A 106242-nucleotide genomic window follows, 5' to 3' on the forward strand; every position below is an offset into this window, starting at 1 on the left:
CAGTGTGCTGACCAGACAGGTTGAATGCCTGCCTTGTTCCAAGGGTTTCACAAGGCATACAGGAGGTGACACCGAGGCCAATGCAGCGCATAATCTGAAGTCAGCAATAAGGCAGGTGGCAGAAGGGAAATGTCTCCTATTTATCCTCCCTGTTGATTCTTTCTTTACCTGCCTCCCTGTCTCCTCTGTGCCTTCACAACTTGCTATTCTCTCGGTCTCCTTGTCGCTGGATGACTTTTTCCTCTCCTTTCCTCTGTGTCTATCTGTCTCTCTGTCTCTCTCTCTCTCTCTCTCTCTCTCTCTCTCACACTCTCAGAGGCTGCCTTTGATCTTTCCAGCTCTAGCGCAGGTAGACAGTGATGCTGTATAGCTTTTCTCTGCCTATTAATGTCTTAACTCTTGCTCTGCCTTTTGCAGGAGGCCTACCGAGACATCATTTCCCCACACCACATGGCCTGGACATCCTTAATCACAATCATACTGTGTGTGTGTGTGTGTGTGTGTGTGTGTGTGTGTGTGTGTGTGTGTGTGTGTGTGTCTGTGTGTGTGTGTGTGTGTGTGTGGGTGTGTGTGTGTGTGTGTGTGTCTGAGGAATAAGGTAAATTCAGATGTGTGAGAAAGTGAGGAGCAGGTTTAAAATCCATATAAGCTGAAATAAATGTGGTGACAGCAAAAATAATGATATCAAGAGAGCACAATCCTCACAGTTAGAGATTTACTGAAACAGCTATGGTTCTCAGCAACACTGCCGTGTTTCCCCGTCACCAAAAAAAGGAACAACCCATCTTTGAATATGGGTTTTAATTCTTCAAACATAAGCAATGAATCAGAAGAAGAGGCATTTTTTACAGACCCCACAGTCGTCATGGGCAGAGACTGAAGTCAGTTCTTCATATTTAATCACAATAAAACCCTTGAACTCCTAAACGCACAATAATTGAAACCCCCAACCATGCCCAATCGAGAAACTGTTGCTAATCTACTCTAAACATAACAATTTCCAACTTCTACACCCAAACTTAACCATCTGAAAGAATTTACCTACATATAACTATTTTCAATCACCAATACCCAACCAGCGTTTGTATTATTTAATCATGACCACAATCTTCCCTGAGCTTGACCAAGTGATTTTAGTTGACTAACATCAGCTACGCTCCACAATGAGCTAACACATAACTCATTTTAAAAAGCATAGCTTTAACATTTTTCAGACACACTTAGTAATAAATAATGTTAGCATCATTGTGTTATCTCAACATTTTTTTTTGCTAGTATAAATATAGTTGCAACTGAACATAATTCAGTGAAGGTATACGGTATATGCTTACCTTGTTATCATCTCTCTCTGTGAGTATTACGACACTCTTCCTAGCCTCCTTCTTCTCTGTCTATTCATCTTTCTCTCTTGCCCAGAGTGATGGCTCTATTACCATTCCTCACAGCCCGGCTTCAAAAGAGAGCAAAAAGGGAGCAGGATTTCTTGACCATGGTAAAGAAAAGAAAATCATTTAATGTCCTCCTCTACACGTGTGCTCAGTAGTAAGTTGAGACACCTGTAATATAATGGATTTCTGGACTGCAGCTGAGCTTTAGAACGATTCAGTGAACTCAGTACTTAACAACAGAGGAGGGTATAACTACTGAATGTATGTATGAGGGAATCAATTAGTCATAAACTCTTCTTCCGATAAAATACTGATATGAACAAAGCAGTATCATGCCATCTAAGTTTTGTATTAAAATATCTTATCAGGTAGTTTCAGCTATATGAAATGATGGAAAGTCATTTTTCATTCATCTATTTTCCAGCTGCACATCCTTCCTCTGCGTCCGTTCCCCGTTTCTGAAGTCCCCCCCCCCCCCCCCCCCCCCCTTAATTCTCTCTTTCCCTAAGTGCTAGCTCCCAGCCCCGAGCTTTGGGGATCCACACGACTTGATTGTGTTTTGATGTTCTTGTGAAACTTACAAGTGCACTCAGCACTCAAGACCCATAACATAGATTTTCGAGACCGTTCACCCAGAGGAAAAGAGACGGAGGAGAAGGGAAGAGTATTTACTATTACCGCTGTCAGTACAGTGTACACACTCGTGGCGGCATATTATGCACACCAAACCCTGCATTGCATTATATGTGAGGGCAAAAAAAACATCCTGTATATCGACTTGGATGCATTTGTAAATCCATGAATCCTTGCCTCTTGACCTGGTGACGATATGCTGTATGCTACGGTATTTTCCTGTCTTGTTATCTCATTATTTTGACTTTATTTCTGTACTGTATTACAATGATCAACTATATCAAATTTAACACACAAAAGGTTAAAAAAAAAAAACGTGATTCTTCCCGTTACTCTTTATCTCCTATAAAACCCTACATCTTAACTGGGTTATTATGACTGTGAGTTGCGTTTGATTTGAGTCTTTATATAACTATCAACTTTTCCAACATTAGAAGTGTTTTGAATTACTGATAGTGACTACCTCAGTTATGTAGATTTGACGTGTTAAATTTGACTGCAGCATGTTGTATTCCTTCACACAGCCCCAATCAGAAGGGCTTGGCAGCTCAGGGTCAAGTACTAAAGCTCTGCTGCAGCCAGCCAGCGTTCCTCAGATTGCAGTGAGACGAGGAGAAAAGGTGATGTCGTGATCTTCGCAATAGAACATCTTTGATGTGTCGAGTCTTGGCCAATCAGCGTTAAGATGTCTACACCGTCTTCATTTCCCTCCGTTAAAGTTTAGGTTCCGTTATGTACCGTTGCAGTTCAGACTTGCTGGGTTAAGAATAATGTACACTGCATGCGAAACTTTGTCGACTGTTAACTTTCGGCATTATCACAATTTATGAACAAAAACGTAACTTGAATAGATTGAATTATCAGAAAGCCTGAACGCAATCATTTTCACAGTAGGACGTTTTGAGAGTACCGTTTCTGGCGTCGGCATTCGTGGTAAACCCGTTCTGTTCCATATAAAGGGTATCATTATTTGACCCCTTGCGGATTTTGTAAGTGCACTCATTCAAAGAAGTCTAGGTCTCCGGATATGAAGGCAAATCGCGCGCGCAGGGATCTCATGTGGCTCTCGGATTTTGACAGTGATTTGCCTTCATAATAGACAATAGCAGGAACATGAAACTGAAGAAACTAAATGGAAAGTTTTTCCTACATGTCAAATCGTAAAAATATAAGTGAAAAGGTTACCCTCATTTAAAAGATAGGTTCACATATTTCAGGTGCATAATGTTATAAGGGATATAAGTCACTGTGATGTCTCTTCTGTCCACATGGATGATGAAGCAATTTCAATTTAAGAAATGTGGGACAAATCCACACTTCTTGTTCTGTGTAAAAATTACTTCTGAAGTTCAGCTGAACCTAATTTTAGGCTTCAGCAGACCAAGTTGGTCAAACTAATCGAGTATCTTCCAAAGTTGTCCACTATGGTGCACAGAGTCAATTGATGCTGAGAAAAGAGAGAGAGGTGGTGTTTGTGTTTTCATATTTCTCTTTCCTGGAGGTGAATCACAGCGATGTGACAGGTGGCTATTGGCAAGAATATCAAAGCTGGACTGAATGAGGTCTTTTTTTCTTTCACAAAATCAATAAGTACTATATTTGAGGAATAAGGCTTTGGGAATTCAATATACTGAAGTTATATTTATTAAATCTTGAAATAGAGCTAATTTAAATAATTATTTGGGAATTCAATAAAGCTATTAACACTACATGTTTATATGTAAATCAAACTGTAGAATAGATCATGTGAGATTGGAAATGCAACAATAGTGCAAAATAGTTGATGTCCTCCATGTGCACTTGTTTTCCTGTTAACAAGCAATAAGGAGAATCATGGCTGAACATTAATTAACTGAACCACAAACTGTGAACCATAAGTTAATGTTTAATTTGTTCATGTCTCACAGGGTCTTTTTCTTTGAACTGTTGTGTCTAATTTCATGGAACACACACACACACACACACACACACACACACACACATTGAGACATGTTGTACATGAAAGTAAGTTCATATGATCATAGTTATAATATTATAATTGTATTATATATTGCAGCAAGAGCAGCATTGACAAACCATTGCTTATTTTTCTTTAGCATTTTAGTTACCATCCTTTTGTATTACTTCCTAAACTGATACATGTGAATAAATGTGAGATTGTTTTTTAGTTAGTGGTAGTTGGAATGCCAACAAGCACAGAATCATAAATGTCAAAGCCTTGGGGACAAAAACACACTGTAGGTCTAAGTGTGACAACATAAACAGACAGTCTTTTGTATTGTGTTGTAGCTCTGCATTCATTATACAGAGCTATTTAAATGAATAATGCAGGTGACTAAATGGTTCTACAGAGGTAGTTCAATTATTATCATGAATTATAAATGTATTATTAAAAGGTGCTTGGGGATTTTGACAGTGAGGCTGTGCACAATCACTTTGCCAGACCTGTATGTCAAAAAACTCTTCTTCAACAAAACCCACCAATCACAAAAACACCAGGCAGAGTGAAACAATTTCACGATGAATCAAATCACACTTGTTCAAGGCAACTGATGGCATTTACTCAACTGAAGGCAACTGATGCATCTTGAGTTGTTTACAGTCAGAAGTAGCTCAAATGAGCTCAGGAACAAAATGTAACAAAGTGTGATGAAACGGAGTCATCAGCATGTGTAAACAACACAAAAAACTCACATATCCACTTGTGAGAAATTATCGTATTTCCTTTACCATCTGTTCCTCTCTTAATTAAAAGGTCAACTTAATTCTTCTCCATACCACTTCATGGAGCCTTTCCCAGCATGCATTTGGTAAAAGTCAGGGAAAGCCCTTGTCAGGCCAGGTCAATAACCACAATTTGTTGTTGCTCAGACTAAAAGGGAATGAGAAATCTGGTGTGACCAATAAATGACCAAAGATTTACTTTTCATCAAAAACAAAGCTGAACCAATTTTAGCTGTAGTTTTGCATCACCATATATAATTAGTCAAATACAATGCGTATTAACATTTAATATGACAACTTAATTTGTTATCTTACGTTTACATTTCAGGCAATTAACAGATAAACCAGACAGATTTAAAGTTAATCCAAGATGAAAAGATCAAAGTCTTCAAAATAAAGAGAGAATGTAAAAGAGAAGAAGGGCAAGGACTTTTTTATTTTTATGCAGAATTTAAGTCAATGGTCCAATGGTTAACATACTAAATAAACAATTGAATATGATTGAATGTCTTTACAATTTTTATGTAGATTCTCATTCAGACACGTGTGGCAATTGTTGAAGACAATTTGAGGACAAGTAAGGTTAATCATGTTAACTGAAAGGTAATGAGGTGGAAGATCTAGTGGAGATGAAGTAGCTGGCAGGAAGTAGGAAGACACAGCGGGTCAAATGGGCCTCCAACCTTTAATGCGATCAATGAGCCATAAGTTAGAAGATTAAGTGAAGTGCAACCGGACAGAGATGAAGAAAATGTAATGAAAGTGAATAAAACGTGTTTTATGTGGAACAAGTCTAAGAGCCTCTGTGAGAATGTACTTTGGCACAGCGGTGCTTTGAGCTAAATGCTAATGCTAGCTGCATGTTCACAATGGCAATGCTAACATGCAGATGTTGCAGGTATAATGTTCACCGTCTTACATGTGCTTGTTAGCATGCTACCATTTGGTAATTAGCAGTAAACACAAAGTGCAGCTGATGTAAATATCATTAATTTTACAGGTATTTAGTCATAAACCAAAGTATTGGACAATTTAGAATTTTGACCTGATGATTCCTAAAAGGAAACATTTAGGTGGATGTGAATGTCTATGCTAATTTTCATGGCAACATACAATGGTTGTCAAGATATTTCAATAAAAATCACAAATGTTAACCTCATGATGGCATGAGGTTGACAAGCAATAGTAAAAGTAAGTCATAAGGGTAAGATTCATCCTCTGGAGACAATGATTGTCTGTACAAAATGTCATAGCAATCCCTTCCAAAGTTGTTGCAAACTAGAAGACAAGGATTAGGGAGAACAATAATATGTAAAATGAAAGGGGGAAGAGGTATACAGAGAGAATAAAAAGCAAGATGTTGAAGGGGAGAGAAAACGACCTGTGACTCTAGAGTTTAACATTAAGAACAAGAAGAAAAGTGTTTGAAAACATAATTTCATACATATGAAGTTTTGCTTTGTTCTGATTGGGACATTAATTTCTACAGATGAGAAAAACAAAGCTTAATAAATGCAACATACAAATACCAATCATGCATTATCAGGCTTGCATCACAAAGTCTGAGAACAATATAATGTTATTAAGTTGTAAAGTCCCTAGCTTGAACACTTCATGGGTAGATCTAGCTTCCTGAGAGTTTGCTGTGCTGGCTGTCTTTGTGGGCAGCGAGAGGGCAGCAGTCTGGTGCCACCTCTTTTAAATCCCTCCTGGAGGAGTGATACTTGGGTGTCACTGACTCATCTTATCAAACTGGGCCTGAGCTTAATCCTCATCAGGTCACGTTGCTGAAAAAAAAAAAAAAAAGAGCTGGTATGGGAACTGTCAAAGATATATATTGTTTTTCCTGGTGAGCTTTGGGCTTGAATAAACAGACTTGCATTGTTATACAGGCTGCTGATCCAAAAGAAAACTGCATTTGATACAACAATTCAACATAGACCACTACTTTCATGGGTTTGAATGCAGTTTTGTTAAAATCATTATCATGTATGTTATTATGGATTCAAATAGCATTATCGATAGTTCGCTCAAGTAACATTTTGTGCAGGCATGTAGTTATGAAACACTTTTGAAGGGCATGAAGCCTCTTACATCCCATAATCACTCAGAGGATCCAACATCCCACTGGGCCTCTTAGAGACAGCTTCAGCCCAATTCCTAAACCACAAATATGGGCTTCCCCTCCTGCCATTGAGATCAATCTTATAACAACAGGTGTTCACAGGTGTTCAAATGTGGTCACGCATCGACTGAAAGCCTTTCTCAGCTCTAGAACAAAGGAATTCAGCTCAGTGGGCAGCGGACGGGGGAGGGCCGCAGTGTATGTGATGTCCTCTAGATGTTTGATATGTCACCTTCTCTTTGCACTGGAGATGTAGGGTTGAATACCCAAAACGTCCTCTGACTTGAAGGAAGACATAGAGGATTTACTGCTATATGGACAGTTGATACTCTTTACAATGACTATATTAATAAGGTCAAACTCAAAGTATACAAACCTCGTTTACAGATTTAAGCTCAGACTTTGTGAAATTTCTTTTTGGGCAATGTGATGATGATGGTGACTCATGAAGAGAGCACTGTTTTGCATGTCTTGGAAGAGATTTTAATGGTATCTGTATTTATTTGTGTGTATCTATTTGGTACCCTTTATTTATTTTCACAGTTATAGCAATTACTCCTGGGGATAAGAAAAAACACATTAACAAAATGTTAATTGTGACCTTTTTTGATTTTGACTGAAAGGAAATTTCTCCCTGAGGGAAATAAAGTTGATCAATCAAACACTACACGCTTGCAAAAGGGCAGAACGAGCCTAGAATGGATATTAAACTTAACATACGCACAACTTAATTTTCATAAGGCCCATTTTCTCGTTCAATGCTCACTGTTCCATTTAATAGCAATGAAGTTGTGGTTAATAGCCACAGTAGAGGTGGGCTTAGTCCACTGGACTGTAATGTTAGCGTTAGGATTCTTCCTGCTGACTTCACAGCTTTTAAGGCTGTTGTGCTTTAAGATAGATAAGCCTCTGTGTTTTACAATACAGCTACTTGAAAGTTCAAATACAGATTTTTCAAGCGTATTAATTACGATGCATTCTGGGAAGAATGAATGCCTATGGAAATCTCTCAGATACTGTTGAATCCCAATAAAATGGAGTTTACACCCTAAAATGATATATATTCAAAACAAAGGAAGGGAAAGTGTATATTTTATTACTTTGGCTGGAATTGAAGAAAGGTAGGAAGAAATACCAACAATAGTATACACTTTGAAATACATAAAGGAGTCCATGTGAATCCTGACAACCTGACAGGTAGCTGAACCACTTTCAAGTACTAGTTCATTTTACAATTCTGTTCAGTGTCTCCGGCTGTAGCGCAGATTGACAGATATGGTTGGTGAGCACAAGTTATGATCTCTGTACAGGGACGAGGGTACTACACTTGGCAACCGCACAATGACAAGACTGGTGAGGTGACATAAAGTCACTGAGCTCGGCTGTTGTTTGCTAATAACACCATGTAAATCTCCCTACAACAACAAATCACTTTTTTTAAGTTTCTGTTTGTGTACAGATTTAACTCCTAAGAAACATTGTGTTAGTTGGTGAGCTTTAGATTTGTTGGTTGGCATATTTATTCTGCTTAGCTAAGCAAGTTAACTGCCTCCCAGCTCCATACTTTAACAAATGAAAAAAAAGAAAGTGGACTATCAGTAAATAAAAAGTCTACAGCCATGCCAGCTGGTCCGTGAGGCTGTACTGTACCAGGCAGAGCTTTTGAGCTAAATGCTCACCATGTTTACCATCTTAGTTAAGCGGGTTAGCATGCCAACATTTGCTTATTAGCACTAAATAAAAAGTACAGCAGAGAATGTCAGACAATCGACACACGGACAGAAATCTGGTCTGTGGAGAACCCACATAGCTCCTGGGACTTGGAGCCGCTATACTCACAATCTGTCAGGAATTGATTGTCGTGCCTGCACACTTCATACAAATTCATGCGTTGTACATTTCAGAATCACTTATTGAAAATGATTTTAGCCTCTCTAAAAGCGTTATAATTCCTGTACACAAGAAATGATTATTCATGTGATGAACAGGGACAGTCAGCAACAAGCTTAACCAAACCTATTCCCTCCCATTCACACACACATACACACCTTTTAAATGGCTGTACCGTCTTTCTAATTTTCTATCAATTCCCTTCCCACTTTTTCTCTAATCATAGTCAATAAAATACAATTACGTGTCTCTGTCTTTCTCTGTCTGCTTCCCGAATATCTCACTTCCTCCTCCTTCCTCTTCACTGCTTCTTCTTCTTCTTCTTCTTCTTCTTCTTCTTCTTCTTCTTCTTCTTCTTCTTCTTCTTCTTCTTCTTCTTCTTCCCTGTCCTCACTCTTCTGCGTGACCAGTTCCATGTCAGCCCTTAATTGTGTTTTGATGTTCTTCCAGACCTGCAATCGAGCTCCATTCTCGCCAGCCAAAACAGAACAGACATTTCTCAATGCACAGGAACCGTGAGATTCCCTGCTCTCTTTCTCACATTTTCTGTGGTTGCCCTCCATTTCATCTCGTTTGTCCTACTTATCTGTCTGTTTATCTGTCTGTCTGTCTGTCTGTCTGTCTGTCTGTCTGTCTGTCTATCTATCTATCTATCTATCTATCTATCTATCTATCTGTCCTAGAATACTTCAGAGAGTGTGCAATGGAGCAGTAACATCAATGTAGGAAGAGACCAAAGACCTCCTTTCCCCTCTGGGGCCCATGCCACATGTAATCACTGTTACTTATAAGGCAAACACACACACACACACACACACACACACACACACACACACACACACACACACACACACACACACACACACACACACACACACTGTTAGTCTGTCCTAACACTGAACTAAACCCAGCTCAGAGAGTAAATATTTGTGCTGTGAAAGCTCATACAGAGAAAGCTCCTCACCTCAGCACTGTGCCACCAAATCATGAAATATTCACAAAGAGAGAGATGGGGGGAGGGAAGAGAGAACGAGGAGAGAGAGAGAGAGGAGAGATGGGGGGAGGGAAGAGAGAACGAGGAGAGAGAGAGAGGAGAGATGGGGGGAGGGAAGAGAGAACGAGGAGAGAGAGAGAGAGGTCACACATACCAGAGAGAGATGGACGGAGTGAAAATAGTGTGTGGGTAGGTGGCTTGATGCTACAGCAGAAGATCTGAAGGAGAGGAATCGGGTTGTTGGTGGAGAGGAAGAGGAGAGAGGGACAAAAAAACAGAAGAGGTGTTGGGGGAGGCCGAAATAATGAACAACAAGGTTGAAGGCTGAGGAGAGAGAGAAAGACACACAGATAGGAGAGAGGTTTAAGAGTGTGACAGGACAAAAAGAAGGCAAAAGGAGCAGAGTGGGAGATGAGGTATGGTTGCTCTAAATGTGGAGGACAAATAAAGACGTCAGGAAAATCAGGAATCATCAGGCAGCACAATGTGTGGTGCAGCAGAGGAGATGTTTAAGAGTAAATGGATTGCAGGAAATGATGCTCTAAAACTCTTTCGGTTCAGTCTGCAGCTGAAGAGTGATAATCCCTATCCAGAACATAATGAGGGTTTATTCTTTCACAGGTCATTCTGTCCCGACATCTTTAGAGACTTCTCACTAGATCTTCATTCACTTCCACTCTGCTCACTTTGCGACGTTAAAGGTTCATTACACGGTTTCACATTTTTCTCTCTTTTCTGATGCTTGAGTGAAGTTTACGTTGAGCTAATTCTACTTAAACAACAGTTCCAAAGCCCAGCTTTACTACCCTTAAAAGCTTTCTGTTTTATCTGCAATTGTATTCACTGTGCTTGGCCCTCTCCATGACAGCAGGCTTTCCTCCCCACCTTTGATTGGGGCCATTTGGAACAGCTCAACACTTTTACCCTCAGACGTGGTCGGACATCCTGCTGTTAGTTTGCATACCTCTGCCTACAGTTTTGTTCTCCTGATGCTCCATGCTGCATATAGAAACCTCTGACTGGGTCAATTACAGCAAGACTGTCTGTAAACAAAATTACTTTTCACACACTTGCGTATGTGGAAAATGTTGTGATTATTTCCATGTAAAGCAGGGGTCTCAAACTCATTTTCACTCTGGGCCACATCAGCATCACGGTCGCCCTCAAAGGGCTGGTTGTAAATGTAAGACTGTGTAAATGTAACTACTCCTAACATATTGGTAAATAAATGTCTCTGCATTTGATTATTGTTTATTCAAGTGTAAAAATATTGTACATGCAGTTATATAAATGTAAAAATATATTTAAGCACATTTCAGTTATTATAACTTAAATCCTTTTAATTTAGGGTTAAGAAATCCACATTACTTGATCAAATTTTTAAAGAAAATAGCAAAGACAAATATCAAACACAAGTTATTACAATAACTTTGTTCAATGCTTAAAATCCCTTCAAGGTTGCGTTTGCACAATCCCACGTGAAGTATTTCATGTGTTGTAAAGTCACGTTTAAAGTCGTCTTCAATGTACTCACAATCCTTTTCCATTTCAAATGTAGAGTAACCAGCCAAAGAGCTGCTTCTATGTTTAAGTATCTCATAATTATGACTTTCTAGCTCATAATTACGACTTTCTATCTCATAACTTCGACTTTCTATTTCATAATTTCGACTATGGGGATATTTTTTATTATCAAGTCTAACTTAAAAAATAATAATTCTTTTTAACTTTCTTTTTTTTTTTGCTGGCGGATTCACGGGCCACATAAAATTACGTGGCGGGCCAAATTCGGCCCGTGGGCCTTGAGTTTGAGACCCCTGCGATAAATGATAAAATGATTTCAACCAGGCTTCTGTATGATAAGTGTTGGCTAATGCCAAAGCAGCTCGTCAGCTTCCTGATTAAAATTGCTCTCTCAGTTCTCAATAGAAGTTGGGGTCTGATCAATGATTGTGCCAAAGTACTTAAAATAGTCTAATTTTCCTACAGGCGGTTATTGTTATGTAAAGGTTAATGGACTGTAATTGTATCGTGCTTTTCTAGTCTTTAAGACCACTCAAAGCGCTTTCACACTACTTATCATCATTCACCCATTCACACACTGATGACAGGGGCTAGGTGCCACATTAACTGTACATTCAAGCTATTTTTGTTATAGGATTGCTTTCCAGTGATGAAGGCTGAGAACACAAATTATACAGCCCTGCAACCAAACGGACAAGATGCATCACATTACCTTTGAGATGATTTCCATGTCCGCCTATTTGAAAATGAAAATAAAAAGTACATTTTATTAAATGTACATTTTATTAAATGACGAGTCAATGGCATTTTCATTTTCATTTTCACTAATGTAGAATTTGCAAACATGGAAATAAATAGATACATTAAATTGATTTTGGAATTTTAGTTTTAATGTCCTATGTACACACGTATGACACTGCATTTCAATTTAATTGGCTTTCTTTTTAACATAGTCAATCCTGGATTTCCATGTTGCAAGTTGTTTCTACGAAACAGCAACACATATTAAAGTTCAACAATCTGCTATAGATCTGCTCTGAAACAACAAACTGTATTTTTCATACTGGTATACAATTCAGTTTATATATTTCTTTCCTTGCATTTTATGTAGAAATCAAGATGAGTTCCTGGCGTAAAGCAAACAAAAGGAGGATGGTGTATAAAGCCGTTTGCCAGGATGAAAGATAGTTAGCCATCTAAAAATGACTTTGAGTTTGCTGCTTTTCCTTAATATTGTTTACACAATATATTTTTTTATTATTTAGCTTTACATATTTTTCTATTTCATTAGTTAATAACTATAGACAGAAGCTTACAAGCTAACTATTTTAACTTGGGTGTTTTTCATAATGGATGGCAAACATTATTTTCTCTAACACAGACAAGGAACAAATAACAGATGCAGATGCAGAACACACAACATGAATCAAGTCCAAGCAGTAGTGCATCTGTCCACTCAGATCGTGGCAATCTTTATCTTTGTCATACCCACAATATTCACAATAAAATAGCAGCAAATTAACACGATTTAAAATGTATTACCTTGGAAATGCACTGGCAGCGTCGCACCTTGAGCGTGCAAACAGATCACAATCAAAATGTTTTTCACAGAGAAGTAGACTGTAGCAAGAGTGTGAGTCTACATCTGTTAAAGCTGTATTTGTTTTTGTTTCCTTGAAGTATGTAATTTCTGTATGATTTCAATCATTCAAAGCATTTTTATAGTCAAAATCGCTGAATTTGCTCATGTGCTGTTCAAACAGAGAGGAGACACGCGAGGTGAGGCAGCGACGAGCAGTGCTTGTTCTGCCGTTACTCTTCTTCTACACTTCTCTTCTTCTTCTTATTTTTAGCTTTGACTGCAAACATTGAAGATTAAATATCTAAGCTTTAACAATTCTCAAAAAACAGGGAAATATGACCAAATAAACAGCAATCCAACGTCGGACAGGAAAAGTAACCTTTTATGTGTTTGTTGTTCTCTTTATAAATACGTAGTTGTTACAGATTATGGCGGGATCTCGCGATTTTCGCGGGTGGTTCCCGCGTGCGCTCCGCTTCTGAAACACAGGTTGGTGGGGCAGGTCGCAGAGCATACGCTCCTGGTGCAATCAAATATGTACCTTACCTATGTGTGTGTAAAGAATGCTGATATGAAATATGAGAAACAACCAGTATAGTCAATGTGCAAGTTGTCAATTGAATGGTGATTTAAGCTACTCTATATTGGGTTCATATATTTGTAAATCTGACTCTGAAAGAGTCGGTGCCTCACCAGCCACGAACCTCACCGCACGTCACTGTTCTGAACAGACATTGCCATAAAAAGTTTAATTTGCTATAAAACTATAAACAAACGATGTGGACATCCACAAAAGAAGGCATACAATCAGCTCAGCTTCAGAGAGAGCAGTTTTGAGGCTAATAGTCCACTATCATGTGACCACTTGACAACTTGGAATGCCTAATTTAAGCTTTTACTTTGTATTTCTTAAGTGTTTGCATGGAAGCTGCCTAAAAAGTGACATATCCTAAATAGCCTACTATCATTTTTAATGGAATGAATAGTAATAAGTAGCTGCCAGTTGGACAGCAGTGCTACCTTCATGTACATGTATCTTATATTCATGCATTAGCAGAGAGTTTTTTTTTTTTGCTGGCGGATTCGCGGGCCACATAAAATGACGTGGTGGGCCGGATTCAGCCCGCGGGCCTTGAGTTTGGGACCCCTGATCTAAAGTGAAGAGTTAGAACAACAGTGGCATCTGTAATGGCTTGTGTAATCTCTGTAAAGTGTAAATGACTAATCAGTCTCGAATCATCATTACACAAGGCAGAATCTGTGTTTCAACAACAACTGACAGTTGTGTCAGTTATTCAGTTCATAGATGTACGAGATTGAAGGTGTCGTGGTGGATTCAAAGTGATTGTGAGTCACTGAAAAAAAGCGGGAAAATGTATCTAGCAGTGCTGAGACATTGCAGGTTGTGATCAGGGCATGAGCCTTTGCAGTCTGTATTAAATTAATTTGTAGTTACATATAAATGACTGCACTGCAGCGTAAAGATTTAAATATGTACAGTTTATCTCACAAATAATGTACAAACACATTTTGATAAATTATAGAATCAAATCTAACAATTATGACTAGGCCTACAAGTTTATATTCTCAAATGAAATTGTTCCTGTTCATGAAAATAATCTATTCAAGCCCACAGCAAATGAGAGTAAAATAAACTCAATTATAAAATTAGAAGATTCAAACATTTTTAGTCATGAAATGATTCCCGTATTCATTTTTCACCTTCATGTTTTTCTATTGCCACAGCTCTTTGACATGACAAATATACTGTAATTATTTTACAGTATTTACTCTCCATTATTAATTGGTGGGTAGTCCACACATAATGCAGCTGCTGAGCAATATCCCTGTTAACCTTCTCCCCTCAGCAGGGATCCAAAGACACCCGTTTGCATTATAGATCTTAGATGGACCCATTAGAATATAGACAACGGCCCATTAGAATATAGACAACAGCCTTCCATGTAATTAATGAATTTGTGTGTGCGTGTGTGTGTGTGTGTGTGTGTGTGTGTGTGTGTGTGTGTGTGTGTGTGTGTGTGTGTGTGTGTGTGTGCGCCTTTAACCCACCAGGTCCCATATCAACTTATACTCTATTTGTCTGCTCGCCTTCCTCCCCTGCCACCATAAATAGAAACTGGCCTAGACACATTACTATTCCTACAACATAGTCCAATGCAGGTAACCTACATCATGGCACAGATGGGATACACAGACTTCAATAATGGTTTCATATTTCCTCCCATCTTCTCAGCGTCTCCCCCTGAATCAATAATGTCTGATGGAGGTGCGTTTTACATGGTGTCAAGTGAGAAATACCACAAAGACCAAGTTAGATTTGCACGCACGGACTTGAGGTATAAGAAATTGGCTTGCGCAAGAGCATTCGTCCTCTAAAAGAAAGGAGAGAGAGAGAGAGAGAGAGAGAGAGAGAGAGAGAGAGAGAGAGAGAGATATATGCACGCAGTGATTCAGAGACACAGTGAGGGATGCACTGGCTGAAAGAAGAACAGGATTTTCCCCTTTTCTCTCCCCCGTCTCTCTTTTCTCTTAAATTAAAGGCATTAAAGACAAACTGACTGACTTTCCACAAACGCACATCCGGGAAGTTCGCTTTTGGACAGTTTGGGATAGTCTGCACCTGCCGACCTGCCCGTGTTTCCAGACAAATACTCCTCCGAACTTGCAACAGCTCAAGCCGTCGGGTTTTTCGTACGGTATGGCTGGCTGTTTTTGTCGTCTGGTCCTTTGCGTCCGGGGTCCGGCATGGCTGAAAAATAATTAAATAAGAACTCGTGTGGATCCGAGAGTCACCTTCCGAGTCTGGATACCGCGGGGAGATTTCAGTTGCCTCTTACATGAAACCTCCTTACCTCTTCATCTTGGGGATCTATTTAGGAGTCTGTGCAGCGTTTTAGTTCAGAGCGCACTTGTGTCTGACTCAACGATGTGCTCCGGTGGGAAATACTTTGTGTTTTTGTTCTTGCTTAGAAGTATCCTGTCGGACCCGGGAACCACAAACCAAGGTGAGTACAAAGAGCTTCGAACCACAGACTTGGAGCAAGCGTGATGCACCAATTTAAATATTTGAACCATTTTAAAGCTTTTTTTTTGCCTAATCAGAACTGATCCTCTGCTCTTCCACACACGCGCACCTTCACCTGCAAAACCCAAAGTAACTTGATTTTTTGCAGTGCTTTCTTAAAACTGTCTGCAACCAGAACATTTGTCTCACTTGTTAAATACTTTCAACACACTAAGCATATTTAGTGGTCTTTGGTGCCAAGAAGAGTAGTGGCGTAATCTTTTCACAGGTGATTCTATTTTGTACAGATAATGAAATGACACCTGACACCTGTGTTTTGCTATATCACTCCAATGTCAATTTGTTGGTTTAACCAAACTGAGTAAGTCTCTTGGTTTTAGCTTTACAACAACAACAACAGAAAACACATTGAAACATGCATGTGCAGTTTAAAAATCTAAATTATGCCAGCCTTGGTTTCAGTAGACTCATCTGTCCTAACCACTGATAGCTTACACAACACCGCTTTGAAGGACTGAACATGGCAGTAATGAAGTCTTTCAAAATATATCAGTCGAGTTCTGAATGATTCAAAAACACATGTATTCATGCAGAGCTTCAAAATGTTGGCTAAAACCAAAATATGTCAGTCTTGGTTTCAGTAAATGTAACTGTTGTCCTGATCACTGATACTGTGTTGGCTACAACACACTTCTCTGAAACACTTAACATGGCAGTACTAATACTGTACAGTTACTCTGTCTCAAAATAGATTAATTTGGCTCTGGATTTTACAAATACTGCACATCTAAAGATGTACAACCTCGACATGAACATGAACTAAAATATGTCAGTGGCTTTTTAGCAAGAGCTCAGTTGATCTATGTCTACTCCAACTCATTGATAATATATAGATTACAACACACATTTTTGCCAGTGATTATCATGTGGTAGTTATACTTTTCTCCCCAAATATATCCAGGGGGTAAGTGAGATTTCTTTTAAATAGATTTAAAATTAGCATCCATTCAAAAATCCTTGAAAAAGAGTTATTTCATAAATATTCAATAAAATATAAGTGTAAGTTCATAAACTGAATTTTATATTCAGTAGGCTATTCAATTTCATTATCCTAAACCAGGGGTCGCCACCCCGCGGCTCCGGAGCTGCATGCGGCTCTTCGGCCCCTCTGTTGCGGCTCCCTGAGTCCTCCATCCACACAGCGTTTAAGCATTGTTTTCGAGATGATCTCTGTCCAAACTTAAATGCCTGAAAACAAATATCACGTGACTATTCACGTACACTGGGCATGCAGTGGGTGCCGGTACTACTGGTTTTCAAACCTACTGGTTTCCCTTCCGTGCGTGTGAATGCGTGTGTTGTGTTCACGTAACAGCAGCAGCTGTTTTCTGTCTTTGTTGCCAGATTCTTCTCACATTCACAAACATATTGCTGGAGATCTAAAAGCCACATCTCATATATATTGCGGGGATTACGATTGTATAAGTGCAGCACTACATCACAGCCACGTATAAAGAAATACATTGAAGAAAATGTATTTATGTAAAGATCGCATCAACCTGGATTCGAACTCTATCGAGCAAAATAGCAATATATTCAAAAACGGCCGCGCTACGAGATCCGCCACTTGCATCTTCTTGGTCTTGCGCCTTTCCCTGCAGGTGGCTAATCATGATTTGCAGACTGCCGCCCTCGCTAAACTATCAATGGATAAATCCAAGAGAAGAAAAGTCACGGAGGAAAATAGAGTTTAATTCTGCGTGGACGTATTCATTTGCTTTCACTGCGATACTGGCTTACCTGTATGCTTGATATGCGGCGAGAAATTTGCAAATAACAAAAAATGTAATGTTGAAAGATGCTTCCAGAACAAGCACACAGCATTTGCTGGACAGTATCACGCTGGAGATGAGAGAAAAAGAGCGATTCCTCAACTGCTGCAAACTCTCCTCTTCATAAGAGTTTGATATTGTTATAACACGTAAAATAGCAATAAAATGTCAACAAGTGTTTTTTGTTCTTGTTCAATAATTTCATAAATACAACAAACTATAGTTTTTGTATAAATAATATAACTATATATAAAACTTTAAAAACTGTGACATCAAATAGCTTTTATTTGGTGGAAAATAGGACAAAATGGCTCTTTGGATAGTAAAGGCTGCAGACTCCTGTCCTAAACAATGCAATTTTCAGTGTTGACAGTTTAATAAATGTAGGCCTATATATATATCTGTAGTCCTACCGATATTGTGACATTTAGAGCACATATTAAAAGTCTAAACATGTCAGTGGAACTCATGTTTCAGTAAGTTTTCAACCTAATCAAATCTCATCTTAAAAATGTAATCAATTGCTTTGAATTCCAATGAACACACACAGAAAATAAATCATACCTATAGGTTCTGTTAACTGTTACAGACTGAGCTAAATCAGCCAAATTATGGATGAGGCTCTGACATTATACTTCACCTGCAAAGTCTGAATGCACAGAAACATTGCCGTAGGCACCACAGACTGTAAATTTCAGCCTGTGGCATACTCTGCCAGCTATACTGATGCTTATGAGTTGCCTATTTCTGCCGCTCTGTCTTCTATGGGTTCATACATTCTTGGATGAAAATATAACAGATTTTGGCCCTCACAGACACTTGTGATACTTACTTTATTATGTTATGTACCTATTATGTTGGGCAAGTGGTTGACATTAAATGTACAGAAATATATGATTTCCCACAAAAAAGATTTCTCTCACATGGGCAGTGTGTGCAGTTGCATGTAGAGAAACAGGACATAATCATTTCATCTCCCCTCAGCCATACTCATATCATACATTATCATAATGTAATCTGTTCTTGACATCTTCTACTTTGCACATTTGCGGAGGTCAGTTTTATATTCCTTCCTGAATGTTTAATGTTTAGGATACACATTTTCAAAGACAACAGGAGCCCTTTCACTAGCCAAATGTCAAAGTCTCCTTCACTTAATTTTTCTGTGTCTTGTGTCTGTGTTGTGTTTGGTGTGTGTGTGCATGTGTGTGTGTGTGTGTATGTGTGTGCTCAGTTTTCCCCACAGGATGCCTGTCTGCATGTGGTGGTGACAGGCTTGAAGGGGAGGGGATGCACACAGGGGAAACTTTTAAAAAACAGCAACATGAGAAGTTTAATATATAGTGAAATCAAACGTATATATATATGTGTGTGTGTGTGTGTGTGTGTGTGTGTGTGAGAGTTTGTTAATGAATGTGAATCGCTTGTGTATGTCCCCTCAGACTGTGAGAAAGTGACAGAGATGAGATGTTGTTTTTATATAACAAGGTATTTATTGGTCATATTGCTGTTTGCTGTCAATATACAGTAATGACCAACCACTGTGTCTGGCAAAAGGCTATACCGTTGATTGGAGTGTAAACTCCTAATTACAGTTGCTGAACTATGATTGGACACCTGCTGTTTGGGGGAGGAGTTTGTCTGAAAGCTTCAGTTCACAAGCAAATCCTCACATCTGAGAGGCTGTAACCAGCAAATACTTGGTATTTTCTCTCGATAAATGGCTCACACATGAATCCATTACCCAAACTGTCATTTTTGCTCACCAGCTAATCACTTATCGACTAAATACTTCAACATTTCTTTGTTATCTCTGGCATCACTGTAACAGTTCACCCCGACACAGTAGCATTGAGGTCTTCCGCTTTAAATACAAGGATACATGCAACATCATCTGAAATAGATGCTGCTGTCGACTTTTATTGCCATCTCATATAGAAAATAATGATTCTTGCTCTCCCAATGGCTTTCTGAAACCACATCCTGGAAACTGAAAAAAAAGACGAGGGCCCTTATAGAAATGTCTGTCTCTCTGAGGGATCTCAGCCAAGTGCTTGTCTGCTTGAATATCCTCAGCCAAATACTTCAATAATTTAGGATTCTAATGTCTAGTTCTAGAGTCTTCATGAGCCAATTGCAGGGAAGATATATAGGAAACTTTTCCCAACTTTAGTCAGATGTCACCCATAGACACACGCAGCAATTTTCAGAAAACAACTCTTCAATAAAGGCTGTGTAATAAAGAGATCTGAATGTACAGCTGGTAGGTGAGGCTTGTTTTTATAGAGAAATCACACGTGTAGTGCCACTGCACAACAAAATGTTTGTATTTACTAAGAGTGGTGGGAATCATAAGTCAAAGAAATCTACCATAGTGTGAAGGTAAAATAACAGACCAAACTTTATCATGATGTCTGTTTAACAGAAGATGAAACCTGAATAGCTTGACACTTAAGGAACTACATTTATTTGTTTGTTATACTGAAAGTTAACTGAGAAAATTGATGTCATATGGTGAATATGAAGCTGCAGCCAGGAGATGGTTAGCTTAGCTTAGCATACAAACTTGAAGAAGGGGTAAACAGTTGGTTCTCTCAGTAGGTAAAACATCTGGCCACCAGCCCCTCTAAAGCTCACTAATAATCATATCATATCTTGTTTGTTTAATCTGCACACACAAATACATCTTAAAAGCGTCAAGTTGTGGTTTTCTGTAGGGACACTGGAGTCGTTGTGACGTTAACAGTGACTTTGTTTCTGTTGAGTGTTAGGTACTACGCATGTTTAGTCTGTTTCTGGTACAAATTGTTTTGTTCAGTTTGGTTCAAAACAAGGCCTATGCATGCACTGATATTAAGATTAATAGCTCAGCAACCACCTACAGGAGAGTTACCACGTTGTGATTGTGGTGGTTTTCATTGAGCTTTTAGCAACTGAATACACTCAGCTCACCTTTAGGATTCATTTGTACTGAACACCTCACTCAGCAAGTGTAGATATTGACGAGATATCAGAAGAGAAACTGTTGCGATTTACTGCTATATAGATTATTTGTGCCCACTTTATATTCAAAAATGTGACTCTTCCTATGGTCCTATAGAAAGGTAGCAGATTATCATGCTTCCAGACACAATACCCAGACAAGAGTAATGTGATTTGTCGGCATGTGTGTGTATGTGTGTGTGCGCGCTTTGAGTGAGAAAATCTGTGTATCAAATTCAGCACTATGGTCTTGGGTCATCTATTATTTCCTGGCTCCTACAGTTGCAGGAATTTAATTATGCTATGACTACATTACTGTGTGTTTGGGTGTGTGTGTGTATTTGTGTGTATGAGAGGGACAGACAGACAGTGAAGGGAGTTGGTGGGAAACGTTTGCCACTGTCAAACATGCTATGGAACATTGCTCATGATTATGAAAGATTGTTCTTGTAATTTTGTCAGAAATCAACATCTCTCTTTCTTTGTCTGTCTCGCATTCTGTCTCCCTCCCTCTCTCCACGTCCTCCTTTTAAACAGAAGCGAGGCCATCTTATTATAATTCTGCCCTTAATTACCAGCAGGGGATCAAGGCTAAATGAAGTCTCTGTAAATACTGAAGGGGTTCATTTAGTCTCATCAAATTGTATCTTCTCTGGTGAGCTGACTTGTTCTTAAAACAGTTCAACGCCATTGAATTAATCCAGATTTGGCAAAGTCGGGAGTGACAGGTCGTCTGAAGATGTGACTCTTTGGTCTGTAGTGTCGACCGCTGAAGTGGGACGCACTTTATCGATAGAGATTGTAATTAACTGGCTGTGTGGAGACAAAGGAAATTGCACATTCATCATATCAAATTGGCTCAGGGGGCTTAGCAAGGGCCAGATAATGGCTCTCCTCATGCCTGAGCCGTGACCAGAGTGCAGACAGCTCTAGATTGTCACACTTGTACGTGGACAATGTGCTCACGGTTGCACGCAAATCAACAAAGTTGTTAACACGATCAAACAAAAACACCAACAAACACTGATGCTGAGATTAGATTATAGTTTTTAAAATTCAGATTGTCTATCAGAGCGATACATTCAAGACACATCAGATGTAAACGTTGGACCTGGACCAGTCAAAGGTGACGTCGTATAATTTACAAAACTAGGCCTTTTTGTTGGAAGTGTCCCAGTCGCCGTGTCTTTTATTTTCCACTAATGCACAGTCTAAAGTCGACATCAGGCAGACTGGTGTGAACACACGCTTAACCCAAAATGCAAGTATGGTTGAAGTGAGCGTGACCGTGCCTTATTATAATACTGTTTTACCTTCTGCCATGTGGTTTAGTTTAGGGCACGATCATAACTACAATTAATAAAACAGCAAATGCTAAATGAAGGTCTGTGACGGAAAAAAAACCGTTGGTCTCCTGAATGAAAGACTTGCCATGCGCCCATTCACCTTCACACTGTGCTTTATTGCCTCGCTGTATATATGCTACACTACTTCCAGCATTGGCACTGATAATTGGAACTGGACCTAAATTGTGAGGAATCATCCAAGTTGGGCGTACTTTTTAGGGCATAATTATGAAACCCCCTTCTTATCTTGGCAAGATACACTGCGTAGCATTCAAATGCTACGATTGGCCAGGCTTTTATGCTCGCGCAAGGTACCGGAAATCCGAGTTGTTCAGGTACTATGCCCCGAAGAATGAGCCATCCTGACCCTAACGTCTAACCTCAACCAGCTACACAGGGCAGGTGCCCGCCAAGAAAAGCTTTGTGATTCAAAATTACACAATCTCGGGCTGTTATATCACGTGACAGGATGATATCAATTGGCTCAAGGGGGAACTTCAGTTCTCTGAAGAATATGATACGGTTCATAAAGGTTGGCTGTATTTGTCTTTTATCTTTCCCTTTATTCATCTCTGACTTGAAGACAGAAAACTCCTGACCTCTGAGAGGCAGAGTGCTAATCACCCAGACTTCCAGATGGAGCCTAAATTGCCATCTGTGTTAGTGTTGGTGTTGTCCTGGACTTTCCTAAGAGCTGTTATTTCATAGGTGGTTGAATCTGATAAGGGCTTTACAGCTCTGTCAGCACCTCATTGACAGCTTGATAACTATTTTCTGCTCTCTTCCCATTTTGTCACCTCCATTTCTCTTCTTTTTAAAATTCACTGTCCAACCTCTCACACTCTCTCTCTTCCCCTCTCTGCTCTCTCCTGTCACACTTTGTGCTTATACTGTCGTTCTTCCAACTTTTCTCCTCCACTTGACATGACTTTATTTTGCCCTTTCTCTCTCTCTCTCTCTCTCTCTCTCCCTCTAGTGGTTCTGTTGGACACTAAGACAATGCTAGGAGAGCTGGACTGGAAGACCTATCCTGTCAATGGGGTGAGTTACATTACCATTTCTTAAGCAGTTTGGGGCTTTTGAACAAACTTACTGTATATACATCTATACAAACTTGAATATAACCAGTAAAACAAGTTAGCAAATTGAATAATTTACACCAAAATTAAATGAAAAGGTTTGATGTACCAAATTTACTCATTAAGTAGAGAATATTTTAGACCTGAACTTCCAAACTGTCCTAACCGGATCTACAACCCTTTCTTTCCAAAACTGAACCCTTCAGCCTGAGTAGCCAACGTTGTTAAAGTTTTGTGCTTAAGTCAGATACAAGCAGAAGGAAGGACCCTGGGTCTCATTTGAAAACATAACCAACTGGTTACATATTTCACATGTCAACCTTCCTGACAGTAATCAGACCTTCCATTTGGTGATTTGTTGGTGAAAAATGTCTATAAGGTTAAAACCACGCTAGTTAAAAAGTGAACTATTTTGAAGATGTCCAAGTTACAATCAAATGTTTCAACAGTCTTTTAATGCTTTCCTTCAACATGTGCATCATCTCAATCAGCTGAGTCACATGGAATGGATTATTATGTGAACGTAGATTAGCATTGATGTTTGCCGTCTAGGCCCTGACCTCACCAACACAAGGAAGCACCAAGCACAACACAGCAGAGAGTTGAAAGACTTACGCTTTGCTTCATTTTAATGAAAAGCTGTTTACTGGAATGCTTCTCTCCCCAAATGAGCGTTTTGCATATCAATTACTCACCCTGTGTTACCATGAATTCTTGTTTTTCTCACATGCCTCCATGGTGAACGAAGGATCAAAAAACTGGGGAAGATTTGTGATGAATCAAAGTAGATGGCCAGTTCAACAACAGCAAAACTAGCTCAGCGCTTCCCAAACACATGCAACCTTGCTAAAACCTTAGTATTTAAAACACTTTGGACTTCCGAGTACAAGTAGCACGCCTGCGCAAGTCTGAGAATGTTTATGCAGAAGTGTTCTAAATAATAAGGTTTTAGAGTAGATGTATGTGTTTGGAAAGAAGTGAGCAAACGACCGGATGAATGAGATTTTACTGCACTAATATACTGCAAGATTTGTGTCCGAGTTTGTAGAGGGATATTTCATTTAATTTAACAGCAAAAGCAAATGGAGCTTACATCAACTCTTTTCACAAACAATGCACGGTTAAAATATAAATAACAATACACAAACTATACTTTTAGAGACCATTTCTGAAACGCAAAGGCAGAATAAATCTCCTAAAACACAACAATCTTGACTTAATAGTCTCTGGGTTTCTCCACTGGTGTTTTTTATTAAACACACACAACAATGTTTATTTGCAATGAATACAGAGTTGATCAAGCCTTTAGAACGTCTAGATATTAAACTAATTTAATTTTAGCATATCAGTTTTACATGGCTAAGCCTGAAGGGAAAATGCTGTAGACTTCATTCTTACAAATATTTCAGCTGCGACTGCAACCATCAGCAACAACTATAATTTGTCCATGATGTTGTGTCTAATTTGGGACACGAGGCGGTGGCGAGACTGTTTGTGCTTTCAGGCTATTATCAAAAGTGTAATAAATCCTTTGGAGCAAAACCAATAATAGTAACAAAATACTGAAAATACTATTTTCAGGGCCAAATATCAATATTGCAACAGCTTTTCCTCCCTTGCACATTGCCTACACAGGTTTTTGCTATGGGGAGCAACAATGTCATTAATTGGTTGAACACAAACGCGACGCCACCACCCAGATTCACATCGAATCAATAATTCATTATTACTACAGAGATTTAATGATATTTTCATAAGACCTCTCTGTCTCTTTTCCCCTTAGTCTGACAATGACAAATTGTCTTATTTTAATCTAAACCTCATACCTCTCAGCCTCCACCATTGTTGGTAACACAACAGTATCTGTGTGCAATGTAGGTACAGGTTTGTGTAACGTCCTGTCTTTTTTAACACCTATGAAACGATGATTCTCACAGTAGAATTTCACCTAAAATGGGATTTTTTTTTTTTCCCTGCTGTACAAATAATCTCACAGATGTTTGTTGATACTAGTTAACTCCGGTTAACACACTCTCTTTCACTGGGATTATATTGACTGTCGTCAGAGTTACTAATACCATAATAGTTTTGGTAGTGAGTTCATCTGAAAGTGGCTTTAAGTGACTCACTGGTCAATCATATCCTAAGCTGAGGAAACACTAGCTTTGTAGTATTGGTTTAACCAGGTAACCATGAGACCTCCTTCCAAGGTGAAAGTTTACTGAGAGATTTTGCTTTCTATGCAAGCTAAAAGTGGCTGATGTGACAGTGATGGTCAATGTGTTTGTAGCTGTACCCACGAAAAGTCATGCTCTATAATTTGTATATGACCCATGCGAGGGTCCAAGGAAAGAGGATGCCATATGTTGCACAGATTGTAAAGTCCGCTGAGGCAAATTTACGATATTGGGCTGTACAAATTCTATTTTAAAATATTAAAGGTTAATAAACCCATCTTCACTAAAAAGATTAGAACTTTAAGGGCTTTTCTTCAATCATATGGCCTTAAAGGATGAATGTGTCCTTTTGACTATGAGACAGGCAATATTAGGGGTTTCCATCTTTACAAACTTGGTCCACTGCTTTTGTGATTAGAGCTTAAACACTGATGATCCAAATCCACACATAATGATGAAAAATGATCAGATGTATTTATTTTTTTTGGCTGGTATTCACAACCTGTTTTTCACATATTTTGTGATATTGAGACAAGTAATTGGCCAGTGTCAGTATGTGAGTATGATTTATTAAAATTATCCTATACTGTAGTTTATAGGTTGAGGCCAAATGAAAAAGCTCTGCTGAAGGGTCTAAGTATTGGCATTAACAGCACTGAATTACCATTACATTTTCACTATAAATGGCACCTCTTTTGCTCCCTTTCACTTGCTCTCTCATTTCTCACAGTTCTCCCACTGCCACCATTCGCAGTATAATTTAATAACACACAGAAGCCATGAGTAGGCGAGGAAAGGCAACTAGGTGGGAAGAGCAGTCGTTTTGTGAGGCAAAAGTAAAACGTACTACGGCAGACTTGTGTTGAACTTAGAAATAAATCTAAAGTTCTGGTCACACTCTCTATAGCGCTACTTCCAGCAAAGTTCTCAGAGAAATAAACTGTCAAGAAATATTTCACGATGACACTAAATGAAAAACGTAACCACCTAATTGAATGTTGGCTTTATAAACTGACACATACATTACATTTTTTCTGTTTCATCATTAATTATGTTGATTGATGTCGGTTGATCCACGTCACCTCACCGCTAGTGAAGGGAGAGGCTTCTGCTCATGTTAGTTAGCCTGGTCTCTATATCACTGATTTAGAAGACGATCTATTTATCTGTGAGGAACATGTTCCATCTAAGCCTCTTTTCAGTGATAAACAACCTGCATGACAACTTTACATTGACCGACTTCAGTGGCTGTCAAAGTTTTCTGTCAGGAGCTGAGTGCAGACCTTAAGCTGCCAGGAGCCATGGTCCAAAGAAACTATCATAACACGTACAGTAAGAAACTCACCCCACGTTTTTAATGTCTGAATGTCTCTCTACACAATGATAGGGCTTGGCAACTGCTTCTGAATGACATGAAAAAGGCTCGTGTGTGTCTCTGTGAAGTCAATGGGGGGGCTGATACAAGCTGGTATCATCAATTTTCAAAGCAGATGCAGAATGCTACTTTTCTTGAGAGGTAGGAATCCTCGCTGAAGCCATAACAGGAGGTGGAAAAGGCATATTGGGACTTACATGCACAGGTTTCAGCCCTTCTGTCCAGCATTGAGTCCTCGGGACAAAAACTGTACGCAGAAAGGAAATGAGAGAAAACAGGCTGCACTGTGTTCAACAGCATCCAGGTCAAAGATTGTGCATCGTCATTTTTTATACTGGTTTTTAATCATTTGTGTTTAAGCGGACACAGGCACAAATAAATCAACTAAAATGAAGTAATAGAAAAATTTCCATTTCATGACCAATTTTCAAAAGGCAAATGATAGTCGTAAAAGTGACATCATAATACTACATTGAAAACTTCATTTTAGATTTGTAGGAGATATTCATGTCAATTAAGTTAGAGGCACTGTCGGCTGATCATCACATTTGATATGCCCATACAGTGTGTCTCCTGTGGTAACATGACAAAAGGGATTCAAAAAGGACTACATTTTTTTATTAGTGTTAAATTTGCACAGCGCATGCAAATTATGATGCAGAGGCTCAAAGAGCAGCTGAAACACAAATCGCTGTATGTTGTGCAGTCCTGCATCAAACAAGCTGATCGGTTCATAGAACCTTCTGTCACCATGCATGTTCAAATCAGAAAGACAAATATGGTTGAATTAGGTACAAGTGTAAAGAAAAAAAATCAGCTACACAAATGTCTGATCAGCACAAGAGAACTGTACGTTTTTCTACATGCATACATGATTAGCATCTTCCACTGTTAACATAAAAGACCTATCACTGCAGCCACAAGTGCTAATCCACTCAGCACCACTCCACTATATTAATATAGCTGCCATGTGGAATCGAGCAGCTGCTATGTGTCTTTCCACTTCAAGCCTGAAAATGGACTGAAACTCTTCAAGTAAATGGTAATTTATGAAGCAATTTTATTTTAAGGGACAGTGCACATTAATAAAAGCATTTCTGTAAATGCTCTTATACATTGTCAAGTACTAACAAGACATGCAACACAGAGGCTCTCAAAGTCAACACACACAAAGCAAATAAAATGAGGGATAACTATGTTAAATAGAAACATGGACTGAAGACAATATTATGCTTAGACACTAAAAAACATCCACGTCAGAGGCACAAAACATAACAGCATGCAGAGTATGTGAAATACATAAAGCAGTCAGACACAGCTAAACAACAATAAAAGACATGCATGTAGGTAGATGAGGGTCGACCGGCAAATTCAAGACAGACAGACAGGTGACAAAAGACAGATTGAATAATGATCTTCCATGATGTATGCAGACAACATAGTCATTGATTGCTGTGTTGCAAACTTTGTTAAAATCTCTTTGGACGTGGAGTCCAAAGCAAGCAAAAGTCAAGAGGACACTTAATATGGGGCAGGTCTAATTGTAGTGTAAGTGTCGTGTTGATATGAGGTGTTTTAATTGCTTTTTGTTTTTTTGCATTAATCACGGTTTTCAGTATTTCATCACAGGGCAAGCCTCCACACTAAGTAACAGTGAGCAGGTCCGTTTCAGAGAACCTGGTATTGCACTCCCATATTGCAATATTAGTGTTAGTTTAATACATTAATTAGTTCTACACCTTGTACTCAAAACCTGGTATCTGTCTGCTACAGTCTGCTAAGCTCGGGGCTAATAGGCAGAGCGATTAGTAGGTGCATATCTGATTGCCTCAGAGAGCGTGGGCTGCAGCTCATCTTTCAAACTCTGGGTTTGCATTTGTTTTCTCTGCTCTGAACCATGCCACATCCCAAGGGGGCATTTTAGAACACAGAGGCACACAGAGTGACAAATTACCATTTTCTCTTGTTTGTATGCATAATGGTTCTTCAATTACTTAATGCTGAAGCCTGTTTTCTGTAAAGATACAAAGTTTCTGTTTCTGCACTGTAAGGAGGGCACTGAAATGACTAAATATAGAGTGCATATGTTGAAGAAACTCCTCTCGAGTGTGTGAGTCTTGAAGCTTAAAGTAAAATTCCTTTCTGTGACTTCTAAAGCATTTCCTCTTTTACACACTAGCAGAAAATCTCAGAAATAACAGGCTGACAGGCATGCGACAATTCACTGCTCAGGCCTCACGGTACAACACAAGACTGATTCTCACTTTGGTGAAAACAGATGAGTGTTTGAATATTGGATTTCCAGCCATGCTAGCAGCAGTGATGGCAATGTCGGTCTGTCAGTCGGTCAACCACTTTGGTCCCGCTGGAAATATTTCAACAGCTTTCTGATTTAGCCATGGGATTTGCTGTGAATATCCAAGTTCCTTTGAGACTGACTTGACTCTGGCGATCAACTGACCTCTAGCACCCCCAGCAGTCGGCCAGATGATGACATGTAAAGATATTGAACCCTTGACCTTTCATGTAAGTCCATCATCAGGTCAATGTAATAGTCAATGTAATTTGCTAATTAGAAAATGTTAGCATGCTAACAAGCTAAACTAAGATAGTATACACTAACATCTACATGCTAGTATTATAATTGTAAGCATGTTAGCATGCTAATATGAGCATTTACCTCGAAGCACCACCACAGCGCTGAAAAAGATACGTTCACATTTTTGGCCCATGTGAACATTAGAACAGTTTCTGCTTGCTGTGACCATAAAACAAAGTAGTTGAATTAAATGATGATTATATAATTAAATATATTATGATCAAATACCAAGAAGTTGCTCCTCCAGTTCCAACAGCAATGATATATGCATGATTACTACCTCAGAGTCCACTTATAAAGGCACGGGCACAGTATTATTGTCTGGCTCGAGTTCCAAATGAAAGAGGAAGTGATTATGATTGATTAATCATTAGCCACTGGGTGTCTATAGAGCTAATTTAGATAGCTTAATTAATATTAGATTAATTGCTTTTGCACCTGTCAAGGTTAAAGTGTTATTAAATAATTTATATTTGAAAACACTACCTCAATTGTTTTACTCTGTCTGTCATCTGCCTTCCTTGGGTCTCTCTTTGTGCAACACCTTTAAGATATAACATAATTAAGGACTGTGCAGTGTGTCTGTAGGTGTGGGTGTGGGTGTGTTGGTAGGCGTGTTCTAATATGAAAAAGTATATATATCACATTCAACACAGAAGCTTTGGATAATGTTCTCCTAGTGAACATCCCATTTTGTAGAAATCACGGATACAGAATTTCACAATGTAGGTACCAACGTAGTGGCAAGTGAAAGTCTCTCTTCAATCTTGGAGAAGGCTTCGGTCATCTTTATCTTGGAGAAGAATAGGTAAAAAAGTCAATGTAAAAGTTGAATCATGTAATCTGTGATATTAACAATACAAATATAATTTGTATCTTTATATGTATAGTCTATATTTAGTTTTGAATTAACCTGCATTTGTTCAAAACTTTGTATTTATGCAATCCGAGCCCATCTTTTTAGGCAACGTGCACCCACCCAACAAAACAATGAACTCTGTTGGAGAGGAGCATGTATAAACTATGCCTCTAGCATGAGCTTCCTAGACCGTTACTTTCTTGAACCCTCTCTGCATGTCAAACGAAGAGGAATGTGCAGACTGAACTTCAAGGTAAGAATATAAAATTAAGTAGTTGGTTGAATATTGTAGTCTTTCCAATTTTCGTATTGTTGTAGAAATAATAAAAAAATAAACCAGAAGCTTTTTGTGTAATTTAAAGCTAATGTTAGCAAGTGGCTTTAAAATATTTGCCTCTAGTGTAACTTGAAGCTATTCTGTCTATAAAGTAGTTGCTTTTTGTGTTTTTGAAGCTGACATTAGCAAGTAGTTAGCTTCAAAATAGTTGCTTCTGGTGTAATTTGAAACTAGCTATAGCATGTGGCTACAAACTAGGGGCTGCAATGTAATTTGAAGCTGAAGTTAGCAGGTGGACAGAGAGTGACCTGCCCTATAGAGACAAAGGGACATCGAAGTGCACAACCTACAAATTGCTTGATAGACAGAGTATACTTATTCCACATGCAGCAAAAAGTTTTTCTCTGTGTGCTGGCATTGTATGAATGTGATGTCTAAGTGGCTCATATTCTTCTGTGTTTCTCTGTGTGCAGGCCAGGGTCCCCTCAAGGTGCACAGATTGAAGGCAGAGTTGCGCTTCCACAAGGCTGAAGTGTTGCCAGCCTTATCCATGGTGGTGTCTCAGTGAGAACGACCAACGAGTGAGGTGCAAAGTTGACAATGGACTCTGAGTAAGCAAGCAACCTGCAGCACAGCTGACCTTTGGCCTTGGACTGCTCTCTCTTCTTCCCAGCCTCTATAACACGGATTGTTTCCCTCCCTGCTTAACCACGACGAGCACAGATATTTCACCTTTGGATTTTTAGCGCATTTATATGATAATAAACTGAGTTTTAAACCTTTCCTGTGATGTGGTCTTTTGCACCTTGGTGAGACTGGTTGGACAAATCTAGAATCTGAATGCCCACGTCCAAGTACGTCGGATGCTGTGGGTGTGTTAGAAAATGTGACAAAATGTAACTTTGTGGTTCACAAGGGCTGAGCTGTGCCTTAAAAAAAAAAAATGTTCTTCTCTTTTGCGGTTGCAGGGAAAAAGTATTAGACTCACAGAAAGATAACCAAAAAGAGAGACAAACCAGGGTTTTTTATTTTGAAAGTTTCCATTTGATACATCACAGGGCTGCATAGGCAGTGAAAAAAAATTGCAAAAGTGCTTAGAATTTGGAACATTTGGAAAACAAAGTAGATTCCAAATCAAGTAAGTAATGTGTAAATCTGAAAAAAATAGTAGATTTTAATTAAAAATAGACATTTTAAACTCTTAGACTTAAGTAGATCCCTCACTAAAATATGACTAAATAAAAGCTAGAATACTAAAAATTAAGTAGTTCATACAAAGACTAGTCTTGATACATGTCAACATTAGAATCTAATTTAATTTGTAATTTTTTGTTATTTCAGTATATCTAGCAGGAATTGTTTTTCTAAAAGCAAAGGTTACATCCTATGCGGAAGTCTTTTACTGGATAGTGACACCTATTAAACCCGATTAAAAGCTGCCCTGTTTTTAGACCTTTGCATACCCATACAGAAAAGACTATAATTATGTAACTACAGTGTCTATTTTAATAATTTTGATGTTATGATAAAAGGTAACACTTGTGAGATTTGATCAGCTGTTTAAATATCAGTGTATATGTTACTGGTTAAGAGTAAATTAAGATGGCACACAGCTCAAAATGAAAAGTTTCAGGTTCGCCTGAAAAAAAAAGGACTTTTATTGTCATTATTTTCTTGAAATGAGGCCCTGGCTAGCCTAAAAACTCTCACAAATCATAGCACAACATGTTAGCAGTCTCTCTGCAAAGTTTGACTTTGATAAAGTGAAGCAGAACATCATGAGAGAGATTTTAGTACAGAGAGTTTAGGCGAGGTTTCCAAAATGTGCATTCGGGCACATTCGGGCACCATGTGTGCCATTTGAATTTTCTCATGTACCAAACTACATATTTCACTTGTATATTACTAATGGTGTTCAATACATCCCAATACAGCAGTTTTGGGCTTTTTTGGGGGTAAATTCAACCAGACATCCATCTTTTCCCATTCAAAATAACACACAAATCAACTGAATATTGAATCCAAATGGAACAGATTTATTTTCACTGTAAACATTTGTAACAATACAAACTGTAAAAACCACACAAAACCAAAAAACTATTTACATTATTTACACAATTGTCCATTATGCCCAAAAAAAAGAACACACACACACACACACACACCCCACACCCCCAACACTACAAACTACAAGCAGACCATGATTATGCCAGGATTTTGGCCTGAGAACACTAAAAAGACCGCAAACTCCACAACAATAAATCGATCAATAAATCGATCAATATAACATTTATAAGACAATCCATACCTTTCAGATGACGGAAGATGGTAATCCGAGTCACTCGAGGAGTCCTGTGTGTTGGCCGAAAACACGAGGTCTTCGTCGTCCGACGAGGAATCAGCCGGAATAAACTGACTACTGGGGTCTTCGTGGAGCAAATCCAGGACTTCCTCCGCGGTGAAACGTGTCTTGCTTCCTCGTTTCGACATCTTCGTAAAATTTAATGCCAACGTCTTCAAACAAACCGTAAAAACGAGGCTAAAAAAAGCTCGCTGCGAGGCAAAAACAGGCGGAAGCGGCGAGTCAACAACGTGCAGGTGCTGTGAGACAAAGGGAGGCAAGGTGCTGTGCGTACCTGTGGTAGCGTGCGTAATCGCGATTCTCGTCTTGCTAGCTATTTTATATTTACGCGTGGCAATATCTCCCGAACCCATTGGTCGAGCTCCATGGTACACACCTCCCTTGAATTGTTAGAGCCAATAGAATTGAGTAATCCTGTTGAAAATGACTGACAGTACTGTTAGCCAGTCAAAATCAGCAAATCTCCGTAAATTGTGACGTGATGCTCCGAAAGCAGGGAGAAGGTTCCTCCCATCTCCCTCGCTCAAAATACCCCTCCCAAGGAAAAAGAATGACGAATATGTTAGACAGGAAGTCCGTTGAACTTTTACCGGCGAAAAAATGCGGCGATATATGCTTTTTCTTCATGAAAACGCCAAAGTTTAGGGGCATTTATATAAGGTGCCCCCCATCTGGACGGCCCCGCGGAATGAAGGTTTTAATGTAAAATCTATTCAGTAGCTCTGTCCAAATTTAGGGGATGGATCCTGGAAAGGCAGCAATTCCAGACCAAAGCCATTGTGATAGGCTGACATGATGTCCCAGAGTGAGGATTTCTCCAAATGTGGTCAAGATATGGAGCCTTCTTTTGCTAACTCATGTGGCCTTTACAGCCCTCAGTATACCATGATACATTGTGCACCATCACTTGCTCAATGGAGCGTTTGAGTGATCCTTGTTAACTACCAGGAAAAAGGACCCCCTCTGTGGGCTGCATCCTTTGGAGAATCCCGTCTCTGATAAGTGACGATAGTGATGGTTGCAAACTTGTCACTGCAGCTGACCTGATCACAATGTAGAGTGAGCTGTTGTGAGTATTACTGTTGTAATAATACTGTAAATACTGTAGAGACATAACCAAAACAAGCACTGTTTGAAAGGTTGCTATGGTTGGTTCAACCATAGCTTAGGAAATGAATTCCCCTTGGTTTCCTGGGAGAAAAAAAAATTACAGCATGCAACAAATTGAAAGTGCACACAAGTTCTCCCATGGATCTCATGCTCTTGAGATATAATTATGTAATAATTATATATCCAGCTGTGTAACTGACACAATCTCAGCTGCCCAGTTGTTGCCACAGGAGTTGTGAGAACGAAGTTCTGTCAATACACGTTAGGGCTTTTGAAGCTCCGATCCTCACACCGTTAAAGCGGAGCAGACAAATGAGAGCCTCTGGCTGATGCAACAGCTTGAAAACATTGGTGAAACTAACTCGGTGTCTTTCAACGTCATGTTTTCATAGAAATTAAGTTTCACTACCTGCAATAGATGGTTTCTTATGGAATGGATCTAAAACCAGATCATTCATGGTTGCATGAATTGTAAGCTCCAAACATACAGTAGGGTCAATACTAATACATTTTCTACTAATCTGTAGCCCTTTACAAACTAATATAATACATACAGAATAACAGCCAATTGTAGTCACTCACGCCAATCAACGAATTACGGTTATCTTAGGATCAGTTCACTCAAATGACACATGATAATGGCATCTAGTATTCATTTTTTAGATTGTATGCAACAATGTTACTCACTAAATACTTTTAGTTTAATAAATGTATTAATATTTGCTTCCTGTATTGTTACAGTGGGATGTTATCGCAGAGATGGATGAGCAGAACAGACCCATTCACACCTTCCAGGTTTGCAACGTAATGGAGCCAAACCAGAACAACTGGCTACGGTCTGGATGGATCCAGCGGCAGGCTGCACAGAAGGTCTGGACCACATATCACTTCCCTAAGACACATTTTACTTTGCAAGAAATTTGAATCAAATGAAGTAGTAGATTCAAGGCCTGATTGTGACATTGTCTCCAGGTTGGCAAAGTGTCAGGGTAAAAATGGCAGACAGATGTACTGAAAAAAACCTCATGATTTCACTCTGATAGAGAAGATTCCATTGAAGTCAATGCAGAACAGTGCATGATAAATCAAAGATGGTGCAGTATTTCTTCTTTGCACATTGACTGGATTGTCACTCATTATGTCTGAAACTGAGCTGTATCACTAACTACTGTTAGTGAGAAGACGAGTGACAAGACAAGACAGCAGTAGCCTGGTTGTGCTACTGTTGTCTTGTGATATTTTTGAATGACTAATGTGCACTTTTACATTTTTTCGTGGGTTGTATTTTACTCTTTTTACTATTAATTGTTTGTAGTTTTTTGCTGTCTTTTTTTTACTATTTTAATTACTTTCTATTGATTAATTAATTGTTCTGATGCTTGCACCTAAATGATTTTTGTATAAGATGTAAACAAAAAGCCTACTATTGGTCAAGCAATAGGTAGAGCTGACTGCAAAATGTTTAATAGGCCTATATTTAAGATGTTAAATGAGCTCGGGATGATTTATTAATTAATCTATATTTTAACTCAGGTATATGTGGAGCTGCGTTTCACACTGAGAGACTGCAACTCCATTCCTTGGGTGTCTGGTACCTGTAAGGAAACCTTCAACCTCTTTTACCTGCAGACAGAAGAACCGCTCTCTGCAGGGACACGGTTCAGGCCTTCTGACTATGCCAAGGTTGGTTATGGGAGCCGCATCATGAAAAAACGTTCCCTGTTGTGCTACTGGTATGATTCAGTAACAAGGAACTTTGCTAATAAGGTGTTTGTTGTTGGCTTCAAGGTGGACACCATAGCGGCAGATGAGAGTTTTACACTGGCAGATCTTGGACATCAGGTTTTCCGCCTCAATACCGAGGTCAGGGAGGTGGGACCGGTGACACAGAGGGGCTTCTACTTGGCCTTCCAGGATGTGGGAGCTTGTATTGCCCTCGTGTCTGTCAATGTCAGTGAACAGAGGCGGTGCAACTTATGTTTGCATGAAATACAGTTGTGAACTTGTCAATTCTATTTCTTTCACAAGACTGGCAGTACTTCAACTTCCTGTTTTTCCATTTCTTATAAGGTGTTCTACAAACGCTGCACGTCGACTTTAAGGAACCTGGCATCATTTCCTGACACGGTGCCACATATGGACTCATCCTCTCTGGTGGAAGTAAGGGGCGCATGTGTGGAGAATGCAGAAGAGAGGGACACACCCAAATTGTACTGTGGTGCTGATGGAGACTGGCTGGTACCCCTGGTACCCCTGGGCCACTGTGTCTGTAGTATTGGCCACGAGAAGATGGATGGCCACTGCCGGGGTAAGGAGTGTGTTTGTGTTTGTACTCATTTTAGAGCACAACAGTGAACTAAAGCTGGAAATACAGAGAAGGAATCAAATGGTGAGAGAGAAATGGGGAGACGAGATGAGAAGGCATTGCAAAAACAGATCTCCAGGGCCTCCCCAGTCATCTGCAGCAGTTTGAGTTTACAGAACTGCTATTCCCTCCTCTCATTCTAAGATCCTGCATCCTTGTCTGATCCTCTCAATCGTTCTTCATCTCTTCACAGCTCCACCCCCTGCCTCTCATCATCTTCTCTCCTCTCTTGTCCACTCTGTTTTGCTTCACTTACATGCCCCTCCTTTCTCCCTCTGTGTCCCTTTATTTGCTCTGTTTTCATTTCTCCCTTTTAATTCTCACTCTTGCTGCTGTCTCATCACCATCCTTTTCTGATATGAGACCCTAAACCAGGCATGTCCAAAGTCCGGCCCGCGGGCCAATCACGGCCCGAGGTCAGATTTTATACGGCCCGCGCCTTCTGTCTTAAAATGTATTATTTATGGCCCGCCAGCACAGTCAAAACGGAATGAATAAATCATACAAATTCAACATGCAATTCCTCTTTTCACCGCATGGTGGCAGCACCACTCTGTAACTGTAACTTTTTTTTAATTGTCTCTGACCCTTCAACTGTCATGGCTACGGCAAGTAAAATAAGGAAAGTCGATACCGAGGGCCGCCGCTTTCATATTTTTTCACCGAAAAAACCCCCCCTCCGTTACAGTTCAGACTTGCTCGGTTAAGGATAACGTCCACTGCATGCGGAACTTTGTTTGTTAACATGCGTCATTATCGCGATTTAGGAGGAAAAAAAACGTAACGCGATGAAACATGCCCGGTTCAGTTCACGCGGTCACTCGTTAACGTTAAACCGGAACACCGGCGGATCTGCTGGCAGGTTGTTTTTTTTAACTCAAAGTAGAATGAGGATGATTTCGTGGTGACAATAACTTTTAAGACCACGATGATGAGGCCCAGATACTGATGATATGATGAGGTCAAAGAGCTTCAGGGAGAGGACGCTGTTTGTGTAGCGCAGCTTGATGCAGGGCTGAGATGTGAAGGAGCTGGGCCTGGATAAAGGTGGAGCTGGGCCTGGATAAAGGTGGAGCTGGGCCCGGATAAAGGTGGAGCTGGGCCTGGATAAAGGTGGAGGTCTACTCTAAACAGACGTGAGTACAGCTTCCTGCTGTCGCAGTGTTTTAGAAATATTGATAAGGCAGGGTATGCTAAATGCTGCCTCTGCTCCAAGGAGATGAACTACAGTAACAAGGGCTCACGTGCCCTCTCATCACACTGCCAGACACTGTTCACTGTGATGACAACAGCCAGGGTACTTCCGGTCCCAACAGGGCCCTGAAGTAATGATAGAGAGGGTTAAGGTGCCTGTATCTTCATTTCAGCAGGTTGCTAATGCAGAGGTGTGTATAGATCACAGCTATTACTTTACTCTTCATTCTAATTTAAATAATTGAACTGGATTGAATGCATATTATTTGCAAATAGAAGATAGGCCACAATTCTAACAGATTTACAGTAACAGTGGAAGTTAATACAGTAACGGGGTTCAATGAAAACTAATCACTTTATTTGTACAGTCGATGGTTCTCGCTACTCTTGCTATCTTTGTTTTTAAATGACAAACTTTTGAAAATGAGACCTCGTTCTCAATGGATTTTGTCTACATAAAAGGTTAATAATAATAATAATAGATTGAAAAAACTATCCAGCTGTTCAACCAGAGCTGAAATACTGATTAATAACTGAATAATAAATTAGTTTTTTGCTTAAAGTAAATGTGTTATCACTTAATTTTCTTGCTACATTTTAAAGATCATATTTAAAATAAAATTATCCTTGTTGTGTCATTGAAAATATAATTATTAAATAATAGTGTATGTATAGGCAACTTGTATTGTTTAAAATAATGTCAGCAGGGACTGTTGGCCCTTGGTCATCTTCACATTATCAAATCTGGCCCTCTTTGAAAAAAGTTTGGACACCCCTGCCCTAAACAATGTGGATAAGAAGAGAGTAGTGTATGTCACTGAGGATTTTCATTTGACATTTCAAAATGGCTCTCATAAGGAGGAACTTTCTGGACTATTTAAATTATTTGGTTCAAATGGGAAAGTCTTTTTTTAAAATATCAAGCTGTTTAGGCTTTCTGCTGTTTATATGTCAGTTGTTGTCTTGATAAATATCATGCTGTGGTAGATAAATGCAAACATTCACCCACATAGCATTTACATAAACACTCTAACAACTTTGATAAATACCATAACATGTGGTTCTGTGAAAGGCTTTTTTTAGGATGCCTCTTCTCCAATTAGTTGTATCAGCATTATCAAAAGATGGCCTTTCGTCAGCAAAACGGATTAAGAAAATGTTAAGGAAACTGTTGAGTTGTTCCAGATAGTCTTTGGCCTGGTTTCCCAATTAGACTGTGCAGACAGACTGGGGGCTAGCTGGCTAATTGCCTTCATTTGTTAGTTTCACAGCTAATTTAGCTTGCACCTATAGTCTTTTTTTAAACTCCCCCAACCTGCTCTTTCATTTACGAAGCTCAGACTTGCTGTTGTAATTAAGGCAGGTAAATGGAGCCACACTGCATGATTACAATTTAAGTGCACCTCCTATTACTTGCTACATTTTGCAGACTTACAGAAGTCTCAGCTGGTTGGGGTGAAATTCATGTAGTACCCCTGTGGTGATATGGTTACTCAGGTTATTACAGCGAGAACTCTAACAGTCATTAGCACAGTTGATATGTAGGGCAGGCTGTTGTATCTCCTTTATTTGCTCTGCGGGTGTCATTTTTCTTTTTATCTCCTGCTCTTTTCTGTGCTTCGTATTTATCCTTTCTCTCTCTTGCTCTCAATCATCTCAGAGATGTAGTTAAACAATACAGAAGAGATTACTGATGAGACGGCAGCTTAGGAGCAGCACTCTCATGGTGTCCCTCGTATATGTCCTGCATCTATATTCTCCCTGTTCCTCCCCTTTGACAGTAGTTGCTCTCGATTGTACTGTAGCTGCAACAGTGTCTAGGGGATCTTGGCAGCCGCTACAATGAATGGGTCGGTAACTCATGTAGCAGGAACCCACTGGACATTTGGAAAACAATGTATGCTTGTCTATTTATTCACTCATATGTACTGCACGTTCTTTGAACTGACAAAGCTAAGTTGTCAGACACCTCAAGTTGACTGTAGGAGATTTTATGTGATAATATTGATATATATATATATATTGCTTAAAACCTATTTAGAAACTGCTCATGGATTAAACAACCAGATCGGAATGTCTGTTTTCAAATAATCCAGGAAAATATGCAGCTGAAGAAGTTATTGCATCACATTTATGTAAAAATCATGTACAGATCTAATATTGCCAATAAACCAGTTCTGCTGTTGATTTGCAACACAGTCCACAATGGTCGAATTCAACCAGAGAACGGACAGCTATCAAAGTAATAACGCTACAGCAAAAATTCCGACAGTTGACCGATCTTTATCGTCTCACAGTATATATCATCCTGTTGCCCAACTGGAACTGATTTCAAGGAGATTTGAGGATGATTGTCCTACACAAATATTTTTCACAAATACTCTTGGTATTCGTTGTCTCCAAGACGGCAAGTAGTATTGCCACTCTAGTCTTGATTCTAACCTCGTAAAGCTAGCTGGATAATTTATAATGACTAACAGTACACAGCTCCCATCACAGTCATCAGTCACACAATTTGTTTTGTCAGCAGTAAAATAATTGTAATATAATCCCAAGAATTTAATGCTACACAATAATACTGTATGTGAATATACGTACAGTACATACAAATCAGTTTCAGCAGACATCATGAGCTGACCTGAGTAAATGCACCTAAAGTTTAGTTTGGAATTCATTTCAAACTACAAATAACTACAGAGTCCACAACAATCATGATATAATTCAGAGGGCATGTCATCACATGCAGCGGCCATACTGGTATTAATTAGTGAGTTGTACACAATTACCTATGTGACTGATGTAGCCAGTCGCTACATTACAATCTCTGTTATGGTGATGAATTACTCACCTACACATATACTTACTGCATGTACAGCATGTCAGCAAAATACAACAAGTAAATAACACATAAAAACTGTTATGAGGCCAACAGTATTCAGTTTTGATGAAGCTAGACCAGCAGTTTCCTCTGCGGTCCAGTCTCTGTGTCTACTAAACATTTCCCAAAGTTATCTTTGCACTGGACATGAACTTATTGTCTCACTATGTCTAACAAGAAAACAAGCATATTTCCCAAAATGGTTGTTCCTTTTTAGATTCACCGTTCTTCGAAATACTGTTGTAGCATCTTGGGTAAAGAAAAGCCAGAGATACTGCTCTATTGGTTACAGTCGGGTTCTATCGCGTTTGATCTGCTGAGCCATTCTCAAACTGCATCTTTGAACTCATTAACATTCGCTTAGAAGAGGTGATCGATAGTAGCAAAGCATTATGGCCTTGCAATTAATGATTTATGCCTTTAATGAATATTTTGCATAGTTCTTGCAGAGCTTGTGCTGTAATGAAGATGTGCACTTTGCAAGTAGTTCAGGAAGTTTAGGCATGAACTTGGGGTGACTTCTGCTTTCTCCTCGTTTTCATTTTGGAACACTGCTTCAAAGGGTAGTGTGATCAAAGCTGTCTGAGAGGCAGCATGGGGAAAGAGCAAAAGAGGGAGAGAGAGAGCGAGAGAGTGTGAGAGAGAATAGGGAAAACCCCAACGCTCTCAAATATAAGCAGAGCTCTGCGCGAACACGTCCATCTTTCCCTCCCAGCTGCCTAAACAAAGGCATCATCTCTTATCAAACCCTGCTTTCCACCCCAATAGCATTCTGCCAGACTGTTTTGACATCTCAATCGAGTGTTTTATTATTTTATTCCTTTCATTCAGTCTCAGCCACAAGAGGATTACTCAGAGATAGGCTGGTTATATCATGACCTAGATAAGGCAACATCATAGTGCTAATGCTATTTGCGCCAAGCCCTTTCGTCACACAATTATATTCAAAAGAAGGCAGTGAATTGTGGGGGAAGCTAATAGAGATGTCTTTTTGAATTTCATTTGAATCAGAATGAATATAGACAAAACCAAAAACCTACCACTAAGCTAACTGATTATGCAATAACTAAAAAATCTTCTATATTAATTAAAATATTTTAGTTTGAGCAAAACCTTTTTAGTTGATCAGTTTGGCAGCTAACACCTCCTGTACTTTTTATGAAGTCGATACGAACACATATCAGTTTCTCTTCTTACTGTGAAGATGAATGATTTTCAGAATCACACACTATAAAGTCCTTCAGAGTTTTCCCTTTTCTCTTTGTCCTTTTGACCCATCCGTGTCAGAGTTCTCCAGAAATCGCCAAAACTTAGCTTGCTCACTGATGACCTCTGCTGTCTCAAGACACAGGATTGATCAGGCAGAGAAAGTACAAACTAGTGACCTTGAATTCAGGTTAAAGTGAAATAGGAAATGATGAAATCAATACATTCTCTTAGCTGTATCTGAGCCACTGCTCCCCTCCTCTGTCCATTAAGGACTGTGTTTACTCTGGCCTCTAACGCAGCTCAGCCAGACTAGAGCATCACTCATTCTCTGTGAACTTCCCATCTGCATATCAAAGCTGAGAGTCCAGGGTAAACATAGTCCCTGGCTCCATCTGTTTCTGACAATGTAAAGCCAAGAGAAAACTTCCAACTCTACACACCCAAACAATTCAAAATCTCTTGGTTGGCATGTCTTTAATTCCTGCAAATGTGCAGTTGATGAACTTCCTTTGCCCCTGTAGGATATCTATTTAAACTCAAATTTCTCACATTCTTAAGTGCTACTGTTGACCAATGCCAAAGTGTAATCACTACAACCTTTCGTGATGGCCCGCCACGTCATTTTATGTGGCCCGTGAATCCGCCAGCAACAAAAAAAATAAAGTTAAAAAAAATATATAGAAAAAAATAAAATGAAAAGTTAGACTTGATAATAAAAATATCTCTATAGTCGAAGTTATGAGATAGAAAGTCATAATTATGAGATAGAAAGTCAAAATAATGAGATACTTAAACACACAGTCATAGAAGCAGCTCTTTGGCTGGTTACTCTACATTTGCCATGGAAATGTATTGTGAGTACATTGAAGACTACTTTAAACGTGGCTTTACAACACATGAAATATTTCTTCTGTTTCACTCACTGCTCTTATTAGCAATGTTTTTAGCAGGCAGACAGCTGCTTTAAGCGAAAACACTTCAGAAACCCACTATACACTACCATCACCACTCAGACAATGTTAGTGACTATTGATAGAAGTAGTGGAGCATTTAGCAGCTAAAGAGCCACATACTCCCCTTAGTAGTCTAGTTGGTGGAGACCAATACAGAGCTGTGTGTAGAGTTGATAATATAACAGTCTTACGTAGCGCTTGTTGCACTGCCTCCAAGTGGCCAAAAAAAGAATAGCAGGTTAAAGTAACTATTGACGGCATGTGTATTTAAGCATGTGTATGCATGAGTGTATTTTTGGATCTATGTTGTATGTGTGCATGTGGATTGTGACGCTGGCAAGTGTTTTGTGTGATGCTTCAGAATCAGAATCAGAATCAGCTTTCTGGGCCATGTATGCGTACAAATACATGGAATTTCACATTGGAGCCCAAGACAAATGTCCTTGCAGGACAATAAAGTATATCTTATCTCTTATCTTAATGTAGAAAAGGTTATCATGTATCATCAAGACTTGTTACATCAATCTCGTCGATAAAAGACTATGAAGTTATTTAAAGCAGCAACAACTAGTCAATTAGTTGATTAATTTAAAACGAAAAACATGTCTTTATTAATTCCTTAATCATTTTAGTAATTTTTCAAGCAAAAATGCCAAACATTCACTTTTCCCTGCTTTTCAAATGTGAGGATTTGCTTTTTCTTTATACGAAAGTAAATTGAACATCTTTGGAATTTTGGACTATTGAATAAATGATTAAATAAAAAAACGACATATGAAGACATCTCCTTAGGCAGTATAAAAATTAAAATGTACATGTTTTACTATTTTCTGACATGTAATACTCCAAATGATTTATTGATTAATCAACAAAGTAATTGGAGGAATAATTGATAATAAAAAAAAAGAATCATTGGTTTTGGCCCTGACGCTATTAACTGGTGAAAACGTACCTCTGTCTGCTTCATTGTTGTATGTTATCTGTCGACAGCAGTATTTGCTCTGAATGGGAATACCTATTTTGTGCCAATATTGCTCCTTGAATAAGAATGTGTTCCATGACGAAAAGCCAAACAGCTGATAGGGTACAAATTGGATCTCATTATGTGCCTGTGTGCATGTGTGTGTGGGGGGGATGTTTTCAAACTTTTTGATAGAAATAGTGCTATGAGTATTGTAATTGCTTTTTGGTGGTGATCTTGCCAGCGAACACTGTAGAGCATGGTGCAGCAGGAAATTCAAATGAATCTGTGTGTTTGTTGCCTTTGGCAGGAGCTCAACATAGGAGGAAAGTAATATCCAAGTGACTGAGGTGCCTCAACAATTGGAAGCTGGGTGACATATTACTCTTCCCATTAGGAGCTAAGCAGCAATGCGATTTTGGCGAGGATATCTGTCTGTGTGTCAGTATTTCATCTCATCCATTTTACATATCTTTATACTCAATTATGTCCTCCTTTTTATGCAGATTGTTTTTTCCTTGTATATCTTTCCTTCTTGCATATTTCATTTTCACTACCTTGCATGTCATCTCTCATTCGTCCTCTCAGTCAACACCACTGAACATTGCTTGATTTAATACTGTATTGACCTTTTTCCACCAAGTTTTAAGATATATATGTGAAATAGACAGACTACAAATTAGCTCTAAAGAAAGCAAATTCAAATGGATCAACAATTAGTCCATTAATCGATTAGTCATGCAACAGAAAATCAATTGGAAATTACTTTGATAATCCAATAATTGTTGAAATGTTACAATCAAAAATGTCAAATATTTGCTGATGTCATCCTCTCAAATGTGTGGATTTGCTTGATTTAAGTTGAATATTTGTTTTAGTTTTGGACTGTTTGTTGGACCAAATGGTCAATTTTAAGATATCGGCAGCTCCGGCATTCAGAACTTAACATGTCATTGACCAAATGAATACAAATAATTATCAACAGATTCATCTACAACAGATCATTTTTAGTTGTAGCTCTAAATCTGGTGGTGAGGTGAAGCCAGAATTGGTGGTTAAACTCACTGTGGTGAAAAGAAGCATTCATAAATCTTTCCGTCAAAGAAAAAGAAAAGAGGTTGGCAATTTTTACATATTTTTTTAGCTTCAGGTGTCTTTATATACAATTTATGAACACCTGAAAGCCAATCAAAAAAAGAGTATTTTCCAAGGACAGTCTAGGGCTTGCAGTTATATTGACAGCGATAACATGATATAGTTTTAGATTGCTGGGAACAAGAGATGAGATTCATTCCACTCACGAAGCTGAGTGGAATGAATCTCTTCTTCTTCTTAAGCCAACATCATTGGCTCAAGAAGTACTACCCTGAGCCTTCCACTTAGCACTCATTGTATTCGTATTAGTTTGTTGCACTTATTTTATTCGTATTAGCTTGTTGCACTTATTGTAATTGTATTAGCTTGTTGCACTTATTGTAATCGTATTAGTTTGTTGCACTTATTGTATTGCGTGTTAGCTCGTTGCACTTATTGTATGTTTGTTTCTGCACTGTACGTTTGCCCTGGTTTATGCTCTTAGATACTTGTTTAGCAAAGGATATGCACTTATGACTTCTGGTGACTAGTAGTTCTCTTGAATACCGATGTTGAATACACTTATTATAAGTCGCTTTGGATAAAAGCGTCTGCTAAATGAATGTAATGTAATGTAATGTAATTGGTGAAATATTTTGATGGTCAAAGCTCAACAAGATCAATCTCTGATGGACGGGAACAAGGCGAGACGTAATCAAGACTTGTCTTTTCTCAAAATAGTATATTCCAGGCTGGTGTGACAGGCTGCTCTTCTACAGGTGGTCTCTACACAGTGAATTTAGGTAGAGAGTGAATTGTATTATCTACTGAATGAACAACTGAGCTGGTGATGGTACTCCAACAAGTTTCTAGCCTCGGGTAGACTCACGTAACAACAATCTAGCCTGAGGTAGGAAGTCTTATCCTCATTCAACCTGTACTCTCCCACAGGTCTCCCAAGCTGACAAACATGTAGATGCTAGAGATACTGCATCAGTTGGTCCGCTTTATAATGTGAGGGATTTAGTCTACCTAAAACTACTGAATTTTAATCTCCATTACTACATGAATATAAGTAGAAGGAGCAATTTAATTCAATTTACTTTCAATTTACCAGGATAGTCAATGCACTAACAATAATTTCTTACAAGGAGTACCCAGATACTAAGTAGCGGCTGGACATCACTCGTGCGACGTATAGTATGAATCTCTGTATAATAGAAAGCGCTTGTATCAACAGAAGGATTATAGCGGTGATAATGCATCATACAACAACAGACTTAAGTTATATGGTCTCTGTCTCTGATGATATGAGGAAGAAAAGAAACAAATGTGGCTCCCTACTTGGAGGTATTGTGGGGAAATTATTAGAATGCTGAAATTATAAAATCCCTCTGGCTGTCTGCCATGCAGTCTTGATTGAATTTCATTACACCGTCTTATATCTGGCATATTTATTTGATAATTTTGAAATTGTTACCCTACGATTTAAGTTGAATATTTGTTTTAGTTTTGGACTGTTTGTTGGACCAAATGGTCAATTTTAAGATATCGGCAGCTCCGGCATTCAGAACTTAACATGTCATTGACCAAATGAATACAAATAATTATCAACAGATTCATCTACAACAGATCATTTTTAGTTGTAGCTCTAAATCTGGTGGTGAGGTGAAGCCAGAATTGGTGGTTAAACTCACTGTGGTGAAAAGAAGCATTCATAAATCTTTCCGTCAAAGAAAAAGAAAAGAGGTTGGCAATTTTTACATATTTTTTTAGCTTCAGGTGTCTTTATATACAATTTATGAACACCTGAAAGCCAATCAAAAAAAGAGTATTTTCCAAGGACAGTCTAGGGCTTGCAGTTATATTGACAGCGATAACATGATATAGTTTTAGATTGCTGGGAACAAGAGATGAGATTCATTCCACTCACGAAGCTGAGTGGAATGAATCTCTTCTTCTTCTTAAGCCAACATCATTGGCTCAAGAAGTACTACCCTGAGCCTTCCACTTAGCACTCATTGTATTCGTATTAGTTTGTTGCACTTATTTTATTCGTATTAGCTTGTTGCACTTATTGTAATTGTATTAGCTTGTTGCACTTATTGTAATCGTATTAGTTTGTTGCACTTATTGTATTGCGTGTTAGCTCGTTGCACTTATTGTATGTTTGTTTCTGCACTGTACGTTTGCCCTGGTTTATGCTCTTAGATACTTGTTTAGCAAAGGATATGCACTTATGACTTCTGGTGACTAGTAGTTCTCTTGAATACCGATGTTGAATACACTTATTGTAAGTCGCTTTGGATAAAAGCGTCTGCTAAATGAATGTAATGTAATGTAATGTAATTGGTGAAATATTTTGATGGTCAAAGCTCAACAAGATCAATCTCTGATGGACGGGAACAAGGCGAGACGTAATCAAGACTTGTCTTTTCTCAAAATAGTATATTCCAGGCTGGTGTGACAGGCTGCTCTTCTACAGGTGGTCTCTACACAGTGAATTTAGGTAGAGAGTGAATTGTATTATCTACTGAATGAACAACTGAGCTGGTGATGGTACTCCAACAAGTTTCTAGCCTCGGGTAGACTCACGTAACAACAATCTAGCCTGAGGTAGGAAGTCTTATCCTCATTCAACCTGTACTCTCCCACAGGTCTCCCAAGCTGACAAACATGTAGATGCTAGAGATACTGCATCAGTTGGTCCGCTTTATAATGTGAGGGATTTAGTCTACCTAAAACTACTGAATTTTAATCTCCATTACTACATGAATATAAGTAGAAGGAGCAATTTAATTCAATTTACTTTCAATTTACCAGGATAGTCAATGCACTAACAATAATTTCTTACAAGGAGTACCCAGATACTAAGTAGCGGCTGGACATCACTCGTGCGACGTATAGTATGAATCTCTGTATAATAGAAAGCGCTTGTATCAACAGAAGGATTATAGCGGTGATAATGCATCATACAACAACAGACTTAAGTTATATGGTCTCTGTCTCTGATGATATGAGGAAGAAAAGAAACAAATGTGGCTCCCTACTTGGAGGTATTGTGGGGAAATTATTAGAATGCTGAAATTATAAAATCCCTCTGGCTGTCTGCCATGCAGTCTTGATTGAATTTCATTACACCGTCTTATATCTGGCATATTTATTTGATAATTTTGAAATTGTTACCCTACGATTTAAGTTGAATATTTGTTTTAGTTTTGGACTGTTTGTTGGACCAAATGGTCAATTTTAAGATATCGGCAGCTCCGGCATTCAGAACTTAACATGTCATTGACCAAATGAATACAAATAATTATCAACAGATTCATCTACAACAGATCATTTTTAGTTGTAGCTCTAAATCTGGTGGTGAGGTGAAGCCAGAATTGGTGGTTAAACTCACTGTGGTGAAAAGAAGCATTCATAAATCTTTCCGTCAAAGAAAAAGAAAAGAGGTTGGCAATTTTTACATATTTTTTTAGCTTCAGGTGTCTTTATATACAATTTATGAACACCTGAAAGCCAATCAAAAAAAGAGTATTTTCCAAGGACAGTCTAGGGCTTGCAGTTATATTGACAGCGATAACATGATATAGTTTTAGATTGCTGGGAACAAGAGATGAGATTCATTCCACTCACGAAGCTGAGTGGAATGAATCTCTTCTTCTTCTTAAGCCAACATCATTGGCTCAAGAAGTACTACCCTGAGCCTTCCACTTAGCACTCATTGTATTCGTATTAGTTTGTTGCACTTATTTTATTCGTATTAGCTTGTTGCACTTATTGTAATTGTATTAGCTTGTTGCACTTATTGTAATCGTATTAGTTTGTTGCACTTATTGTATTGCGTGTTAGCTCGTTGCACTTATTGTATGTTTGTTTCTGCACTGTACGTTTGCCCTGGTTTATGCTCTTAGATACTTGTTTAGCAAAGGATATGCACTTATGACTTCTGGTGACTAGTAGTTCTCTTGAATACCGATGTTGAATACACTTATTGTAAGTCGCTTTGGATAAAAGCGTCTGCTAAATGAATGTAATGTAATGTAATGTAATTGGTGAAATATTTTGATGGTCAAAGCTCAACAAGATCAATCTCTGATGGACGGGAACAAGGCGAGACGTAATCAAGACTTGTCTTTTCTCAAAATAGTATATTCCAGGCTGGTGTGACAGGCTGCTCTTCTACAGGTGGTCTCTACACAGTGAATTTAGGTAGAGAGTGAATTGTATTATCTACTGAATGAACAACTGAGCTGGTGATGGTACTCCAACAAGTTTCTAGCCTCGGGTAGACTCACGTAACAACAATCTAGCCTGAGGTAGGAAGTCTTATCCTCATTCAACCTGTACTCTCCCACAGGTCTCCCAAGCTGACAAACATGTAGATGCTAGAGATACTGCATCAGTTGGTCCGCTTTATAATGTGAGGGATTTAGTCTACCTAAAACTACTGAATTTTAATCTCCATTACTACATGAATATAAGTAGAAGGAGCAATTTAATTCAATTTACTTTCAATTTACCAGGATAGTCAATGCACTAACAATAATTTCTTACAAGGAGTACCCAGATACTAAGTAGCGGCTGGACATCACTCGTGCGACGTATAGTATGAATCTCTGTATAATAGAAAGCGCTTGTATCAACAGAAGGATTATAGCGGTGATAATGCATCATACAACAACAGACTTAAGTTATATGGTCTCTGTCTCTGATGATATGAGGAAGAAAAGAAACAAATGTGGCTCCCTACTTGGAGGTATTGTGGGGAAATTATTAGAATGCTGAAATTATAAAATCCCTCTGGCTGTCTGCCATGCAGTCTTGATTGAATTTCATTACACCGTCTTATATCTGGCATATTTATTTGATAATTTTGAAATTGTTACCCTACCCACACATATATTCTCATACACTCTGCAAATATTATCCCCAGATCCCCAGAATATTATATAATCACACTGTTAGTGTTTTATTTGTCTCTGCTGAGATAAGTCTGGGGAGAAGGAGGCAATCTGCAATGGTTTTGTCATCTTCTGATAAGCCTTAAGGGAAAGAGCGAAGCAGAGGACAGCAGGAGGATGGATGGGAAAAGGAAAAATATTGGAAGAAAAATGGAAATACAAAATCAAGAAAGTGTGAGATGTGTGGCAGAGCAAAACAGTTAAAGAAAATTGGAGAGATAAGGAAAGGAGAGTTGGTTGAATAGATGGGAAAAAAGGAAATGGAAAGGTCAAACAGGAGAGAACTGGAGGAAGTAATGAGGTCGGAAAGTAAACCGGGGTAAGGGCGGAAAACTGCAGAACACTTAGGTCAGTAGAATGGACCAGTTAAGTGGAAGGAGGTTTTAGTCTGAAAGCAGACTATAATTGCATTTTCATAATACATTATTTGTATGTTAATAGCTTTTTGTTTACATGCCAGACAAACAATACCAACTTTCTTTTGTGGGGCTCCAGAGTATTTTCCACAACTTGGTGAATACAGTATCTGGAGGCTGAGGTGAGGACGGGCCTTTCGTAGTATTGTCACCAGCTCCAGTCCATTGCCTTTCACTGGACACTTTTTTTAGGTAATGTTTCTAACATTCTTGATGACTTTTGGATCATAACAGGAAGCCTAACATGAACAACCTTTTGCTGTTCAGCCTAATTTGAAAAAGAAAAAGATGATGTGGTGCTGTGGGAGAAATGGGGCCATACAGGGGTTTGTCGTTTACCCAATCCAGCTATTTGAGTCAGTAATGGACCGATATCAGCATCGGTGCATCTCCAATAGTACCTCAAAAATAATAATGTCAGACCACAGGTGAGGAGAGAAGCAGCTGGACATTAAATGTGTGTGTACTGATGTAAATGCAATTGCAAGATGAACATTGAACTTGTGTAACTGGCTTCTTCCTGCCCATCTCTTTTTCTCCAGCTTGTAAGCCTGGCTTCTTCAAAGCAAATGCTGGGAACACTGAATGCTCCAAGTGTCCTGCACATAGCTCCAGCCATGACCAGGCCGCCACCATCTGTCACTGCGACAAAGGCTTCTACAGAGCTATCAAAGACTCCACCACCATGGCTTGTACAAGTCAGTAAAGTAGTTATTAAAACTCTCTTTTTCAGCTGGGTCATTCTTAGTTCCTGTTTGCATGTCTGTAATTTATTTTGGTCATCCCATCCCTCCCCAATCCATTTGCACTTTTTTATTTTAGCAAGATGATTGCGCTGAATTTAGATCTATGCCTCCATAGCTATAATCCTCCGTATTACAATTTTGAAAAAATCAATTATGATGTACCTCATTTATAGACATAAAACATTCTGAGAGTAGCATCCATGTAATTGACAAGTAGCATGCGGGCAACACTTAGGGCACCCTGAGAGCTTACCACCCACACTAACTAACACATATTTAAAGACACACTCACTCACTCACACGAACATCAGTTCTGGTCACTTTGCCAAACCAGACATTGCAGTGTTTTGAAAATTGGAAAAACATCAGATCTGTGTGCTATCCAAGAAATTGATACACAGGCTGTTAGAATAAAATACTGCAAAATAGGTTGAAAACCAACCATCTACCCACACACACACACGTACCTATGCACATCTCACACACATCACATGACAGATTCACATTCTTGCTGCATATGGTCCTTTAATTGTGGCCGAGCTTCATTCACTTTAGGTCAGATGAGTGGTGTATTTGCTGTTATACTTAATACTGATTCTTGCATACAAACCTGCATTTTTGCACAGTAGTATTCCACAAGTACGGTGTAATTGCTGCTTATTTCATAATTTTCTGGTAAACCGTAGACACACTTAATGGATCTCCCAAGAGGTCTAAAGAATCTAAAATGGCACCATTGATCATAGATCACGTGTTTTGGTTGACTCTATTCAATCAGGCAATAACAAGCCCCTCTACATGTGTTATGCTATATTTGCACAATACCTGATAAAGTGATCAGTGCGTTATCAATGAGTAATCTCTCTCTGATTGCCTTTTCTTTCCCTCCAGGGCCTCCTTCGGCTCCCAGGAACCTGGTCTCATTGATCAATGACATGGCTCTCTTCTTGCAGTGGATGCCTCCCAGCGACACAGGAGGCAGGAAGGACATCACTTACAACATCCTGTGCCAGCGCTGTGATGGAAGAGACGGCGACAGTGGTGTGACACAGTGTGAGCCATGTGAGCCAGACCTGCGGTTCATCCCACAACCGCTTAGTCTGACTGGTACCTCTGTGGCAATACTAGATTTTGCGACGCACGCTAACTACACCTTCCATGTAGAGGCGGCAAACGGCGTTTCTGGTTTGGGGGTGTCTGCACGCTCGCTGGCGAATGTTACCGTCAATACACACCAAGCTGGTGAGTTGCAGAGCTTTTGTTCACTTCAGTGCTACTTTACAGTTCTGTTTGATGCACTGTCTTCAAATCCAGTTGTGGCAATGATAACAAGCAAACGTACCTCCCACAGAATTATCCGGGTGAATTATGTTGATATTCTTGACTTGGATAAGATTTACAATTAATTACTAATTTCATGAGTAAACAGATTAAACATAAAGCTAATTAATTGATTAATCCATCAACAGACAATTAATTGCAAACATTTTCAACAGTCATTTATTAAGCAAAAATGCCAAGCATTTCTGTTTCTCATCTCTGTGATTGAAATACCTTGTGTTTTGAACTGCTGGTCGCGCAAAAAAGCAAATCAGAGACCTCACAATGGGCTCCACGGTCTTATTTTAACATTATTTTCTGATTCAAGTATAACCCTAAAACATATTTTAAAAGACTAATAATGAAAACAGTTGTGGCCATGAATTCTAAATCAATTAAAAAACAGTTTGCAGGGCTGAAATACTGTAGTACATGGTCGGCTACAAAATATTGCGACACATTCATCATGTTAATCCTGCTGGCATGGGCAAAATGGCCATCTGGAAAGGTGGGAATTTTCCCAGTGGACCATTCACCCGGTGGGATGGCAGGGAGCCAAGCAAAACCGATCAAAAATAGTTTACAAACGAGCAGGTTACTTCTTCACAGGTCTATCTTGCTGCAATACAAAAATATCTGCTACACCTAACTCACATGAGCATTAACAAGGTGTTGCCCAAAAATACTAAATTGATTTAGAACAGGATGTGGAAAAATAGTCCACAATTTACCTTTTTGGGCATTTAAATGTGGACTGGATGTGAGGAGCTAGTTTAGGTTGAATGCTTAGTCTCGTATAGTGATTACTGGTAATATGACTGTCCTCTGTGTTTGATCAATTAAACGTATCTCAAGGGTTTGAGTTGAATTCAGCAACTTTGGTGCATAGTAGCTGTAAAACGCTATTGACTTAATTGTTACTAAAAAAGGAAATATTTTGTTTACAAGACATCTATAGTTTATGTATCCCATTTGTTGATCTTCTGGTGGACAGAGTGTTGAGAGTTAACATTCAACTAGCCATATTTTGCTCTAAATTATTAATAAAGGTTAACAATGCATGTTTATGCTTGACATATATGCAGATGCTGTAGTTACATAATATCAGATTTTTAGCTCAGAAATACTGTGTTTGCATGGGAGCAGATTGAGGTATTTATGCTATAGTAGAACGTTTATTTATTCTGCAGCTAGATTTGCCTTTCTCCCTCCTGAAAACCCTGTGTCTTTTTCCACAGTCCTTGTCTTCTCGTCCAGCTTAATGTGTCAAAAAGTGAAGCACAACTCTGTCCCTTGAATAGCTCACGGAGCCATTATGACCTGAACCTAGTCCTAATTAGCAATATCCGGCTGACCTGAGATCAACTACTGATAGATGACCTCAAGGAAGCACTTTCTTTGGCTTGAATTGGGAAAAATAAGAGACCTGAGTGTTCCAGTGACTACCGGATCCTGAACCTGATATTTTAAGGGCAAAAATATTGATGGCATGATTGATGGAGAAGGTTGAAATGAAAGAAGGAAAGGGAGTGGATTAATAAATTATACTGGGATTTATGTGCACATTTTCTAGCAAGCCATGAATTTCTGATGACAACAAGACAGACAGTCAACAGTGGCTCAGATATAAAAATAGGTAATTATCCGTGCTAAATCGTCTTTGTGTGTGATAATAGGCTGCCATGATTGTAGCAGTAAGATTGTTGCAGTTTGTCATTTGTACTCTGTAGACTGAAAGGAAGTGCAAAAAAACATACATATCATACAACAGTTTATCTTATTTTCCACTATTTGTGTTTTTGAGACAATGAGCTGAAAGTGTAGTCTCCAATTACAGCCAATCTGTAGGCTTCCAGATGGCCTATTATGTGTACAATAGATGGCAGGAACAAAGTCTCTTATCTGGTCGGAATTCTCAGTCTCAGTTTTGTGGAATCTTGATCAGAATGGTGCTCTGTGCTATTTAAACACTTAGAGTTCTGTCGATGCATTCTGGTGTTTAGCAAGTTTAATTTTAACCATGTTCACTATCTTAGTTTAGCATGTTAGCATGCTAACTTTTGGTAATTAGCGCAATACATAAAATATAGCTAATGATGAATGTTTTGCAGTTTTTAGTTTTTAGTTATTTAGAAGTAAATAGAATTATTGGCCAAGATACAATTTTGACCTGATGGCGGCGCTAGAGGAAAAGTCAGGGCATCACCAAAGTGGGTAAGATTCATCCTGAGGGGTAACGTGAATGGACATATTCACTTGTTATATTTCAGTCTGGACCAAAGTGGTGGACCAGCACCAGACTTTGTTAAATTAAAAAATATAACCATTTTCTTTCTATGAAGTTATTATCATTTGATACCAACCCTTTTGTCTTTATTGGCTCTTCTTTTAAGGATTTAGTATATTTGGGTTTCTGCTTTCTGGTTTCTCAGGTAAGATGGACTGTATGGTTGCTCAGGTCTTAATGATTATATCGGCGTCATTCAAGAGAAGTTAATTCAACAATTCAGTTAATTTACTTCAACAGTCATTTATTGTGGCTTCTCCCCTATAGTATACAGTGAAAACTAATCAATATTCAAAGTTTGATTTTTAGAAATGTTTTGCTGCTAGGCTGTCATCATACCATGGAAACCAGATGTCAGGTGTGTTTGTGTCACTTCACACCCATCTCTGGCAAAAGCAGCTCGACTGACGGGAGGAAGTTGTTATGCAAAATAATCTCTGTCGAGGAGGAGAAGAAGCCTGTGGGGATGTTTTCATTAGGATGTTTAGAATGGATTAACTTGTCAAACTGCCTCTGTAGACACATTGTATGCACACACAGCCAGGCAAGCATGCAAACAAGCAGGCAAACAAATCCATACACATATGACATTCACACACACATTTGCTTCAAACCATGTGTACCACCTACAGCCTCGCACATGGTCTAAATCTGTGCTTGTCTAAAGTTTTGTTTGGATGGACTTTGAATGGACAGGCTCATTGCCAATTAACGCAGTTGCTAAAAGATGATTCACGTAATTGATTGTGATATTATGTCAATGACGGAATGATAACCAAACAAAAGCAGAAATAGCAATTAACTGATTTTTTTGTGTGTGTGAAGGAGGGGGCACTATTTATTTTCTGTTGGCATGCTATCTGTTTGTAAATTGCATATTAATGTCTCATTATTCTTTTAGTTATGCTAAACCTTCTCTTCCCTAATGCCTGTGTGCTTGTCTAACCTTGATAAGTTATAATGCCCAGTTTAGCAATATGTATGATCGCTCTGTCTTTGAGTGTTTATTGCCTTTGTCGACGTTATCATTCAGTTTTGTAGCAGTGAGAGCTGAGCAATATTTGTTTAGTCACAGATTCTCAGAAGACACATTTAATCATCTGGAATGCCTCTTTGTGAGCACTCTCCTCCACACTTAATTTCACTTTGTAAAGCAGGAGGCTTATTGAAGCTGATGAAGGTCAGCAGCTGTTGTTTTAACGCCTCTCAAGGCAGCAACGCAGAGCAGTGTGAGCAGGATGATCTCTGTGTTTACGAACAGCGAACTGCACTCCACTCAAAAACACTAGTTATTGCTCAGCGGAGCGTTTCTCACCGACGATTCCCTCCCACAAAGTTCACTGCAGCATTCTGTGATGAGGCAAAGAGAAATCAGTGCAAATTTGTCTGAGGTGTTTGCTGCACAGAGGAACAATGTGCTCCTGTGACAGGAGCAGAGAGACAACCACAAAGATAGACTCACTCTGTGTTAAAAGTAATGCTCATGTACGATAAAAGACTGTGTCCTAGTCTAGTAGAGGCTGAAAATTCCGCTATTGAGCCTTTGAAAGTTTGGAAAAAAAAGATTACACTTGTGAAGTTTGCATGTGTTTTGGTTGTGGCACACGTTTTATATTTGTGGAGCCTGGAAGAATCTAAATTAATTGAATTACATCGAATCAAATCATTCGCAAAATGATTTAATGATGCATTGATTCTGAGATAATCAAAATCGAATAGCTTGTCGGTTTAATTGGTGAAATCTCTACGGAGTTGTGCTCATTGTCTTCCAGTTAATTCAAGGCGCTATTGCTCTGCTACTGCTACTACAGATCATAGTCTTTAAAATCAGATCGAGTTATTAGTAATATGTTTCAATGGTATTTTTTTGTATTGTCAGCTGACTTATTGTTGGTAATATTTGACAATAGCAAAGGTTTGAACGATCAGTGAGTTGTCACTTCACGTTTATGAGTGTGCATTTCTAGCTTGTGGTACGTAGTATGATTACCGCTTCACACGAACAGTGACTTCATCACCATGACATCATTTTAGGATTGTCAAATATTAGAGCACCTTAGAGCATGCTGTTGGCCCTTTTTTTAACATCTATGCCTCTCCACGACATACTGTACATGTTTGCTTTTTGCGCTTTCTGGCCCTGTCAATCAAGTAGGGCTGTTTCCCTAATTGATTACCCTCATCTTTCTTCTTATACAACAATCAAGCAACCACAAGTCGTCAATGCCAGTACAAGGCGAAGAACGACAGTTGCAACTTTTCAGGAGAATTCCCAATGTGTGTTCTGAGCATATTTTTACTCTATTTAACAGTGCATAACATTGTTGTGCTGGTTACTCGTGTTTGTCTTTCCGCAATGTGTTGAGATAAAGAACCAGGATTTCTAGATAGTTATTGTACGTGAACATTTGCTTTTTACAACCCTTACAAGTGTATAAGTGTTTCACACTATTAGAACACTATCGATGTCTAAATCTACATATACAGGACTGTCTCAGAAAATTTGAATATTGTGATAATCCCCATACGTGTGATTTAGTTTACTGAACCAAGCTGAGTGTTTTTCAAGGCTCAGGAAACCCTTGCAGGTGTTTCGTTTAATTAGACGATTCAAGTGATTAGTTGAATACCCTACTAGTATACTTTTTCATGATATTCTAATATTTAGAGATAGGATATTTGAGTTTTCTTAAGCTGTAAGCCATAATCAGCAATATTAAAAGAATAAAAGGCTTGCAATATTTCAGTTGATTTGTAATGAATCCAGAATGCATGACATTTTTGTTTTTTTAATTGCATTACACAAAATAAAGAACTTTATCACAATATTCTAATTTTCTGAGACAGTCCTGTATAGTATATCTCACATCTGAATGTTTACTATTCTATATTTGTTTTGTTTTAGCTTTGGTATCTTCGTCACCCTTCATCAACATGTTTTCCTTTACAAAACAATAACAAGAGTCAAGCAAAGGTCACACATGCTGAATCCATGTGTGAACATTTGCCAATGTTTTGCAGTGTCCTGATTCAGGAGATTTTCTCTCTTTTACTTTGTTCTCTTCCCCTTTCCCCCAGTGGATTCCCTTTCCGTTTTCATCTCCTTTGCTGTGGGAATAAGGCTGACGTCTATTTATATACTCAGATACTGGGGAGATGCAACCTCGTGGGATTTCTTTACAGCTCTCCCTGTTAACTCTTTCTGTCTTCTACCCCTCCCCCTTTCTTCATTTCTAGATGAGGGTTAACCTATTTTCAGATGTTGCCAATAAACCATCTATAGAGTTCATTCGTTGTCAATCAGCTTTTGACGTGTGAATCGTTATCAAACTGTAATGACTGCAACTGTTTTCTTTGAGCAGCTCATACATAGCATTAGGTTTCTAACCAACAGATTGATTTATCCTGCACTTAAAATAGCTTCTTGTGTAAGAGTTCAGAGGGTTTTTAGAGAGTATCTCACAAAAATGTCCATGCACAGAAAACCCCACTGCTCAAGCACTGTCACACACACACACACACACACACACACACACACACACACACACACACACACACACACACACACACACACACACACACACACACATACATGCATGGTGATAGATACATAACATACCATATGCTGCAAAAAGAAATCCCCTCTAGTAATGTGATTTTCATGGACATTTTTATCCCATAAGTGGGTTTTGCATATTTATCTGGTTTCACTGGTACCAACTGAAAAACATCATTTCCTATTAAAACATGAAATTCATGGACACCATTCTTGCTTTGATATGTTTTGACTGATTAATTAATATCACAAGCCCATATAGTTACACCTTCATTTCTTCATTTAAATGCATTTAATGCAGCCAATGCATGATTTTGAGGATTTTATGCAAGGAATCCTTTCATGGTTTTAAATGCTTGTAAAACTAGCAATGAGCCATTACAAACATACTTGTGATCTATGTGGAACGTTTTTTTTAAATTACAAACTGAAGAGTGACAAAACGTGACTTTGGACAGATTTACAGTGGCTTGCAAAAGTATTCATACCCCTTGAACTTTTCCACATTTTGTCACATTACACGCCACAAACATAAATATATTTTATTGGAATTTTATGTGAAAGACCAACACAAAGTGTCACACAATTGTGAAGTACAAAGAAAATTATACATGTTTTTAAATTTTTTTCACAAATAAAAAACTGAAAAGTGCAGTGTGCAAAATTATTCAGCCCCCTTTTCTCTGAGTGCAACCAATTGCCTTCAGAAGTTGCCTGATGACTGCTGAATGATTGAATGTTGACCTTGTGACTAAATAGAGTCCACCTGTGTGTAATCTAATCTCAGTACAAATACAGCTGTTCTGTGACGGCCTCAGAGGTTTGTTAAGAGAATATTGGGGAGCAAACAGGACCATGAAGTCCAAGGAACACACCAGACAGGTCAGAGATAAAGTTGTGGAGAAGTTTAAAGCAGGGTTAGGCTATAAAAAGATTTCCCAAGCTTTGAACATGTCACGGAGCACTGTTCAATCCATTATCCGGAAATGGAAAGAGTATGGCACAACTGCAAACCTACCAAGACACGGCCGTCCACCTAAACTTACAGGCCGAACAAGGAGAGCACTGACAAGAGATGCAGCCAAGAGGCCCATGGTGACTCTGGACGAACTGCAGAGATCCACAGCTCAGGTGGGGGAATCTGTCCACAGGACAACTATTGGGCGTGCACTCCACAAATCTGGCCTTTATGGAAGAGTGGCAAGAAGAAAGCCATTGTTAAAAGAAAACCATAAGAAGTCCCATTTGCAGTTTGCCAGAAACCATGTGGGGGACACAGCAAACATGTGGAAGAAGGTGCTCTGGTCAGATGAGACCAAAATTGAACTTTTTGGCCTAAATGCAAAACGTTATGTGTGGTGGAAACCTAACACTGCACATCACCCTGAACACACCATCCCCACTGTCAAACATGGTGGTGGTAGCATGATGCTCTGGGGGTGCTTCTCTTCAGCAGGGACAGGGAAGTTGGTCAGAGTTGATGGGAAGATGGATGGAGCCAAATACAGGGCAATCTTGGAAGAAAACCTGTTGGAGTCTGCAAAAGACTTGAGACTGGGGCGGAGGTTCACCTTCCAGCAGGACAACGACCCTAAACATAAAGCCAGGGCTACAATGGAATGGTTTAAAACGAAACATATTCATGTGTTAGAATGGCCCAGTCAAAGTCCAGACCTAAATCCCATCGAGAATCTGTGGCAAGATCTGAAAACCGCCGTTCACAAACACTCTCCATCTAATCTGACTGAGCTTGAGCTGTTTTGCAAAGAAGAATGGGCAAAAATCTCAGTCTCTAGATGTGCAACGCTGGTAGAGACATACCCCAAAAGACTTGCAGCTGTAATTGCAGCAAAAGGCGGTTCCACAAAGTATTGACTCAGGGGGGCTGAATAATTTTGCACACTGCACTTTTCAGTTTTTTATTTGTGAAAAAAATTTAAAAACATGTATAATTTTCTTTGTACTTCACAATTGTGTTACACTTTGTGTTGGTCTTTCACATAAAATTCCAATAAAATATATTTGTTTGTGGCATGTAATGTGACAAAATGTGGAAAAGTTCAAGGGGTATGAATACTTTTGCAAGCCACTGCAGACATCTCTGCGGGTTGTACATAGAGCGATATGTATTTTGTAGCTGTTCCTCTTCAGATAAGTTGAAGTTCACCTCAGGTTTTGTGCGTGCCTTTGCTTGCATACACTTCCATTTTTACAGTGGATAACAGATCTTTGTCAGTACTGTGCTAAAGCTGAAATTCTAAAACGGTCGACGGACAATTCCTCATTAGCAATTTAAGTAAAATAAGCGAATTGTTACAGAGAAAGTGTTATTGCTCCCTTTGCTTTATGAGAGTCAGTTGAATATGTTTCTGCTTTGTGCTGTTAGAGAACACAAGTAATTTATTTTACCAGTATGACATTTTCTAAACCACACAATTGATTAACAGTGAAAATAATTATTTGATGCAGCCCTACTGTGCAAATGTAATTAGTTTTGTTAAGGATTACAGTGTTCACTGTTGGCCATGTGTTCACACATCAGTCAGACAGAAACAATACAATACCCACAGCTAAATCTGAAATACTTCCAGCTACCTTTCATATTTAGTTTATTTAGCACAATTCAAACAAGATAAAAATAAACAGATAAATTAATATCACAGTGCAGGAAGAGGTAAAAAGCCAACTGGGCTCAGTTGGAGCCTCCACCTATATAAAATATTTAAATTTTACAAAATTAGAACATAAAAATAATATGCATAAGATACGACTAGATAAAATGTTAAAATATAAGTAAAATATAATATTTCACCTTTGAGAACTTGCTGAGAGACTTGAAGGAACTCGTTTATTATGAGCTTTGTAATAATGACTAAACAGATCAGTATTGAGCTAAAACATTCAGGTATGGCATGGATGACAATCACAACACACTGGAGTTTGTCTTTGTGCACAGTGTGTGCTGTCAATACACTGTTTATTTGGGTTGGTGTGTCTGCCGTTTGCTATTAATAACTGCAGCGGGCGGCCACACTCAGAGGCTTGAGATATTCCCACAACATCTCCAGGCGTGTCTGTGCAGCTCAGGCACCACCTGCCACCAGGATAGAGAGGACACATGTTATCTGGAATAGCATGGCTGACATGGCAGACGTGTGATGAGACTGCAAACTGTTCAATAGACATCACAGTCCAGTGATTGGGATCCTATCCGTGTGATGCTGATCATTTAATGATTGATGCACTTATGTGGGCTTTGTCTCCTTGGATAAACCTGTAAGAGGTGTAATATTTTAATGAATATGACACAGTTGTCATAGTTGAGCTGCTGGACTGTGAAGCATCGTGTCTGGACAGAGCTGCTGCGAAGAAATCTTGGCCTCGTGACAAGATGCGAAAGTTGCATCTGAAACGCAAGTCTTCCGATTTAAATCAGTGACACTCACCTTTCTGAAGTGCCCCATCCAGCCTTTGGCCTTCTGTGTTTAGTCACAGCTCACATCTGCTTCTCTGAGCATTAAGACAGTTTAAGACATCAATCTGGGTTTGAATTTGTATTCCAACAAAGATCTCTAAAACAGCACGCTCCACAACAGAGCGACTGGATCAGTTAGTTTGCCAGATCATATTCTGTTCAAGCGAAGGCTTTATGAATAATTGAAGGTAAATATTTGAATCTCTGGTTGTCACGGGAGTTCAAGATCAGGACCCAATAGCAAGACCACATGAGACAGATTCTGGTACAACAGACTTTATTTTACCAAAATAAAGGGCAGGAATGTGTGGAGCCCGTGGTCCAACACAGAAAGCAGGCGTGGTAGCCGTGGTCCGACACCGGAGGGCAGGCAAATCGACGGTACGTGTGATGTCCCGTGGCTCGACACCGGAGGGCAGGCAGATCGATGGTGTGAGGTCCCGTGGATCGACACCGGAGGGCAGGCAGATCGATGGTGTGAGGTCCCGTGGATCGACACCGGAGGGCAGGCAGATCGATGGTGTGAGGTCCCGTGGATCGACACCGGAGGCTGGCAGATCAACAGGTACTCGAGGCAGAAGACGATGTGGTTTCCCGTGGGCCGACACCGGAGTGCAGGCAGGACCTGTATGGATCCCTTGGTCCGACACAGAATGACTGGAAGGAATGACCGTGGTACCGGGTGGAAGACGGAACGGGGTTGAAGCAGGTGAAAGACTGTAGCCTACTGGGTTGAAGCGGGTCCGGGAATGAAGTCTGTGTGACGACTTTTCCGGCATGACAACTGTACAGACTGACAACACAGCTCTGGAGGATCAGGGTTCAAATACTGCCCAGATCTAGTTAGTAGGATCTGGGTCTGGTGTGTCAGCCCGCAGGAGGTGATTAGCTGAAGTGTCTGCAGCTGTGTGGCCATGGGAAGTTTTGTGTCTCCTCAGCTGCCTTTAGCAAAATACGTTCCCAAATTCAGCAATAATGACAAACATGATAAACAGTTGTTGTGCGTCTAGTGGTTTGGTTAACAAAAATGTTTCTCTCAGGACGCACATCACAATGAAGCTGGACAGTCAAATAGTTGCTTCTCGGCCCTCCTTTCCTTTTGGGTATTCCTGTAATACACAAACAATTATCTTATAAACTGCAATGAGTTTTTTTCATTTCTCAAAAGTGTTTTTTCTTGAGATTTTCTTCTGTAAACTGGAGAGTGGAGAAGTAACATATGCAGCATGTGTTTTTTCAGGCAGTGTTTCAGATTTCCTTTCCAGTGTGGAGTTTTGAAACTTTTTTTGTTCAGTATTGATATAGTTCTTTCATGATCGCTGATGATACTTTTAAAATGCGTTTTACAGTCGAGTCTCTGAGCTCAGTGGATTCACCTTAGAGTTCACTACAGTGGCTCGAGCAATACATGACTGAGATCACTAATTTCTTCATTCCCTTGGGCTTCTTGGACAGGTGACTGAGTGGCTCAGTCCTGCTGCAAACTTGCCATTTTTCTTGCTCGTGTTTTTCCCCAATCCTTATACCAATTACTCTTTGGCACATGACCCTTAGTACGTTATACGTTAGTCACTAAGTCTAATAAGTTCATTATTTTGTAATCACAGCTGAAATCCTTGCACTCTGACTGCATCCTCAGGTCCTGCTTTGGTGGGTGTAGTCAGGAAAGACTGGTCCTCTCAAAACAGCATTGCCCTCTCCTGGTCAGAAGTGGAACAGCTGCCCTCAGACATAGTGGACTATGAAGTTAAATACTTTGAGAAGGTAAAATCTTTGATTGTACCTAATAATTGTTTCTTTTGAAGGCCATCCATTACACAGTGTTTTTAATGGACTCAGAAGCTCATTTAGTGAGAGACTCAGGATGCGTCAGTGTTCTACTGAATGACTCAGAAGGTTTTTCGTTCCAGCAGCAGTTAGATTTTTTAATGAACACCTTTAGATGTAGTTTTTAGATTTAGCATCTTTCTGATGTCAATCATGTTTCATATGGCATTTTCTGGTGTTATATATTCTTTGTAATGTGTTTTTGTCTGTTTTGCTCTGTGGATTGTGTCTATTGTTGTCTGTATGAGTCTATTGTTGTTTGCATTAGTTTTTGGCGGCAAATGAGTTTCCCCACTGGGGATTAATAAAGTCTTCTAATCTAATCTAAAATAGTTAGATTATTTTGTTTTAGGCCATGTTTATGTAACATATGTGTTAATTGCTTCATGTTAACAGTGGTTTGGACTCAAATTAACCCCAATTGTGATTGCATATAGTTCACATCACGCAACACACAAACAATCACTGCTCACGGAACAATTAGCATTTTTAGCGTGCAGAAAGTGTAAGTGCAGAGCATCTTTAATGCAATCCTATCGCTGCTTTTTTTTACCATCTGCTCTGATAGTTAATAGGATGGAAATGTGTTTGGTTCAAATGTTGATGTGATAATGAGTTTATGCAAACACATGTTTATCTGTCCTGCCAAAACTCTGGCAATCTGTTTCTGATTTTTGTTTTTTTTTAGGAGCAAGAGCAGCTGAGCTACTCATCAACGCGGACCAAAACCCCCAGCGTGGTTGTGACGGGCCTCAGACCCTCAACTGTCTATGTCTTTCTTGTTCGTGTTCGCAGTGCTGCTGGCTACACAGCGTACAGCCCCAACGTTGAGTTTGTCACTGCAGCTGAGGGTACGCCTATGGGGGAGAGAGCATGAAGGAATTGCGCCTTTGTTTATGTTTGCACTGGCTGTGTTTTAGGAAGGAAAGGCACTGATATTCAGTCATCCAGTCAGTTAGATTTGTGTTGAAATTCCAATGGATAGAGGTCTTGTTTTAATACAATGCACTGGAGAAGAAAGGAGGTTTAAAGCCAGAGATGTGAAGTCATCGGTGTTGATCAACAACCTTATAACATTTTGGGATACGTTTTATGGTCATTCTCTGCTATGGATCAGTGAAACTCATCAGTGCTTCTTCAGGCATGAGCCATTTATTTAAATGTTTATAAGCTCTGTAAGTTCCTGATGCACACATTACGCTCTGCTGATTCTAATCCTGAAATATGCGGGAATTCACATCCTCCTACAAAATACACACTTTAGGTGATATGTAGATGTCCAACTTCATATTCTCATACTTCCATATGCCAGTGCATTTATATACTCTGATTGTGCTTCTACAAATATGCCGTATTCTCTCTCACCTTATTCAACCCATACAATGCTTACTCTCACATAGCATTATGTCACAGAGTGCAGTGATTTTTGTGTTTCTTGACTGTTTTCCTACTTACCTTCATTTTATATTAACTGTTGGAGAAGTCCAACAATATCAAAAAATTAAACTCAGTTAAATGTAAAATAAATGGCAGTTTAGATTACTAAATGAATGTGTTTATTTCAACAAGTATCACTGAGATGTCACTCCATTTAGGGAAACATCAGGAAATATTCCGGCCTCTGTCTCACGCTGCCGCTCAGTTTTTGTTATATATAAATAAATAGACACACCGCCATGGAAATAAAAGAGAACAGGAGGGAATATTTCCATTTACATCAAGCAGCATAGAAAATAAATATATATTTTTACCATTGTTTTCATTAAATTGTAACATCTTCATATCACCAAGGAGTGTGTCAGTCCTGTGGTTTTAACACTGGGAGAGAGCTGGTTATAGTAACAGGTACTGACTTGCCTGGCTTTGTTTTGTTCTCACTTTCCTCAGATCCTGATATTGCTGATCAAGGTCAGGTTCTGGTGGTCGTCACAGCGTCTGTAGGAGGCTTCTCCCTGCTGGTCATCCTCACCCTCTTCCTCCTCATCACTGGACGGTAAGACACCCCCTGTTTCTCTCTGGTGCTGGCTTACTGTTAACACCACACACACACACTCGCACACACCTCTGTTCATCTCTTCTCATGATCTCCAGTGTGATACTACAACCTGAAGTCTGTTAATGGACTCTCTTTTTGCCACCAAGCAGACACTCTTATTTTCCAAATGGCTGAACCAATTTTCTGCCTAATTACTCAGCACCGTGTATCTTTTGGTCATTTGTTTTCCGTTTCAGAAACGGGTATTGTGTAGTTATTTGATTTTAATTTCAAAATACAAAACGTTTGTCTTTTTCATGGTCAAAAAGGGATGAGCAAAACTGAAAGTTCGATTTTCTATTTTGTATAACAAAAAATAAAATCACCAAACAGAAATGAAAAAAGGCCTGTTCTTTTCATATTCTGAGACCGGATGTGGTAAGAAGGAAAGAGCGCCGATGAGGATGGTACCATCCAGCATCAGACTTTTGTAAGATAACAGAATCTCCGTGCTTATGTGCACATCAAACCTGTCGTTTCGATTAATTATTCTGCACATCAACAGGCATGTTGGAGAAGAGGGCACACAGCTCCATGAAAAAATATGAATCACTTCAAACTTCGCTCTGCTTATAACACCCTCAGGACGGTTTGTTTTTAATTAACCATTTCTGAAAGAAAAGTTAAGTGACCAAATGATACACCAACCAACGGTACATGTGCCTTCTGCTGTAATGTCAAATAATTAACTGTGTTGTATAGAAAACACGGAGAGGGTTTGCTAGCAAAAAGAGAAAGGAGGGTGAGGAACAAAAATGGGACGTACAGGGGTGTTTTATGAGGTGATTCTTACTCTGTGGCTGACTGGTTCCCCTGCACAGGTGTCAGGGGTACATTAAAGCCAGGATGAAGTCAGAGGAGAAGAGGAGGACTCGCTACCACGGTGGACATGGTACTGTATACAATGTTTCTTATTGTGTGTGTGTTTCAAAATTGCTTGTCTGAGTTTTCACATCGGTGAGCATGCATTCCTCAACAGACTGTATGCTCCAACTCCCAGGGCTTTTGTTTAGACACAAGTTAGACAAAGAGCGGTCACAGTTTGCCTCGGAGTTGCAATTTCTTTTATTGCAGTCTTCATCATGATCCACCACTCACAGTATCTCATACACCCATTATTGGATTGTGACAAAACTGGGTAACCGCTGCTCCGTTTTAGGAATTACAGAATTGACCCCAGTGTGGTTCGTCAATTGCAGATAAAAACAGGGTTATTGATTGGAACCACAGGGGAGGCATATCGTTCTTGGGGAACAAAATTGTGTCCTGTGATTTACTAAGAGAGTTCAGTGAGAGCTCTTGTAGGATTCGATCTGAGGCCTGCAGGGACACAAATGTGGCTCCTCAGAAAAATCCAACCAGTCTATCATCTGTGCTCCTGATTTGGTGATTTATAATCGACTGTGAATGAAAATACTGTAACATGCTGACAAATACCCCCCCCCCCCCCCACACACACACACACACACACACACAATTTTACTCAAGGCCTGTCTATGTGTGCACTACTTTTGTGTGTCTCTTCTCTTTGGGCTTTCTCCTTTTCCTCCAGTGTGCAGAAAGTTGGACAGACTTTTGCTGCAGAATTATCTTGTCATACTTTTTTGCTTTTTTAATTTTGCATATCATCAGTCGTCTAGTTTTACTTGCAGAATATGATAAAGAACAATAACAGCCTTGCCAATACATACATATTATGAAAATAATTTGAATAGTTATAATCCTTGCCTCTCACAGACTTGTTTTGTTGTTCTTTGCTGTTGTGTGCTGCGGAGGCATCACCTAGGCATGGGAAGCCAGCAGCCTCAACAAACTGTAAGAAAAGGCTTGTTCTACCACGGAGCTGAGCTTAGACACCCTGGAGACAGAGGAGAGTGTAGACGCCAAACTGGAATCTTTCTCAGACGAAGCCTTCAACCATCTACAATATGAGCTGACAGAGCTATAAAGTACATTTAGTCCCCAGCTCATCTGCTCGAGGTGTACCAGGGGCTGCTTCAAGTTATCATTTGTGCCAGTCATCGTGCACAGTGCTCACTGCAGCAATATCCCCAGCGTCAGCTAGTGAGGAGGATACTGAAGCCTGGCTGCCTACAATGTCTTTATATGCTGCTCTGGGGCATTGCTTTGGTTGTTTTTCTCCATCCCTTGACGAAATAGCAGAACAACTTTACAGTATAATAGAAGCAAATATACCATTAATGACGGTCTCATACAGCTGAAGCAAGAATCAACATCTCTCCCACAGCCTCAACAAAAATTACATTATATGCTCCAGTATATCAGAATATACTGCAGTCCAAAGAAAGGGTATTTATGCAGGCTAAATGTTCAAATGAAAGATTTATTCTACATTTTAAATAAATTAAGAAAATGACGACATAGTGGTTCACAAAATACACAAAAATGAATGAATGGGTAAGATAATGGGTAAGGGTGCTGCATGTTTCAGAAAAGTATTTTAATATCTGGTGAGGGAACCTCAGTTTGGGGTTTTACTATATACACAAATCAACAAGTCTGATCTTCATGTGTACCATGTTTCCATTACTATTAAACTGTAAGAAGAGCTAATAGTGCCAACAAGCATCTGTAAACGTGAGTGTTCACCATGGAAATGTCTGCAGATTATCAGTGTATTTGAGACGTGTGTGTGTTGGTGTGTGTGTGCGTGTGTGTCAAAGTTTCAAATATTGAAATTGTAATTGATTTTCTTCTTCCAGTCCCATTGTCTGGGATGAAGACCTATGTGGATCCAAACACGTTTGAAGACCCCACTCAGGCTGTGGAGGAATTTGCCAAAGAGATCGACCCCTTATACATATGCATCGAGAGGGTGATTGGTGCAGGTAAAACAGATACATGGTACACATGGTAATACTCTACGTACACAAATGTATACAGGCATTAACTCGTATGTTATACTGTACATGTGTTTGCTGGCAGGCGCAGCACAGGTGCCAACTGTGTACAAGAGGAAAACATAAATGTGTATAATACATGACTGGTAACCAGAAAAAAAAGGTTATTTCCAGTGTGCCATTATCTTAATCTGGTTATTTTTTAGATTCATATTCAGGGTTACATATTAATATTGTAAAAAAATGTCCCAACGACCGTTGACTAGCACCTGCAATAGAGAAATGGTCACATTTAATGTTGAGTAATATTTTTATTTTATAAGAAATGTTAAAGCTCATAAAGTTTGAATATAAAACTTTTACAGCCACTCTTAGCAAGCTGATGTTAAAGTAGTTTATAGTATTGTACTTTAGGGGAGCAAAGCCAGCGCTGCTGACTGTGAATGTTCGATGGCTCATTAAATCGAACAGATTGTGTCTGCTATTTAGCCCATGAGTAATTATGAAGGTGCCTTCCATCTGTCTAGTTTCTGTAACATGGGCTCCATCTGGTGGAGGCAGTGTGTACAGATGTGTAAATGGCAAAGCAACTGCTGATCGCTGTAGTGTTTCTACATTTCTCTCTTGTTTCAATTACAAGTTTTAATCAGTTAACCACAATGTTTATTTCATCTGATTCCATGAAAGCAAAAGCATACATGTATACTTTACAAAGAACACAAAATGATAAGACATTATGTGGGAAGCAGTTACTGAATATGTGTATTGTTTTCATTATTTCATTGAGTTCCAGTAAAGTCTTATGATATATGACAGTGCACCCTTTTATGTATTGGGTTGTTCTGACAGGTGAATTTGGAGAAGTCTGTAGTGGTCGGTTGCGCATACCTGGAAGGATGGACATCGCTGTGGCAATAAAGACACTTAAAGGCGGCTATATGGAACGACAGTGGCTTGACTTCTTACGTGAGGCTTCAATCATGGGACAGTTTGACAACCCCAACATCATCAGGCTGGAAGGAGTGGTCACTAAGAGTAAGCTTTCTATGTGTATCTCTCTGGCTGTGTGTTTTTTCTTTCTTTAAATGTTCTCCTCTTCAGCATCAGTTTTACTTTAGTCTTCACTTTTTGTCACTAAAATCCTGTCGTTTACCTTTTCCTCAGGCAAACGAGTAATGATAGTCGTTGAGTACATGGAAAATGGAGCGATTGATTCTTTCCTCCGGGTGAGAAGAATACATGGTTACAGATGTGCACACGTTTCCTGAGTAAATGTTGTCCCCCATACGTCACATTTGTCCCCTCTCTCTCTCTCTCTCTCTCTCTCTCTCTGTCTCTCTCTCTCTCTCTCTCTCTCTCTCTCTCTTTCTTTCTCTCTTTCTTTCTTTCTTTCTCTCTCTCTCTCCCAACCACTCCAGGCACGTGATGGTCAGTTTACAGTGCTCCAGCTAGTCAGCATGCTGCACGACATCGTAGTGGGCATGACCTATCTTTCAGATATGGGTTACGTTCACAGAGACCTAGCTGCTCGCAACATCTTGGTGGATGAAAACTTGGTGTGTAAGGTGTCTGATTTTGGCATGTCCAGAGTCCTTGAAGATGACACTGAAGCAGCCTACACTGCGACAGTGAGTGTGGATCTAACAGTTACAACAGGATATTACAATCTGACATTTATTACAGTGGCTTATTGTGTGTTATTCTGTGTCAGGGAGGAAAGATACCAATACGCTGGACGGCACCAGAGGCTATCGCTTATGGAACATTTTCCACAGTCAGCGATGTGTGGAGCTACGGCATTGTCATGTGGGAAGTGATGTCATATGGTGAGAGGCCTTACTGGGAGATGTCCAATCAAGATGTAAGCTACCGATCACATTAAAACTCCATAACCACTAAAGCATAATCAACACACACAACAAAAAAAACACTTGTCATTTGTATTTAACTTATCGATGTTCATCTCAGGTCATTTTCTCAATTGACGAAGGCTACCGTCTACCAGCACCAATGGGCTGCCCTGTGACACTGCACCAGCTGATGTTGCACTGCTGGCAGAAGGAGTCTAACCAGCGCCCACGCTTCAACAATGTGCTCTCCTTCCTGGACAAATTCATAGTTAATAATAGTGGTCTGCTCACTCTGGTGAATGATGTGCAGAGGTAACTATCAATACATACAGACACTTGGCGAAAGGACCATACTGGTGGTTTTGCATTGTTTAGTCCACTAACTATAAGATGTGTAAACTTTATGACAATATCTAAGCATACTATACTCTTTTATTCTCATAGGGAATGATAATCACCTTGCACAGACTTAACACTTGTTTGCGATACGGTTGGTAAATATTTATTTAGCTTAGATTTTATCAATGCTTGGTAATGCAATTAAAATTAAGACTAAAAAAACACTTGTTGGTGCGTCCAGGTGCTTGTGAGATGCTTCAAAATGTAATGTTAGAGCTCCCAAAGCATCATATTCATGTGCTATCTGTAAGAATATCAAACCCAGGGGACAAACATGAAGCAAGAGGGGAAATTTTGAAGAGGATTTTGTAAATGAGGTACAGCGATATCACCGGACAATAATAATTCAGGGTCAAAATCAATAAAGTTGTAATAATGACTGTGACTGATTATTTACCTGTAAGGCAGGTTAAGGTATGTTTGGGAAATGATAAGTGATAATATAGGGTCTACACAGTTTGTAGGTCTAAACCACTGACATGGTAATTTAAAGAATATTTATTATTCAGCTCAACTATATGTTAATTTTGTATTCTTTCTGTTTATCATGTCAGTTTCCCTGACTCGCCAGAGGACATGCCAGACCACCCTCTTTTCACCTCTATCGGCGACTGGCTGGACTCCATCAAAATGAGCCAGTATAAGAACAACTTCCTTGTAGAAGGATACACAACACTGGATTCCATTTCAACAATGAGTATAGAGTGAGTGAAGCCAAATTAAACAGAGTGCAGCTATATTATAAAGGAGTGCTCTAAAAGGAAACAAAGCATCAAAGGAACAGAAACAAATGTGGAATTGTACTTGTGATTCCATCATCAAGCAAGAAATGATCTGTACAGTATGCGTATGTATGTAAAACTATATATTATTACTGCTAATACCAGTATTACAGTATTTTGTCATTATATTCTAAATATGGTTATTGCTCATATTATCACATTTTCCCAATGTGCAGATTATTAACTGTACTGCATGTTTGTCATGATGTACAAATAGGTTGGCTGTTCTTGTGTAACTATTTATTCAAAAGTGTACATCTTCTCCCCTTCAGTGACATCAGGCGTATCGGGATCTGTTTGATTGGCCACCAGAGGAGAATCAGAAGCAGCATACAGTCACTTTGCCTGCAGCTTCACCACATCCAACAGAGTGGCTTTGAAGTATGAGACCGTCACACAAAGACAGGCTGTGTGTTCTCACTGAGCCGGATGACGGAGCCATCATCATTCAATTAATCGGACAAACACCAGACTGTAAAGTGTAACAAGTACCACACGCTGCTCATGTGAGAGCGGGCCGCTGCTAGACACACATGTGGTCTAGGTAATACACACTCATCATCTTATGAATCATCGTCACTACAGCCTCCACAACAACCAACCTCTGTCAATGTTGGCCAAATGCCGTCTCTTAATTATCTCAGCAACTGCTAGCATTCACTTGAATTCTGGGACTTCTTTACTCTAGTGTCTATTCAAGTGTTCACCAATACCTTTTCTCTTTCCAAGTGACAATCCAATGGTTTCTATTGACTTTGAATGGCCTCAAGTCAGTTACCTCATGACCGGAGAAGAAGTGGATAGAATAGAGCAATGGTTCTCAACCTTTTTTCAGTGATGTACCCCCTGTGAAATATTTTTTCAGCCAAGTACCCCCTAACCAGCGCAAAGCATTTTTGGTTGAAAAAAAGATCATCAGTGTCTGATTTATTAAACTGTCAACACTGAAGATTGCATTGTTTAGGACAGGGGTCAGCAGCCTTTACTATCCAAAGAGCCATTTTGCCCTATTTTCCACCAAATAAAATGTGTCTGGAGCCGCAAAAGCTATTTGATGTCACAGTTTATAAAGTTTTATATATAGTTATAATATATATACAAAAACTATAGTTTGTTGTATTTATGAAATCATAGAACAAGAATAAAGACACTTGTTGACATGTTATTGCTATTTTACGTGTTAGAACAATATCAAACTCTTTTGAAGAGGAGAGTTTGCTGCAGTTGAGGAATCGCTCTTTTTCTCTCATCTCCAGCGTGATACTGTCCAGCAAATGATGTGTGCTTGTTCTGGAAACGTCTTTCAACATTACATTTTTTGTTGTTTGCAAATTTCTCGCCACATACCAAGCATACAGGTGAGCCAGCATCGTGCGCAGTGAATGCAAATGAATACGTCCACGCAGAGTTAGACTCTCTATTTTCCTCCGTGACTTTTCTGTTTTTGGATTTATCCATTGATAGTTTACTGAGGGCGGGGCTCTGCAGATCATGATCAGCCACTTGGTGGGAAAGCCGCTAAACAGCGATGTAAGATGCAAGTAGCGGATCTTGTAGCGTGGCCGTTTTTGAATATTTTACTATTTTGCTCGACAGAGTTCGAATCCAGGTTGATGCGATCTTTCCATAAATATATATATATTTGAACCCGGCAGAGTCTGGGCAGTGTAGTCATTCGTTCTTTGAGTTGTTTGACCGAATTTTAAGCCAATAAAATAATCGAAAACCGTGATCCGCCCCCCATGGGTCAAACCCATTGGCCCAAACTGAAATAGGTCAAATGTTAGTTACCCTAAGTTAGATTGATCCCAAAATGTCTTCAGGAAACAGTTCAGAGCCGTCACAGGATGTTGATAGAACAGGACCTGGGGAAATATGCCTTTGTTTACATCAAAACAGCACAAAGGTAAGGAGCTTATGAAATATTAGCGGTGAAGCGGTGTGTTGTTCTGGTGCTTGTGTGCTCACAGCTCTGTGGTGGTTTCACTTAGATAAATAGTGAAGATATCTTTGGATTCAGTGTGTTATTGGCGTGTTTTCTGCTATTTCGGTTTTCCGTGTTAGCATTTAGCTTCTTCTTATTAGCGCCTACCGGAGTGTGTGGTCGGCTCAGCAATGGCGAAAAAAGAGTGATATTGTGGACATTCTTTTAGTTGTTTATTTGAGTTTGTGTAGAATTGTGTTTGGAGTGTGTACACTGGCTTGCAGGATAGTGTTGAACAGAATCTCTTCGTTAATTTGGTATGAAGCATTAATAATATTTTTGTATGAAAAGTCCATTCTACGACATTTGGAACAGAGCCTCAGAGCAGAATTGAGACCTTTTGGGCGTTCTCGGGTGCAAGAGGTTTTAACCTAAAAAGCACTTTTATTGATTTGAAATGATGCAGAAGCTGGCCTAAACTCTCCCAAATCATATGACAACATGTCAGCAGTCCTTTTAAAAAAAAAAAATTGGCTTTGATAAAGTAAAGTATGCCTGAGAAATCAAGGTCAGCTGAGGTCAGCCAACGTCAATTCTGATTTTGGAAGTAGCACAAATAGCTATTTTATTGGACTTTTCTATACTATATAACTATATATTTCACTTATTTTATCACTAATAGTGTTCAATCTATCTAATACAGCAGTTTGGCATCATTTTGAGAGCTTTGGCTATATAAAAACCTGTAAAATATGGCTCATTTCCGTCGGAATTTGAGTTTTACGTGATGTATTGGAACCTCACACAGCCTGCGATCAGCCGATTTGCGCAATTCCTACAGATTTGAACCCGGCAGAGTCTGGGCAGTGTAGTCATTCGCTCTTTGAGTTGTTTGACCGAATTTTAAGCCAATAAAATAATCGAAAACCGTGATCCGCCCCCATGGGTCAAACCCATTGGCCCAAACTGAAATAGGTCAAATGTTAGTTACCCTAAGTTAGATTGATCCCAAAATGTCTTCAGGAAACAGTTCAGAGCCGTCACAGGATGTTGATAGAACAGGACCTGGGGAAATATGCCTTTGTTTACATCAAAACAGCACAAAGGTAAGGTGCTTATGAAATATTAGCGGTGAAGCGGTGTGTTGTTCTGGTGCTTGTGTGCTCACAGCTCTGTGGTGGTTTCACTTAGATAAATAGTGAAGATATCTTTGGATTCAGTGTGTTATTGGCGTGTTTTCTGCTATTTCGGTTTTCCGAGTTAGCATTTAGCTTCTTCTTATTAGCGCCTACCGGAGTGTGTGGTCGGCTCAGCAATGGCGAAAAAAGAGTGATATTGTGGACATTCTTTTAGTTGTTTATTTGAGTTTGTGTAGAATTGTGTTTGGAGTGTGTACACTGGCTTGCAGGATAGTGTTGAACAGAATCTCTTCGTTAATTTGGTATGAAGCATTAATAATATTTTTGTATGAAAAGTCCATTCTACGACATTTGGAACAGAGCCTCAGAGCAGAATTGAGACCTTTTGGGCGTTCTCGGGTGCAAGAGGTTTTAACCTAAAAAGCACTTTTATTGATTTGAAATGATGCAGAAGCTGGCCTAAACTCTCCCAAATCATATGACAACATGTCAGCAGTCCTTTTAAAAAAAAAAAATTGGCTTTGATAAAGTAAAGTATGCCTGAGAAATCAAGGTCAGCTGAGGTCAGCCAACGTCAATTCTGATTTTGGAAGTAGCACAAATAGCTATTTTATTGGACTTTTCTATACTATATAACTATATATTTCACTTATTTTATCACTAATAGTGTTCAATCTATCTAATACAGCAGTTTGGCATCATTTTGAGAGCTTTGGCTATATAAAAACCTGTAAAATATGGCTCATTTCCGTCGGAATTTGAGTTTTACGTGATGTATTGTAACCTCACACAGCCTGCGATCAGCCGATTTGCGCAATTCCTACAGATTTGAACCCGGCAGAGTCTGGGCAGTGTAGTCATTCGCTCTTTGAGTTGTTTGACCGAATTTTAAGCCAATAAAATAATCGAAAACCGTGATCCGCCCCCATGGGTCAAACCCATTGGCCCAAACTGAAATAGGTCAAATGTTAGTTACCCTAAGTTAGATTGATCCCAAAATGTCTTCAGGAAACAGTTCAGAGCCGTCACAGGATGTTGATAGAACAGGACCTGGGGAAATATGCCTTTGTTTACATCAAAACAGCACAAAGGTAAGGTGCTTATGAAATATTAGCGGTGAAGCGGTGTGTTGTTCTGGTGCTTGTGTGCTCACAGCTCTGTGGTGGTTTCACTTAGATAAATAGTGAAGATATCTTTGGATTCAGTGTGTTATTGGCGTGTTTTCTGCTATTTCGGTTTTCCGAGTTAGCATTTAGCTTCTTCTTATTAGCGCCTACCGGAGTGTGTGGTCGGCTCAGCAATGGCGAAAAAAGAGTGATATTGTGGACATTCTTTTAGTTGTTTATTTGAGTTTGTGTAGAATTGTGTTTGGAGTGTGTACACTGGCTTGCAGGATAGTGTTGAACAGAATCTCTTCGTTAATTTGGTATGAAGCATTAATAATATTTTTGTATGAAAAGTCCATTCTACGACATTTGGAACAGAGCCTCAGAGCAGAATTGAGACCTTTTGGGCGTTCTCGGGTGCAAGAGGTTTTAACCTAAAAAGCACTTTTATTGATTTGAAATGATGCAGAAGCTGGCCTAAACTCTCCCAAATCATATGACAACATGTCAGCAGTCCTTTTAAAAAAAAAAAATTGGCTTTGATAAAGTAAAGTATGCCTGAGAAATCAAGGTCAGCTGAGGTCAGCCAACGTCAATTCTGATTTTGGAAGTAGCACAAATAGCTATTTTATTGGACTTTTCTATACTATATAACTATATATTTCACTTATTTTATCACTAATAGTGTTCAATCTATCTAATACAGCAGTTTGGCATCATTTTGAGAGCTTTGGCTATATAAAAACCTGTAAAATATGGCTCATTTCCGTCGGAATTTGAGTTTTACGTGATGTATTGGAACCTCACACAGCCTGCGATCAGCCGATTTGCGCAATTCCTACAGATTTGAACCCGGCAGAGTCTGGGCAGTGTAGTCATTCGCTCTTTGAGTTGTTTGACCGAATTTTAAGCCAATAAAATAATCGAAAACCGTGATCCGCCCCCATGGGTCAAACCCATTGGCCCAAACTGAAATAGGTCAAATGTTAGTTACCCTAAGTTAGATTGATCCCAAAATGTCTTCAGGAAACAGTTCAGAGCCGTCACAGGATGTTGATAGAACAGGACCTGGGGAAATATGCCTTTGTTTACATCAAAACAGCACAAAGGTAAGGTGCTTATGAAATATTAGCGGTGAAGCGGTGTGTTGTTCTGGTGCTTGTGTGCTCACAGCTCTGTGGTGGTTTCACTTAGATAAATAGTGAAGATATCTTTGGATTCAGTGTGTTATTGGCGTGTTTTCTGCTATTTCGGTTTTCCGAGTTAGCATTTAGCTTCTTCTTATTAGCGCCTACCGGAGTGTGTGGTCGGCTCAGCAATGGCGAAAAAAGAGTGATATTGTGGACATTCTTTTAGTTGTTTATTTGAGTTTGTGTAGAATTGTGTTTGGAGTGTGTACACTGGCTTGCAGGATAGTGTTGAACAGAATCTCTTCGTTAATTTGGTATGAAGCATTAATAATATTTTTGTATGAAAAGTCCATTCTACGACATTTGGAACAGAGCCTCGGAACAGAACGGAGACCTTTTGGGCGTCTTCGGGTACAAGAGGTTACTATTTTTCAAGGATTTTTTAATGGATGCTAATTTTAAATCTATATGAAAAATCTCACGTAGGCTACCCCCTGGAGTGCCTTTACATACCCGCAGGGGTACACGTACCCCCATTTGAGAACCCCTGGAATAGAGGGTATATGTTAATGAATGGTACAGTATGCGATTTTAATAACAACCTTTCCAGCTGGATAATGAAACAATTCACCAGGAATAAAGATTGACATAATGATTAATACAATCATTTTTTTTTAACTGAAGACCGCTGAATGTCAAAAGATTTTGTAGAAATGTACGTTCTATCCTCATGCTAATGCAGTAGGCATATGTCTTGTACAAAAAGTCTTGTGAAAATTGTATGTTTTATTCAGTATGTTTGTTCCTTAATAAACAACCTTATTTTAAAACGTTGTTCTTTTTTGAAACTTTAACCAGCACAAGCTTGAACATCTACCTGTTAATTGCTTGAGCAGATTAACAAACACACACACACACACACACACACACACACACACACACACACACACACACACACACACACACACACACACACACACACACACACACAGACACACGCACACACACACACACACAGACACGCACACACACACGTATCCATGGATGCACCCTGTCTCAAACACATGCACGCAACAGTGTCCTCTGAAATGTCACTCAAGAAACTGACATGTTTTCTGGACATGAAGAATTATCAGGTGAGTTTGACAAATGGGTGGGTAGGTTATAAATGAAAGACATACAGACCTTAAAGCGCTAAAGAAAGTGGTAAAATGTATATTGTTTAGATTTCACGTGCTATACTGCTTTTTCCCCCTTTTTTTACAAAAGGAATACGTTTTTCAAGTTATTGTCCCTTTTTTACTATAATTCTCCATAGGAACTCACATAAATTAACTATAAATGCAATTGCAGCGATAAAACAAAAGCAGAAAAAAGTAAAAACAGAAAATTGGTAAATGAAAAGAGAAAATGTGTCTAAATAAAAGTAGGGTAAAGATGCGTTATATTCAATACAAACATAATTACTTTTAAATTTAACCTCATAAGCCTAAAAACATTTCTGCAATAAGTTGGTTTATTTTTTGTCGCTACTTTTGGTCTATTTTCATTTCATAAACTCTACTTTTTTTAACAGTAACGTCACAAGGCAGGACGCACTCTTGTTTGGCCTGCAGGGGGCACGCTTGAGTCAGCTCACTGGTTTCCCAGCAACACAGTGTAAATAACTCGGTGTAGCTTCTGTTGGCTTGAGAGCATGAGACAGTAGAAGAGAAATGAATGAAATACTGGTTTGACTCAGGTCATTTAATGAGCTAGCTTAAGGGAGCGTGAAGTTAATCGTGAAAGCAAGACCTCAACGCTAAATAACAGGTAAAATACTACAAAACAGTTTGGAAAAGGATAATGCAAGCTATCGTGTTAGCTTCAACTGTAGCTAACGCTGTAACGTCAAGCTAGCTAAGTTGGGTTTCAAACATGTTAAGCGTTAGCTTACTTTATGCTTTCTCATGTTGGGGCTGTCTTGTAAAATTGGAGATACAACACACAGCAAAGGAATTGTCCAGTGTTAGCTAGATAGTTAAATGTACTGCCCATGGGAACCTAGCAAGCTGAAGTAATTAACGTTATCCCAGCAGCTAAACGTTAGCTAAGGCTAGCTAGCAACAGTAACAACAAGAGATTAACTAGTTAAATAGCTGTTAGCGAATGTTAATTACGTTAGAGCCCTCTAAATACGTTAGCTTAAGCTAACGGTTAGCTAACGTTATGTGTTGATAGGTGCAATGAGCCGTTGCTCTGTAGCTAAAAAACAAACTTCTCTTCACGTAAGTTAAACATTTAGTTTACGTTAAATGTTTTGCTAGGGAAGGGTCAATGTTATGCTAATTAACTATGCTAACTCTAGCTAAATGGTCTCAGGGGAAACGTTAGTTAACATTAAAAAAGTTAAACGTAACGCAATAGAAAGAGCAGTTCGTTTCCCAATCAAAACAAGAGTCAATTCACTGATAACTGCACACCAGGTTGAAGTCAGCGCAGACGCATCTTTTACCGAGAGCAAGAAGTCAGACTTAAAATCAGTGTGGAAGGGCAGCCTCTCTGGTAACTGCAATGCAGTGTGTGCAAAGGCTTCTGTTACCATCTAGCTTTTAGAGTGTTCATGGCCTTTTTCTTGTAGATCAGACAGGCAGCCGATGGGGCTGTTTGACAAGTTGGCCGGATGGCTGGGGTTGAAGAAGGAGGTGAACGTGCTGTGTCTTGGTTTGGACAACAGTGGAAAAACCACAATCATCAACCAGCTAAAGCCCTCTAATGTAAGTCTACCCAATGTTTTATAACGTATTTATAGTGATGTTACAAATGTAGGACTACGGTAGAAGTGAGTTTCTGACAGAAAATGTTATTCACTGTCACTCATGTGATATTTGTGTATCTGCTAAATCAGTGATTACAGGAGTAAGTTGTGCACATCCATATTCCATGTTACTGTGTCTCTGGTTTCCTGTAATTATCTGCATTATCATCCCATAACCATCTACATATCACTTGGTATGGTTAACTAGTATTTGTATGGTTAACTAGCAAGGGATTTAAGTAATGTTGCCTATTACGGTTTTTATTTACAACATGCTGCATTCGTCCTCCAGGCTCAGGCGCAAGACATCGTCCCAACCATTGGCTTCAGCATAGAGAAGTTCAAGACATCCAGGTAGCTGTTCAAATCAAATCAACAACTTAATTTAATACAATCTGTAGATCAAGAAATGTGAAGTCATCTTCTAAAAGTTACATATTTCTGTCTAAAGTAAATTCATATAATCTTGGCGCTATTCGGATATATGACTTTTTTTAAACACCCTATAAAAAAAGGTTTTCTCTCTTCTGTTTTTGTAGTCTTTCCTTCACAGTGTTTGACATGTCTGGTCAAGGCAGATACAGAAACCTTTGGGAGCACTACTACAAGTGAGTGTGCCAGTGCTACAAACCCACTAGTCCTATTTTCCGTTTGATATGCATATTCATTTCTGTGATCTCTTTGTATTTCTCAGGGAAGGCCAGGCTATCATATTTGTCATTGATAGTGCAGACAAACTGAGGATGGTAGTAGCCAAAGAAGAACTGGACACATTACTAAACCACTCTGGTATGTTCATGTACATTTAGGATGATTTTTTAACTTGAGTTTAAATTCTAAATGAAGTGTTTTACTGTTGTGTCTCTTTCTTTGGCTATTTTCAGGCTACTCTACACTATACAACGTTTTTTTGTGCCAATTCCACTTTTTTAAAAGTTTTTTGGGTTGCGAAATATTGTTCTTCATTAGTAGAACTTAATAAACTTACTACTTTCCTACATCACCCTCTCACACTCACTACAGATATTAAGCACAGGAGGATCCCCATCCTGTTCTTTGCTAACAAGATGGATGTCAGGGATGCTCTGTCTTCTGTCAAGGTCTCGCAGCTGCTCTGTTTGGAGAACATGAAAGACAAACCCTGGCACATCTGGTATGAACATTCAAGCACACTTATTTCCATTCTAGTATGCCAGGATGTCAAGGTGTTTTGCATTTTTTAATATGATGTGTTGATATGTTTCAGTGCCACCGATGCTCTGAAAGGAGAAGGTTTACAAGAGGGAGTGGACTGGTTACAAGGTATGATGAGAGTTCATATGCATGAAAGTGGGAGTGGCCGTGTAACTGTAGAGTACATGTATATCAACTCACCTTTTACCTACATTATATACCGTTTGTATTTAAAAAACAGTTCCATGTAAGAAATGTTGAGTTTTGTGTATAGGAACGGAATAACTTGAGCAAAGCTCTTGAGCTAGCATCTGAATTTTACTTGAATATATATTTAGATAAACCAACAATGTTAAATTAGTTTTATTGTGTTCTGGACTTACATTAGTTGTATAACTTTTACTTTGTTTCCTTTTAATAATGTGATTATTTTTCATCCTCATTTCAAGCAGTAACAAACCAGTTAATCCTACAAATGTGTAGGACTCACTTTGTTTCTACTCTACATTACGGTGGATCATATGTTTGTTTTAATGACTGAAAGATCAGAAGCAAAGTGTAGTCTGTTCCACGACCTCAACATCATTTTCTTTTCTTTTTATTATGTTTAACGCCCTCATTCAAATCCTTCCATAGATCAAATTATGCAGTGAGTATTGTGTGTTTTATAAGTGTTGTGTCATTTCTTATGTCCTTGTATAGCTGTAAAATAATGTATTTAGAATGTATTTCCTTACCATGTTTATGTTGTTGTTATGACTTTAGTCCTGAGGTAGCTGCACCACAAGGCTATTCTGAACAGTACAGTGAGGGCTGTCACAATATCAGATTTTCACTACATGATTATTGTTATGGCCAAAAGAATCCACGTTCATATTATCGCAATATCTATAGAAAACTTGAAATGAAATAATAACTTTATATAGTTGTCTTTTTACATATTGTGCTCTATATTTAGCGGATTAAAAGCATTTCTCACATTTTTCCAGATCAAATCAAAACAATGAGAACGTGAGGGTATGAGGATGAACGCGCCGGAAGAAGCAGCCTCCATGGAAGTCTTTTATGTAACACGGGTGGACCCTGTTTTCAGAGGTACCATGAGATAGTAATGTTTTTACTCTGGTGTTTAGATGGTTCCTGGTATGGTTTCATTTGAAAAACGAGTACATGATTTGTTTCTCCTGGTACAGATGACCACAGGGGCAGTAACATGTTAAAAAATATTTGATATTTATCCCTTCCATTCCTCAATATCTTTGTGTAACCGGCTCACAGGAATCATGATGAACTATAGCTGGATTTATGTAAATCCTGTGATTGTTGCTGTCTTCATTTTAGGGAGCATGAATACTCAGGATGTCTTTTAGAAAAGACGTAGTGTTGGGTGTTTTATTTTGTGTGTTTTAGCCCCTCAACTGTCCTGTGTCCGACAAATGGTATATGGTTGATTCAGACTAGCACCACATTATACCAGTGAGGTAGTTTCCACTCGCTCACAGTTACCACCGTTAGATATCTGCGGCCTTGTGTGTTGTGAGCATATCTGTTTCCACTGCACACTTACAGCGGAGGATAAATGCTTTCATCTGCAATTGTATGGCCACTGCTTGAGAGCAGGTGACAGTCCCAACCCTCCATGCATCAGATATCATTCTAAAAATGCTTTCGTAATAAGTTATGGTACGTCAGTCTGTTTGTAATGGGCTACTACATATAAAACAACCTAAATAAGGTTCATGTTAAGGTTCATGCCAAATGCTGCATTTCTTTTATTTTTTCCTTTGTTCTCTCAGGGCCTCTGTAGATACATTATTATTATTTTTTCCTTTTTTCTCGACGATACCAAAATGTTCATGCATTCCAGTGCACATCGCCTTTTTCAAACTTGCATATTGGGCCATCTCACTGTCACATTAAAATCAAGATTTGCTATATTTTTGCTGCAGCTAATAGTTGATGCTTCTCTGCTCGTGTTTGCTTAATGATTCAGATTAAATGTTTTCCAGCACCCTGTAGATTTTGTTGGGCATATTGTAACTTGTGGCTAAGCTTTTTTGTCATAAAGTGAATTAGTTTGCTTAAAACTCAAAACTAGTCTTTACAAAGCTATTTCGTAACCAGTGTTTTTATCTTTGCCTTATTTCAGTGCTCAAACGAAAACAAACGTAATCCAACAAACTGCGTCCTACAATTTATTCTGTACTTCAGTGATTCAAAGGCAGACAACTAAAAAGGAAAATCATCTGCTCACTCTGCACACAGTTTTTAAGGCAAGCCTTTGATCTTCTTCTTAAGTCTCTGACTGAAAGCTTGCATTCGAAAAAAATCTGTACAGATCAGAGTGTGTATAGCAAGTGAGAGGTGTTTCCCTGTTTGGGGGTAATTTCAATGCAAAAAGGGACAACTGACAAAAATGTATGATCAAATATCCATCTAAAATAATAATGTTTTATTTTATATACTCTGTGGTATCGTGTCCATAACTGTCTCATCTGTAAACCTTATTTTTAGTATCACAAATTGCAGAAACTACAAATGCCCCCGACCGCCCACGCACACATATCAGTATCCCTGTTTAGACACCACTGGGGGACGCAAAGGTCCAAAATATTCAAATTCTACTCATGGTGGCTTTCAGGACACAAGATTGATTTTGAAATATATTGTAAATTTCAAAATATACAATGGAGATTTTAAATTAATGAGTTCACTTTAGTATCAGAGACGTTGTAGATTGTTATCAAATGAGCTGTCTGTATTTTGTTTATTACATTGTATGTGTTTATTTTTTAAAGAATAAATGCTGTGGAGAATGAATATTGTTTCATGATTTTAGAGGTAATGTCACTTTGGTGGCTTTCTATGTGTCTCATGTTATCTTTTCTCTGTGTGTCTCTTGTGCTCTCTTACTAACATCTTGAGCGCTGCCAGCAACAGCTGCTCATTAAACCTCGAGCCCTTGAGCCCTGAAGAAGTTATTTGGTTAAAACACAAGCATTCATTTTTACAAGTTATACAAGAGGATTTCTGTTGTGATTCTTTGCAGCAGGTTGTCAATAGTTGTAAATTGTGCATCATGTTATATCTTTATGTTGACACGTGTATGTATTTAGCGTCATTGAGCTACAAACGCCAGAGTGTCCCAGTCATGTGGCAGCCATCTGTCAAACATGCAGTTAGAAACCAGCTGTCTTCCGGAAGTTTTAGATTTTGGCACCGGTATCGCACAGAATCACTTGTCCGATGTAAAGCAAAATCACATTCAAATCAATTTTAAAAAACGAATTGCTTTTATTTGTTATGTTTTTTAGTTTGAATGCCCGACAAAAGAATCGACAGTGCTTTTGAGCCTTTTAAGCTGAATCAAATAACGTTTTGATTATTGTTCCCTAAATTAACAAGACACAATATTAGAACGGAAAGGAAAACACCTGCCAGGCCGAGCAACAAAAGATTAAAAACCTTTATTTAATCGAGCAGATTTGGTTCGCAGAGTGATTCAATCTGGTGTTCTTTACAGACAAGACATCAGAATGAAACATTGCATCACCTAATGAAATAACTGGCAGATAAAGAGAAATCATAATGATATGAATATAGAAAGAAATAAGGACATACAGTTGATGCAGTCTCATCAATTCAAACGTTTTCTAGCAACGTACACCTGAGGCATGTCCATGGTGCTGAAACGGGGTCGCTGTGTGAGTCTAGCAGTTAAAATATACTTGTCACCCTTTCTCTTTATGAGCAAACACCTCAGTCAGCACGTGTCTGTTGTCGTACTTTGTGTGTGTGTGTGTGCGTGCGCGCGCATGCGTGCGTGCACCATTTTTTTTAAGTGAGACTCGCTGTATCATTAGATCTCTCCTGCTCTTCAGGATCCATACTAATTGGATGTCTGTCAGTTTTGACAAGAGCATCCCTCATTAAACGACTCAAGGCAGAGACGGCCATTAAGGAGGCAGTTCATTGATATACCCTGAAGGGAAAGTGACAGCAATAGTATTTGATTTCTAATTCATAAGAGCGTTTACACGAATTCTGCCACACCAGGCCCAAAATCAGGAGAAAGACTGGACTTAAGAAGGTATTGAAGATTAACGAGCTTGAATTCGGTCGAATTGCTGTAAAATGCACTTGACGAATTTAAGATTTAAGTAATTATTTTTTAGATAAATGTACCGCTCCACAGTTTTCTTTTGAGCAAAGCAAAGAGGGCTTCAGGGCGGTTTCTCATCCTCCTCAGTCGCGCAAAAAAAACAGTTCCTGTGGAGCAAAGTTAATTGCGGTTGTAAGGTAACATGCCGGCTGAGGAGCGAGTGACAGCGGATAAAAGGCCACATGAAGTATGGCTGCGCAATTAAGCGGCTGTTACGCACAGAGTTTCAAGGAGCACGAGCCACATCAAGCATGAAGCACATTCCACCTGCTCATCCACAAAATATTGATTATTTAATGTGTAAAAATGCTGCATTCATTCAAATTCATGTCTTGCCATTCAGTGGTTCAGTGGTTTAAAAAAAAAAGAAGCAATCCCCTGTTATTGAGCAAAGGAATCTCTCCCACCCTCGTCCAGTCAGATCGGCCAGTACACTGTGACGTGTTCTATTGCAAGGTGCTCATTAAGAGGGACGTTTGGTTTCTCTGACGTGTGTATCAGTCCTCTGACGGCACCTGCCCCCTTATAAGCCTCAGTAAGTCACCCGGGAGTCCTCCACCAACGATTCATTTAACTGTTCCGAGGCTCTTAATAGTTCTGCTCGCTGTTTTCTGCCTCAGGTGCCCCAGCACATGACTCTAGAAATACTTGAGGTAAGTTTTGCATGCGTTTTTCAAGCTTTTGTAAACTGTTTAGGCTTGTTTAGCAAATAGTACTTAAAAATGACGATTTCTTATTAATTTAAGCACGGCCAAAGTGGGGATCTTTAGATGACAGATCATTATCTACAATATAATTTGAATACGGCTGTCTTGCAAATGGCTTGGTTATATTTCTGTAGCGAATGCTGTGCGTAATTCTAATTTTACGCGCATGTTTCCGGATAGACGGAGATGGAGAAGAGAAAACATGTTTGATCCAAAAGCACAGACACGAAATAGAAGACACATTGTGATTATTTTTACAACAATTCTCACATATTTGTTTGATCCATTTATATTGATGTTGGGAATAATATCACATTTGTGTGAATGTAGGATGTATCTAATGTAGCTGAACTTTCTTTGAGTCTTTGCCTGAAGGAATCGAAAACGAGTAAAATCGAGCCTCCAGGTGTCTTTACGATACATTTTTACTTTACCTATTGTGTTGATGTAGATTGACGAGCACCACAAATGACCTACACTGTGTTGAAAGTCAAATTCCTGGAAAAGACAGCTTTCAGGGCCACAAGCGAGCATGAAATCAATTTAATCAGCAGAGGGAATTCTGTCTTTTGGACTATTCTTATTCTAATATTCTGTTTCAACAAGTCAATACGTGTTTGTTCAGTTGACCCTTTAATCCGACTAAAACCTGTTGAAAATGTAAACTTTCTATGGACCAAAAAGGTCAAATGTTGCAGAAAACTAAATGCCAAATTATAGTTTTTTATATTTATTTATTTATACTTATTGTACTTAATATCTGATCCTCGCTCCTCCGTGCGCCAAGCAGGTCTCCATGCCCTCCCGTTCCTAGCGGAAGACTGGTGCGACAATGACCATCCATGTAGAAGGGCTTGTCGCTATTGCGATCTTCTATCTACTGATCCTGGTCGTGGGCATCTGGGCGGCATGGAAGAACAAACACTCCGGGGAGGCGGAGGGCACCGACCGCAGCGAAACCATCATGGTCGGAGGGAGAGACATTGGATTATTTGTCGGTGGATTTACCATGACAGGTGAATTTTGTCTATATTATTCAGTAATACTGGGATTTTAGTAGCTATTATCACAATAAAACATATCTAAATTATCACTTAGGTCTGTTTTGACAAGTTTTCTTTTTTGAACATGTTGAAGTTAGATAATTTAATAAGTTAAGTTAATATGTTTTTTTTATACTGTGTAATGTATGTGTCAGTATTGTTCTTTTTTTTTTACTGCCAACATTTTAAAAACCTTCTCTGGATTGTCTATTAACACAAATGCCAGGTATAATTGTTTCATATTTATTTTTTTCCTCTGGTGATAACATGTATGTGTGTGTGTGTGTGTGTGTGTGTGTGTGTGTGTGTGATTTTCAGCGACCTGGGTTGGAGGAGGATATATAAATGGCACAGCTGAGTATGTGTATCTGCCTGATTATGGCTTGGCTTGGGCTCAAGCTCCCTTTGGATATGCCCTCAGTCTTGTTGTGGGTGAGTGGATTAAAACAATGTAAAATACAGGTTGATATTTTGTGTGATCAGGAGCATAACGCAGGGATTCTGTGTCCTTGTTCTATTAACAGTGAAATGCAGCCCACACATTAATATATTGACCTTTTGACCACATACCTGATTGAAATGGATGGGTTGGGTGCTAATCAAACCATCTTCAGTGGTCCGGTGTTCACCCTTCTAAATTGTAACTCCTTGTACCTGTTGATTCAAGTATCAGTCTATTTGAACAAATTAAAAAAAAAGTAAAACTGCCTGTTTATATAGAGGTACACTTGAAGGTGCCTCAATTCAATGTGTCTACTCTTCGTCCCAGGGGGTCTTTTTTTTGCTAAGCCCATGCGCTCACGAGGTTACGTCACCATGTTGGACCCATTCCAGCAGATATATGGGAAACGCATGGGTGGCCTCCTCTTCATACCTGCACTCATGGGAGAGATCTTCTGGTCCGCGGCCATCTTATCCGCCCTTGGTGAGTTCATGTTCCCATCTACAACGAAACAAATTATTCTGGTGGCCAATAAGATCAAAGTGAGGTCTTGTCCATATATATCTGTATGCCATAACATTTGCTCATGACCTTAGGTGCCACACTGAGTGTCATCGTGGACATCAACATTAAGATGTCAGTGGTTATCTCAGCGCTCATTGCTATCTTTTACACCCTGGTTGGAGGACTTTACTCTGTGGCCTACACTGATGTCGTGCAGCTCTTCTGTATCTTTATTGGCCTGGTAGGTTCATGTTGAGCACAAGTTAAATGAGATGATGATAGATGATAGCAACTAGTGTAATTAAATAACCCTCTTTAGTAGATTTACTGTATTTGTCACACAAAACATACTTTGACCTTGACTTAAAATATGACAAATTACGCACATGAATAGTCACAGATGCTGCTCCAAAGGAACACACTGACATGAAATGATACTGCAAAGATTTATTTGCGACATATTGTCTAAAAATGATAAGATAAACTAAGGCGGGATAATAAATTGCTAAAGTTATAATAACCATTAAACCTATTAGTTTTTTTGTAACTGTTTCAACTTGTTTCTGGACGTCTACAGTGGATCAGTGTCCCGTTTGCTTTGACCAACCCTGCGGTGTCGGACATTACCGTTACTGCAGTGAAGCAGGTGTACCAGTCGCCCTGGAGAGGCAGCATCCAGAAGGGCGACACCTGGGTCTGGATCGACAACTTCTGCCTCCTGGTACAGTCCCCACGCCTTATCCATCCCTCACCTCATCAGAATGTAGTCCACTGTGACCAGCACTGGGTCTAAAGGTCTAAAACTGATTTCATTGATGAAATAATATCAGCATGCCAGGACTATTTGATGACTTTATGAAGTGAAAATACTACAGCTTGTTATCAAATAATTTAGTGAAGGAGTTTCATGCACTCTCATTACACCTTTCTGCAGAACTGTCCTTATTGTCCTTATTCAAATCGAGGCACTAAGGATAGAAGATGTCTTGTGATGTACAGATCATAAAGCCTTTTGAGGCAAAGTGAATGCAATTGTCATAACTGTGTCGGGCTTTAGTTCTGCAAATGTTATTCACTGGTCTCTAAATGTGCTGCAGATGCTTGGAGGAATACCCTGGCAAGTGTATTTCCAGAGAGTCCTGTCTGCCTCCTCGGCCAACTACGCCCAGGTCCTCTCCTTCCTGGCTGCTTTCGGGTGCCTCGTCATGGCTGTGCCCTCCGTTCTCATCGGGGCCATCGGGGCCTCCACAGGTTAGAGAGCTCACACATGAGCCTGCAAATGCACAGTCTGTGTGTGTGTGTGTGTGTGTGTGTGTGTGTTTGTTTTCAGGGGAAAGGCTCTGGATGGGTCCATGTTGCCCTTAGATCTGAGAGAGCCTGGTAAATAGCAGCTGGTTCACCTCATCCATAATGAAGCAGCAATCTAGTTAATAACCACGCTGGCTGTGTAAATATTACATTAGAGGGAGGCAAGGGACCAAATTAGAGGTTTGATCTCCAGATTTTTAGGCGTCAGATTCCTTGGTGAACATCTGAACACACAACTTTGTTTTGTCTTGTTTTAACATGGAAATAACAAACATGAGCTGCCACTGGAAATGTTAAACGATAAGATGGTTTGAAATCACTGTAGACAGTAATATCTTATTTGTTAAGCTTATTCCCATTATCAGCAGTTTCAGTCTCTGGTTTAATGAGCCTACAATTGAGAAAATATATTCCATTTTGTTGTGATCATGCATATTTTGTTCCAAAACAACATTTTCATACTGTATATTGATTAAGCTGTGGCTTACAGTTTCAGTATATGTCAGTATTATGAATGTTTAATTGCAAATTACCTTTATTTCTGAGGAATTTGGAAAAGTTGGGTTTCTCTGGAGGCCATGTGGTTATTTATCTATTTTTTTGTGATACAGTTCAACTATACTGGCCATATTGGTTGTGTAATTCATTCTCTCCCTTGATCAGACTGGAACCAGACAAGTTATGGTGCTATTCCTCCTAAAGACAAGGAACAAGCGGACATGATTCTACCCATCGTGCTCCAACACCTTTGCCCGCCATTCGTCTCTTTCTTCGGCCTGGGTGCAGTGTCTGCAGCTGTCATGTCGTCTGCAGACTCCTCCATCCTGTCAGCCAGCTCCATGTTTGCGAGGAACATCTACCAGCTCGCCTTTAGACAGTCGGTGAGTACAAAGTTTATACAACATCCATATTTTTTTTCCGGCTTGTTTGTGACAGCTTGGCACACGTCACAATCCTGTCCCCCGCTCGTCTCTGTCTCCTCAGGCGTCTGACCGTGAGATCGTGTGGGTGATGCGTATTACCATCTTTGTATTTGGCGGCCTTGCCACGTTGATGGCGCTGGTGACTGGGACAGTTTACGGCCTCTGGTACCTGAGCTCAGACCTGGTTTATGTCATCATCTTCCCCCAGCTGATCAGTGTGCTCTTTGTCAAAGGCACCAACACGTACGGCTCCGTGGCCGCCTACCTGTTCGGCATGGTGCTGCGTATAGGCGGAGGAGAACCCTACCTGCAGCTGCCTCCTTTCATTTATTACCCTGGCTGGACCACCGAGCAGAGGATACACCACATAACTGGGGAAATGGAAGAAGTTGTCATCCAGAAGTTCCCCTTCAAGACCATGTCTATGCTCGCCTCCTTCCTGGGTAACGTCGCTTTCTCCTACCTGGCAAAGTACCTGTTTGAGAGCGGTACGATTTCACACAAATACGACTTCCTCGACGCAGTGGTGTCCAAGCACAGCGGAGAGATTATGGATAGGACGACGCTCGTGACTCGTGGCAACAACATCGGGCTGTCGGAGATGGCGCCCGTCAAACCGCGGCTGAGCGTGACCTTGGCGGCCGCCTTCACACGCCGTGACACGCTGCCGAAGGAAACGGTGGAGGAGGAGGAGGAGTCTAGCTCTGAATCCTCCCACCACGATGAAGAATGACAAACTCAGCATGTGTTTAAATAAATACGCTGAACATGCGAGGGAACTGTCAGAGAACTGGTTACTCTGTCAGATTCTCCAAAAAGAAGTACGAGACAAGAAGCAAACGTCCTCCGATGGGACTACAAAAGAACCACATCCAGCATGTGGTGATTGGATAACGGCCACTGACAGGATATATAGTGTAGCACATGACAGGATATATAGTGTAGCACATGACAGGATATATAGTGTAGCACATGACAGGATATATAGTGTAGCAGCTTGCAGATTGTCCGGACATGACGTTCTCTTTTCTGTGAAGTACATCAACCATTCACTCATATAGCTCTCATATATAGTTGGGTGTAATGCATACCCATCCTCTTCTGAACTGCTTTGGAGATATAGTTAAAGAAAATGGTCTTAATTTGATTGATTTTGTTTTTTTATCACTAAAGAAAAAGCAGATCAAACTACAGATGAGTGGAGATAAGAGATGCTGCACAGAGTTTCTACTGCGGAGAAGTGGTGAAATATTTGATGAACAGATGGCAGGTAGTTGACAAACACTTTAACACCTGTACAGCAACTATTACAAAAACTGATTGTGAGAGAGAGTTGAAGTTAAAATAGATCAACAAATTATGGAAAACAGGATATTATATAACTTTAATATGTCATAACAAGCCAATCAATTTATGTTAAACGGACTTTAATGTCATGAAGTGAAATACATCCGACGTATTAACCAACACCCAAAACTGATTTAGTTTGACACAGTTTTGAGAGGCAATCATGTCTCTTCATTATTACTGTAAACATATCATGACTGTGAATCAAGAAAGAAACAATCCATGTACTGTGCTGAGTAGAAAATATATAAGCAGTAGTGACCGTAGTTGACTTGAAGCAGTAGCTAATATTCTCTTTAATGTCAGGTGTAGAAGCAGTTTTAATCATAGGAATCGGTGTAAATTCGTGTTTAAAATGATCTTGTATTCAACTGCCTTAATGAAGCTCATGAAACAGTTTTATTTCCACAGTTGTGACTGGACTCTGGTCAGACTGCAGCGAACAAAGACTTGAATATGAATGTAACCTCTAGAAAAAGATCTAACTATATCAAGTAGTGTACTTCTAGTGGTGTTTGTGTTGTTGTTTTAGTTTGTGATTTTGCAAAGTCAAACAGTAACTGTTACAGAACAATGTGGCGGCAGGTTCTGCTTCACAAATCTGTTCTTTTTATTTGTGGTTAACGGCAGATTATTTTCTCTGTGATGTGTATGTTTGTATAAATATAAATATAATTATAAAATATGGAGAAAAAAAATTAGATATATACAAAGAAAACAAATCATGCTGGTTCAAATGATTCATAGAAGAAAGAAAGGAGGCTGTCTAAATGTTTATTTATTTTTGATGTCATAAGAGATGAAACATAAAACAAAATAAAATGATTTCAGGAAAATATATAAATTCTACTTTTGGAACAAGATCAAATTGGTATTTCACATTTTTTGTTTCTTGACTACTAAAAATACACTTTGAGAATATTGCAATTAGATTTTAGTATGTGTTTTTCTTCTTTCTTTTTTTCTTTATTGGAGATAATGCTGAAACATGAAGAATATCGTGCTCAACGAGGTTCAGGGACACATGATTTCTCAAAACAAAGCTATGTTGACTTGGGTTCAACCAAAGAGTGAGTCTTCTCTGTCGGATTGTTGTATGTTAATAACTTTAGAGGCCCGAAGACGTCAGATTTACTAGAAATTGAGGATCAGAAAAGTCATGGAAGCAACAATATTTTTGTTGTAGAAATATATATTTTTCAGCTATCCTGTTTTATTAATCTATTTGTGTTGATGATGCTTAATTGTGGTATCTCAGACTTCACAGCTTCTGTCTGTTACTTTAAAATATAATTTAAAAAACATCCTCCCTTAGATCAAGGCTCAGGTTGAATTTGCAGCCGGTCCAGGCTCTTTCTTGTCTGTCGGGCCCTTCAGCTTGTTGGATGGTAGACGGAGAAAGAGAACATGTCCCAAAACGTGACTGAAATTACAATCGCTTGGCTTGCATCTTTGTCCCCCTCCCCGGCCACAGTGAAAGACAGCATCTTAAAATAGCTCTCGCTCTCTGGTTATTTACATTACCTTAAGTGCTGTACTCTCTCTCATCTGGGACTCGGGGAGGAGCCACCCGGGGGTGGGTGTGGCTGCTGGTGGTCAGTTAGGGAAGATGGACTCCGGTGGGGGTTAGAGGGAGGTGTAGCTTACTGGCGCCCGTCACCATAAAATCCACCAACTCTGATGCGCAGGAATGACGCAGGAGCCCCACCCATCCACCGCACTTCCTCCCTCCATCGTCCTTTTTGACGTCCTTGAGAACTAAGGCCAATCACATAAAATAAAACAGAGGGGGGGGGGGAGAGAGAGAGAGAGAGAGAGAGAGGGTGTCCCATCTTCATTCATAGAAAGTGCCTCAGAAAGCACTCATGATAATTAACAATTATGAAGGAAAACTGACACTTGTCCAAAAGTCAATCCATTTATTTGAGGATTTGCGGGCGAGGAGGAGAGTGTTGGGGGATGGTTTTTGCTTTCTTCTAGAGTTCATTTGGATGTGAACCAAAACAGATTCATTCATTACTACTGGATATCTTTAGAACCTCCTATGATGTCTTTCCAGGAGTCATTGATGTCGTACCAGGGCAGATTTTTGTCCTGCTTTTGATATAATGTCCATAGGCACATATTTTGATATTTGATTTTCTTCTCTCTTCTATAAAAGCTCTATTTGACTTCATTTCTAACCACACAGTAAGAGCTCTAAATGATGTTGTTGCTGTTCCATTTATAAAAAACGTAAGGGGGACTTAATCCACTGGTGACACAAACTGGAAACAACCCTTGTGTACCGTTCAGCTGTATTACCTTCCGTCTTGGTCTGGAGGAAGCTACTTTAGGCTCCGGCCGATTGTCGCACAACATATTTGAGAATGTGAAGTTGAACCGTTTTTACTAACTTCCTTCATTTTATCTGCTGCAGCTGTCGGCTTATTTTCCCAGACGAACCTCGAGAGATAAAAGGGAATACTGGGAATCGAGGTCCGACTAGAGAGCACTTTCCCTCAACGTGGACACGAGGAGATGAGATTACAGGGAGCAGACGGTGCATTCAGATAGACATCTGCTCTCTGGAGTCAGGCATAACTTTAGAGAGAGGACTCTAAGCAAGGAGACTGTCCAGGTATCCCACTGCTGGCTGGAAACGTTATTTGTGATATTGAATGTTATTTGTTTAACTTTGAAACGCCTGGAATTAGACCCAGATTTGTGCTTAATAGCCTCACCACTGATATTATTTGGTCAATTTTATTTAACAAGCTTAACTAGCTACCACCTTACATAAATGAGGTGGACATAATAGCAACAACAATGTAAATAGAGCCACTGCAAAATGGAGTCAGCAACTTCATGTATGAATTAATGTAAAATTTTGATCCATTTAAACACTACACCGTTCAACAAGACACATAGATCACGGCAGAGCATGTTGCATTTTTTAGTTTAAAGGGGCACTCCACCAAGTTTAGACATGAAGCTCAGTTTACTCCTCATGAGAACAGTTTAACAGTTTAACTAGTATAACTGGGGGGTGAGGAGAAAGTTAGGTATGCACCTGGCAGAGATGTCCAATGAAAGACACTACTGAGATGCATATGATTTCTTTGGAGCTTGGCTCATACCGGCAAATAAAAATCAAGATTTATCAACTTCTGCTGCTTCGATTTTCTTTTTTGAATCCGTCTCTCACAGGTTGCCCAACTTTGTGCAAAACAAACCTGCACTTGAGTCGGGGCAGTGCCTCCAACCTCAGAGAGCTTTTATCTGACAGAAGCTCCAAACAGCCTCTGCTCGCAACCACCATCCTGTCAGAACTGTTGCAGTGTGAAAAACACTGAAACGCAAGCTGGAAAGCAGGGTTCATATTTCTTATTGCCAAGAACACTTGACATATGTGTTTTATCTTTGAATAAAGTATTTTTTTTTCAGTTTTTCCACAAAAATGTATTATTCATTTCAAAGGTTTAACTGCAGATCCATACAGCCATCATTCTGCACAGAGAAGGTCAAACATCCAAAGTGAGGTAATATTATGAAAACACATTTTGAGTTTGTTATTATAAGCATAATTGTGTCATTTGAACATGATGTAGAGCGTAAGACATGGTTTCTAGATCAGACTGTCTCCTGTCCAGATAGCGTGGCACCGGGCAGCTCATATCTCATCTGTGGCTGAGGCAGGACACTATTCATGTCCCTCTTAAGTAATGTCTCCTGTAATCTAATTGCAAGGCAGCTATTTGAAACATCGGAAGAGGGTGGTTGATGGAGAAGAAAAAGAAGTGATGTATGTTTGAGAAGGATAAACAAAGTATTGTGTGTTGTGAATCAACGTAAATGTGGAGGACGTATGCACAAACATTATATCATGTCTAATTGTTTCCCATATATCTCTCCATCTCCTCCATTAGTCCCTCCAAGCAGCTGAGGAGCATCTTTCGCGAAATGAATGAAGCGGCTGCTCTAATCGAATCAGCCAGGAGAACCTAATTATAGAACCAGCTTTGTTCCACTCCGGGCCGACTAAAGGTAGAACCGCCTGGCGCTCAACATAGTAGTGGGATGACTGCTCTGCAATCAGCAAACCACACTGATTCTTAATGAGTCAGAGCCATGAATCAGCTTCACTGATATGGAATTAGAGCTGTGAGTCAAACAGTTACTCAGATCTTCCGAGACTAGAGTTTTTACAAGTGGCGGAGAGCCGTCGGCTTCAGGCGATCAATAGGAATCTAATCTTGCTGTTGGACCTGCATGTATGGAGAGTCAGTAGTGCAGAGATTGTGAAGGAAAAACTAAAAAGAGAAAATCTAAGTGCATTAGCAACATAAAAAGACTTTCAATGTGCAAACTTCTTTGTGCAAAAATACTCACCTTTGAATACAATATGCTGTGCTAAATCACACAGGTGTGTAAATTGTTGTTTAATGTTACATTACAATAGAAGCCTTTTAGAAACGACGTCCTTGACTGCAGGACGTCGTTTCCAAACTTGACAGAGAGGGAGAAGTCTCCTGGTACTGCATTGTAGCTTACTGCATTTTAGATGAAAAAACATGTAAGAGAAAAGTAAACTGATACAGTCAAACTAATCACAATCATCATTCTTGCTTAATGAATGTAGGATTTACTGTGCTGCAAACTAGACTGATATTTTCAGTAATACAGCATTTGTATAATGTTCTCTGAAAGGACTCTTGCAAGATCAGTTGTCTTCGTGAATTAGCTATGTTTGACGGCATTAATTGATGACAATTGTGTAATTAAAATGTTGTGATTGACATATACAATGTTATATTTTTATATTTACTGGCTGATGTATTAACCAATTTGATACAGATGTTTTCAGTTTGTGTGCTATGTCAGATTTTTAAGGACACATTTAGGAGAGTTGTGAAAATGTAAAGTGTGTTGTGAAAATTGGGCCAAAGTAACTGTAAAAAAAATATATACAGATGCAAGAGTAGTATTTCTATACATCTATATTCTCATGTGAGGGCTGCCCTGCCATACAACATGTTCCCCTTCAGCCCGTCTCTTTTCTAAAGACAGTAAGGAAGGGACACACTGGATGTACGGCCTTTTTTTTCATCCCATAGAGAGTCAGTGGGGAGAATAATGTAGTGGTCACACACACACACACACACACACGCATACATACAAAAGCTCACAATGGCCCCAAGGGACCAGTTCACTCTCCGAATGAAGACGCTGAGGGAGGGTGGATGGGGCCCATGTGGACTATTGACATGAACACACAAGGGCCTTGGTGGTGGTGACGGTTGGGGGGTGGGTGACACAAAGACACAGAAGGAAAGATGTGACATTTGAGTTTGTATGAGTTAATAAATATAGCCTTAAGATTTTAGACGAGAGACTTTAAGGATTTTGTTTATTTTTTATTTTAAGGCAACAACACATTACAGATTTTGTTAAATTTGCCTTAATTCAATTATATTGGTTACAACAGTGCTACATTGAATTGACTACAGGAGGTGCAGCATTAAGGGACAGCAATGGCGAAGAACAAGAGAGGAAACAAAGGACATAGACAGGGAGAAAATGTTAGGAGGGTCGTCGTACCTCTTAGCTCATCACGACGCACATCCAGCCCCGCCCTGTCCTGTGTGGGTGTGTGTGTCTGTGTGTGTGAGCGTCTTTAGTATCACAATCAGTGCCCCGGCTGAGTCTGAGCCAGAGGATCCATTAGAGCTGATTGAGGAGCACAAGGGTGCAGACGTAACCCTGAGAGAAGGTGACGAGAACACACGTACACACACACACAGTCCAGTCACAGAACATGAGTAAAACTAGAGCTACAAGCAACTACTGTATATCACAGTACTATGAAGACTCACACGTGAGCATAAGAGGGCTGTAATGAAGACTATACACACACCATGTGAACGCATTTAAACATACACAAAGATGCACAAAATGCTGTGAAAAAGAACAATTTGGAGCCAAGTGTTTGGAGTCGAAAAGATTGATTTATTATAATTTATTATTTACCTCTTATATTACACGCACACACATAAATTGTCATTCTTAAACGAGGAGGGAGGGATGAATTTGAAAGGATTTGTACAAGAGGTAACAAATAATGAATGGATCTTTTGGACTCCAAACACACTCCAAATGATCACAAATTCACATTTTGACTTGTTATGGCAAGTGAAGCCCAGGTGTTGCTAATGGCATCAACGGTGTCTCTGTTAAGTGTCCCAATATTTGCACCTGTGCTTTTCCTACTGTGACATGTTAAATGTCTTCAGTGAAAAAGGTTTATTGGCTCTACTTGTATTGTTCTGTAAAATGAACAGTGCTGTACAATCTTCAATGAGGTTTTTTTGGACAATTATTTTCTTTACAATGAACAAAAAAAAAAAGAACTTAAATTTAAACTAAAAACAGCCCTGCAAAGCTGGGCAATATGTGCAACATAGCACACATATAAACGTATGGAGCCTTGCTGTAATTCATGCAGTCACATGTTCCATACCTCCTCCAATCACATATGTCCATGCCCTCACAGCACACAGTCGCTGTGAACATTTACCGCTCAGTCAGTTAACAATAACACTGAGATTTGCTTCAAATATTTAAGTCCCTTCATCTCCACAGGCTCCTCCCGCATTAGCACGCAGATGAACAAGAAGTGGGAATGTTTCTTTATCATGTGTTTTATGGTCGTTAAAGGTTATATAAATATGTAGTTTAAACTGTATATGTATGTTATAGTATGGTATGATCAAACAACCTTATTCAGAGGAAGGGAAGAAAATAAAGTACAGAACAAAGAAGCAGACAAGATGTTTATGAGATACGGTGATGTCTCAATGTGTGTGTTTACCGGGGGTTAAGAAATAAGAAGAAGAAGTGTGTCTCTGTTGACAGAGAAGAAGAGAAGGTCTCCTCTCGTCTCTGCCGTTGTGTCAGACAGGAGCAGGGAGAGGATCACTGGAGAGGAGCTGAGTGAGGGCGAGAGAGGGGAGACACCACGTGGATGATGGGCCGGGGTGCTGTAGAGAGAGAGCACAGAGACAGTGGTGAGGAGGTCACACTCCGGCACACTGCAGAGTGACAGTGTTTGGCTGGGTGTCGCATCAGGAGGCTGCCTCATGTCAAAAGCAGGACACATGACTGTTCAGAGTCGTAACCCGGCGCTGCACACACACACACACACACACACACATCACTAAAAACATGTACAAAAACACATGGATAGGTACTGAAAAGCAAAGTCACAGCACTTCAAAATACAATGAAATATTTTCAACTTTGACGTCTAAAAGTAAGAAAACAATCAGAAAACAGTCAACATTTAATACAATGTAATCTACCAGGTTTAACTTCGTGTATAAGAGCCATTTGTCATCATTTTTTTAATAACCACATAGTATTTTAAATAAAGCTGTCCCCAGTGTAGCCTCCGGTTGCCTGTTGTGTGGTGTTACATTTTGGCGCTCAGCCCTCGTCCCTCTTATGTTAATTGTCTCAGTCCAAAAGTCATAATTGATTGAACAAAGATAAATGTAATAATTTCCAAAATTCACAACAGGTTTTTATTTTCAATCCATATTTGTTGGCGTTTAGCTTTTTCACTGCGGTCTAAAAACTGTTTACTCTCCCACACGCACCTGTATTAATGGAGCGGTCTACCATAACATATATTACATTTAGCCTAACCACAATAACACAACATTTTATTTTCCCCATTTATTTTAAGCTTATAACACAATGCAACACGATGACAGACATTCAAAGCTTCATTCTAAAACCTCAATACAAGCTTCAAATATATATATAAGACATTTTCCACTGCTTTATCTGCTGGCCAATCCAGTCAATCAGGAGAGAACCAGACTCACTGCTGAACCCAGCTGCTCATTGAGAAAGAGGAGGCGGTGGCAGACGGGGGGTTGGGAGAACTCAGTGGGGTGGAAGTGAGTTATGAGTGGCTGAATTCAGATCAGAGCAGAGAGACACTGCTGCTGCAGGAGGAGTAGCGGCTCTGCACAGCAACAGCTGAGACAGCATTTGTCAATATGCAATTTAAATGTGTACATTAATACAATTCTAATACCTTGAACCGACCAGTATTTCTGGTGCCGACTAGCAAGGGTAGCAACTTTTGATCGACTAGTCGACTAATCATGCACACCCCTAAAGCACAACTGGAAATAGAGAAGTAAAACAGCACATTGAGGAGGACAGCAGGATGCCTAGTCAAATTATCACATGCTCAACTGTGTGAAATTTCCCAACTTTCTGACTTTGCGTCAGTGAAAAGTAGTTGTTGCCCATTCTTCCACCTAAACACTCACCACATTCCACAATACCTCTCTTTCTTCTTTCTCACTCTAAACGACCGAAACATTCAAAGTCCAACCCCAAAATGTTACATCAACATGAAGCTTGTAATTTCTTCTGTCAGGGTCAGCAACCCTCAACACAACGTGATGTATGGCTTTAGAAATATGAACCAAAAACTACAGATAAATACATACACTGCCTCTGAGGGGAACCATATGTTGAGTTATCGAGCTGCCATATCTCTTGACCTTTATGTTCTCAAGGAAATGGCTGGAGAGATAAACTTAACAAGTCCCTTTATCAAATTATCTTCTACCAGACTTTGAGAAAAATTGTAACCTTTAACGGCGATAACACAGACATGAGGTCGAGACTGGACGGAGGCCTACGATGTCTTGGCCCTTGTGGAGTGTAGAGAGAGAGACTTGGTCGTTTATTTTATAATAAAGTCTTTGTGATACACTTGTTTTTCAGTGTCACACATCTCCAATAAACAAACATATTGCCTCTATTTTATACAGCGGGAAGAAAACACTGGGTCATTCAAAGGTTGTACACAATGTGTCTTAGCGGTCCAGTAACTCCTAGTATCTCCATTAAACACGAGAACATCAACCTGCTTCTGTGTTTAATGTCCACTAGATGTCGCTCTAATCCAAAGAATGAACTGTCTCCAGTAGGAAATGCTGGCACATTAATGTTTGTGCTATATAACAATATTTAGTGTCAGAAAAGCAAGTTTACGAGCTTTCAGCTGCAAAAGTTAGACATGATGTTTGTTTGTTTGTATTTACAGAGTTTATGTAAACCACCATTAATCCGGGATATGAACCGAATATCTATACATGTTTTTAATGCTTTTTGCTTCATCAAAATATCCACATTTCTGCTGTTGCATAATATTTTTGTCATCTTTGAATTAAAGCTTGCTTTACTTTCCTATCAGATTGGCTAAATATCTGCAAGATGTGTTCCATAATCTCATCAGAGATTGTATTGCAACACCATTCTGATTGTTTATCTTCTTTCTGTATCGTGTCTTCAGGCTGCAGCTGCACAACACAAAACTGTGTCTCTAACAAATAGCTGAAGCTTTTTATGCATCAAATAAAATTCAACATCTGCGTTAACGAAGCAGTCACTCTGATTATGAGAGATAATGTCAGTGGCAGAAATGCTGATGTGTGGACTGAAATATGAAACGGCTAACACTGCACTTCAAGACTAGATCACAGAGCTCTTTGGTGGAAAGCTGAAACCAATATTGGGTACTTCATATTATGTGGATTTCAGGGAAAGTTGTTTTTGGTACATTTTGTGTACTGACCTTTGTCTGTTACTGCAGAAGTACACATAAAGATCCAGGACACACTTATGCTTAATCTATTTCACCTCAAGGTCTGTTTAGTGGCTTTTGATCACACAGTCAGATTGAGTTTGACCACTTGTTTGAATTATAATTTGTAAGTATAACTTTTAAGTCACACGAATGAGAATTCCTGGAACACCATGGTGCTTTATGTGAACATGATGAAGAGAGAGTTGTTAAGGTTGCCACAAAAGCTTTTTCTTCATAACAATAGCTTGTCTGCTTCTAGTGGATTATTAATACCACACTGCACTGTATCTGTTTCTGCAACCTAAAGGAACATGCTACATGACCATGACCATTTTTACTGTTGTACTGTGCCGCAGAAAGACACAAACATCCTGTTACATGACCCGTCATAAATGCATTAGGGCAAGCCATAAAGACGTTCAGCATCCATTATGGTTACAAATAGCTTCCCAGATCTTTACCACATGTCGTGAAAAATGAGTAAAAAAAAGTAACTAACCAATTGTTTTACTTGACCCAGTCTAATATGTGTATTATGAAGGCTTATAGTGAGTCTTATAATGCACTCTGCATCACATAAGTGAATTTTCATAGAAAGTACTACATCTGTTAAACACACAGCACAATATTTCCCACTGAAATGTAGTGCACAATGAAGTAGCAGAATAAGAAAGTAGGTCTAATCAAGCAAAGCAAACTCGAAGCACAAGTACCTCAACAATTGTACTTTATCTCGTTTATTTAACGCCTACAGAAACTGGTGTGTAAAGATGACACATAATGATTAATTAGTGATCTTTAGAGGTGTGGCAGGTTTTATTACCTTTCGACAGAGCCAGACTAGACGTTTCCCATCAATCTTGTCATCTAACTCTTGGAAAGACATTGTTTTTATTAGTCCTACAGTAGATGTGGGGGCCTATTTGTCACTTTCTCTGCATGCGTGTTTACAAGTGGGATGTTGAGGCTTACGTCTCGCCCTTGAATGCATCATTGTGTTTTGTCAGAGCTTTCCAGTGAACAGTTAATATCTCTGTTGGCCGTCCTCTTCCTCCTCCTCCCACACAGCCAAACCAATACAAACATTTCTGTACAGCACGGACACTCTCAAACTATCCGTCCTGTGAACAGGGACACTACCAGGACCTAAACAACTGAGAAAAGAAGAGCGAGAGATGGCACAAACCGACAGCCAAAGTTCAACTTTCCCCGAGATTGTGGAGCTAAACGTGGGTGGGCAGGTGTATGTGACCCGACTCGAAACTCTCACGGCCGCCCCCAACTCTCTCCTGTGGACCAAGTTCACCCAGAGCTCCCCGGGCGACCTGCCGAAAGACGGAAAGGGCCGCTTCTTCTTCGACCGGGACGGCTTTCTGTTCCGCTACATTTTAGATTATTTGCGGGACTCCGAGCTCTTCCTGCCCGAGTATTTCAAAGAGAGGAGGAGGCTGCAGAAAGAAGCGGACTTCTTCCGACTGCCGGAGCTGTCGAGGCGCCTGTCGACGGTCAGCAAAGACGGCTCGTGCACGGAGGACAGCGGGGAGCCGGAGGACACCGAGCTCACCAGCCCGGTCACCACCTCCTCCTCCTCCTCGGACAGGACCCTGCGCTCTCCCGGGGCCAACGCCGGCTACATCACCATCGGGTACAGAGGCAGCTACACCATCGGCAGGGACATCCAGGCGGACGCGAAATTCCGCAGGGTCGCCAGAATCACCGTGTGCAGCAAGATCTCTCTGGCCAAAGAGGTCTTCGGGGAAACCTTGAACGAGAGCCGCGACCCGGACCGCCCGCCCGACAAATACACCGCCCGGTATTACCTGAAGTATAACTTTCTGGAGCAGGCGTTCGACCGGCTGGCCGAGGCTGGTTTCCACATGGTGGCCTGCAACTCCACCGGGACCTGCTCATACGGTAGTAATGACCCGGGGGAGGACAAACTGTGGACCAGTTACACCGAGTATGTTTTCTCCCGATGAACGAACTGAAAACTGCTCTCTGGGTGCAAGTGCATTCATGCATACGACATATTAACCAACAGTTGGAGTGATCCTCTGCTCCATTAGTGCTTACTTTGATGAACTCTCCAAACAGGCAGTTCAGCCGTGTCTAGTTTCAGTGTCTTGTGTTTTTCCTCACTCTCACGCTCTGTGCAGTGGGATCAGCCAGAGTTGAAATTGTTCTGCCATTTTCTCCTCAGTTCTGCAAAGCAGAAGACTTCCTCCTAACCCAAACATGAATGCCATTGGTTAGTAAGGATCGAAGGCACATGGCTTCTTTTTATGTCACTGGGTAGCTCTGTGTTTTTTGTGTGGCCTTGTGATTCGTTATAGCTTTTACAGAGACTGCTTTGTTCTTAATTAAATGAGTGGTTACTCTCAGAAATGTTAGACTCTGGTTTTCTTTTGATCCTTACTGAGCTGCGCTTGTATCACGTTATTGTGGAGAGGCTTCTGCTGATCCAAACACATTAACTATAGGACACTGTAAATAGCCTACTGTTCAATTAGCCTCTTAAGTCTTTCATTTTGGGGATTGATTGATAAGAAAGACATTAAGTTGCTTCTTCGGTATGATGGTTTTATATTTTTTAATTTACCTTTTTCTTTGTTGCTTAATTTGATTATATCAACTACAGTATCACTGCTTTGAAGATTACACATTAGGACGTCACAATGCTTCATTGTTATGTGCCATTTATGAGCTAATGTCACTGTTTGCTCTTTAGATATGAAGCCACACCCCTTCGTCCCTGTGAGTTCACTGTGAAAACGTATTTAAGTTGTATGTGATAATACCCTGATGCTTCTTTTCTTGCAAGTAAGCGCACACATTTTATTTCTTCTCAGGTCGCCTAGTGTTCTTGGTGATTCCTCTGGAGGCATTTTAGAAGTTCACAAGACCATCTTATGGGCTCTTTCATAGAAAGGTTTATGTATGACCTCACTTATGGATCAGAGATCAAATCCGCCCCCCCTAGTGAATGAGAGATGACCTCAATAGACTGTCACCAAATAGGGTTTGACCAGAAGTTGACCTGAATTAAGTCATACCTTGTAGTTTTTAAGCATTACATGTGACATTTATCACATTCAAAGGTCACTGAATCAAGAAGAGAGAAATGGTGTTATATATACATTTTGTCTGAGTTGAAGTGCAGCATGAACCTATACTCAACAATTACATATTTTTCAGACACAATTGTGCTGATGTCAAGTCATGTGTGTCTTTATTGAAGGCTAACATCAGTCATAGCACTAAAGAACACAAATGGTTGTCTTAATTCAAAACTGCAAATTTGCTGAATTCTGCATATTAAACATAATTTAAATCAAATTTTGGAAGAGTAACGCTTTTCATTGTCATTTCTCCTCGTAGAGGTTTATCATATTCATGTAAATCACTGAATTTCATACATGTTCCCAGTCGTTTCAACTAAAGTACCCCTCCTTTTACTTCAGTACTATTTTATGTCCAGTTCAAGCTAAAATCAAGATAAATGCCAACAAATTATAGCCAAAAGCAGAACTTGGTAGCCGGTCTGGCAGAGCATATAAGAGTGTCCTTTTCTGCAGCACAGAAGAGCTTTGTTATCTCCCATGGGCAGGATGGGAAGGAGGAGGAGGAGGGATTTCTCTTGGCTGAAAAGTACAGTCATCAAATGTCTGTTCCCTTGTGGGATACTGGGTCACAAATCCAAACTATCCCAGGAGTCTAATCAAATAAAGGCTTTCTGTGGGCTGCGTCTGAGTTGAACAAATTTCAACAAAAAAAATGATTCATTTATTTGTCAGATATCCAGAAGCACTGAAGCTGTAAAATACATTATGATTGATTTACGCAAACAAAATCATAAGAAGATATACACAGAAAGAAAGATGCACACACATGCAACACCCTTCCAACAACCCAACCTCCCACACACACACGCTTCTGCCACCAATGAGCTTCTTAAGAGCTTCAAAGATAGACATGTCTGCTAAAGAGACCTGGTATCTGCTGTCAGCTGATGCTGCCATCTGGACAGGAAAAGGGAAGGATAGACCGAGACTCTTCCACTAGTGCAATCTCCAGAAACAGGACGTCGTGCTCCGCTGTACTCAGCCAAAACACAGCAATGGCGAAATCTGACACATTTGTCCTCATTTTGTGTCTCACATTTCTCGTTTTGCTACAATAATGGGGGAATGCCTCAAGATGCTCTGAGAGGCATGGATGAGCTCCAATATTATAACCTCTGTATTAGACTGAGACCAAATGTTAGTCAAAAGACGCATACATTTCCCTCTGAGATGAGAATGAGTTCCTCTGACAAGGGGCTATTTCTAATACAGTGTTCTGTGTCCTTGATAAAAACACCTCCAAAACACATTTCACTCGGTGAATGCTTTTTTTTTCTGTAAGAAAACTGAGCCAAACAATGAAAACGTGTACACACACACACCTACACACACTCACACATAATTGAACACGCTGAGCGCGGGAGGGAGACAGATAAAGAGAGCCAAATTAGCCAATTTGCAGAGTTGGAGATAACAGCTTTTCTTCATATCAGCCTATATGTGCTAAATCTTTCACATTTGCTCACATTTTCTGCCTCTAGCTCACTGCGGCCTGCATGTCTTTAATAATGTGTGCGTGTTTGTGTGTTTTCCAACTCTTTGATATAGACACATCACACTGTTCACAGAGAACAACACATGCATAATTATTTAATAAGATGTATTTCTCTTTGTTAAGGTGTGAAAGCAGAAAACAAAATGAGTTGGCATGTATGTCTAAACGTAAGAACATCCTTCCTTTTTCCCCTTGTTTTCTGAAATGTCCCATTTACTGTAATGCTCCTTCACAGCTATTCATGACAGCAGTGGCTGTTGCATTACATTTGCATTCACAAACACTGTGTACTGTAAGATTTTGCGAGTACTTAAGTTTAGTTTTGAAGCATAACCATGAAAATTATTTTTTTTTCTTCCCTTTTGAGAAATAACTCAACATTCCGACAATAGATTAACAATATCAAAAGGACTGAAAGCCTCATAAAAACTTATACAGTATGTGATCGAACGAAGGTATGTTTTTTTTTAAATGGTGAAACTGTCCCTGATAATCATCTTATAAACGTCAGTACCATAGCCAATGTGAAGCTTACATTGTAATAGAGAGAACCAGCAAGCCAACTGCTTAATATTTCCCAATCTTTAAGTTACCTTAAATATACTGAAACAGCAATAAGTCTTTTTTTATTATTTCACTCAACATGAAACTATCCAAAGCTGCTTTCATTTGCAGACTGGATATATTTCATTCCAGCCCAGTATAGCAGGTTTTGAAATAGTGACGAAATGTCTGTCTCTTTTGTGTCGCTGAGGACGAAAACAATGCCAATGGAAAGCGTGACCTAAAGTGTTGTTGTGGTTTTGTTGCCTAAAACTAACAATTGTTAACTAAGTGGTTTTATTGCCTAAACCTGAGGTTCATTTTGTTGTGTAACCCTAACTGTACATAGTTATTTTAAGCCCAACCATGATGTTTTTCTTAAACTTAACTAAGTGGTTTTGTTTTCTAAATCTAACTTTCATTTTATAACATAATGTCGTCTGGAAAAAAAGTCAATGGATTGACTATTTCCCAAACTGCTGTGAGACTGTGTTGTTTATTCATGTCAAGTAAATCTGTCACTAATGCATCTATTACATAACAAAAAAAGAAACGTATCCTTTAAAGGAATGGTTAGCTTTGCTTGTTTGCTTTGTTTTCGAGAGTTGGAGAAAATTGATACCACTTTCATATTTATCCGTTATACGGATACAGCCAACAACAGGT

General features: G+C 39.4%; 4 protein-coding genes across 4 annotated transcripts; all 4 read left to right on the top strand.

Annotated features, from left to right (window-relative positions):
• Positions 1 to 15807: 15807 nt before the first annotated feature.
• Positions 15808 to 71446, top strand: LOC306702172 (ephrin type-A receptor 6-like; the record flags this gene model as incomplete). Its single annotated transcript, XM_079167721.1, has 20 exons — positions 15808 to 15886; positions 23043 to 23107; positions 34646 to 34774; positions 35438 to 35587; positions 35693 to 35854; positions 35975 to 36212; positions 50464 to 50619; positions 51559 to 51909; positions 62945 to 63069; positions 63821 to 63983; positions 65020 to 65125; positions 65989 to 66059; positions 67891 to 68016; positions 68878 to 69063; positions 69193 to 69254; positions 69447 to 69656; positions 69740 to 69889; positions 69997 to 70190; positions 70832 to 70981; positions 71332 to 71446. The coding sequence occupies 20 exons, from the start codon at positions 15808 to 15810 to the stop codon at positions 71444 to 71446; spliced, it is 2988 nt and encodes a 995-aa protein (XP_079023847.1).
• Positions 71447 to 78033: 6587 nt separating this feature from the next.
• Positions 78034 to 83075, top strand: arl6 (ARF like GTPase 6). Its single transcript, XM_079162637.1, has 8 exons — positions 78034 to 78170; positions 78979 to 79114; positions 79448 to 79509; positions 79695 to 79763; positions 79850 to 79944; positions 80179 to 80308; positions 80402 to 80457; positions 81318 to 83075. Exons 2-8 carry the CDS (start codon positions 78995 to 78997, stop codon positions 81341 to 81343), a joined length of 558 nt encoding a protein of 185 aa, XP_079018763.1. The 5' UTR covers positions 78034 to 78170; positions 78979 to 78994; the 3' UTR covers positions 81344 to 83075.
• A 3942-nt stretch (positions 83076 to 87017) lies between these two features.
• Positions 87018 to 90150, top strand: LOC306707231 (high-affinity choline transporter 1-like; the record flags this gene model as incomplete). The annotated part of the gene is made up of 6 exons (XM_079174622.1): positions 87018 to 87165; positions 87279 to 87427; positions 87764 to 87907; positions 88284 to 88437; positions 89158 to 89375; positions 89479 to 90150. Exons 1-6 carry the CDS (start codon positions 87033 to 87035, stop codon positions 90148 to 90150), a joined length of 1470 nt encoding a protein of 489 aa, XP_079030748.1. The 5' UTR covers positions 87018 to 87032.
• An 11378-nt stretch (positions 90151 to 101528) lies between these two features.
• LOC306703649 (BTB/POZ domain-containing protein KCTD12-like) lies at positions 101529 to 102806 on the top strand. Its single transcript, XM_079169677.1, has one exon. The coding sequence runs from the start codon at positions 101592 to 101594 to the stop codon at positions 102393 to 102395; it is 804 nt and encodes a 267-aa protein (XP_079025803.1). The 5' UTR covers positions 101529 to 101591; the 3' UTR covers positions 102396 to 102806.
• The last annotated feature ends 3436 nt before the right edge of the window (positions 102807 to 106242 follow it).

Source organism: Pholis gunnellus (assembly GCF_910591455.1).
Source record: "Pholis gunnellus genome assembly, chromosome: 1".
Taxonomy (NCBI): Eukaryota; Metazoa; Chordata; class Actinopteri; order Perciformes; family Pholidae; genus Pholis; species Pholis gunnellus.

Excerpts from the sequence above, each read along its gene's own strand:
- LOC306703649 (XM_079169677.1), top strand. The coding sequence starts at position 101,592 with ATGGCACAAACCGACAGCCAAAGTTCAACTTTCCCCGAGATTGTGGAG.
- arl6 (XM_079162637.1), top strand. The coding sequence starts at position 78,995 with ATGGGGCTGTTTGACAAGTTGGCCGGATGGCTGGGGTTGAAGAAGGAG. Across the intron at positions 79,115-79,447 it reads ACCAGCTAAAGCCCTCTAAT|GCTCAGGCGCAAGACATCGT; the intron begins GTAAGTCTACCC and ends TTCGTCCTCCAG. Across the intron at positions 80,309-80,401 it reads GACAAACCCTGGCACATCTG|TGCCACCGATGCTCTGAAAG; the intron begins GTATGAACATTC and ends GATATGTTTCAG.